The sequence below is a fragment of the Clupea harengus genome, chromosome 5 (genome assembly GCF_900700415.2).
Source record: "Clupea harengus chromosome 5, Ch_v2.0.2, whole genome shotgun sequence".
Lineage (NCBI taxonomy): Eukaryota > Metazoa > Chordata > Actinopteri > Clupeiformes > Clupeidae > Clupea > Clupea harengus.
Window position 1 is genome coordinate 20,598,195 of NC_045156.1, and position 144,179 is coordinate 20,742,373.

Below are 144,179 nucleotides of genomic sequence, written 5' to 3' on the forward strand. Positions count from 1 at the left end.
GTCCTTGACCCAATCAAAAGCCAAAAGGCAGCCGGTTAGGAGAAGTCACAACTTAAGGGCTTTTCAGCCAAAAGGCTCCCGTGCCTCCCGGAGGAGGGCAAGCTGAAATGTACTTCCTGTTAAAAAGCCAGAGTTGTTAGCCCTTCAGAGATAGGGCCCAGCACTGCCGACCAGCACACAACACTCTTGACTTCACAGCATTTGATGAAGTTGTGGACTCCCAGAGAATGTCATTGGGCTGGATCGCTCTGCTGTGGTACAGGGAAATCCACCTGCATACAGATAGGCAAGTCCTATTGATTTCCCAAAGTTGGAGATTATGTAAAATACAATACCAGCTACAAGGGCACTTGGAGAGCACAGACATCCACCAAGACCAATAGTGCACTCTTCTGTGAGATGCAAATCCGCAACCATAGCCATTAGCCATGAACATTTTTCAAATACTTAACATACATTTGCAAAACAACAGTGAACACTTTATTATCATCTACATATGTACACATATCAAATGTTTAGAAATAACATAATGAGCATGGCAGCAAAAAACAGTTGTTACGAAAAACTGTATGTTCACTTTGCCAGAGTCAAAGTAAAATTTTAATATAGAAAAAATCTTATTTACATTAATCAGTAACTTAATATTTACGTATTGTAGTATCTGTCATACAGTATAGAAATCAGAAAACAGTATGTTCAACTACAAATACAACTGCAGATATATCAATATTGACACAACAGAACAAAGCTCTATTTACACACGTGAACATCATCTGTTATACCCGTTACAGTATACAGGGACTCTGATCATACAAATCATTTAGAGTTACACTTCATGATAATCATCATTCAAAAATGGTTTACTAATTATTAGTAATAGTATGATTTATGTTATGTTACCAGTAGTTTGTTGTAATATACAATACTTAGTTTACAAATAATACAATGAATCATGGCTGATAAGAGATGATAATTACATTCTCATTACATTAGTAAACTTTTTAACAATTTGACACACCTGATTTTCCAGCTTGGTCTGAGGTGTCACTACATTGAGTGATGGTGGGCTGGTGACTGCACTGCACTCTAAGCCTTGAGCCGAAACGGTCAACTTTATTGGTTGAACCTTCTTAGAGGTGATTGTTATCATGTCATCCTACCTTCCTAGTGATGTTGGTCTGTCTGTTCTAAAGCAGATAGCATTTTGTAGTATCTGATGTTGTGCAGGCAGCTGTTGTCTCACTCTAAGGAATGTCCCCACAAAGCAGAAAACATCACCCTTTCCTTTCCAATCTCAGGGTTAGACTTCAATTCCATGAGGTGGTCCATGTAGGACCGGACATTAAGAGATCTAATGTGTCAGAGACGTTTCAGAACATTTCTCAGATTGAACAGGGTAAGTACAGAGGCGCTCCATCCCCTTGAGTACAACAGGATTTACCATAATTGCGCTCAGGTCAAATCCTAGAAGGTGCAAACCCTGCAAAGTTTTGACGCTGGTCAGGGCAGCGTATGACTACTCAGGCATGAATCTACCTCGGCCTTCTATTGAGCTGACCACAGGCAAGTCTCCACCATCCTCTACTAATGAAAAATTAGACATCCTGCCTCTTAAGTGGTACAGCATTTGTACTCGTTTGTACTGGCTATTAGCTACTGCCTGTCGACCGACTCTCTCACTGTCAAACTTGATCAAAATAGAGTTGATGTGTGGTCGATTCCGACACTGCTTGCTCCATTTTACAGTCTATCAGCCACATTGATATCTAAAGTGACCATCACTCTGGCTACAACTCAGAGACCAATCTTTTTTTTCAGCAGCTTTCATTTCAAACACCTTCGATGTAAGCTTCCTCAGGGGGTCTTTGTTGTGTCTACCTGCTTGTTGGTTTTAGAGAAGACCTATTATGCTAATTTGTAACATTATTTTTTTTGGGGGGGGGTCTACTAGAATAGATTTACATGTTTCAATGTTCCAAAAACACATTATTTTTCTCATAGTGTACATCTCTATTCTCCCTCGGTCTGAAACACTCTGTTAAAGCTCCTGTGTCTCCCCTCCCGATGAGCCCAGTGTGCTCTGATTGGTCAGCTAAGTGGGCAATAGTGATGGAACTTGATATTACCATTAATTTATATACTTACCATTGCATTGCAAGCATGTTCTCCTGTGTGTGTGTGTGTGTGTGTGTGTGTGTGTGTGTGTGTGTGTGTGCCATGTGTATTGATAGTCTGGGTACACCTTTGGTTAAAGCCCCTTGAACCCTTGCAGACCTCCTCCCTGCCACAGGTGGTGGAATACACATCACTTGTCCACCATTTTGGGCCTGTGTGTGTTCCAGAATCCTCCATAGGAAGATCCCCTCCCACTCACATGCTCCCTTCCCAACCTTGACCTGTAACAAACCGATGCTGACCTATCACCCCAATGTATCCTCCCATGACTGACTAGTATTTAACCTGTAACACTGGGATGCCCTTTAGTCTTTTCCTTGTCTACCTTGATGTTGGATCTGGCTCCCTGCAGGAGTACGTGAAATAAACCTCCAAGAAAAGATTGATTCACCTCGTGGTCTTTATCTAAAGTTTGTTGTTGGCCGGTTCCATCAATAGGGATTGTGTTTCGAGATTGTGTCATCCTGTAACGAAGGATAGGGACTGGAAATCCAATGCGGCATTTTTGGCAGCTGAGAAAAGTAGTTTCTGACCGTTTGCAGACCGTTTACATGTACAAAAAGCTATTTAACACACAAAACTACAATGTTTGCAGATGTGTTCTGTCTGACTTTCACTGCAGGAAGCTTGCAAAAAAATCTAAAACTTTGTAATGTTATGGCTAAATAGGACAGTTGTGACTGATATTAGGCTGCATTTTTAATTCATTATTTAGGCTATTCATATTGTAATCATATACCAGCAATAACAACAACAACAAAAATCACCAATAATATTAGTAAAATCCACAATTGAATTTAAATACAAAAAAAATAAAAGATATACTGTATAACAGTCATACTTTTCAAAAATAGCAGTAGCCTAATAATAATAGGCAATGGTTCTTGTAGAAGAAAGTATTTAGGAACTATTAGAGATTACAATGCATTTAGTGAAATAAGCTCTATCTACCAGAACTCGTGCCACCAAGGAGACGACCATAGGGTTGTGGAAGCAGTGTCTGCTGGTGGCCTGCAACTGCACCCTACATAGTGCTGTGTTGTGGTAGTGGTTACAGCGCTCCTGCACAGCATGTCCAGCTGCCGGAAGATGAGATCTTCATTGTGGATGCTGAAAATGCTCATCTAGTGCCTGATGGAATGCATCCTGCAGGCCTAGATGCACGCCAGCAGTTAGTTGCAAATTAGTTTGGTCCCTAACTCCCCTTCTTTTTTATCTTCCTCCACCACTAGGCCTGCTTTTTTTCATTTAAGACCCTATCTTTTTAGCTACCCATTCTTCATTATTCCCTTTTTGTAACCCACCCACCACTTTTTATTTATTAATTTTTACATTTCATTATATATGAATACATTGAATGATTTAGATCATATGACACAGTCACAAGTGGGTACACAACATCCTCTCCCATCCAATAGGCCTACATTAAAAATACATAGGCTAGCGTTAATACATTAAGGTTCACAGCAGGAGCACATGTTCTCCCTAATAATAGATACAGAAAGTCGCCTGCTTGAACAATGTACCCCACAATCATGCCAAGTCTTGAACCATGAACCCTCTACATGTAACCTACCTAACCAACTCGCTTAGTTTGGACTATGTAAGTTACCAACATAGTTACCTCGATAGTTCAAGCTTGTTTTATTTGAATGTGTAGGGCTATAGGCTACCTATTATTAGCCTAGATAGTCAATATTAGAGTGCTGAGTTATCTGTTTATGTAAAGTTTGTGTATGTTATGCAAAGTTTGAAGACTCAATATAGCCAACGTTTAGTACAGAACTCTGACTGCCTTTTTGTCAATGCAAATACATATATTTACATAAATGTTTTTGTATTTGCACACACCTGGAACAGATGTCTACAACAGATTTGAATGGAGTTCAAATACTCAGGTATCGATATCAGGGACATAATGAAATATGTATAATGAGTTACATAATACCTTTGAATATGGTTAGCATTAAGAAATCCCTTGGTGCCCTTGACATGATGAAATTACTTTAACATTACACACAAAATCGGCTCTCTCTCGCTTCTCATCATGCAGCTTTTCACGTACATAATGCAGAATAATGGATCCATGTGCTACAGATCCATGTTTGCTTTTCCAGGCCTGCAGGATCTTGGGATTTTACTGGTTTATCCATCTCTCTCCAGGCTGAAACGGCAAAACTATTCGCTTCAACTGAACCAGTTTGAGTGCTTGCTGATACCACTCAGGTTCCACTGGTGCTTTCTGAAGTAAACATTCAAGGGAGATATCATCTGGGACCTCCTTGTCTTCCAGGACTTCTCTATTCTTGCACAGGATTTCTCTCTGTACTGCAAGGTCATGCCCCCGGCAAATTGGGTCGGCCTCGTCTTACATTTGAGCGATGAGAGTTACCACTGGGAGCGTGAGGAACACAGAGCCTGCATGATCCCCCTCTTTTGCAGGTGGATGAGTGGACCTGATTCTGAATGGATGAAACCAAGTTTCTCAGTTAACTTCTGGAATAGCACATGACTGGTACTTGTTGACAAATGAGGCAACTGTAAATAAGCAGCGAAAGTGTTACTGAAGACAGAAAAGCACCAGGCTGGAAGGCTTAAACCTATCTGAACTTTATGGGACAGAAGAATGCATTAAAGTGGTAAATATTGCAGAAAATACAATTCATATGACTTCATGAAATTATTAAATGACCTCCAATATTACCAAGCAGTTATTAGGTACAACTGTAAATAATACAAATTGAATAAACAGGTTGGATGCCAATGAAACCAGATACACTTGACCAAATGACCAAATCAATCTGATAAACCATGAATGCATCAATTGTAGAGAAATTATACCCAACCAGAATGAGTGAATAAGATAAAGAGATGAGATGGGGAGAAATAAAAGGGAAAAGAAGAGAGAGAGAGAGGAGAGAAGAAAGAGATTTAGAAAAAGAGTCAGAGAGAAAGAGTTAGAGCAAAGGAGTTAGTTAAAGTGAATTCAAGACCAAATATCTTACTACGGTTGGTTAAATACCATTTCCATACATTTCCACTAACCAATCCAATGGTATTGTCCTGTGTCTTAAGGCCATGCCCTTTGGCTCAAGTAACCCTTTGGTTGGCTGTTTGCAGCTGAATAGTACAGAGGTGTCCTAAAAGCTGATTAATATGCAGAACTAAAGTAAAAACTCTATTCAAATAATATAACTATGGCAGGTACTTCAGAATGCAATGCAACCATGATCAGACTGCTGCCCACAAGGATCAATTGAAGCTCAAATAAACGACATTCATATACATTTGCACATAACATGGAAGTCACAAACATCCTTAGGTTCTCTCTGTGACAATGGGAGGTGTTAAGGATGCAAGATATGGTAAGGCTGGGTAATTAGTTAAACTGTGGCCAGGCCATGCTAATATGTCTGATGGCACTCAATGCATGGGGTTGCTGTGAATACAAACAATGTAGGTCTTTTGGGGAGAGAAGATCATAGAGATGTCCTCTAATAAGATGTAATTCGGCCCTCTAGCCAGACTTTTGAAGTCTGGCATTCCATTGTGTATATTTGATCATTTTGAGAGGGTTTTCTGCCTTACATCTCCCTTAGTTATTTGTGTTGTGTGTGTAGTGAAATAATTTGATGCCACAACAAGCCTGGGTCTTGCTGCATTTATTGCTCTCTCTCAAAAACCACACTGTCACACTGGACGCCCACCGCTCCCTACAAAAGTGTGAAAAAAAAACAAAAAACAAACAGAAGACACAACCCTGGTGGGGAAACCCACTCAACACTGTTACACCAGCATGCTAACTCATGTCTTGTGGCAATATAGTGAACCATACTACTGCCTAGTGCAGTGGTTCCCAAAGTATGGGGCGGGCCCCATGTGATCAATTCATAGCCTACTTGTTAGAAACTACCTTAATTATTAATATAACTGACATGCTCCTCACATGAACATTGTATGTACTGAGAAGTTCAAATGTTTCAATGTTTTAAATAAGGGCTTTCAGGGAGGGGGAGGGGGAGCACAAATCATTTTTTCATTGACAAAGGGGATAGGAATGACACATGACACATTTGAAGATGATACCAGCTCTATAAAGCTGCTTATAAAACATGCTTCAAACATGCTAATTGTTGCATACTGTCTCTTTAAGTTCAGTTCAGACACATCTGTTTAAAGGGTGCACTGGCTGTGTAAAACTGTTGGCTAAAATGAAGCCTGAGCTGGTGACTGTTCTCAGGATAATTTATTTATTTATTAATGTATTTGTTTATAATCGTAGAGGTTGGGCATACTGAAGAAAGATACTTTAAGAATGTTATCATCACAGCATCTCCAGTCTGCTATTTGATTAATGATAGATCACAAATAATTATTATATTTTAGAGAATGGGCACATGATAAATTACTAGAGATGCAGCCTCCATCAGACTGTCTCATCTTTACTTCACTCACAGAAATGCTTTTAACCATGAGCCCAACAGCGGGCTGGTCAACCTTGAACGCAGCCATGAATGCAGGAGAGAGTGGATTCTTGTATTTTTTGCATTTTATATTTATTCCCAAAGGATGTTTGAGAAAGTGTTTCAGTGACATTCATTTCTTCCAGTGTTTTAGCATGGCTTGGTAGCACCACCAAGGTCATAGGACATCAATGTCACTGCATGTCTAACGGGGGGAAAGGAATGCCTTTGTATAACTTTGTATAACTTTCATCTTAAATTCGTCACTACAATTAATTGAGTCCATAAATGCACAATGCATACTGCTCTTTGTCTGCAGTCCACAGTCATATAAAGCCTATTCTCTGATTTGAATGTGTGTACAGAAAGTTATGACTGCCTGACCTGCCTCTGAACAGGTAAAACGAGGCAGTACAGAGCTGGCACACTTTAATGTTCTATGGCTAAAAATGTTTGATCAAGTGCATTTTGTGAAACCCTGCTGGCTCTTGGCGTTACAGTCATGTTCAGCTGTGAAACATTCTTCATGGTCCTTAAACACACCTTTGCTGAAAGACAGAAAAAAATCTAAAAAGTATCAAGTTACTGAACATATGTAACTTTTTAAAGATCCCAAGGAGAACGGCCCCCGAGGAGCCGATACCCGCCATAATCACTGGCCATAACCACAAGGATGAAATCCTGATTACACGGCTGTAATGAAAACCATCTCTGCAGAGGGCTATGAAAGAAAATCCCTCATGTTTGCATCTTGTCAAGTCATGTTTTATACCAACAAGTTAGGGTACACTGAAGGTCTCCAATAGCATTAAAGAATCATATCAATAGAATGTGCTTTGCTTGCTCCAGGGGGTCTCAGGCCCTGGGCTCTGTAAAGCGCCTTGAGACAATTTTATTGTTTTGGCGCTATATAAATAAAATAAAATTGAATGAAATTGAAACACGGGACCTGAAATGGGCAAGGAACAGAGAGTGCCATGGACATGACTTCACATATTACACCACTGCTTCCGAGTTATCTTTAGTTCTGGACTGTAGGCTAGTCCAAATGCACAGCTTTGCAAAGCACTGCAAACGATAGCATAGGATTCAGTATTCAATATGATTTTCATTTTGCTGTATGTACAGAATAATTACAGCGGTGCTACATCAAATATGATACAGGTAAAAGGACATTTTGAATAGAATCTGGTCTCATCTGTTCATATCTAAATTGAAACTTATCTGAAACTGAGTTGGTTTAAATGTGTAATTGACAGAGCTCAAATTACAAGCAAGGTATTATGCTGTACCTAAGTAGAATTAACCTACAGAAGCAGAAGTGACGAAGGAGTGGAGACGTGAAACATCGAGTCCGAATCTTCTGTGATGTTTGCGTCGAATTGAAGAGTTGATAAGGACACTGTTAAAGCTAAAAGGGAAGACAATATTAAAGTAAGCGGAATAGAACTGAAAGAGTATCACAACAAGTGCTCCAGTTTCTTGCTTTCTCCCGCGACGATAAATGGAGGATTCAAGGCAACCGCCTGTAGAGAGCAGTTTTGCCTTCATCCCATGCTATGGATGTGCCAGGCTGTGTGGTAATGTAGCCTGTTTCATGCCATGGATGTGCCAGGATGAATCGCCCACCCTTAACTAACGTAAGATAAATAACACACTGACGAACATATACACAGACAGATTGCATGCAAGGTATGTCTAGGTATGTCTAAACATAGCTACATAGTCTACTTTCTTACACCTACAGCGTAGCTAACGTAGCAGCGTAGCTTTTTAAGGTTTAGGTTGCCAAAAACTGAAAAGTAATGTAATTTTCATTTTTGAAAATGTTCAGGGAACAAGTAATGGGTTAACAACTCACAGTTTTTCTCTAGCAATGGAAGTAAATTAAGCCTTGGAAGTTAATGCAGACAATTCCTATGTCCCGTCTGATTGCTTACAAAAACCTCTGTCTTTATAAAAGCAGTGTTAGAACAGACTGTGTTACTACACCCTCTGAAGCACTATTTAGACAATATTGCACTGTAGGAAGTAGTTTATTGCTATCATTATGGCTATCAAAAAGGCAATTAACAGAGTGAGACAGACATACCATTATAACCCTTAAAAGTGCAGCTTGCAAAGAAAACCAAGGTGTCAGTAAGTACAGTTCCTACACCATAAAAAGGCCCTAGAAAACTAGAAGAAACTCTGACAGGAAGACGTCTGGCAGCCACAGTCTTTATTGTCTTTTAAAAAAAAGAGACTGACAATAAACAGACAGCTTGAGACAAAAAACACAGACACAAAAATATTGGATTAGAACCGCAGACTGCAAGTTTAATGTATGCTTGTAAAACCAGTTGTAAAATAACTGAAAGTTTACTCTGTGCTTGATGCTGACAGATGCAATAACCAACTCCAAACCAAAGCCCGTCTTCATCCAGTAACCATGGCTGGTGGTATCTAGTGATTTATCCACCACCCTTATCAATGTTCTCTCAGAAATCCACCGCAAATCCAGTCAGTGCCGTTGGAAAAGTTGATTGTGTGTGGAGTGAACATTTGAGAACATTTGATGGAGTGTGTCTGTGAAGAATGCAACTTCAGTGTTTCATTACTTTCAAAACAACCCAAATCCACAGATGTTTGTCCGGACGCTGTTCCTGGGCTACTGCAGCCCTCTGTTTGTTTATGGAATGCAGGTGTAACCGATGGTCTGGTCAGTACAGCCCCACTCACTTGCCGCGCCTCATAATCAGCTCATAAAAGGGCTGGAAGTGGGTTGTATGAGTATGATGCTATCCGACGTCGGATACATCTCACAGAAGTAATGATTTTGATTTTCTACTATAACAGACAACCACCAATTTGTGAAATGTTAAAGAACCTTAAATGAGATGGCTTGTCCAGTTCTGAAGTTTTCACTTACATGGAAAATGCCTCCAGTGTCCCATAATATGTGAAGCTCTGTAGGATTACCTGAAACATGAATTGGAGTCTGTGTGGGTAAAGAATACAGGCGGCTAAGAAATGAGGTGAGGTTTCAAGCCTCTCTAAGTATAGGCTATTTGCACATATGGAAAACCTTTGACACAGGGAACATCAGGATCTGATGCTTATCCTCTTAAAAACAATACAAGAAGCCACTGATTCTTCTCTGTATCTCCCAGAAGGTCCTTCCCAAAGCATTTTGGGAAGCAAGAAATATTTTGATTGGGAAATTGAATTTGCAGCATGGCTTGTAGGGGATGGTGGGTTTGGGTTGGCAACACGGAGCTTCACTCTCATATGGTTTGAATTTGGTTTTTCATTTTTGCTCTTTCACTGTACTATCTTATCTGGTAAAGGGAGAGAGACCTATTGTTAGTTTTTCTTATTATCTGAATCCGGAACCTTTTTTTTTCGCAAAGATAACAATGTTGACTGCTAATATCTTGAATTGTAATGAAAATTGGATTGGATTGTTATTATCAGACATAATTATTATTATTATTATTATTATTATTATTGTTGTGGTGGTTTTTGTTTTTGTTGCTGCTGCTGCTGTTGTGGTGGCCATTCTTGTAGAACAGCATCTCTTTTTTGTGTGTTATGCCTACCTTAACATGAATAACAGAATGTGTGTGCATAAAATTAGTTTCTCAACTAATGCAATCAGTGCAAGAAGTACACAGATGCACTCAGCTGCCAAATTCGAGCCAATTCCCTGAGCTCTAAATGCCTCAGGACTGGACAGATGAGAAAGAAAACAAAACAACACTAATGGCACAATGATTGACTGATGGGAAAGTAGAGAAGTCCATTAGAATGAACATGTTCAGACTGAGAGGAACGTTCCAGCTTGGGGGTATGGAAAAGTAGTTCCTGTGATGTACACTTGACAATAGCCATGCAGAATTTGACAGAACTACTTCAGGGGGGTGGGGGTGGGTTTAGCTTGAATCAGGAAGTAAGGGATCACACAAGTCACACCATTACTTGAGGTGAATTGATTTCTGCCAGAAAGAGTCAGGAGGCTGGAAATAGAATTAAAGATCCTGAATAGGATATACAACCATGTTAAGCTAAATGTTTCACTCTGAGAATGATTAAATCCAGAAAATGGACATTCATGATGTTTGGCCAGAGGGTCAAAAGTCAGTGGTCTCAGCTTCTGAATCTGGACTGTTTGTATTCTTAGCAACCCCCATGACTTGGGTGGTGTCTGGCACTCCATGGCCTGCTCACAGTATAACTAATGACCACATCCTGCATTATTTTAGTATCTGATTGCTTACTTCAGCCTTCTCTCTAGTGTCACAGAGAGAACCTCAGGATTTTTGTGATTTCCAAGTTATGTGCAAATGTATATGAATGTAATATATGTTCGATCTTGAGTTGATCCTTATAATATGGGCTGCAGTCTGATCATGGTTCCACTGCAATCTGAAGTACCTGCCATATTTGAATAATTTGATTAGCCCCATTGTGACCTTTGCCTCGGCATTCCCAGATAACCAATCTAAGGGTTGGTGGGAGAGAATGTTATCTTAGGGCAACAGGGGCAGAACTTGGCCTTAAGGGATTGGCTTGTGGCATAGCAATGGGTCTTGAGATATAAAACCTTTGAGCTTGGGGATCCTCTCTTCCCCTGCTCTCCTACCCAATCACTCTGTCTGTTTGTCTCTCCCACACCATTTCTCTCACTCATTCATCTCAGGCCTGGGTTTATGTTCTTTCTATCTCATGTATTCAGGTTTATTCAGTCATTTAAGTGTTTTTGGTCTAATTGGCATCCAACCTGTTAATTCAATTGTTATTATTTACAGTTGTAGTTGTCCATTTGGATTTGACCTTACATTCAGTTTGACTGATATTTGTAACTTTTAAGCTCACCATTTTTCGTATAAATAAACTGTTCATTCATGTAACTCATCATGTGCCATGTCATTTCAACTAACAACTGGTTAATAGACTAATAAATGGTAATATTGAAGGTAATTTAACAATTTAATGGAGTCCGATTAATTGTATTTTTCTGCATTATCTACCACTCTAATGCATTCTACTGTCTCATAATGTTCAGACACGAGTAAATCTTCCAGCCTAGTGTTATGGTGGGCCATAGATATTTATCAAAAGGCAAATCCCGAGACCTTCAACCTACTTAACTCTATATATTCCATCAAAACGACCTCATTAACCGCATCTGCACGTGAAATGAAAAGACGAGATTAAAAAGCACAAATGTATTGGACCTAACAACACAGTGTTTGCTGAATTAAAACAGCCCTAGGTCTGCTCAACCCATCAAAGCCCTTCAATATCCAGATTGATGCACATGGAAAAACGCTTAGCGGTGTCATGCCTCAGGAACATGGGGGGGTTTTAATGCATGCTAGAGGCAAGTTGAGCAAGGTTTCGACCCATGTAGTCAGCAAGTACTTGCAGTACACTGGATGCTGACAACAACAGAGCCCATCGTTGGCTTTCAGGCTATTGTTATGCACATGATGCACACATCAGTAAATACTGCTGCAGGGCCGAATCAAAGGTGTGTCTGCTCAAAGATTGGCTAGGTGGTTAACAGACATACAAGCATGACAAATCCCAGTGGGAACACACTCAAATTCTTCCACATCTGGGAGGTAGAGGGCCACCCGCACACATGTGAGCCTGCAACAGAGGCTCATAGCGCTGCGCTACATGCTGAACTCCCAGGGAGTATATTGAGGTGTATATTGACAGTTCCCGATTTTGGGATGAAGGACATTACCATACTGACTGACTGCGGTTTGGACTCCACAACCCCATGACCCAGATGCAAATCAGTTGTTATTGTTTAAACTGCTGTTGACCAGGGGCGGCGCCAGGGGGGGGGTCTAGGGGGTGCTCTAGCTCCCCCTGGATTAGCCATAGCACCCCCATAACACCCCCAAGAAAATGTGTTTTTTTTTATTATTGTTATTTAATTTCATTCTGCGTTATTTATTGTGTGATAATAATATTTAACTCAGAAAAGAAAATTATAACAGATTGAAATTAACAGATTGTTTTAGACACCGAGCAATCATTCTGTCATACCCTATGACCCAATTTTCACATAGCAGAAGAGCGTGTTAATGCAGCAGATTAACAAGCTAGAAGAATATGCTGGAGGGCAGTGGTGAAACCACGAATAAAATAAATCGTTTGGACTAAAACCAAACACCACAAATGATCCAAGCACCGAGCAAAACCGATAATATGAATGGGTATTAATCTTCATTTAAAACTGGTGGTTTTGGCTGACAGACGTTTTATAGCAACCTAATATACTTGACAGAAAACCAGTCTCCCGTATGCCAGATGCCCTTTGATCATCCGTTCTCTGCATTCTAACTGATCAATCAAGGCATTGCTTGGGAGCAGTCACAGCTTCAGACACAGTGTGGCCTCTGACTATTGGTTGGTGAGAAACACATATGAAATATGTCTAATTAGATGTAGATTTCTTCCTTCCATATTTGCCTGCCCTTCCCCCATCTATCCCCCACCCCCACACATTATTTTCCTCTGTTGTTGTTGTTGGACTTTATGCTCTTTTGACATCATATATGTAAGGAAAATTGGCACTGAGGCCCATCACCTGTGCATTTCTGCTCATTTGGGATTGTTAGTTTGGGTTTAATTTTACATTCAATTAGCTGAGTCTTTAAAACAATAAAGCCCACTTAATTATGTTCTGTTAATAAACTGTCTGCCATTCATGTCTCCCCCTAGTGTGCCATCTGCAGGATCTTAAAGGCCATTCTGAGGTGCCAAGATGTCTGGTCTAAATCCTTCAATCACTGGGTTTCCATCCACTATTTAATGTGACTTTGAGCATTTGATTTAGAAATCCTGAGTGGAAACACTTGAAATTCACAAACAACCTAAGAACTCAAATAAGAAATGTATTTACCTAGAGGGAGTGGATTAACTCCCAATTTGCATAGGACAAAATGCACCTAAGGTTGATGAAAACAGGGTTATTCTTATCAACATGAGGTTTGTGGCAATTTTATTTTGTGTTTCCATTAAAGTTACCCTAGTCCACTTCAAGTTTTAAACCCACGGCTATTCACAACTCCTGCCTTAATTAGGAGACTGTCCATTTTTACTTCACATAACACAGCTGATGGAAACTTGCACAGACTTGCATTTCCTTTGGCCAAGTTTTCATGAATGCGCTTAAAATGTGCAAATGAGTTGGAGATGGGAATCTACTTTTGTCTTCTGTTCTCTGTTCGCTTGAATTAGTTTGTCAGCCTTGGCCGTCTGAGTTATTAGTCTAATGTGCCATCACTTTATTAGCCAACGTTGTTTAATTGGACCCATCAATCAAATCATTGTGGCAACTCATTCATATAAGCGACATCCTTTTAGACTTGATTTGAGCAATATTAGACTCCCTTCATTTGAGCAATTTGATTTGTCCCTTTTTATTCTGTCATAAAAATGTTTGTGTTGTGCTTTAGAATATGTGGTCTTATTCATATTCAGAACATAATACAAAATTGAGTATGCACAATGGTATTTCGTGTGCTGTGAAATTACTGGGCTGTGTGATAGTAGCTGATGAAAATGTCTGTGCAAGGCAGTGGAACATTTTTCTGTGTACCTTATCTAATATTACTTTAAGATGTAGTCACATAATCTAATATTACTGTAGTTAGATGTAGTAGCAGAATCATCCAATGTATCTTCTAGGATCCACAGAGGATGAGTCATGCAGCTCTATCCTCTATAATAAGTGCACTTTCTGGGTTTTCAAGGCAGACACGACATCCCTTCCCACAAACATTGTGGGGCCGCTCTGTTTCTTATCAGATGCCCCTACTGTTCAATCTTTTCCAGGCTGTTGAAAGGATTTTGTGAAATAATCTCTGGAATTTTAAAATATACCTCAAACTGACGTCACTTTTTGAAGCTGTAAATGTCTTTAGAGATTTAACAAAGGCTGATCCACTGTGAGAGTCATTTTGCCTTTTTGTCTGTGACATGTAGCCCTCACTGGGCAGCCACATCTTTCAGGAGGTATTTGCTGGTATACTGTGCATGTCTCAGAACATTTAGGAAGTGGAAGTAGGTCTTTACTGGTGTTTACTTTTCTCATTCATGTTATCATCTCACATACATGTTGCTAAATAGTTGGCTTTGTGTAATACATGAATCAGTTTTGAGTCAGATTGATGAGGTTGGGATGGGGTTGAATGGAATCTTGTAACAGGAAACAAGGTCTTGCAAGTCACTGAAACCCATCAGTCTCCATTTTTTACTTTCTTTCTTTCTTTCTTTCTTCTTTTCTTCTCATTCCCTTAGGTTGCTCCCCACCCCCACCTTTACAACACCTTTCGTCCACCTTCCCCTTCCTGGCTCTTTAACATGTCAGTCAGGCTATCAGCGTGACATGAATCGCTCCTACGAACATGCCTCTCTTTTGTAACGTTGTCAGTCTCTGCGCTCGGCCTTGGCTTTGCTCTGACAGCCCATTCCTCTGTCTGAGAGCCTGTTCTGGAGGTGCCATGTCAACCCAAACACTGCACTTGCCAAAGACGATCGATTAATCACACAATTAGCTGTAATTAAATGGGGTAATGGCACGAAGGGACATTAATCTTAGCACTTAACAACAAGCACTTGAGTAACTAATTGTGCTGGGTACTTCATTGGAGACCACAGAGGGGAGTGCAGTGTTGTAAAGAGTTAAGTGTGCTGTGAGGTGGAAATATGGTAAAATGAGTTCAACTGTTTTCATGAAATATTTTTGGAAGTTTCAACCCACCAACACACTTAAATCAAGTGGTTGAGAAAATAAATAATTCAGTGAGACGATACTACCTCCCCACCCCTCGCCCTTGTTGTTTGCTGTACCAATGACGTGTTAATTCACCCTTACTAGGTGTGTGTGTGTGACCTCCGGAGGAACTGCCCTTGCTACCTCTTTATCTGCCCCTACTGGTAAGCATCTGTCCAGTTTATAGTTTTGTTTCTTTATGTCTGTGTCAGTACTATTGTTTGAGTTGCCCCTGTGTCTGCTCTCTCTTGCAGCTACACATTCTTGTATTGTATTTTATCTGGTGCTGTGTTTAATAAAACACATATATTATTTATGGAAACCATGTCTCTGCCTCCTCAGTAAAACAAACCTGTTTGCCCTTATTGGGCTGGTTTGATTTATCCTAACTATTTCCCTGGACAAAACTCCCAGGGTGGCGTAGTCGTGTGTGCCCTGCCTAGTCCCAGTCTTCTACTTCCACATTGTCATGACACACATAAATGTGTTTTGTTTTTTTTGTCAAATAAAAGCGACCATATTCAATGGCTGACAGAAACACGTTTTATTGATTGCACAAAAATACTGACTCCCTTAAATCTCCCTGCATTCAGTTTAAATTACATCATGCCCCTAAATATTAGTTTTCAACAACAAAAAGGGTTGATAGTCGTAATAGAATGAGAAGACATGAAGTACAAATCAATAGTTATCTTGTTTCCATTGGGTTTGATATGGTCTTAGGTGATGAGGGTAGTTCAGGGCAGCTCCACAACATATATGACTCTTCATGGAGTGATGGACATGATCCAGTATTCTTTAAAGACCATCTAACCCTTTACTGTACAGTGGGATTGTGTGTGCTTGATCCCTGCCAGGTGGGGTTGAGAGGGTGGGGGCGGTTATATAGTACTACATGTGTTTGCTGTAAACAAGCTTTAATCATTTGCACAGCTTGTGGCTCAGATGGCTCACGGCCAGTCAACAGGAGTCTGCGATGATCGCAAAGGATGCGCAGAGAAATCAATGGAGACCTCCAGATGAACATCGATCCTGAGGCAGACAGAAGTGTGATTTGTCACCCCACCAAGACTCGGAGGATTCCCCGGCCCTTCTCTGTTCGATTTTCAAAAGCCGAGCTCTAGATCAAATGAGAGCAGTCATGAAACAGCTCGACAGCTCAATCTATATGTTTTGATCAGACAGACCAAATTATGAAATTCTGGTTAGTTATGACCAAAGGGAAGTTGAAAGCCACAAAAATCTCAGCCCAACAGTCCCTTCAGTGTCAAATGATTCTGACTCAAGGCTATAGCTCATCTAGCTGGACATCTAAGACCTCTCATTTCCAGACATGTAATTTCTTTTGAGCTTTTCCTTTGAGCTTTTCCTTTGAGCAGATGAATTCTGTAGTAGCAAAGCCATACTACATGGTAGCGCAAAGCTTGCTTGCTCAAAATTATTAAAGCAGTATTAAGCGTCATTGTTTCCGGCATACTAGTTAAACAGTTTTTTTTAGCTGAAATTGTTTCTCACATTCAGAGATGTGATTGTGCTGTCAAACCTAATAAAGTACTTAAGTACATACAGCATTATTTGTTTCCAAGGGTAGTGGAAAGTTGCTCTGCAAAGTTTCCTGCATATTGAGGCATATTGACACTTGCTTAATGCAGTGAATAACAGCACCGGGAAACCAGACGAGCCTCCAGCACTGGAATGTTAAAGCGGTGGGAATGGTGCTCTGACAGCGTAAACTATTTATGCTGCAGCCGGCTCTAACTCGGAATGCAGCACCACAGCGGCAAAAAAAGAAGGAAAAACAGGCTCTGGAACAGTGAGCTCCAGCTGTAAAATCTGCATCCATTGAATGAGGCTAATTCATAGTACCACTCAAATCAAATTAGACTGGATGATTCATACTTACAAATAAATAAACTCCTGTACAAATAAGTGAAATCTTCTAAATAAACAATTAAAGGCCACTAAATATGTACCATCTGTGTCATACAATAAGGTTGTTTGACACTACTTGATTTGTTTGGTATTAAGAAATGAAACTTGCTGTCAAAAAAAAGATGACGCACTTTTCTCTCAGGGTCTTTCTGAATCCTATTTAATGGTTAAAGTGTCTGGTTTCAATCTCACTATGACTTTTGCTTGATGTGTTGTACTGATTATAGGGGCATAATTGTACCCACAGGGGGCTAATAAAATCAGTGCTTAAATTTGTATCAGAAAACTGTTTCCAAAGCAGTGTATATGAGTGGTAGTGACTCATGCTCAAAATCGAATTATTCATCTTTTCTGAAGAGGATCAGCCACCTATACATTTTTTAATAGGGTTAATTATCTCATTGATACAAACCAGAGTCCAACATGAAATGTGATTTTGGTCCTTGCTCATTGAGTCATCTGCTTAAGGTGGGGCTGGTCTTCCTGTTCTTGGCTCAACCCAAAGACACTCTGCGACAGCTCTCTAGGTTAAAGCCAGGTCAGAAAACAAATGATGGCAAGATGAGGTGGAATCTCATTTTTTTTTTTGTTCTTGCATCTCTTACTCCTGTCTCTCCATCCCCTCCTCTCACATATAGTGATGAGCACAGCCAGCTATTTTAGTTGAAGATGCACAGACGTGCCGAGAAGATGTTTCAAGATGCTACTGTCAGCCCTGCAGTGTGCACTCAAAACACCTGGTAAAAGCAAGCCAAGCGAAGTTTATTTATTCAGCACAATTCATACACATTGGCAATTCAAAGTGCTTTACAAATGAGCAGATAAAAACATAGAAAAATAATAGATTAAAAGGTAAAATGCATTAAAAGCAAATAGAAAAATAAAAGATTTAGCAAGAAGCAAAAATAGCATTAAACAACACTAAATAAACTAAAAATGAATCAATAGTTAAAAGGTAAATAAATAAAAAGCAGAGTGCATTTGATCAGTTAACAGACAGCATTTGAGAACAGTTGAGTCTTAAGTCTAGATTTGAAACTAGCTACAGTTGGAGCATCTTTGAGGTCATCTGGAAGTTGGTTCCAGAGCTGAGCATCATAGCATAGTTCTGACAGTAGGTATTACCAATAGGTTTCTCTCCAGTGATCTGAGAGGTCTAGCAGGTGTGTACAGCTGAAACATATCTGAGAGGTAATTTGGTCCTGTCTTATTAAGTGGCTTATAAACAAGCAGCAGTGCTTTAAAGTAAATTCTTCGACTTACTGGAAGCCATTTTAAGAACTTAAGTATTAGAGTAATGTGGTCATTTCTTTTTGTTTTCGCAAGAACTCTGGCAGCTGTATTCTGTACAAGCTGAAGCTGTTTGATGGTCTTTTTAGGAAGGTCTGTGGAAAGACCATGCTGGAGGCATGAATGAGTTTTTTCTAAATCATGTTTAAGTGTGTTAATGAACAAGAGGACTTAATTCACTGAGTTTAGTAATTGGTTTATAACTTGCAGGAAGTTTCCTGGTTGGCTTGTGTTCAGCTCAGACAGGGATCTATGAACTCTCAACATGGAGAATGTCTGCTGTTCTGTCTGGAGAACGTTCATTGATCTGCACAAATCCAACCTCCTCAATTCCTGCACACTTCACTGCAAAAGAGAATTCCCTCTCACAGCAGTGCTTTAAAATCAATTCCGTGACTTACTGGAAGCTAGTGTAAGGACTTATTTTGGTCAGTAATGTGGTCAGTTATTTTGTTTTCATAAGAACTCTTAACAACTGCATTTTGTACGTACAACCTGAAGCTGTTTGATGGTCTTTTTAGGAAGGCCTGTGAAAAGACCGTTACAATAGTCAACCCTGCTGGAGATAAAGGCAAAGCAAACTGAATGGAGATAGATGTCAAGGGCCTACATTCCAAATATATCTGCATGACTGTAGTGTAACAGGATGTCGTTTTTAATGCAATTTTAGTATTACACACCAGTCTCTGGCGTTCTTCAACAGGACCGAAATGCATTCAAGTCATTCTGGCATTTATCAAATGCATGTTCATCTTTCATGAAATTGTAGTTTCCTTCAATACTGAGATAATGGATGTTATTAAATAGATTAACGAAAGAGTCAAATATTTACAGAGTCATGTTCCTGTTTGGAATATATTAACATTGGTTAGATGAGAAGCAGGGTCCAATGATAAACTAAGTGTGAACCGTTGCAGCCAGGGTCCTGACTGTGTGATGTGTGACTGTGTGCCACTCACAACCAGACTAATGGGGATTCCACTGTGTGTGTGAGTGTGTGTGCGTGTGTGTGTGTGTGTGTGTGTGTGTGTGTGTGTGTGTGTGTGGGTGTGTGTGTGTGTGTGTGTGTGTGTGTGTGTGTGTGTGTGTGTGTGTGTGTGTGTGTGTGTGTGTGTGTGTGTGTGTGTGTGTGGATATGGATAATGGCCACAGAGAGCAGTGCAGAAACATGACGAGGGAGGCAGATGCTAAGGACACAATGCAAAGCGGGTTTGGGTTTGGTTGGGGTTCAGTCCAATTTATTTTGGTGGACACCTCAAAAATATCACCAGACAACCATAAACAAGTATTTTCTGTGACTATTTTCTGTGACTTTCACGTTGACATGTGACTTTGCCACAGTTTGACACCCCCACTCTAGCGCGTATTTTTAGTGTGCGGGTGAGAGGATCGAGGCACACAAGACATGGATGAAGTAAAAGTAAGATGACGTTGGTGACAATGAGTTTGGAACATGGCTCAACAGCTCGTGACTGTATAGCAAGGTGCACCATGGGTTTCATCACCGCTCTCCGTGCCGAGTTTGAGCAGTCAGAGGAACGAGAGAGTCCCCTCTGAGGGTCAGTGCTGTCTTTGCTGAGACTCTTGCTCTGGCAAGTGACAAAGACCACTATATTCAGTGTATTCAGAGTGTCCCAAAAAGTCTAAACAAATGATGACATACTGAAATATTCATAAAGAATACGTTTAAAGGTGCTTCTGAATAGTGAGCCTAGTTCAAATAAAGATTTATTTACGCATTACTAACAATGGTATTTTTTTTCACCCACACACCCTTCTCTATTTGTCGATGCTCAAGCATGTTCAACATTTATGACTTGCATAATGTTCTGATTGAAAGTGCATGGATGTTTACCCACTACTGTGAACATAAAACATTTGAATAAGGTAAAGTAAAAGTACAATAAGCTTTTTCTTTTCAAACTATTCAGTTTGTTGGAAAGGAAAAACTTGCATGTTGGAATAGGGGCTAACAAGTTTAACTTCTACATGGTCATTTAAGCTGATGAAATCTATTTATCTGTCAATCTAACAGTTGGACTGGTGACTATAGTTTGATATGTGTTTTGCCTGGACGTCATAGCACCTTTCTTCCATAGTGCCTTGGTCTCTTAATTAGCAATTAGACCATCGCTCTCACAGCCAATATTGGATAATTCCATGTCTACATATAAGGGTTACAGATTCATTACTTGCCACAACAGCTATTTAGCAGTGCCAAATAGAATACGACAGGTTATCCTATCCACGTGTCCATGCCATAGCTGATTAACTTATCTTTCTCATCTACCTGTAATGGAGAGAAGGTTAATTCTAGTCACATGCACTTCACAGCACTAAACACATTATACCGTCTATCAGGAGGTGTTGGCAGGAAAAGAAATGACAAAACTACTGAACATAGGCTAAGAGAGCATGAGAGAGAGGGGAGCAAGGCTGTGAGAGTGAACGATGGGAATATTAGCGTGCTATTAGCTATTAGTGTGCTATTAGCTATCAATCTGTGACTCATACTGTGGATGAGAAGCATTCAAATAAATGCTAATGTGAATGATATTCATAATAGTTGCCCACAGACTGCATACTGTAACAGTAATTAGCTCTTCCAAGAACTTTGCTTTCTGTAAACTACAAACTGCTAGCCTGTTAGTCTGCAAACTTCTTCTTGGACAAACCACAAAGCAGCTGAAGAGGCTTTAGAAAGGAGCATCTCCCACACAAAACCTAATATTACCACACAAGTGTGAGCAAGAGAATGCCAGTGGGCAGGAAGGGTGGCATTATAAACAGGCACATTGTATCTGGGGCAACACTACCTACAGCTTACTGCAATGGCTATGTTGAATATTTAACCTCACCAAGAAGTTGATGGAATCATTAGAAGCTGGAATTATTTTCTTCTCTGCAAGACAGCAAGAACTTTATTTTTAGACTTCATACATCTAATAGAGCTGTTGTTCAACTGCAGCGATACATTAAAGAGTAATATCATGAGAGACTGACACTGGTGTGTTAATGTATAGCACTTGACCATACTTCCTGTGTCTCTGTACTCTGTACACCGTGCATATCGGTGCCATTGGCAGTGTTGTATTTTTGCACAAATAACACACATAATTTGACGAATCAAAACTGAGTGCTCTGCAAAGCCGAATACTATTTCCATTCTTCATTATTAGCTTAATCAAAGGAATGCAGTGTTTTGTGTAATGCTTTGGAAAAGACTTAAGACATAAGACACAAAAGAGATTACTGCAGAGCTGAGGGAATGCAGAGTGGGAGCAGAAAACCAGGTCTCACTTCATCTCACCACTGTGTCTCTGAGTCATTTGGGAAATGCAGGGCAAGGCAGAGGTGAATTAATATGTACAATTAGGCTTTTCTCCCGCATAGGCATGCCCATCTCTCAGAGCTAATTGTTATTAGCTAATTGCTAACTTCGAGAACATCTCCAGAATAATGTTTTATGATATTGATTCCACTCTAACTCTCTCTTAAGTTGGAGTTGGATAATCAAACATTTTAAAGCAATTGCATTCTCTTAGACCACTCATTGGCAAAGAATATGGTCTTCCTTTTGTTAAAGCAAACTCTTTTTCTCACTCAATTTCTCACATGAATGGTTTAGTCTTGACCCTCAAAGAAATCAGTGAAGTAGGTAGGCAGATAGAGCACACTGAAAATACCCTGATACCTTGATCCTTGATCTTGAAAAAGTACATTGACTTTTTGTTCTGTTTTGAATGTTCTGTATCGTCTGCTGTCTACCGTATTGCAATTTTTTTCTTGGAGCAAATCAGTGCAGTGGATAAAGTCCTGGTATGTAATCTTCAAAGATAACTGTACATAGGTATGTATTGAAAAAGCTAGTTGACATGACTTCATACCTCAAACTGTTTCATTTCACATTTTTGACTGTATGTTTAGGTCACAGGCTGACGGATGGTTCTTCTGAACTCAGAGCCTCCGGAACTAATAATCAAATGTTAAACCCTAGAGGACCGAGAACAGTTTTGTTGGGGGGGGGGAAACAAGCAGGCCTAAGGCTCATTCCTTCCAATATACCAGAGCATTTTCAGTGAAAGTAGAGTACTATAGTTGAGAAGTCCTCACCATGATTGTCACTATAGGGCTTGCTGCGTCAGCATTTCACCTTTTCATGTTGGTTGAAAATGGAAGGAATCTTGACCGTCCAGCAAGACACATCTGTGTCTCTGAGGTTGTACACTCAGGCCTGCACAAATCAGCCTGGCAAGTCGCAACACTTTGACAGAATGACAGGAATAGAAACAAGAAGAGGGCTTGAAGAGTGGGGACGATCCTCACAAGAATACTAACATTGTAACTTTTTGTTTAAAAATGCTATCTTCGCAAAAGCATATTCAGATGTGTCAGGTGAGACAGGCTTGACATTTTATGTGCTGTTTTTTCCTCTCATCTTCCAAGCCTCGAGCCTACCTGGCAGGGGTAAAACTGACTAACCCAATACAATCCTGTTTACATCTGAATGCTATGCATCTAAATAATGAAAATAATATCAGCAGTGAATTACTTTAAGTCTCTCTTTCTCGCAATTACTACTCTTAAAATGAAGCTCTCTAATGTTTGTTGTATGGATGTTCAATAATGTATGAATATTCCTAATAATACATCCTTTTTGCTGTTTTCAGTGTTTCTTCACTTTCTAATAAAAGTGCCACAATATTAAACATCTGAATGTGGGTTTGCTAGCTTCTGGAGCAGTCTTGTTATAAAATGGAGGCACAGTGTGAGATGCTCTGGCACCAGTGGTGTTCATGTCATGAAATAATGATGTATGACAGCCTGAAATTGCAAACGAAAGCTTGACACTCAAGACAAAACCGTGGCCTTACTTATAGACAATTGCAGCAGACAATTGCAGCAGAATTTAAATTGGGATTAAAATTAAAATGGGATACGGCAAATTGGACATCTCCGTCTTCACTTAAACAAGCTCTCAATGGACATGGACAGGTCATGTCATGATAATGAGCCATACGTATAATGCAAATAGTCTCAGTCAGTGGGGAAAATGTATATATATATTCCCAAATGGAAATGACTGATCACTGGTGACATTTTTTTAAACACGGGAAAAGATTCCTCATGCTCTTGGTTGGGGAATTCAAACAGTGGCCAAACCTCTCACTGTTACATGCAAGTCCTCATACCCGACAACCTAGCTCAGTGGTTCCCAAACTATTCATTGCAGGTCCCCCTTGACAACGACAACAAAGACAAAACAAAAAAATCATGAAAGGTTAAACATTTTTTATAATTTCATCAATCAGTTAAAATTATATTTTATCAGTTCAATATCTTTATTTGTTTTGATCAGAGCCCTTGTTTAAAGAGATCAAAACTGGCCAAATACAGTTTTATGATTATGTATTGTTCCATTCTTTGGATCTGTTCATGACTTTGGCACATTGACATTGTATTAATAAATACACTAGCTATCCCTTAAACGGCAGGCCCTGAGCATATTACATATGTACAAAATAGGCTATAAACTGCCTTACTTAATATGACAGTAGGGTTCTCGTTCCGTTTTTTTTACCCTCAGCCGACGCCCCCTTGCTGTAACTAATAAACAGGCAGAGGTACAAAGGGACAGGCAGGACACAAAGGCAAGGGCTGTAACCAGCAACCAGTCCAACAGTGCAGAAGTTACAAAACACAAAGACTAACCAGGTGTGAGGTCTAGGTAAAAATCAAAACAGGGTGCACATAAGACTTAAGAGTCCAGGCAAAGACATAAACTTGGCATGGGAAAAATCAGTGTGATGATCCAACAGCAAGTGCAGATCGTGGCAGAATTTAAATAGCTGTAGCTGATGTGGTGAGTGGCAGCAAGTGGGTAGGAAGGAGCACTGGTGATAGGCTCAGCAACCTGTCCGTCAGCCAGGAACCAGGAAACAAAGGGTCCAAACACAGAGTGGGACAACAGGGAACAAGACACACACAAAAAAACATGAGGCGACAGGACACGGGAAAACACAGACCTGAATCTGGCGGTACTGGGCAGGATTGTGACATTTAACAATACTTAACAACAACAACAACAACAACAACAACAAAGATGCCTTCATGAGCATTTCACTGGGGTTGTTAAGTGGGCAGCTTCCTTCATCAGTGTTTCGTTGAATTAGGCCCACGACATCTCCAGAAGGTTCAACAGTGATGTCTGGCATCCTAGACTTGTTATTGAACTTGGCGGGTTCAAGGAGCAGTTGTAAGCGTCGTCATGTCATCCACATAAGCTTGGATGGGAAGTAACCGGGTCCCGTTCTGCAGCTTCTCACCACCCATTTAGATGCCCTTTTAATTACCTCAATTGCCATGGTGAAAGCCAATAGTGAAATGGTGTATCCAGCCATGATGCTGCCAGGATGTGACGTGGTTACTTGTGTTTAAGCACACCTGAATATCCTCAAAATATGCATTGAGCAACGCTGAAACATTCTTAGGGACCTAAAAGTAACAGAATGCCTTCCACAACAGACTGTGTGGCACCAATCGAAAGGCATGAGCGAGGTCCAAAAATACCACACTGAGGTCTCTGCCTTCAATCCTTGCTGCCTGAATTTGATGCCAAATCATACTATGATCCAAACCTCCAAATCCTGGTAATCCTACTTTCTGCACAGAAATATCTATCAAGCAATTTGCCTTCAAATAGGAGAATAACCTCCTCACTACCACACTAAAGAAGATTTTTGCTTCCACATTAAGAAGACTGATAGGTCTGAAATTGGTCTATGGTCATGGCATTCTTCTCCTTCTGAAAAAAAATATCCCCTTCCACATCCTTGGAATTGTTCAATTTTTATCTATCTATCTATAGATACCTCAAAACATCAGGCGCTCCTTTATAGACATTGGAAATTTGTGGAAAATGAACAGCTGGGGGTATGCAAATCGTAGCACTTTCCTGACATGGCAAGAATCGTCCAAGTGTCACTAGCTAATGTTAGAAAGCTAAAGATCTTGGGGCATAAAGCTAACTCTAGCCAGTATTTAAGTTTGTGGATGTGTGGTTTATTCTAAGACTAATTAACACATATAATCCATTGCAAGGCTAGTACGGCATTCCATAATATATATATATATATATATATATATATATATATATATATATATACTGTATATAACCTTAACCCTAACCCTTATCCTATACATACTGTATATATATTCAATTCAATTCAATTTAATTTAATTGATATAGCCCCAAAACAATACAATTGTCTCAAGGCGCTTTACAGAGCCCAGTGCCTGGACCCCTATATAAATATAATGTGTATGTGTGTGTACAGTATAGTCTAATATTGAAACGTCAGTTGAAAATTGTCTGTGAAAAATTTGCACTATGCCAGCACAATTAATTCCAACATTTAACCAGCAGAACTCTAAAGCTGACACCTGTTCCCTTTCTCTCCTCACTCCCTGGTTGTTACTGGCTTGTCACATCACAGTGATAAAATGTGGAAGAAAAAAAATCTTTCCAATCACAATTTCCAAGAGGCACATCTCAATGTCGCCAAGTGACAGAATTAGAAAAGTTAATATGAAATCCAAAAAATAAATAGATAAATTACTAACATCTGTCACTTTGTGGTCTTATTGCATTTCAACTACAAATGTCTGAACATAACAATGAGTGGGCCAGCCCAGTGAATATGATGGTTGTGATGATGTGTACTGATCTTGATTACTTCTCTGTCACAGGAAAAATCCTTTTCCAGTTATAATGCCAAAGCATTGTGAACAGTCACAAATGCAGAGAAAGTGTTTAAAGTTAGTGTGGTGTAGTTTAAATTGGGTTCAAAGGTTTGTTGATACATCTCTGGCTGTACTTTACTTTAAAACTTGTCTCAGTGAGTTTCCATGGTAACTACAGAATGCCCCAAGTTAACTTACTAAGACAGGCCTGAGGAGAACTATACTCTCTGAACCAGCAAGCAGACATTTATTATGTTCATGTTAATGATTTGAGTTCATAGTGCCATAAAATGGCATTAATAATATAAATTTAATTTAATTAAAGATTATTTTACACTGAGAGAACCACTCAAGTTGTGACAATACCAGGTTTTACTGCATGCAACAGCTCTTGTTACCTGAATGTGTTTTTCCCTGTGGTAAGTCTTACTGTCAGTGCAGAAGCAGAAGAGCACCAAGCAGGGGCTGTTGCAGATGTCCAAGGAATCTGTTGCTTTGACAACAAATGCTCCTAGGGGAAAAGGTTGTCACAAACATTTCTCAAATGTGTGTTTGTTTCCACCACTCTAAGGAGAGAAAAAGAACATTGACTAGACATACCTAGACAAGTAGTTGCTTCAATAGCAGCACCCTTCTCAGCAATCACTCCTCGAAAAGATTTCAATCTCAAAGGCTTTGTTTGCACTAGCCTGGTCTGCACAGCAAAGACACTGACCCAGTCTGACAAGTCATACTAGTGTTTTGTCTAGAAACGTTCTCTGCTTTTTGTCGTACTTTTGTGACTGTCATTTTGCAATTGTGTTCTTGATGTACAACCCTTTCCTTACTCTTTTACATCAGATATTGTGTGCCCTGCTCATCACAAGAGCAGATTGTACCTGGTGTGACTCAAAAACCTCATTGGCTCTAAACAGTACCATAGAAAACCAACGCACATTCATGAGGACCTAAGTATCTGCTCAAACTTAGGATCGGTATAATTTTTTCTCCTGTCATGAACATGCCTAGACCGATATATTTCATTAGATGCGTTCTTATAAGAGCCATAGTCTATGTTAAGTTAGAAAACATGTCACATACTTTCAGACATACTTGAATCGTACTTGACATACTTGAAGCATACCTGAATTGAAATGCCTCAGTGTGCATACTGATACATCCACCAATATATGTTTCTGAATTCAATATATATTTCTCTTCATTTTTTCCTTTTATGTTTACCGAGAGGAGCTTCTATCAGCAGGGGGCTTGCTGGCTCGTTGGCAATAATCTCTGACGTAGATCTATTTTTGGGAGTCGTGGGGTGAGTGAACCAGAAACGTCAGAGATTTAAAAGTCACCTCACTGAGACTTCAGGCTCCGTGGCCTCATCACAGGTGGAAATACCATGGGAGATTCTGTGGGAGATTCTCTCTCACATCATTAGTTTGTGCGTGCAGAGGTTGGGCAGGGTTGAACTGGGAGCAACAAAGATAGTAGTCATATAGGTTTCTTTGAATGCAGCAGTCAGAAAATACAGAAATGGGATCAACCCTGCAAAGACAAGTACTGACTGTGGTTAGTACTGCCTACATTTCAAATACCTCGAAAACCTCTTTGAGTCAGTCTATTCACTCATTTAGGTTTTATGGTGTCACGTCTTGTTCAGACTGCAATATTGTTCAACATGGTGTTTCCTTAGCTGATAACATTTCATTTAGATCAGATCGCTGATGTTATTGCTGATAATTCAATTTACATTTTCTTTCCTTGGACCATCAAAAAAATATTTAAACACGTTTAGATTGGTGGTTTCTTGACACAGTATGACCCACAAGATTGTGTTTCTGCTCCAGCAGCTGCTTGAAGGAAAAACATGACTTATTACATTACTAGAATGTCACCTGGCTGAGATATGTTATGTGTGATCATATATTATACTGACTCTGACTAATGATTCAAGGAGACATTTTTTTTATTGACAGCAAAACACAAATCACATACTCTTTTTCCTCAGGGGTGTTTTCATGTGATCATCTGAGCGACAATCTCCATAACACAGCATGTTGTTTTCTTGTGGTGAAAGAAAAACAACCATGGTTATGCCCAAAGGAAGAGGGATAAAGTGTGGCATTTGTTCATTCATGATGACAAACTCTTAATTACAATTTCATGTCTGTGTTTGTTTTTTTGTTTTCATTTTTGTATTATTTGGTTTGTATCCAATGACAGAGAACTGCACTTCTGCTCTAAACAATTTAGATATTTCACTATTATAGATTAATCAGGACAACTGAGACATGAAGATACTGTTGGAAAGAAGGATACAACAATTTGTGCACAGACTGGTTGAAGAAGATTCTGGAAGTCAAGGGAGACCACAATACATTTTATGACATTCTTCTGAAACTACACAACAGAATGACCAGACAGCCAAAAACCTCCTGGTGGTTGATATATACAGGATTGTTTGTTCTGCAATAACTAAGTCTTGTCAAAACAAAAAGCATCCCTGTGTTTATTGTTGTGGAGACCTTAGACTTCCCTGGAAAGCTGTTGGCCTGTCTGGCGATCAGAGCAGTGGCGGTAATGAGCCTTGGTGCGCATAAACAGGCAGGGGACCTCCACACTAAAGAGCGGCCGGGCGTAAACATTCCAGCCCGCCCCTCTCTGCTCGAGCCGTGGGACTGGTGCGCTCCTGCCTCAGCCCCAAAAAACTCCGACACAGGAAGAGGGACCCCAGCACAGGCCGGGCAAACAAACAAGCACACGGCTCCGTCCCCGCGCCAGGGAAATTACGACACAATGTGGGAAAGGGCTCCCCATCATCTGCATTTGATACCAAAGGGCAGAGATAGATGATACCCGTGAAATCAATGATCCGACCAGGCTCTCATCACCAGAGACTGAGGAGCCTCTGGGAAGGGACTACGGGGCCTTGCATGCATGGGGCACCCAGAGGACTCAACATGAGGCTGTGACCACTGGAACCACGGAGGCGTAGATCCCTGTTGCACATTACACTCAGGGCACAACAGTATGCGAGATGTGTCTGGTTGCATGTGAGGAAGTCATTGTAATGTAAATGGAGAAGTTTGGCAACTGTGAAGCCATAATTGACCATAATTGAAAAGATATCATAAAGGACACAAATAGCAAAACAGCTGAATTCAAATAGCTGAAAGAAGCTGGAGCTCAGAGCACTCATTCCAAGATATGTATAATGTATATAATGTGATATATATATATATAATGTATATAATTACCATTTTGGATGATAAAATGCATGCTTACACTACTTTACCATATTTACTTCACACTTAAAAGATCTTTGATCATTTTTGTAAAGTTTCTTCGTAATATCAGTTTTTTTTGTCAGCTTTGGGCTGTGGAGACATATTGACATTGGGTCAGAGAGGGGGAGGAGAAGCCATTCAACTGTACGAGACTCGCTTAGGGGAATATGGGGGAGAAAACTGGAAAATGCAAGAGCTACACAAGTTTTGACAGCTAGGACCATTGAGGTTTTAACTGTGATTTATTTAGGTTAAATTTGACTTAGTAAAAGCCTTGTGCTTGGAGTTGGATTCCATCTGATCTTTATCTAAAAGAACACCTCATTCTCAGTTCCAGAACAAAATGTGACTAATTTTGTAGGTGAACAGTAATTATTCATTCAAAAGATCATATACTGCTAGCTCCAGACACTCCTGTACTGATTCCATCCGAACATAAACATATCCGAAACATCTGTGTGACTGAGACTATTGCTTTCCAGATCCGATAAGCTGCCTTGGGGTTTAGGAACATAACATTTGTTCTGATTTGGCTATTGTCATATGAGCAATTATGTTTCGACGTTTCTTATAAATCAGGAGGACATTCTGCATTTCAGTTCTCTAGGTGGTTAGGGTCCCAGGAACTTGCAAGCATTTATCTGTGAGATTCATATCACATCCCATCACGCCACAGAGCAAAACTGTCAACCACACACATGCACATTTATTCCCACAACACACACACACACACACACACACACACACACACACACACATACATCGACACACAGCCTTGTCAGCTGAGATTTATGGGCAGCAGGCAAACAGAGAAGTGTGCAACAGCACAACCCACTAGTGGAGCAAAACATGACAGATGCTGTCAGGATCATTTTTTTGCATCCTGTGCTGAGCATTGCTGATAGCTGGTATGGCTGCCTGTGCCCCTAAATGCTGCAGTCCCGAGAACTATCAGTGACTTTTAACAAGCCCCCTACAACACTCAGAACAGAATACACCAAGACAGCCATAATTAAAATACTTCATGACCCACTCAAATACCTCCTCCATTAGACACACACACATCAAGTGTTGCAATGGTTTGGGTAAGTACTTGATATTCAAGTTTTTGGAGGCAAATTTACCTTCTCAGCTATGATGAAATATACAGCCAATAGCCGAACTGGTGTTAATAATAATGATGTTGGGAGGTTTGTGTGCTGAAATATGTGTGCAGTGCGGGTACTGTGACCCTCTTCACAAGAGATTGGGAGGACCTCAAGTGCGATAGAAGGTTACTGAGAATGATAATTAGTTGCTGTAGAAGGCTATCCACTCTCTTCTTCTGTTTCTGTTTTACCTGATTGTTGTGTCTCCTGCTGAAGCTGAAAACATGATACATAGAATATATAATGGGGAAACCATGGAGATAACCCATCTATTGTGTAGTAATTATAACCAGACCTTCTTAATACTTCCATGGTTTGATGTAACTGTTGAGTAATGCATGGACTCTCGGAAAGAAAGTGGTTGAATCTTCATGGCTTCATGCATATGCTGTGATTTAGTTAAGTCGTAGAAAGTTCACAAATGTACCATACAAAGAGCTCCTAACTTTGTATTAGACTTAATCAACATAATCAATTATAATCCCAGTCTCAAAAAGCCATGTGGCTTCTATCAGATCTCTCCATTTGCAAATCATTTTAGTGCTGTGGAATTATCAGTAGGAAGATCAAGATGGCTTACTGTGCAGCCCACTGATAAACTACTGTTTTAATATATTGATCTCTGATCTCTGATCTCTATCTCTATCTCGATCACAGCGTGCAAAAGTTGGCTAAACACAATAAACTAAAGATCCCTCAGGTTGGATAGCATACTGTATGTTCCTATGTAAAAGCTAGCACATCAGCTCTCTCCAACTGAGTAATGATGTACTTCTCCCACTGTATGTGCCCTCAGTTTGCCACACACACACACACACACACACACACACACACACACACACACACACACACACACACACACACACACACACACACACCACACACACACACTCACACACACACACACCACACACACACGAAAGATGAACATGCATTTGATAAATGCCAGAATGACTTGAATGCATTTCGGTCCTGTTGAAGAACGCCAGAGACTGGTGTGTAATACTAAAATCAATCACACACACACTCCTTTGCCCTGGCAGAGGGGTGATCACACCGACCTGTGCGTTGGTGCTGTGTCTCTCCCCGGATGTTTAGGGAATGAGCCCCAGGGGCATCCCATACCGTCACTGGCGTGTTTCTTCAGTCCTCGTTCCTCTGTCCTCCAACACGTACCCCGGAAACTGTTTAGAGTGACGTCCTGAAGGATGTAGTTCATTTCAAATAAGATGTAACGGTTTATGAACGAAAATAAACGATCAGTCAAACCAAGAAAAGATCGTCATACACTTGAATTATAATCAAAGTTGATGATTGCACACACTGATGATTGTGTTTAAAAAACAATGCACTCATACCATGTCATGAAAACAGCAAACTATCCCACCTTGTCCAGCAAGAGATGCTGCTGCTGTGTCATCAGTAATTAGTGTCTCTTTAAATGTTCTCACTTCTCATGTATGTCTGTCCTTGATTCTTCCATCCTCTTTGCATTCCTTCCTCGTTCCCTTCATGTTTGTATCAGAGGGAGGGGCTAGGATGTGAGAAAAGGAAGCAAAGGAATAAAGGAAAATAATAAGCCCCCGAGGCTCTTGTCTCTTTTGCCAGAATGTGCCGTCCCTTCTACCCCTCCTGTTTATCGATTCAATTTGCGAGATTAAAAGAGCCATCTCTCGGTCTCTAACCAGCCTCAGCTCCCCCACATCCTCTACGCTCGACCACAGAGAACGGCTCCATCCCCAGTCTCTCCACGACTCAACACTCCCCCAGCCCCGAGCTGCCTGGCCCAAACCTAGCTCTGAATGTTAAACTCTCCTTCCATTCATCTGGGAAGTCTGAGTGAGTGGCAGGGGCCCTACCTACTATTCTCAACAGCGCTGCTCCCGCTGGCCTTTTTGTTTTTAAAAGTGAACACAGACATTCATCATCCACGGCCACAAAGTTACATAACAGTCACACTGCTGTACATTTTGTTATTAACGTCTGAGAGGTTGTTTAGGTGTGGCTCAGACATAATCACAGCAGCATCGTGCAATGCCAAGTGAGGCCATCAATTTTCCTCTGTGTGTGTGTGACGATTAAGCTAATGAGGTTTGGGTAATTTATTAAGCTGCTTTAAGTGGGGTGGTGTGCTACAAGCAAACCTACCACCAGACCACCACCACCCCCAGCCCCTCAACCAACACAAACACACACACACACACACACACACACACACACACACACACACACACACACACACATTCACACACACACACACACACACACACACACACACACACACACACACACACACACACACACATACACACACACACACATACACACACACACACACACACACACAGACACAGACTCACAAACACGCACCAACACGTACCAATCTCCCTGCTAAAGGACCTGAAACAGCAAGCACACTTTACAGTGCATTAACCCTCCTCTCAGTCTCATGTAGTACCAGCCAGGGACCACAAACAAGCAGCTTAAAAACCTGCTCTAACCGACTTCATTACCTCGACTTCAATACATGTAATAGGCTTGATATTTATGACATGTGGTCTTTGTTGCAGAAAGTGTCTAATTAAATATAACCCTCTCAGTAACTTCACACAAAGCACATGGGTAAGAAATAATGCTCTGTGTGACTAATATTGTTGCTGACAGCCACTGGGGAGGACACTACAAGAGTGTATATGAAGATATGGATGAACTACTTTGGCTCTTGCCAGCAGTGTAGTAATTGTACACTTCCAGACTTTGTTCTGAGACTCCATGTGTATCATAACATCTTATCTGCTATGCTTTACTTTGTGGTCCATTGAGGAAGCTTGTGTCGCCTCAAGCACATGGCATGTAAGGTTATCTGTAGACACACACACACACACACACACACACACACACACACACACACACACACACACACACACACACACACACTTGCATCCATGCACATCGCCCTCCATCATGAGACTGCACCAGAATATGACATTCACAGGCTCCATATGTGCCATGTCTGAGCATGTTTCAAGTGATCACTGTTATAGTTAATGTGACTGTGTAAGGGAGGCATACATGCCAGCAAATAACAAGAGACAAACTAGAGAACCTGAATGATCGTCTGGTCTTGTCAGGATGAAGTTCATATCTTTAAATTGAGGCTTTGTTCCATTATTTATCAGATTTCAAATAGGCCTTAAGATTCATTACTGATTCTTGACAGCTATTGTTTAGAATAAAAAAATGGCATTGCCCCCCTTTCATGGTATGAGACAGTTTACTAGTGGCATTGGTGGCCCATCCAAATTTGGTATTGTGCCTTTCTATGGGCCAAATCCAAATCAGGTCACGTAAAACATTCCTCTGTACATCCTGAGGGCTACTGACGTAAGTGTAACCTCAACACTGTGGGTCCTATTGTTTCACTCGTATAGCCATGGCAGCTGAACAGCACAGTTTTCAGTGAGCACTCCACTATCTATTAATTACATCAGAGATGTCTTGAAAGGATTTCTGCCAGGCTGTGATTAGGTGTTTCCGCTGCATATCTGTACGCAGGTGTGCAAGCGTCCTCTCGCCATTGATTTACCACTAAGGGCATAGGGGGGAGGAGGGTGGGAGGAAGGTCAGAGCGCATGGCTTGCTTTCCCCTCTAATGCCTCTTCCATTGTGGGATGGATCTTGTCACTTTGCCTTCTTTAGACTCTAAAGATGTAGATCTGCTTTTTTAAAGCAACATCATGCAGGTTTTTACTGTTTTTAAAGCAGCAATAAGGAATTCTGTTCCAAAACTAGCACACCAACTACCTAATTTATTACACGGCTCTTCTTAATGCTGTAGAATGCTCCATTCACTTGAATGGGGCTTCCCAACATTCTGTGGTCATCTATTTTTCCATATTTGACCGTTGCTATGCATAATTGACCTGGCTGTCAAGGGAAGTGGCCTTTTTGCCTCGGATTCACGTCTTTCGTAGCACTCCGCAAGTAGTCCGGTAATTTATCAACCTCAGTGTATTCCGTTGCTTAGCGACGTCAGCTGATCTGATCTTGAGTTTCAGCTGACAGTTGAGCAGCTGTGTTCTAAAGAATGTTCAACGTCTTTGAAGTTCAACGTCTTTGGCGAACTATTTCTCTGCTTTTTAACACCACGAATGGTAACAAATAAATTGTAATTAAAATAATATTATAAAAAGACACACTGTGTTAAGTTATTTTTTCGTTTTGGCAAGTAGCCGTGTAATAAGCGGGATAATGTATAGAACGCCGGTCATTATCGGGAAAATAAGCCCCTTCAGGGCGAAGCAAAACCCCTCCGCTTCCAGTCGGGGTGCTGTTCGCCCTGTCGGGGCTTATTTTCCCGATAATGACCGGCGTTCTATACATTATCCCTTACAAAAGGTATGCAAAAACATTGCAAACACCACCAAAAGCCCAGTTGACACTGATTGAAGCTCGCCAACACACTAACTGGTGAATTTGAGGATGTTACCAAAACTAGTTGCCTATAAAACCGTACCTCAAAAAGTGTCAAATTGTTGCATAGTATTACTTTAAGGGATGTAAGTATGGAGCTGTTTTGTTTTATAACATGCTCAGATTCATTTTGATGCTACATGATGACGTGAAGGAGCGATAGACACACTTTGTTCCCAGTGGGCTCTCAGGCCATTCTCTATATTGTTTTGGGCTCCGGGTCAGAAATAATCATGTCAAAATGGAAGAACAGCCTTTACAACAGCATGACATTGCCAAATAGTTCGCCAAAATGCACCAGTTAGTAAACTAGTTAGCTTTCATCAGTGCCAACTACACGGTTGCTGGTGTTGGCAAAGAAAGTCTTTTGGCTGTTTCCAAATTACCTCTAGATTTAGAAACTCCTTTTTGCCTCTTTGACTATCAAGCAAAAAGGTGTTGGCTGCATTATCTTATATTAATTTTGAATTATATTAATCACTCAGTTGAATATATCCAAGTTGTGTTCATAAGATCTTTGCTATGATATCTGGCCTTTTGACCATTATTTGCAATGAATACATTAGCAATTCATTTTACTCCTTATGGAGAGAGCTAATCAGTATGCATGGATACCTGCATGTAAGATCTGATTGAGACAGCTCTTCAAGTTCAGTATCGGATCCCTCTCTCTCTTTATCTTTCTCTCTCTCTCTAATTGAAATTCAAAGTGGTTTAATTAGCATGACTATGGTGTACAATGAACACAAAAATAAACGGTGAAACTGTTATCAATGCAAGAGGGCAAATGTTTGTATAACACATCCGTTTATCTGTGAAGGTATCTGTTTTAGTGCCTTGGAAAGGATATGTCCCTATGTTGTTTATCTGATGGTGAAACTTTACTGTGTTTTTTTTTTTACCAGGCACATGCGTCATAGGACGCAATTAGCATAAAAACACTATCACGTATTTCACAATAGGATTTTGTGCTTTTTAAGAACTACTGTTTGATTGGTAGTGCACATTCTCGGCCTTTCTCCTTCAGCACTTTTAGAGATCAAGGTGGCTACCATCACTGTTTAACTCAGTGAAATGGGCAGGTCATGAATGTGCAGAAGTCGTCGTCAGTGAAAGAGCTAGAGACATAGCATTACCATTGTATTTCATAATGGAACCTAGCCAAAGTACATGACAGACTTACTTTACGTATAGCTGGCGCACAGAGAGCTCTCCGAGGGCTCTGGAGAGCACGGAGAGGGAGTTCCACCTACGTGAAGGTGTTCCCATGTGTCCGTAAACGTGTAGTTCGGAGTAGCATATAAAGGCCTTAACTGGACCTACAGTCATGATCTAACTGGACACTGAAGGGCGACAGTGGTACAGGAGGTAGAGAAGTCGGTTAGTAATCAGAAGGTTGCTAGTTCGATTCCCTGTCGAAGCGTCCTTGAGCAAGACACTGGACCCCTAATTGCTCCTGATGTGCAGTGTGCCATCAGTGTAAATGTAAAATGTGTATACATCCTTGTAAGTCGCTTTGGATAAAAGCGTCTGCTAAATGAAATGAAATGAAAAATGACCTACTAGTCAGTTTGAGTAATTACATGTGAGTGTATGTGCGTAAAGTCTTTGTTGAGCTGCTCCCTACTGAGCTACCACTCAACAATCAAAACTTCCCTGCTGTGGGGAAGAGTGAGCCAGCGCAGGGGGCTTTTGTAGCTGTCGCTTAAGTGTCCATTTGATCCATGTAGAATGCACCTTCAATTAATCAGTCCTTGCCTCCAGGTTTGATTGCAATCACTTTTGAACGGTATGAGAAATGTTATTTGACTACAAGAGACTGTCACCCATAGAGACAAAGGACTAGATCCACAGCAGTGGCCTTGCCTAAAAGGTATACTCACCAGAGAGAACACCAAGAAGAATGGTGTTTGCCATAAAGGGTTTGTATCTCAAACCCAGATAGGGAAGACAAATCACAGGAAATTGGAGGTCGACTGGAGATCAGATGGGGATTTTCTTCAGGCCTTGTCTGCCTCTACTTTTATTGATTCAGTAGCTTCTTCTTTCTTTTCTTCATTATTCTCTTGTGATGAGGGTCACGGGGTGGTGGTCTGATAGCGAAATGAAGATGAGAATGTATCCAAGCACATTTATTTACATTACTGAATTCCGAGACCTTGCTGTCTTGCATTTTTTTCCTCGAGTTATTCAAGACTATGGAGGTCTCACTGTACCAGACTCAACCATGAAAGTTTAAATGTAGCTTCACACACATGCACTTGGAAAACTTGTGTTATGATATTGGCTATATGCTCTAATAGCAAGCTATCTTTTGTAGTTGTAGGATTTATTGTAAAATCTATTCCAGGGGGTTAGGTATGTGGTATGTTCTGCCAAACTGAAATCAAGCTTTTGTAACTATGTTACCTGCACTTACTTGATGGGTTACCTCATAGGTCACCTCATTTACCTATAACTGGGTATAGCAATTAAAAGATACATTAAGTATCACCATTTCCCAAAGGTAACATGCACAAGGAAAACAACTAATGTCTGAAACTTGAGCCCTGATGTATGCTACTGTTGATTGTAGCTGAGAGATTAAAGAAAAGTCAAAAGTCACTCTTACAGTTTTTCTCGATTGATTACATTCAAAAACTGGAACTTATGGCACAATGACCACAACCTGTAACTCATGTGCCAACTCCCTAAACCAATTCTGCTAAACTATAAGCACAATTATCTGCTTTAGACACAGATTTCAATTGTTAACCGCACTTTCTTCAAAACACTAAACACCATCCTCTCTACTTTGCACACTTCATCAATGCCAAAACCTCCTTGTGTTCAGACAGAACACACTGCTATTCAATTGGCAAAACTTCCATTTCCAAGGCTGTTGTGCAATTTGAAATCAAAGCTTTAGCAATATGATGGCCACATGTTAGCTCCTGGTTTGGAGAACAATTGATGGCAACATTGAAGTGAGAGGTGATCAGAAAGGCAGAGGAGTGAGAGTAAGAGGAGGAGGAGGAGGAGGAAGAGGATGAAGAGAAAGAGCAAGAAGGAGAGCCATTATCTCTGATGAGATTCGGGCCACTGTGGTCAACCCTGTGGTCAACCATGGTTTGACCATGCAGGAGGCTGGCCAGAGGGTTCAACCAAATATAAGCCGCTTCTCAGTTGCATCCATTCTCTGGACATTCAGAAGAGGGAATAGGTAAGAAACACTACTATGACAGGAAAACACTAGTTTGAATGCCTTATCAGGAGCATAGTATTCTTGTATTTTCCATTGTACTGTATCTGTAAAATTACGTAAACAAATACAAAGTGCAACCATTGATGACCAAGACTAATTCCTAAACATCAGTACAGTGAGCCTAGCCACAGTGGACTGTGTTCTAAGGCGGAACACCTTGAGAATAAAGCAGGTGTACAGGGTGCCTTTGGTCAGAAACTCCAACAGTCAAACAGTTATGCTATGACTATGTGCAAGTAAGTCATATACATTTCCACAACTGATTGCGTCCTATCAGCACTGACACATTACTGTACTGTATTGCAATCCAATCCAATGTTACAGTTTTTCTCGATTGCTTACACACATGAAGCATGCCTCGTTTTCTCAAAACTCTAAACACAAATCCCTAAACCACTCACACAAAATGCAACAACATTCACAACACTGTGTAGGTCTATTTCTGATAGCACATTGTCAATATTGTCTTGAGCTAGAACAGGATGCAGTAGTTTTTTGTCCTTTTTTATTTTACATTTTTCTTTCTTTTTTTTGTTGACTGTACTGGCCTATATCCTATTGTTTGTTCTGTGCAAATCATTTACACATTCATTTGTGTTTGCTGTGATGTATAGTATAGGCTACAGCACTTTTGGAAAAAATAAAGAAATATTTTAGTTGTTACTGTATATTTGTGTGTTGTTTTATATTTGCGTAAAAACATTATACAGTTATATTTTACTACAGGAGTAAGCGTATAGTAACATAATGTTCCTGATAAGGCCTTCATACTGGTGTTTTCCCATTTCATAGTAGTGTTTTCCATTGAGCACATCAGTGTTCAATCGATGCTTAGAATGTCTACTCATATAATGGGCTGTGTTTGTCATTAGAAAACAAAGTACCCTTTTGAGGTGACATAACACTGTTTTGAAAGCAAAGTTGCCTTTTGCAGGATATATAAAGGGTTTTGCATTTTGTGTGAGTGGTTTTGGGATTTGTGTTTAGAGTTTTGAGGAAACGAGGCATGCTTTCAAAAAATGTGTGTTAGCAATCGAGAAAAACTGTAATCCAGCAAAACTGGTTCAGAGACCTCTTCAGTTTATGCAGCCATCAAAAGACCATTTGTAACTCTGAGAAGGGTACTGCCTTTACAATGTAGTAGTTGCGCTGTCAAAGGATGGTAGGAAATGGAAAAGTACAACAACCACACCACAATCAATTCTTCCGTAACTTTAACACATGTTCCCTCTCAGAGTAGAATTACCTAAAAAACACTAACAACTTGAAGCATCGCTAATTGCATCTATAAGATGTTGCTGTGTCCTCCAGTTTAGCATAGATTACTGTAGTGTTGCATTTAAAAAAGCGAAAAAACCCACACAGACAAACACTTCTTTGGACTACAGTAATAAAGTTTGTAATATGACAGTAAACAAATAATTCTAAAATGCTGCAATATGTTTCATTACAGCCATATGCTAGAATTGCATGTGTTACTGCACTATATAGGCTTACTACATTACAACAAAAAGGCATGAATATGCTACGTATTTACTGCAGTATTTCCAATGCAGTAAATTACATACATCAACACAAGATACAGTCTACCAAAGTACTGTAATACCACTAGAAGTCTGCTGTAGCCCTACAGTAATGCTGATCCATTCTGTCCTCTGTATTTGGTGTCAAACTTTTACTTGTTTGAACTTCGCATTTACGGTTACATTCTCCTCCGCATTGCATCTTGGAAATACATCAATCTAAGCCAAGTATCTGAAGACAGTGTTGATATGTCGGCTTGCCTCTCACAATAGATGTCAAAATTGAGTGTGGCAAATTTACTGTAATTACTGTAAATAGAAGAATTGCATTCTTCAATAACTGTCTTTTACTGATAGCCTATGACTTACATAAAGAGCAGTACTGTAATAGTGGAAACAACTTTTCAGGAACAGTTACATCTATGTTTGCCTTCTATAGACTCTATTACTATTAGAGATAGTGAGAAGTCTGCAAGCCAAAACAAACTAAATAATCTAAATAAACTTTCTGCTAAATTAAGAATACTTTTTCTTATTCAAGTATATAATTTAATTTGTCTGTCTAAACAAAGCATCTTTCCATCTACAGTGATCTAAATTACTGTAGGTAAGGTTTTGAACTGAAAGTTAACTGTTCTGAACAGAGTATCTAAACATTGGTAAAAAATGCTGTAGGTCCACAGTGTTTTGCTGGTAGTGAACATTGACTGGGACAGGTATCCATGAATTTTGGAAGAAGGTGTCATTGCCAGCATTTGTATCTAAGCATATGGGCAAGTATCCACAGTTTGGTTCACATGGTCTACTGGTGTGCTCCATGTGTTAAGTGTTTTGGGAATGTGAACATGGTATAGGTACAAGAACTAAAATGATTGGAAAAAACTGTAAACATATTAACATATTAAAAAACGATTAAATGAAATGAAATAAGTTCTCATTTTCTTTGGTATTTTTGTCATATTCAGATTTGCAAGGATGATTGCTGGGTAATATGTACAGTATGTTGTTGTCCAATGTCAAGTCTCTATTTGATCATGTGACGAGACGATACGATATAGCTAGTTTAGGCGCAAAATCTGAACGTCAAGACCGACAAACTGACTGAGCACAGCCATACGCACAGCACACCTGCAAGCCGAACGATGCCTTTCATGCCTTCAGTGCACACCTCACCGAAGGTGGATTTTACGGAGTGATAATCCATAATCAGCATCTTGGCAAATTGAGGGACTGCGGATTGCTGAGCAATCCTCGTGACTAGTAACTAGCATGCACTAGGGCCCATCATAACTACCTTACGTCACTGACTAGCGCCCGTCATAATAGCCCGTCATAATAGCCCGTCGTAATTATGTTACGCCACTGGTAAAAACCAAACTCTGAGCTCAAGAGAATTGTCTGTAGACCTGTGAAACAGGATTGTGTCAAGGCACAGATCTCAGTGTACAAAATTAAAAAAATTGCTTCATAATTGCTTCATAAGAGCCAGTAAAGCCCAAGAGCCAATATTCTCAAACGGAGGAAGTTTGGAAACACCAACACTTCCTAAATCTGGCCTCCCAGCCAAATTGAGTAATCTGGGACAATCAGACGTCAGAATGAGCACTTGACTGGGTCTTCCCCACCCTAGGTCAGACCTCGCTTACTCTGTGGGGAACTGAAAGGTCCCTCAGCGCACGTGCGACATTGATTTTGTCCACAACACTCATGCATGCACTAATCAGCTGACCTGGCCTTTGAGCCTCTCCGGCAGCGTGACAGGCAGAGAGGGCCATGATAATTGCTGCATGGGTGGTCCTCCCAACAGGCCCCATGTTATAACACACTTTGTTCTCACTCCCAGCCCCTTTTAAAATGTGTGTGTGTGTGTGTCCTTTGGTTGTCAATATGGCAAGAAACACACAAACCAAGCGAACCTTTGATCATTCCACTGTAAACTATACCCAAGGATCTATGGAAATTAAACACGCTTTGGTTATTTTCCTTCAGCTCACAACATACTTGTGCTAAAATGCCTTTAATAAGACTTTCATACAAGGCTGGCGGATTAGTACATGAGTGCAAATATATGCTTACCAATTCATTTTGGGATAATGACCTCAGGACTATAAATAATGTTCTAATGTAAATCACTGCATAATTTTTCAGTCCAATTGATTCAATGTCTTCCAAATCTTCAGGAAGCATGAAGGACAACAACTTGAACAGGAATCACTTGATTTTCTTTTGTTTGTTCGTTTATGTTGATTATCTGCTTGAAGTTGGAACTGTAGTATAGATTAGTAGTAGGCCTATATACTCAGCACTTCCTACAGATCTATTAAAAATGCATGTCCCTGTATGTTGCACCACTGCCACCTATTGCCTGACTATGGAACACTTTTTGCCGGACTCGGAAACATTGCAGGCGCTGCAACACAAGAACGCGCGGCCGTTTACGCTTACGAGGTAACTATAGACACACAGAGGACAGAAAACTAAGCCAGAACTGCAAAAAAAAAATGGTGCGTGTGGCTTATAAATGAAATAGAAAAAAAGAGAGCAGGAGTGAGCAGGTACATAAAATATTTTCAGGTATCATAGTTTATCTGGTGTCATGGTCACGCCATATGCACGATTAAGTGTTTCAATTTGACTGATTTGGTCCCTCGGGGAATAGCCTGTTTGTTTTGACTTGCACTGACTTGTGAAGTGCTTCTTCTCGTTGTATACATTTAACCTCAGGAGTCATGGACCAATCAAATACAAATCTAGAATTAGTTACATCGATTGTATTTGGGCTCTTAGGCTATTTTAGAACGTCTAAAACGTGTTCAATTTGTGGAGATTAAAATAGCCCTTAGTGGGATCATTTGCTCATATTTTACTCGGGCAGAATTAGTAGGCCTACATCTCAGTTTTGCCATATCACATAGAGGGAAACTTAACATGTGGAGCTGTGTGTGATGTCAATGTTACATAGTACATTTTAGAATGAATTTTCGGCCCACTTGGCTCTTTTCAAATCAATTGGGGTTAAAACAGTCTTTCAAACGTTTCAAATACTTTGTGTGTGGACACATTTAAGATGAGTCACTAGCAGCGTATTTATCACACTCAAATGTCCTTACGTAACGAGTGCTGACAACTGAAACTTCTTTAAAATACGCCCTCTTTCTGTCATGTTTTAAGCAGGTGACGCATTGCAAGCAACTTCTGTAAACTTTTGCGAGCGTCAACAACCACAGCAGTGAGAAATAGTAACCTACACTCGTTGGCAGTGCTTTATAGTCATGTTATGGCCTGCAATTGTATTGTTTATCGCAGTGATTTTAATCTACAAACGGCGTTTCAGGTAAATCCTGCTGTGCCCAGTACCCTATGTTATTTTGCATTTTTTTACGGTTGATTGGCCTGTTATGGAGACTAAAATGTTAATGTTGCTGAGTGTTTGAAAATGTTTTGTTTCCATTTTTCGTAGACTTAACAAAGAACCACCTTTAGACAAAGGTTATATTCCTTGGCTTGGACATGCCCTTGAATTTGGAAGAGATGCAGCCAAGTTCCTGAATCGGATGAAGAAGAAGCATGGCGATATTTTCACGGTAACAATCCCATCGCAATTATTCACGCACACAACAGGTGTAATTTTTTTTAACGCTATCTAATAGCAACAGTTATGAAGGCAAGTATGAAGTCCTTCTGAGCCTGCCAATGTCCAGACATCTGTTAATTTGTCAACCGTACAAAAGCAATTGTTTATGAACCTATTGCGCTAGTCTAGAACGTCTAATTTTTCCTCAAATAACTCTACTTTTTGTTTGTGCTTTTTTATGGATTTTCTATGCTGGACAGGCTCTATGTGGATGTCGCTGTGTTTAATGTATTTTACATATGTGTATGTGTATGCTTACTCTTCATTCATATGCTCTTTGGATCATTGTGCTTTTTGGATTATTGACATAAAGAACAATAATGCTGTTATGCATTATCTTTGAAATTAATACAGTTTCATTAACCATCTTTAGTCTCAGTGTATCATCAGTATGTTCTCATGATAACCATTTAGACTGTAAACTGAAGGGTTTCAACACTCATCAGTATGTCAGTTTTACATATTTTTCTACACTTTTTCATCACAGGTCCGTGTTGCTGGACTTTACGTGACTGTGCTTCTGGACCCCAACGCTTATGACGCTTTGCTGTCTGACACAAAGGCTCTTGACTTCAAACGCTATGCCCAGGTGCTTATGCGGAGGATGTTCAGTCTGAACTTGCCCAATCATGACCCAGCGTCCGAGAGGTCTTGGATGAAACAGTAAGTGTCTGACATTCTGTCTGATAAGCGATATATGACAGTTGGCACAAGTCAGATAAGTAAATGTGGCAAGAAATGACAAAATACCTAAAGGCTGTCGTACTTCTTCCAAGGAAAAAGGGCTAGCCATGTAGCTATGTATGTCTTATATGTGTGTGTGTGTGTGTGTGTGTGTGTGTGTGTGTGTGTGTGTATGTCTGGTGTGTGTGTGTGTGTGTCTGGTATGTGTGTGTGTGTCCTGCTTACCCCAGGCACTTTCAGGGCCCAGGTCTGGTGCAGCTGTGTGAGTCCATGCAGAACAACCTCCAGCTGTTACTCAACTCCACGGATGTGGCACAGAACCCTCTGCAGTGGAGACAGGATGGGCTCTTCAGCTTCTGCTACAGCCTGCTCTTCAGGTGATACTGCAAAACCAACTCAGTGCAATCCAATTTATTCACATTATGCTATTAAAAAACAAACATGGTCTCATGGACCTTCCAAGCAACTGAAGCCTAAGCCTCCCAATTAGAGTTGAAATAGCCCGAGTGAGGGGAAAAATATATATATATAGAGAGAGAGAGAGAGAGGGGGGGGGGGGGGGGGGGGGGGTATTAGATTTAAAATATTAGATTTGGAATTAGAGCCGGATAGATATAGGATTTTTAAGGCCAATACTGAATCCAATAATGATGTTCATTTGTTAACAGAAACACATCATATTAACAAAGATTATTGTCATGAATAGTAATTTGAACAAGTACAACATAAGCTGCTTTACTTCATAGAACACTTGCCATCTATAAATATATGACTAGGGATTATAGATTTGGTTTGGTTATCGTTTTTGTTGTTGTTTGATAGTTATAACCTGACACCAGGGGGGTATTCCAAGTTTGATTTAGTGAAAAACCTGAGTAAGTTAACTCAGAGTACGTGGTAAACTTCCCAAAAGAAGAGCCCTATGGCTTTGTTTTGCTAGGAGAATGAAGCCATAGGGCTCTTCTATAAGGAGGTTTAAGACTTACCCCGAGTCATTGTACTGTGCTCTAGGACAGGATTTTGTTCACTTTGTTTTCTTTGTGGATACTTTGTAAACTCTGTCTAGACATTAGAAGACAATATGACCATTGCCTTGATTATTAAATACACTTAGGTGTGGCAGAGTCAAGCCACAGATTTCCTGTGAGCTGACAATAGATGTCATGTTATATTTCAGCTAAGTATAACGTCACTATAAACAGCTATAATTCTGAGTCACTACTATAGTTTTGCTCTATCTTCAAGAAAATGCATTAGGAAGAAAGTTCAAAAAGTATGCAAGTGAATATGAATTACTCGGGTAAAGGAGTAGATCTCTGTGATGGAGCTGGCCTTTCTATATGGCCATGTTTCTGTGGGTGTCCCTTCAAACTGTCACTTGCTTAAAAACAGCTCATCCAGCTGTCACATTCACCAGTGTGACCAGTGGGTTTGTCACTGGTATCACCAGAGTCTAGTTTCTCATTGCCACACTTCCTTTTCTGCCCCACAGAGCCGGTTATCTCACCCTTTTTGAAGTCGATAAGAATGACATCACACAACTTAGCACAGTTTATGAAGAATTTCGCAAGTTTGATGGGCTCCTTGCCAAACTTGCTCGTTCTACTGCAAAGAAAGGTAGATATTTTTGACAGTTATGATTATAATGACATGATGTTTATAAGCGGATTTTCTGAAAATATTGTTTGGCTCAAATTTCAATGAAAATAGCTTGAGGATCTACACAAGGGTATGACAATGTCTGAGTTAGTGACATAGAATAGTTATTTGTATTTTTACAACAATATAGCAGTACATTCTGATTTGTTGAGTCATGAGCTTGATCAATGTGCATAGTAGATATCAGTGGGTTTGTGGGGTTGATGGCGAATAACCTGAACTGTCAGTCGTTTGACTGGTGGCTGTTCCTCATATATATATATATATATATGTTTTGTGAAATGCACCAGAGGTTTCCTTCTGTTAAATAGGTTGTAGCAATAGCTGTTTCTTAAGTGAGTGAGTGAGTGAAAAGGTCAGTTGAAATTTGTATTTGTAGATTTTACCCGGTATAGAGTGGGAGGAGTTACTCAGTAAAAGTATGTAGAAACTGACCTTTGCAACTCTAAAAGTTTATAAATAAATGTGTTGTATATAAAAGGGGTTCTTTGTTTGAGAATACACAGCACAGTAATATATTTGAATGGCTATGCAGGAAGTATTGTAGAAGTATTTTATTGAGGAAATGAAATATTCAAATTCACAATGCTGCACTCCTGTCTTTATGAGTTGTTTAACACATTACTGTGATATTTACATTTTGTAACATTTTTTAATTTTATTTTATGATGTCTGGCCTGTTATTGGCTGTCTATGACTCAATGTATTGGGCTTGATTCATGTAGCTTGAACTCCATTTGACTTTACAGCTTGTGTGAAGTTGATGTAGTGATGCGGTCTGGTGTTTGCTAACAGGGGAGCGGCGCGTGGCTAGTGGAGCGCAGGAGCGTCTGTGGGAGCTGCTGAGTGCCTGCTGGCTGGGCGAGAGAGCTGGAGCACAGGGGAACACCTGGCAGCAGAGCTACCTGCAGCACCTGCAGAGCGAGAGGGTAGAGGAAGAGAGCCAAAGGAGAGCCATGCTGCTGCAGCTGTGGGTCACACAGGTGAGTCTGGATACTCGCACTGTCTCCTGTCTATTTGGTCTCTCTCTCTCTGTCTCTCTCTCTCTCTCTCTCTCTCTCTCTTTCCCTCATTCATTCTCTGTTTCTCTCTTTCTCTCTCTTCTTCTCTCTCTTTCTCACACACACACACACACACACACACACATACACATACAATTCCTCTTTCCCCTCTTTCGCAAAGGGTGTTAGCCTCCTTGTTAGCGCCATTTCCTTACATTGCTGCAGGATCAGGTCCAGTGTGAGACTGTGATTCTCAACACAGCTTACACAACACATAAACACTTATGTCTGTCTTCTGTCTCCTGTCTGACAGTCTGTCTGTCTGTCTGTCTGTCTGTCTGTCGGTCTGTCTGTCTCCTGTCTCCTGTCTGTCTGTCTTCTGTCTCCTGTCTGTCTGTCTGTCTGTCTGTCTGTCTGTCTGTCTGTCTGTCTGTCTGTCTGTCTTTGTGTCTTTTGTGTCTTTGTGTTATTCCGCTTTTCTGTGTATTCTAAGGAACACAGGAATTCTGGTTCCTCTTTGATAAGAGCCTCACCTGGAGCTGTGAATGCTTCTAACCTTATCTACCCTTTGAGCCTTGGGTTCCAGTAAGACAGAGGAAAAGGAGAAAGGAGTTGCACTCAGAGCACATTCTTTTCTGCTGACGACTCGGAACTCGACACCTATAGTGTTTCTGCGCTGATGCAGTCTGACAACTAATGTTCGCCACATTCCACGTCCCCATGACAACAGGCTTTTTTGTTTTTCCATCGTGTGTGGTGCCTTGGGACAATGGACTTACACTCCTCACCTGAGAACGCACACACACATACACACACTAACACACTCACACACACACAGCGTGCCTGTCTCTGGCAGTGTGCTGGTGATTCATTGCGGATGATTCTTGACGTGAGATGTGATTGGCCGGATACACAGCACGGGGTGTGCTGAGGTTGAGTTATACAATGCATTCCCACGGTCTGTGGTGGAAACAATGTGCCACCTAACAGTCATTTCCCAGTGTGGCTTTGCCTCAGGCACCAGGTATAACCTGGAGATTAGTTGAGCCTGTGTAAATGCAGACTGCAGCCGCTCCCACCTGCCTGAACAGAGGCCTTATTTTGATCCTTATTTAGTACACGCACACACACCCTCAGACACACACATACTAACACACACCCACACTTTCTCTTCCTCAGTTTTTCATCCTCCTGCTCTGCTTTCTCCTTTCATCGGTGATGTGGTATCGCTTCACATCTTGCAGTCTCTCAGCCCTTTGCTCTGGACCTTGTTTGACTCATGCTGCAGTACGCCTGCCACCCACACGAGAGCACTGTAGTTTATGGCCTGGTCTCGGGAAAACAGTCAGTAAATCACCGGCACCTCAAAACAGCATTACATGGCAGATTTCTCATTCGGTTGAAGGCATATGAAAGGATGGTGTATGGAGCTGTCAGTTGTATATCTTCAGCAGATGTGTGGAGAAGGATGATAGGCCTGAACGCCTGCCTCGTTCACCTAGCAGCAGCTTCTGTAGAGCCAGAACCTCACATTGCAATTGTTATACATGTCTTTCATGCTGGTCTTGTGTTCAACTTTTCCCTGTTTGATTCATTCTCATGTCTGATGCGTCTTCATATCTAATATCACTCAGTAAAAAAACACCTGTGTTCAGAAAGTGGGGGAGATTGTTGTGACCAGTCAGTTTCAAGGGTGTCATTATATAGTGATTAAAACATATCTGGTGCTTCATTTTAATTAATTTTAGAGGTGTAACATTACTGTGTAAAGTAAGCCACACAAACAAACTGGTTTGAGACAGAACTCTCTGAAGAGAACAGTTAAAAAGACTGCTTTTACAATTCCATTTGAAGCAGCCTCAAGGTGAGCAAGTCTCTTGTTTGTTCGTGTTTCCAGGGCAACGCAGGCCCAGCTGCCTTCTGGCTGTTAGGTTTCCTGCTGACACACCCTGAGGCAATGCTCGCTGTGAGGGCAGAGATCAGAAGTCTTCAGCTACAGCGCCACCCACTGGCCAGCCTACAGAACTGTACTCCAGTTTTGGGTGAGAATGGATTGAAACATACATTTCTCAGCAGTGTGTTCAGAGTTTGGAAATACAGCACTAACATCTGTTTACTTTTGTGTGCACTATATATGTATCAGTGTTATGGCCACTTATAATGGAGCATATACATAAACTACAATCCAAAAAAGGGTTCGGTTTGCGTGAGTTTTGCTTTTGTAGGTATACTATAAAGCCAGTTATGGAGAGCCAAGAAATATTCAAAAAACACTCAGTACATTGCATATACCCCCTAACCCTAACCCCAAATTTCAGGCTATGTATTCCTGTCAACAACACGTCAAGAGTTAGTTTGTTGACTGTTTATGGTTTTGCCATGCAGATAGGAAAGGTAGAAACATGTCAGTCATCTATTTTCAGTGGAGGAAAAAAATATAATTTTTGATTTTAAATTATATATATAAAATGTGAGATTCGTTTACCCTGGTTAGGTTGACAGAGCGGGCTTTCTCTGGTGTTTAAAGAACTTTCCATGACTGTCTATCTCTCTTTTAAACTGTCGGCTGCAGACAGCGTCCTCAGTGAGACACTGCGTCTCAGAGCTGCGGCTCTCATCACTCGGGAGGTAATCCAGGACAAGTTGCTACCGATGAGCGGCGGCCGGGAGTACATGCTCCGCCACGGGGACCGAGTCTGCCTCTTCCCCTTCCTCAGCCCTCAGATGGACCCACAGATTCACAGCGAACCAGAGGTGAGCCACAGAGATGTGAGAGTCCAGGTTCATCTTGCTTATGTGTGTGAGCGTGCTTGTGTGTGTGTGCGAGCATGTGTGTGTGTGTGTGTGTGTGTGTGTGTGTGTGTGTGTGTGCGTGTGTCTGTGTGTGTGCATGCGTGTGTCTATGTGTGTGCATGTGTTGGTTCCTTTAAACAATTCAGAACGCCTCCTTTTCTGTTTCACTAAGGAGGCACAAATGTCCTTTAACCATAACTTGGGTTGTACCGTATACAGACAAAGCCCTATCCTTCAGTCCTTTAAATGATAATGAATACATTGCAGATACACCCAATAAGAATTCGACTGTGTTTATTGGTATAGTATAGGATAAGGTTAGTATTACTTATCAGTTTTGTTGACACTTATAGTCATACTAGTGTTGTGGGTCAGATGTCAGCTTTCCCTACATATTAGCTGACATGCAGATTCCATATCAGATCATATCAGCAGTGTTTACTGCCGGCGCTGCTGGGTCCTTCCCGTAAGAGGTCAATTAGACTTTAGCTGTGGCTTAAAGGAAGAGTCAGTTTCGGTTCCGTGAAAGGTTGTTGATATTTGAGCTCAACAGCCAATCAGATTACACCCCTCTTTTCTATACTCCTGAAGCTCTGTGTTGATTGGCAGGGATTGTTTATGGCTAGGTCCGGGCAACCGTGTTTGTTTCCCATTTCCAAAACCAGGATTGGGTACGAACACTAGAGTTTTTTTTGAGCGCCTACACTGAACTGACAGGCAGAGAAACATGAGGAGCATTTAGCTGAATTTGACAAAAAAGTATATTGGATTATAATTGTGGACTGTACCGTTAAGTGGCAACATCCCGACAATGTACGGGTCCAAGTGCCCACGGGGACCTGGGTTTGAATCTGACCCATTTCCTGACTCCACTCCTAATCTCTCTCTCTCACTCATTACCTGTCACTCTTCACTGTCCTTTCTAAATAAAGGCAAAAATAAAATAAAATAATAATCTTTAAAAAATAAAGCTTGTTGCTTAGTCTGGGGGGATTAGGCCTTGGGTTCTGTAATGCACCGCTAGACTGTATTAGCTGTAAATGGCATTGTATAACGAGATATATTTCCATGGAACTGACAGACATCCTTTACATTCTTTTGAATGTAGTTCCTTCATTTTACTGGGGTATGCTCATTTTACTGTGAATGATGGGAAACACTGAATGTAGATATGCTAAGTGTATATTTAGCACACAGATGTTGACCCAATTAAAATGGATGTGTTGTGCTGTGTTTGGCAGGAATTTAAGTACAACCGCTTCCTGAATGCCGATGGGACAGAGAGGACAGACTTCTTCAAGGGAGGGGTGAGGATGAAATACTACAACATGCCCTGGGGGGTTGGCGGTAACATGTGTGTTGGCAGACACTTCGCCGTCAGTGGCATAAAACAGTGAGTACAGTCGGATGCTAATGTATTAGATGACATTTATTTCCACCATACATCGATCTCCAAGCACAGTTTTAAAACAGCTTTTCCTTGTAGCGTGTCTCTCTGGTCAATAGGTAATGCAAGGTTCTGTCTGACCATTGTCCTTTAGGGAATTCATTTTTCTTGATTAGTATACCCATTTCAGATTTGTTTGTAGTTGTATTTCACATGTGTGTCACAGGAATTAAATAAACCAAAGCCTAAACCCAGGTGTCACTAGCTTGAAAAAGCTCTGTTGACCTCAGCCAGAACTTTGCCCCTCGTTCCCACATAAACTCAACACCATTTAAATTGGATCTATTAACACCTTTCTGTGTCTTCATCAGGTTTGTGTTCATGGTTCTCACATGCCTGGACTTGGAGTTGTGTGACCAGCGATCCACCATGCCCCCTGTGAACCCCAGTCGCTACGGCTTCGGAATGCTTCAGCCAATCGGTGACCTTGAGATCAGATATCGACTGAAGCCAGCCAGCTGCTCCCTGTAGCGCAGTCGCCAATAATGAGAAGACTATAATTGTGTTATTTATTTATTTTTACATTTGCTTATTTATATATATATATATATATATATATATATATATATATATTTTTTTTTATATCAATGTGTGTATTAGTCCCCATGTGAATAACCAATATATGACACTCTGAAGTGTACAGTGTACAGTGAAGAATATGTGATTTTATAAACCCTTGAATAGACGATTTAAATAAACATCATTTTAAGAATACTCTGTAAGTGTTTTGCTATAGTATCTAACTTAGCACATCTATTCTTTAACTGAAATTGGAGAACGTAAAGTAGAACCAAGTTTTTCACGTAGTGCCCAGAGCACTGCTATTCTCATGAAGACTGTACGCTGTATGCGAATTGCCTTTCATTATGTATGATGCAACATTCTAAAACATAATAAGGACTTGTAGTATTTAGGCAGTGGCCCAGTCTGAACCTCAGCGTGCATCTCTGTGTGAGAGACTGGTGATGTGTGTTTGGTGGTGGGGGTATGCCGCTCCGCTGGCGCCATTTTTGTGATAGGGCACAGACGTGGCGTGCTGAAAAAGCAGTTCCACCAAGACCTCCTCGGTGACGGACTGTAAGAGTTAAAACGGTGTGTTTATTGTTGTGGGGTGGTGGTGAGGGCACGTGGAGGGGTGGCTTCGGGAAACGGCCATCTACAAGAAATGCTGTCGACACCGCTTCAACGCAGCTAGGCAGACAAATCAGGTTCGAGAAAGCTTGTAGATGCTTTAATAACTTGTTGATCGTAGTCATAAAAGAAAACCTTGGATACATTGGGTTCAGCATACGATGGTTACGACCGCAGCCGCTTAAACATGACAGGACTAAAGGAGAATCTGCCCGGGAGCCTGCGTCTCAATGGGATAGTAAATCAATGACGGTTCTTTTGATTGTATTCATTTTTATGATTACAATCTCTCAACGAAAATGTATATTTTCCCGGGAATTCTGCATATTTAAAATATTTTATCAATGTGACTATGATAAGCACTAGACTAGTTGACATGAGTTAACATCGAACGTATTTCATAGTACTGTATGGCTCAGGCTATATTTTAAATAGGTATGTTCCTTTTGACAATTAACCTACGCATGCTGTGGAAAACATTATAAATAAATCGTACAGATCGATAAACATAAATCTATTTAATTTGAACCATATCGACCATTTGTCGCTTGTAATGTTGGTGCGATCAGCTAGGCACTTATGAATGCAGTCTTAAGGTGTCGTGGTACCACATCATCCTTAGACGAATGATTCGATCTTGTGTTTTAATTACACTTCATATCTTTGAACATCTGCAGATTGAAGCAAGAAACCTTTAATGTACTTACAGAATACGGCTGTCATGATTAACCATTCATTGCAGCTAGCAAGGCATGTGTGAGGTAGCCTAATTAATCAAGTAAGGTTTTGGCATTCAGCAATGCGCCTAAAATGTTTAAAATGTCTAGCAATTTACAGCCAAGTGGACAAGCTAAACAATCAAAAATAATCCATGCCTCTATGAAGATTGGTTGCTTATCAAGCAGAGCCGATTGGCAGTTCATTTCTTCGCGGAAACAGCCAGAATGTAGGTCTGTTTTGGTGGTGCAAGGCGGGATAGAAATATGAACGGTTTGATTAACTCTTTACTTTCGGTTGAGACATTTAGTGTTAATTTTCTTTTTTTTACCTAGGCCTACAATTGAACCAGCAGCTAAAGAGATCGCTCATATAGCGACGAGAGAGAGAGAGAAAGCCATATCAATAAGTAAGAGGGGCTAGTTTCAGCACTGTTGAAGTGGACAGCTCACAACAGCGTTCAGTCATGGCACAAGTAAATCGGCCTACCCTTCGTTAAATCACATGAAAAGATGTAGGTAATGAAAGTATACCGAAAGCATTTTTGGGGAAATTATTATCTTGATTGATAGCAGGTGACTGGTTCAGACCTGTAAGCAGTGACTGATGTGTCTTTTTCTCCTCCTTCGCCAGAGGAAAGGATGTGTACTACAAGCCTGAAAGTAAATGTTAATTATTGGGCCGTGTTGTGTGTCCTGAACAAGTAAGATCCTTCAGAACCTGCACGACAGAGATGGAAAACACATCAGCAGAGATGAACAAGCCAAGTTCTCGGTCGACAGCGTCTCTTCAGCCGGAACCGGTGGATATTGTCCGGAGTATGGCTTGCTACCGCCGGGTGAAGCTGAACGTCGGGGGTCTTCCGCATGAGGTCTTATGGAGAACCCTTGACCGGTTGCCGCGAACGCGGCTTGGCAAACTGCGGGACTGCAAAACACACGACTCGCTCATGGAAGTATGCGACGACTACAACCTGGACGACAACGAATACTTCTTCGATCGGCACCCTGGTGCTTTCACGTCCATCCTCAATTTCTATCGTACCGGTAAACTGCATATGATGGAGGAGATGTGTGCGCTGTCCTTCAGTCAGGAGTTAGACTACTGGGGCGTCGACGAGATTTACTTGGAGTCCTGCTGCCAAGCGCGCTACCACCAGAAGAAAGAACAGATGAACGAGGAGCTGAAGCGCGAGGCCGACACGCTAAAAGACCGCGAGGGCGAAGAGTTTGACAACACGTGCTGCGCCGAAAAGCGCAAGAAACTTTGGGATCTTCTTGAAAAGCCAGGATCTTCTGTAGCAGCTAAGGTAACTGCCTGATTAGAACTGATATAGATTTTAGGTGGGAACTTCATGATCAAGTTATCACTTTACCATGTGGCCTTCAGATAGTGCTTTCCCTTTAGGTGTCCACCCTGCACCTGAACATGATGCACTAGTGAGGTCAATGTAAATGTCAAAGGTCAATGTCTTGTAAACTGCAGCCCTTAAGGCATGTCCCAGACGTACTGAAGCTGTCAGTGGAATGATTTACCTCACATGCATAGTCTGATTATGTCCCCTCCTGTAATAGTGAGGGTTGTCTAATTTGAAAATATAGGATAGGCTTAGATTTAGACGGAATGTGGAAATTGTGTTGTCTTCTGCAATTACCAGTTGTTCTGTTCTGGAATAGGATTGAATTTGGACTTCTCTGGTCCATTGCTCTTCAGCACTGAGCAGGACATCTCTAATGAGGGCAGGTCTCTTTTTCAGAGAATGATGGGTAATCATGTCACATTAGAAACCAATACTACAGCCATTGTGATGGAAATAGGCTGATTTGAAGTTGTGTTTGAAAATATGTGTTCGAAGGTAACTCATCTTTGTTTTAAGATGCAAATATAGAGCAGTAAGGACTTTGAGGTGCCTTTTTGGTCATTACCAATGCAATGGGGGTTAAAAACAACAACAGGCGCTGTGAGTGCCTTTTACAGATGTGTTCTGATGTGGTTCTTCATTCACATCTAGTCACAGGTATGTGATTGCATTTAGATCCAGTCCCTTAAATACCGAGATATATCCTTTTCTGCCAAGAACTGTCAGTAAAGTAACATATGCTATATTTTGTTGACACTTTAACTGTTGGAATCTATTCAACCTCAGCATTTTCTGGTTCTTTGAATGTACGGACCTGTTTGCTGGTATGGTAAAGCACTAACCACAGTCGATTATTTTTTCATGACATTTGGGGGTGACCAATTATGACACCCAAATTCTCATGTTCAGTAACATTAATTATGTCTCGGTCCAATGAGGATAGCCAGTGATATTGGAGCTTACAACATCCTGAAAATGTTTTTGTTCGGATACAATGTTGGGTATGTCGTAGTCCAGATCGGCTTTGTTTTATGTGGTGTCATAAATGGATTTTCCATTTGAAATGTCTAAGCACAGATAAGTACAAAAGTAGACATGCTATATCCTTGGCCTCAGATTGCCTGCATTTCTGTGCATGCATTAACTTTTATGCATGCATATACAATATGCCACAATAATGAGCTCCAGTGTGCTTGCTAGTGGTTCTCCTCTTTGATCATTCTTCTGATTCCAGAAACAGATAAAAAGGGTTAATGTAAAATATAGGTTTCTCACACATTACTGAGGGTACAAACGGGAAAGGAAATGTTTGGTGATTCATATTCTTGTCACGTCCATTGACACAACCATTACGTATCTGGCTGTCTGTGTCACTTTAGGGTCTGGTTGTCTGGATTTAGACAACTACACTCATAAAGAATGCTTTGTGTGTCTATTCGTTCTTTCCTAATGGCACCTAAAAAGATTTTAGTTAAGTTTTGCGTAAATCAAATGCTTGTCTGACAAAACAACATTGTTGCCCTATTGTGCATTGTCACTATGAAATGATCTTAAAAATGTTTTGAGACCCAACAACTGTTTATGGCCACTGGTATCAAACCTGTTACATTGAATTCACTGCACTTTGCTGCTATCATTACAATGTGGCTATTATGTGTGTTCTACAAAATAATCATAAACGTTACATCGCAGCTAACTCCGTGGGTACTTCTCTCAGGCATTTATTCTACAGAGAGAGACAGAAAAATAGAGAGAGAAAGGGAGCGAATATGCTGCCTCTACACTTCTAGAGCGATATAAATCAACTTGCAATTAGCCCTAAAAGGGTAGAGAAGACATACCATCCCAGCCAATTGGCACTAAATACATTAATGCAGCAATCAGATTGATCGAAGCTGTGGAGAGGAGGCCTCTTTGGATTTTCGCACATCCTCCCAAAGTCTTCCTCAGTAGGGCATTAGTATTTCTCCAAGTGCCTTGGCGCTCAGCAGCATGGGGCCACTGCTGAGTGGCTGAGACGTTTTAGGCAGAGGAGCTTAGCAGAGTTTGTCTCAGACAAGCTGGGCACGGCGTAAGAAACAGCAGTGCCCTGTCAGAAGAAACTGTGCTGGCTAGACACTTTTAGGGTTCCAATGTTGAGAAGCTTCAGCTTACAGTGCTCTATCAGATCTATCTATGATCAGATCAAATCTATGTCGAACACTCAGATTCCTCTGGCTTAACCACTTTTGGGTAGTTTTGAGTTGTTAAAAATCGTTTCATCAGTTTTTTCAAGAGTTCTGGACTAATATGTTACTCTTGATTAAAAACACATTTTCCAACCTGTCCTTTTACTCTGCCCTTGTGAGGTAGGAAGTTCCATATGGGAGCTCACATAAACAGAGACCTGCAAGGAAGTGTGTGTGTGTGTGTTTGAGGGAGGGTGATGAAAAGGGGGAGGTGGTGTTGTGGGGCAGCTGATCAGAGGAGAGCTGTTACCTGGCAACAGGGAGACTACTCTATTTCCTTTAAAAGGAGTGTCAACAGACCATTAACCTCAGAGACTTTAAAGGGACCATGTGTGTCAGTGTGGCTGTGGTTGTGAGTGTGTGTGTGTGTGTGTGTGTGTGTGTGTGTGCATGTATGTTTGTGCGTGTGTGTGTGTGTGTGTGTGTGTGTGTGTGTGTGTGTGTTTGTGTGTGCATATCCTGAGAAGCAGTGGGCTTTGCATGCGGTGCATTTAAGAACTGCCATGTTCTTGGAGTCTGATGACAGCAAACTAAGTCACCATTGTTTTTTTGTTTCATTGTTTTTTTTCCCCTTCAACCTCTCTTGAGGAGAGAACTTCTGGGTCACTTGCTCTGCCTCCGTGTAATCCATGTCTGCGTCTCTATCGTAGTCACTCACACTCTGTCCATTCACTCTCTCCCTCTCTCCATCTCTTCCTCTTCTCCACTACACCCTCCTGCTAAATGTCAGGGAAATGTCGCATTAATTATCCTCCAATGAGACAGGCATCCTGGCTGCTGCTCCCGCTGCAGCTCGGCCTGCCTTCTGCCCGCAAATCACATTTCTCCGGCTGGCCCTTACCTCGCAATCAGATTACGCCTGACCACCAGCCCGCGTTGTAAATTACCATGTGCTCCACTTTAAGGGCTGCTCGCTCTCATTCAAAGCTAATTTGCCGGCATGAAATGTTCCCCGCTTGACCATTCATAAGGCTGTGCCATTGCTGTTTATGCGATGGTGGACAGATATTGCCGAGACAGGTCTCGTTTTTTACGTTTCTGAGGTGCAAGGCCACAGTTGTTTTGAAAGAGCTAACAGCTGAAGGTATGAGGTGCGCTATGATAGGATTTCACTGAGCGTGTGGGCCGTGACATTTTTGTGCTGCGTATATGTCTGAGAACATCTCAAATGTAGTCAGGCATCATTTTCCATTTTGGGATATGTACCGTACACCTCATTTGGGAAGGGAAACATACGGGAAACAGTCACGTTTAGTCAATAGTTCTAAGTAATAGTATTTACTCAGGGGTGTTCATGCATGCATATGTTTGTGCAGAGTGCACATGTAGAGTAGCCCCATCATGTGCAGTCTTTAGTCTTGTACACATTGAATCAGCACATGATATATGAGGTTTGTTTATTGTTTTCTGTTCGTAATTAGCTGTGGGTGGAAGAGGAAAAACTGAAGGGTCTCATGGAACCTGCAAGGCCCAGGAGAACTTATGCTGAGTACTTGGTCAGCAGATCATTACTGTTTGTATTGATCTCGCTGGCAATTCATTTGCTAATTAAGAAAAACCATGTTAAAGAAAGGTCCTTGTGAGCGACACTCCTGGCAAAAGCCTTGAATTGTAATCCGCCTTGTTGTCTGCAGAAAGGAGAGAGAGCTTGTGCCACAGACAGCCCTGAATGTTCACCTGTAGACACCTAGCAAGAAGGCTTATGGGCTGTAGCTGTTCCAGAGTCAGTGGATAACTTTAGCGTGAGTGAGACCGGTCTGTACTTTGGTATGTATGCAGAACTTGTGCGTGTGTGTAGCCATGTGGTCTATGAACAGGTCTGTAGTCCTTATATGCACATCTATAGTCTCCAAGTAGGAGACTTGCTCTTTGCAATCAGGTCTGTAGTCTAGATGCAGTACTGGGTTTACATACAGATGTGTGGCCTTTAAGCAGGACGATTTACTTTCTGATGTATATAGGAATCCCTTCTGCACCATTCACACTCCCCAGATGCTGTCAGTGAGAGTCTAAATTGCTCTACATTTGGACAAGCCTCTGTCGCTGCATTACAATTTCCCGTGCACATAGTCTCATGGGTCTGGGTCATATTTACAGGGATGAAGATGAAATTAGCCAGTAAATTCGGACAATCCTAAAGCGATGGCAATATACTGACACATATCTTTAAATTAGTTTTGTATCATCTAGAGAAGATGGCAAATATGACTGTATAGAAGATAAGAGGTGATATCCCATATTGATGAAAAATAAATCAATGGGAATAGGATACACAACACTGTGAGTGTCTAAGGGCAGCTGCTTGGATCTCATTCACTTGTGTCACTGAGTTATAGCCACGACTTAAAGATCTCTTTCCCATGCATCATCAGTAAGTCATGGCTACTGCATCATGACCTGGTCCCCTCTTGTAATAAGACTTGGCCACACATTTCTGTCCGAGTACCATGTATTAAAAAGTCATACCCAAGCACTGTTTTTATGAAGATGGGATAGCGTACCTAGTCCACCATATAAACGTGTCAACAACAGAATAAAGTTTGTGAATGACCTGGTAGAGGAAAAACATGTTCTGTTTAGTTGTTGCAGGGAACTAAATGGGATCAGATGAAGGTAAGGGTTAAGTGTTCAACAAATGAGAAATTCCATATATATTCCGTAAGTGGTCTCTGCATTACATATGGAAGCAAGGCCTGTGGAGAGGTTAATGGAAAATTAATTAGCCTGGGGTTTTTCCATCTGCATGGAACAGAGACTCTTTGGTGTTTTGTTGTTTAGGTTGGTCCTGAGATGTAGTTCCGCTTTGCACCACCAGTTTAAATAGACCACAATCATCCTTTTTTTTATTGAAATGCTTGTGGACATATAGTAATAAAATGCACATGGACCTATATTACCATATTGTAATGCAGATGCATAGAATGTAGTGAGTACAGTGAGTACAAAGTGTATATATTTATGTATACAGTACATAAAATAGTGCTGGGTTGCCAGACTCTGTATGCATGTATTATTCACTGTTCCTCAGACACGGACTCGTGTCTTAACTGATACATTTGTACATGATTATTGATTTACTTTGCTGAAATCAATAATGGACTGATAATGACCAATGTCGGCAGTGAGCCATTGATCTTTCAGTCCCGGATGCCTTTGTAGCATCTGCAGTGCCCATGCTTCCCGAAGCTTTAACAAGTCTGTCATGATGTCATTCACCAGCTCCAGTAGCACAGAGGATGTGATGCTTTCCCATCACAACTTCAGCAGCACAATCACTTCTAACGAGCTTAATGGCAGCCCCTTATTCATCAGGTGCTCATTTGAGAATGTGGCTTTTTCTTTTATTGCATCTAATTAAGTGCATTGGCAAATTGATTCGCATCGTTGAGTTCTTAATGCCTGCTGAGTACCAAATTATTTTAAAAGAATAATGAAGGGGAAAATAGCCCTCAGCCAAACAGCATTCCAGTAGAGTAGTTCAAACTGGAGGGCGTCGAATTCAGTCCTCCCTGGTTCTGGGAGCTGTGAAGGACATGTGTGGCTTTGTGAAGAGAGAGGTGGCTTTGTGAAGAGAGAGGTGGTTTTGTGAAGAGAAAGGTGGCTTTGTGAAGAGAGAGGTGGCTTTGACATAGTGTAGGATGTGGGATGACAATCACCTTTCTAATAATCAATACTTTTTTGTATTATTATAAATTAGTAATATTCATGAGCAGATGGCCTCTGTTAACATCATGCAGACTGGCTTACCATCAGCAAGCGCCATGAAACTTTCCATCCACTGTCTTATGTGTCTTATGAAGTCATTACTAATGGTGCGTTCATGAGAAACTGTTCCTGAAAAGTTCCTGCACCTTGGCGGCAGTCGAACTCAGAACATCCCACTAGGAAAGTGGGAGATTTTTGAGAGCCCCTAGAAGAAGGTTTGACGTGACTTGACATGGAAGCCTTTGTGGTGAAAGATAAATAATGTACATGTTTGCCACGCAAATAAATCACTTCAGTGTTTATTTAGGTCGTACTCATTAGTGCAAGTGATTGTGATATTAAAAGAGAATTCGCAGTTTACTTTTGAGTAACTAACGTAATGTTAGCCGTCTAGCTATAGCCTACTTAACACTACCTAACAATTGCCTGTTTGTTGTCGTTATATAACTATGTGAACTCTCAACTCAGAAATGGGATGTTCCAAAATGGGAACTTTCTCAATTCCCAGCTGCCTGAATGCACGATCAGTCCAGGTCCTCCAAATGTCACCTGGATTCAATCCCCACAACCCTTCTATCAGTACCCTGATAACTTCTATTATCAACTTCTCCCTGTCCACTGGTTTAGTTCACTCTTCATTGAAAGCTGACATAATCAGACCAACTGTGGGAAAAAAAACAGGTATAGATTCTAGTGACCTAAACAGCTACTGACCTATTTCCAATTTACCATTCATCTCGAGTATTCTTGAGAAGGTAGTTCCATGTCAACTCCAAATTTGCTGAATCTGATTCTTCTTCATCCTCCTTGACATCAGTGCTGCCTTTAATACTTTAATACTATACCCCATCAGCTCCTCATGGATCATCTGGCATGCGTTGAAGTCTGTGGCACTGTTTATCAGTGGTTTGCCCACTGTCTGGCAGACGGGACGTTTTGTACAAATATAGTAGTGCTGTCAAACGATTAAAATATTTAATCGCGATTAATCGCATTTATGTCATAGTTAACTCAAAATGAATCGCGATTAATCGCAAATTTGTATCTATTCTAAATGTCCCTTCGTTTATTTATTTTTCTCCGTCATTTTAATTTTATTTTAATGCCCTTATCAACATGGAAAAGTGGATTGGCTTGCTTTATGCAAATGTTTTATTTTATTGAAAACCAACATTGCCAAACAGGGCGGTACAAAATAAAATTATAAAGTGCACATTTCAGGTAAACAAGGACTCAGCCTATAGTGCAGTTAAACTATGGCTTAATATTTTCTTTTTTCCAAGTTTGCTGGGAACATAGCAGTCAGGCCTCTTATTTCAGAAACAATGAACTGTAACAGTTAGGTTACCAATAAAAGGTAAGCCTACTACTTCTTTGCTTTCAGCCAGCTGCCTGTTGACATTTTCAGACAACAGTGAAGCTCGCTTCTTTTGCACAACACAACTTTTAAAAGTAAACTTTCCATTCAGAAGCTTTTTATCATCCATTTCGGCGTATCGCGCTCACCATTCACTCAAACCGTAACGTTATCCTACTACACAGTTTGCGAGGCCAAAAAGAATGTAAATCTAAAAAAAAAAAAAAAAAAAAAAAAGATTTGCGTTAATCTCGCGATAAAAAAATTTACGGCGTTAAAATGGGTTTGCGTTAACGCCGTTAATAACGCGTTAAACTGACAGCACTAAAATATAGACTTACCGGTGAGAAAGCACCATAGTTCACAATGGAGTTCCTCAGAGTTCCTCATATTGGACAGTACCCTTCTCCAGCCATATAAACGATGTCTCCCGCATTGCCTTTTTTTCTATCTGTGAAACATCCTAGTCCTAGCCAATGCTCTGATCACATCACGCATTCATTACTGCAATGCAATCCTGGCAGGCGTCTCCAACAAACTCATTCACAGACTCCAACTCATCCCGAACTCTGCAGCACATTCAGAGTCCATTGATCATGTCACACCCCTGCTGATTCAATTACACATGCCAGAATGTTGCTGTGCTTCTGCTTCTGTGTGCATGATGTAAAGTAGTTCCTGTGATTCTGTGTGTTCCATGTCAATGTTACTTCTGTGATTAATGTTTGAATTTAGACTCTGCCTGTGTCAGTGTTATTGCGTAATTCTTTTACCATTTAGTCTGTGTGTTACTGTACGTGTAATGCCCTGGTGTAGTTTCTATGCGTATTATCATCTTTGTCTACCCTTGCACTCTGCATTGTATCTGATATAAGATCCCTGCTAATACTGCCATTTTTGCATCAGTCCTGAATACTGTGTGTGGTTAATAAACGGCAAGACGCCAAAGTCAAGCCTTCAAGGTGCTCCATCATTACACGGGTGTCAGAAGTGGGATGAAGCTCCACGCCAAGGAAGGTAAGGAGATGACCACACCAAGAGACATTGACGACCTGAAAACCCAGCTGGAGCAGGGAGGGGCACAGCCAAAAAGCAAAATTCCAAGAGGGCTAGACCTGACCATGTCTCCAACCCAGGAGCAGCGCAAAGTAGCAGCCGATAACCAGCTCATCAGAGCGCTTCCCCCAACTGACCTGCGTATCCATACACAGCTAGCTCACTGATGCATGCTGCTTTAAGCCCTAGAGCAAACGACAGACAAGGAGATGATGGTGGGGATAGTGCAAGACGTCTATGAACATATTCCCAAAGATTAGTGCAGTGGCGTCATGGCTTGAAGAAACGGCCCTAGCTGTGCGCCAGTGGAAATTATCTCCATCATCCAGATGTCGGCCACCGTGGTGGACTAACCACTGCTCCCGGTGTGACGGGCCTGGTCATGTGGCTCGTGATTGTCTAGCTCCAGCACCAAAAGCCAGAACCACCGAACGGAAGGAAACAAAAGTGGACCATCGTAGTGACGTAGTCTGCAGTCCCTCTTCTCCAAGGCCGATGCACAGTGGGTGGCTGCTCTGGCCACTCTGAATGACTGTACATGGTCAACCCTGCCAGGCCCAAGTGGACACCGGGGCCACTTGGGCCTGGGCTAGAATCTCTGGGCACAAGACTCTGCAGCCATTTCGCCAGTACGACCTTCACACCAATGTAGACTCTCTGTGTGAACACGAGCAGTGCCGGCATTGCCAGTGCTGTGAGGCTCACGATATAGTGACTTAAGAGTGATAACTGCAGCAGCCCCCAGCCTTCAGCAGTGAGCGGCAGTCTTCCCCAGCCTCCGGCAACAGGCAACAATGACAGCAAACGGGAGTTCATCGATCCCTCACAACTCCAGCGAGATCAGAGCCAAGATTCTGTCTTTTCCGAGCTTCAGGCCTGGGGGGGTGGGCGGGTCAGCTGGAGCTCGATAGAAGTGGACATACGATACCCTCTGCTGAGGAAGGACTTTGCTCCCGGAGATGAGGTATGGGTTTATTGTCCCAAGCCAGTGGGTCGGGCCATGTACTGTGTTAGCGAAACTGTCTAATGTTGTGTATAAGGTACAGCTAGTTAGGCGACAGCGATCGGTGGTTCTCCACCGAGACAGACTAACACCCTACTTGCCCCTGGCTCACTCAGACGGGGACAGAGAGACAAAAACTGTGCCCGCCTACACCGTCCCTTCTCAACAAGCAGCTGCAGCATCCCAGGGGCACTCAGTGTAAGCAACAACTTCCCCAGCACTTGAGAGACGTTGTGTAGCATGCTAGGGTGTTGTTGTGCTTCTGTGAGTGCATGTCATGTAGTTCTTGTGTAATGTGTTCCATGTCAATGTTACTGTATTAGCGTCTTTGTCTTCCCTTGCCCTGTGCGTTGTGTCTGCGGAGAAGTTCCCTGCCATCCTGCCCATTCCGTATCAGTCCTGAATACTGTGTGTGGTTAATAAACATTAAGACACCAAAGACAAGCCATTGAGTTGTTCCATCAGTATGTTTTATTGTTGATCTTATGTGATGGAAGGTGTCCTTGAGTGCCATGAAAGGTGCCATTAACTAAATTGTATTATTATTATTATTATTATTATTATTATTATTATGAGAGTGAGTATTGTGTTATTGAACCAATTCACATGACTTGCACCTGGTCACATCCGCTCTTCAGAAATAGCTTACAATCTTGCAGGCGTGCGTAGACGATCATCGATCCAGCAGCCCCTCCTGAGTACCACATCTTACAGGCCTGCAGAGATGCATGGCTGAACAGATTGAACTGCACCAAATGGAGTGCTGTAAGTAATTTGAAACAGCCTGCCTTTTTCCTCTTGGAGAGTGCATATAGGATGGCTCTTTAAAATGGCTTTATGGGGCTTCACCCACACTATCCCTCATTCCTCCAGTATTCTCAACAGGATTGGCTGGCACAAACCCGATTTGTTTTATTACCATTTCTCCATACTGATATACAGCTCTCTCTCTCTCTCTCTCTCTCTCTCTCTCTCTCTCTCTCTCTCTCTCTCTCTCAGGGTTCCACAAGATGTTTGATCATATTTTCTGCAATACGTTTGCACCATCACCTACCAGTTGGACTTTTTCTGTTTCATTGCTCTATAGAACATAGATTTGCCATTTGTGAACATGTAATCAGGCCTGTGCGCACACACAATGGACTAACAATCCTGTGCTCTCTAACTCTGTGAGGTTGAGTGTTCTTTAGATTTAATCAGCACATTCCAGTTCACTTCCAAGAACAGTCACCGCTGTTACCATGGAGAAGTACATCTGTTTCTTGGGCGATAGACCCAGTGCTTCAGTGATGGAGAGTGTGTAGACTCTGTGCCATTTCCTTACCCACCTTACTTCTTCTATCAGACCCACAATCCACTGCTCTAAAATGGGCAGTTTTCCCCTGATACTCCCTGTGCAAATGCTGTAGGCTTCCTTAAAACCACACGCCACCTGACAACCTCCCCCGTGACTCGTCGGCTGTTTCCGGTGACCTGGTGGCCCTCTCCTCTCACCTGTCTGTTAGTGACGCTGAGCCTCCCATCTCAGGGACCCCCGGGAGGAAACTATAAATACACATCACTTTGCCCTCTGCTCCTCGCATCCCTCTCCCACATAAGGATGTATCCTATACGAGGAGGCATACATTACGACAGCACTTAACTATGCCCTTTCTTTCTTGAACTAATGCAGTAAATACATCACAATTTGTGTAAGAGGTGACGACACATATTATTGTTTACTTTGATTTCATGCAGCTGTTCCGTGGTGTCAATTCACTGTAATTAAAGGGAAACATTGAAGTTGCATTGAGTTCGTTTCTATTGCTTCTCATCTGTTCTAACTAATCCCATATCAACCCCAGTCAAGACAGCATTAGTCTAGATGAGCATCGCTGTATGTTTTCTGTTGACATATTAATTTCAGTGGGCATACACTGTACTATTGTCCCCTTAATAGAGTTGGGTGAACCAGAGCAAGCCCGCTCTCAATGCTCGCGACACAATAAACATGCAATTATGAGACGATAATGAAGCTGTTATCATCTTGTAATGGAATGTGGATGTGTATACAGCACCCTGTGTATCGCCTCCATCCACACGGCACAATACGTCTGGACTGAGTGGATTATGAGGATGAGTGAGGTTACAGGCCAGATTGAGAGGACTGAGCGTTGGCTCACCCACTGGGTGGAGATGATGATTACGGGTGAATCAGAGTTCAGGGCACCAGCATTTGCCATTTGCTTCGAAATTGCCACCATCTGAAAAAAAAAGAAAAAAGGGCACCCAATTTGGATTCCTTATTCTCTTGGTCGGGATGAGATTATGAAATGAAATCAGGACTTCAGAAGAAGTCCCTCCTTGCTAGAGAGGGCTAATCTTAAGAGGAGGCGATCAAAGTGTGTTTTCTGCCGGCTCGCGGTATCACAGAGGAACATGATGTCATGCTCGCATTGAGGCAGCAGCCGCGTGCATTAATGAGAACTTTCCTGCAAAGGGCCGATATTAAAGGCTGCAATAATGGAGAAAACTGTATGTGCGTGTTTGAGTGTGTGTGTGTGTGTTTGTGTGTCAGACTGTAATTGATTTTAAATAAAAAAAATGACTTCAGTATTAGCAGCAAAGTTTTAGCAGGCTTAGCAGTTTACATATTTTTTGGAAAAGGCTTTTGTGACAACAGTGACATAAGCAAACACAACACAACACAACACAAGCAAACAACTGATCAAAGTAAACGTGCTAAAAAAATAAGCACCACAAATCTAACCTTGAATTTCACCAGTCTTTTGCAACATGTAGCTGTAAGGAGTCAGAAGTTCATTGAACCATAACCATCAAAGCAGACGTGCACAGAACAAGAGAAGTCCAAGGCAGAAGTGGACAACACTGAGAAGAAGGTTTTATTTGGGTCAGTGATGAAAGCAGTTGTGTGTGTGTATGGTGTGGGGTTGTAGATTTAGACCTCAAGATATTCAGCAAAGGGGGGCACTGTGGCGCAAACAGTAGCCCCGACCACATTCGGGCTTGACGCCCATGGAGGACACGTATTTCTCCATGTAATTTCCATGTAATTTCTCCTGTCCACTCCCCACTTCTTCTCCCTCTAATTCTCTGTCCCACTCTTCACTAATCTATCAATTAAAGGCATAAAAAGCCCAAAAACAAATCTTAAAAAAAAAAGATATTCAGCAAAACCAGTGGTGCAGCATACTTCTACAGGTAGGGCTGAGGCTTTGTAGTGTTGGCTTTGGGGGATGTTGACGTCAAACCAATTGGGAAATAAGCGGCATGATTAAAAACAAATTATTGACACTGGGACAAATACCCATAAACCACATAATGCTGAAGGCACTTAGGAATGGTATGACCTCTCTCACTCTCTGGGGGAAAAGTGACTGCGTTTTAATCTCTCTGAGAGAATCAGTGGGCTAAGTAAGGACTTTGATGACAAATTAAAGTCAAGATACCCACAGCCCAGCCTTCCACACACAAGACTGACTAAAGACAGTCACTCATTACCAAGAGTGATTCAGTGTCAATGAGGATGTAGTGACTAGGCAGCTCAGCTCTGATTTCAGTGCTATGCTCCTACATACTGTGGTGTCGGATTACACTATAAATCTACTGACTCTATTTCACTCTGGCCCTCTGGCTCCAAACAGTAAGGTCCCCAGAGGGTGAATTGTATCATCAAAAAAGTGCTGTGTAATCTCTTTCCGTGGCCTCTCCAAAATGTTGCATCTATACCATATTGTGGCTTTGATAGTTAGTTTCTCAAACCAGCCTGCTGAATTTTCTTTCAAACCACATTAGTATCACATTGTACTTCGTACATCGTATTTCTCTCTCTTGGAACTTTTATTCGGATAATAAATTGTTCGCCTTAAAGCAGCAGCAAGGAGTTTTGGTCGAAAAACAAAACCAGTTACCTATAACATACTTTACAAAAAGTGGCAAATTGTTGTGTACTGTCTCTTTAAGGTAAAGAAGCATGTTTTGCTCCCTGCCTCTTGAATCTGTCCTTGTGATGTCCTGTCTCCTGGGAGACTTTCTTTATAATGTGTGACCGTGTCTGGCTCTTACTCACCTGGGATTTCCTTCGACTGTTTTCACCCTGGATGCCAATGGATTTGGCACAGTGCTCAATTAATTTGGTTTCCTGTTGAATGAGGGTGTGATAGTGTGAAGGTTGGTGTTATTGGGAAGGGCTGAAAAAAGCATTGGCGCTATTCTCAGTGGCCTTGTCCTAGTTGGAACCTCAGAAAGAGACACACTGGAGCAGAGGTGGGTCACATATTATTGCCCCGCCACCATCCATCTTGCACCTTTTAAGCCTCCCAGAAGCTTTGAGGCTCTTGAAAGTGTGTTGTTGCTTTACCATTGGGGGTTGACCTATCTCTGAAGTGGTGATTTGGAGAAAAAAGATAGAAGACCATCAGGTGCCACCTGAGATGGAGTCTTATCAGCGTTGTTCATCAAGACCATTGCTGGTCTTATAGAACAGAAAGACAAAGAAAAGGTCAACTGTATTTATTCAGATTAAATATGAAACGGTTTCCTCTTTCATATGAATTGTACACCACAGGAGAGGAAGCCCGGGAAACACGCTTGTTTTTGTGAATAAAGATGAAATACCTTCAGTCCTTCTTACATGGTCTAAGGCACACACAAACACTGCAAATTCAGGTATGCATACACTCTCACTTGCTCACACAAATACACACATGAATGCACACACACACGTACACACATAGACTGCTCTTTTCTGTGCAATCTCAGCACTGCTACAAAGCCCGCCATCATTGTCTCCATAGCAACAGTGACTTCTGTGATGCTTGGACACGCAGCTGTCTTTCTGAAGATTAGAGTGTGTGTGTGTGTGTGTGTGTGTGTGTGTTAATGTGTGTCATTGTGTCTCTGCCCATGACAAGATATATTTGTCTATGCATACATTTGTGGTTTAGTGTGTGTATGCATTAGTTTCATCTCCCTATTTTAATTTAATAGCCATTTTATCTTCTAAATACCATCATCACTGATTCTTTTATGCACACATATTTTTGTGTTTTCTGTATATGTGTGTGAGTACTTAAGGATATATGTGCTGTTTCTGTGTGTGTTTCGTTAGTGCACAAGATGCACGAGAAGAGAGAGCAAATCCGTGAGATTGAAGTGTGAAGTGACAGTGAGTGTGTTCCGCAGGGCTGGGGTGTGTTTGTGCGTCACCATGCCTGACCTGCAAGAAGACTGCAAATGGACTCAAGTCCTCAGCTGTTGGTTTGTGTGTGTGTGAGGTGTTTGTCTGTCTGCGGGGTGTGTCTGCACGTCTGAGTGCATTTATGTGTCTCCAAGGCGCTCTTCTGTCCTGGTGTTGCCTCTTTTCCTGTATCTATTTTTCTTCCATCAGATGCCTCAACTCATGTGATTCAGACTGTGTGCTGGTGCACCGGTTAGCTTGTGTGTCTGTCTCTCTGTCTGTTTCTCAGTCTGCTAATCTGTCTGTCTGCTGGTCTGTCTGCATCCCAGATGCCTGCACTTTGCCATCTGGACATGAGAAGGCATCCATAGCAGACTTCACCCTCTGATGGAGATCTCGGTGTGGGATGTAGTCATCAACAATGATCATGCTTACAGTCTTTAAGGTTCCAAGACCTATGATCTCGGATGAGAAGTCTGTAGTTATTGTTGTGTTGTTATTTTTCGGGTCTAGCATTTGAAGACTTGGTGTTGCTGCATAGTCATGTATTTCTCAAGATCTACGTTAGACAAATAAGAATATGGTTATGTACATACATTTATATCTACCCACCTCACTATGTACATACATACAGTATTTTGAAGGATGAGACTCACCCCGCAAACCATCTCTTCACCCTGCTACCCTCTGGCAGGCGCTACCGGGCCACTACAGCCCGCACCTCCAGACTGCAGAACAGTTTTATCCCCAGGGCCATCACAGAACTAAATAATCACACAACCCTCATACCCTCCACCCAGCACAACTGCACTTTTTTTAGTGGTTGCACAAACAAATTTTGTTGTGTATCTAATGCACAATGACAAATAAAGTCTATTCTATTCTATTCTATTCATATACACATCTAAACATACATCCTAAATTGAATCTGTGCTACTCATTTAATCTCTTCAAGTCCTTGTATGGAAAACAAAAATGTGAAGTTGAGCTTTTGCTGTGTTGGCACTGTTTGTGCCTTGTGGGCTTATGTACCTTCAACAGGTGGGGTGTGAATAAACTAGATCCTTAAAATCCATAACTGCTGAGACAGCAGTCTTATTATGAGGGGGGTAGAAAAATTGAGTGTGTGCGTGTGTGTGTGTCAGAGAGAGAGAGAACAGGATAGCTAGATAGAGAGAGGGGGGAAGTTAGAGAGGTGTATGGAGACAGACCCTTTGACTGCAGCTATAAATAACCCTGGCATGGGCCACGGGGTTTAAATATAGCCCCCTGTAAGACAGGAATCTCCTGCTCATCTTAGGGTCATGAATTATCAAGCAGGATGGCAGGATACAAGTCCACCAAATGGTTTTGTATCAGGTCATCTGGCCAGCTTGACGACATGCGGACACACTGGCTTCATGGTTGTGTGTGTGTGTGTGTGTGTTTGTGTGTGTGTGTGTGTGTGTGTGTGTGTGTGTGTGTGTGTGTGTGTTTGTTTAGCACAGATGGGAGGGGAATTTAAATCTGGCAGATAAACAGACATTTTCCATGGATGACTTGAGAATGTGCTATGCTAGTGAAACTTCACAGAGGTCCATGTCCTATGACGAAAATATTGTCCCACGTGTTTACGTATCTCTCTGATCAAAGACAATATTTAGAATTATTATTTTTTTATTTATCTTACAAAAAAAAACATATGCACTGTGTCAGTTGAGTTACCATTCCTCTTAATCACATACAGTGTTTTAATACTCTACCCACCTCTACTTGCCATGGCATCCTCCTGTGACAAATGGCAAAGACATGGTATTCTCCTGTCTCCATGGAAACCCTGTCCCTGGGAGAGGTGCTGTCAGGATGAGTGCCGTGCTAATATGATGCTGTCGCTGGGCATAAGCTCCACCAGTGGCCTCCACCTAGTCTACCAGGCCTCAGCCTAGGACCAATTGTATGTAAGCATGTGATATGGCAATGCATGGGGTCATTAGTGTCCTAGTGTCCCAACTGTAACATTATATCATATTAGCTGATGGTAGCTATGGCTAATGACATGTTGCGAGTATGAGAGATTATAAATCTCTAGAATCAACAGCACAATAGGACCTGTGAAAGTACTCAAGGCTGTGTCTACAATCAACAGCACGATAGGACCTTTGAAAGTACTCAAGGTTGTGTCTACAATCAACAGCACGATAGGACCTGTGAAAGTACTCAAGGTTGTGTCTACAATCAACAGCACGATAGGACCTGTGAAAGTACTCAAGGTTGTGTCTACAATCAACAGCACAATAGGACCTGTGAAAGTACTCAAGGTTGTGTCTACAATCAACAGCACGATAGGACCTGTGAAAGTACTCAAGGTTGTGTCTACAATCAACAGCACAATAGGACCTGTGAAAGTACTCAAGGTTGTGTCTACAATCAACAGCACGATAGGACCTGTGAAAGTACTCAAGGTTGTGTCTACAATCAACAGCACAATAGGACCTGTGAAAGTACTCAAGGTTGTGTCTACAATCAACAGCACGATAGGACCTGTGAAAGTACTCAAGGTTGTGTCTACAATCAACAGCACAATAGGACCTGTGAAAGTACTCAAGGTTGTGTCTACAATCAACAGCACGATAGGACCTGTGAAAGTACTCAAGGCCGTGTCTAAAGAGCCTAAGACCGGGGCCTGTGGGCTTAGTTCTTCAGGGCAATCGATCCATAGACTGTGCAGCATATTTAGTCAAGCTGAATCTGATTCTTCTGATTCAAACTGAAATATAGCTGCAAGCAGCGATGCGGATTCCTCCAAAGATTGCGAAACCAGGGGAAAATGTATATTCTTCACAATTTTGGAAAGAAGAGTAAAAGAAGGAAAGAAGAGTGGAAGAAGGAAAGAATAGAGGAAATAAGAGTGAAGAAGGGAAAGAAAGAAGTGTCTTGCTAAAGGACGCTTTGACAGGGAATTGAACTAACAACCTTCTGACTAATAAACAACTTCTCTACCCCTGTACCACTGACGCTCAGGTTTATATGTCAAAGATTTGCATAGATATTACTTCACTTCCTGTTTGGCGGCTTTTCTGCTGAATTTGAGTGGCTGTACCGGACAAACGGTTGTGAGGATCAAAATTCTATGAATACGTTTTGTGAGGCTTGGTCTGAAGATCATCTCTAGTGATTTTGAAGAAGATTTGACCAAAATTGTAGGAGGAGTAGGCTTTCAAAGGTTTTTTGATAAAACCGGGAATAACAGAAAATCTATACAACCGAAAATTGTCGCCATTGAACGTCGAATTCGTCTTTATCCAAGGAATCCAATGGTACCTCATTTTTGAAAATCGGTTAAACGGTTCAAAAGTTACAGTGTTAACAAAAGTCCAACTTTGACCCGTTAGTGGCACTAGCGTGGTCTAATGGGAGACATGAAACTTGGTGTGAGTAAAGAAGGGACTGTCCTTAATGAGTGTGCCAAATTTCAGAAAAAGTTACCATACGGTTCTAGGGGCTGCCATTGACTCCCATGGTACAAGAATAATAATAATACCTACAAAAACAATAGGGTTCCTCCTGACGGAGGAATCCTAAATATCACAGAGAGAAGCCCTACCAGTCATCATCTTAGTTTAATTAATGGTCCATTGACATTGTTTGTCAGTGTAGATTACAGGAGTCATGTCAAATGATAATTGGCCAGTAGAGCGTCACTAAAGAATATGACGAAACTAATGTTTCAGAGCTCATGACGGCTCAAATGCAGTTGAGATGATTCAGACAAAAATAAGTGTGAACAATGATGGACATCCAGTCTACCAGCAAATGACCAAGTTCTGTCATGTCTGAGCATCTTCGAGCATCTGGGGTCAAGATCGTAATAACAATGAGGTCATGAATAGGTGACAACGTATTTGGGATCAACAGCCAATGCTTAGGTTATGATTCAGACTAGCTGTTATAGTTATAGGTATAGTTACAGTATTCTGTAGACACTTGTCACTTGCAACTGCAACTGTAAAATAGAATAATATCATGGTATTTTTTCCAGTGTCTGTTTTTTTTGTTTTTCAAACTAAATAGAATATTCCATTCCACAATTTCACTATTGGAAGGCTAGTGGTTTCAGCTTCTGTAGGGCAACAGTGTATTACTACCAAAACTATCAAATGCACAGTCATCATGAAGATAGAGTAGATGTAAGCAATTATCTACATAGCTTGTTTGACAGGATACAGCCCATAAATGATTAGTGCTGCAACAAGTGTTACACAATTGACTTTACAAGCCATTAACACTACAGGCAATAAAGTCTGTTTTCAGCTAAGAAGTTTCATGATTCCATAGGGAGGCAGTGCTGTCTGGATGACACCATATCTGTTAGTCTCAGACCAGGCAAGAGGAGGGTTAAAGAGACTGAAGAGAGAGGGAGAGAGGGCATAGTCAGGTACCTAATCATGTGTAATGGAGGTGACAGGTGACATATGAAAATGTGTTCAACATGAAACCAATTCCAGTCATGTATTTGCCATTATCACAAATAATGTAGTTGGGCTGGTGGAGAGTGGCACGAATGGAATAGAGCATCTATCATGAAACCATGATCATATTGGTACGCTGTCGCTGAATTTGCTTTAATATATTACAAAACGAAATAAAATTTTTTAGTGGTCCATAAATTGTATTAATCACTTCTCAACCAACCCTCAACCAATATCAACTGACTTTGGGAACAGTGCTTTCAGCTAAGGAAACTGAGTGATAACTGCTTCTATGCCAAGGGTCCAATTGGTGAAATAGCAGTTTGATTGAGAAGAGCTAAACATGGTATTCAGGGCAAATTCCACAAATTGAGCTCCACGGCCAATCAATTACACCCTTCCCTTCCATGGTCCTGAAGCAATGTGTTGATTGGCTGTAATTATATATGACTCAGATCGAGCCACTTTCTTTGTTTCCCATTTCCAGACCTGGGATGGTGCACAAACACCTTTTTGAGCGCGCTTACACACACACACACACACACACACACACACACACACACACACACACACACACAAAAGGGACAAAAAAAGAAAGTGTTGAGAAATGTGTTGAATTTGACAGAAGTCTAATGGCTTATAGTGAAGGACTGAACCTCTAAGGTTTTTGTGGAGTCTCTGTTCATTGTAGTTCGTACCCTGGCACTCTCCAGACCGAAGCTGCTGAAGAAATTTGAGCGTGCCTGCTCTCCGTTGATCATGGCAGCAGGAGTTTCAGTGACAGATAATGGGCAGCTCAGTGAGTTTGTGTTTGTGTTTGTTTGGCTGAGGTTTTGATGTTCATTGAGGCGGTCAGATGACCCCCTGCTAGGGAAGGTCGTCTGAGGAGCTAACATGGGAGCTGATGGAGCTTGTTTTTTTTGTTTTGTTTTTTTACTCCTTCAGTGTCTGGCTTCTGTCACAGTGGGGTGTAAGAGCCACATCACTTTCACTCTTCCACAACCCTCACACCCTTCACGCACACACACACACACACACACACACACTAGCTAGCTGTTAGAGGGAATACAGTGTCATATATCTTTATCGATATGCTTATGCACATTTACACAAACCTCAGTGTAAACACCCGAGAGGACAACTGGCCTACTGACCAATGAAAAGTTGTGTAGTATTGGAGTTGTCTACACTCATATTCCTGATAATATGAACTCCCCTTTTGACCAGTGCATTGTGGGATGGTAGTGAACGGAACTATTATGTCCTGCAATGTACATGTAACAACACAAGATGAACCAACATACCATACATATGAACCAACATACCCTTACATATGTACACACTGACACACTGACATACAAGCATACAAGGGAATATCATTTCACAGATTTGCCCATATTTTTGCAGTAACTGCCGCTAATGGTCTCTGACTGGCACCATTACCACATCAGTACAGGTACTTTGTATGCTATCATAACAAAATAATGTTTACAGTGCACTGTAGCATATCTGCTTTGCTAATAATTCTCATGAAACAGCCCCCACCCCATCGCCAGCTTTGTGTGTGACCTCCCAGTCCATCTCAGTCTGATGGTGGAGACAGCCATCACTCCTAATTCACTGGTTGCTAATGATCATTCCACATATTTCCCTCTAGCACTGTGCTTTTCTGAGTTTATCTTTGTATGGTAGCAACACCTCATGGTAATAATAATAATAATAATAATAATAATAATAATAATATAATTATAAAGGGAGCAGGAGAGGAAGATGAGAGAGGACAGTGTCTTGTATTGTTCTGAACTTCTGCATCAGAACCAAATGGACCTCTGACCTTTGTGTGTCAAGTGTAATCCGATGCTCTGTTCCTGCTTGTCACATTCTCTCCAGTCACTTTGTAAAATATATACTTTGCATAATATTAAAGGTCCAGTCTGGGACTGTAATCCAATACACTATTTTGTCAGGGGGGTCATTTGATTTGCTACTGAGCTCAAACATCAACAACTTTTTGCCAGAATAGTGGACAGCATCCTCAGTTTACCACATTTACACTACACACATACACACCGACTAGGCACACATATTCCTCCAGATAAAGATTCTGACGATTTCAGCTTTGCTAACATTAACCAGATATTCCACCATTAGAATTCACCTCTTCCCTTCAGTGTGCAGGGCATATGCTACATAACTGACAGACAGGAATTGCTCAAGGGAAGGTTTCTGATTGGTACATACCAAACTTAGGAAATCTTAGTTACTGATTATAGAGCTCAGGTGGGCACCGCAGTCAGTCAGTTTGTTTTCTCAGACCATATATACACACATGCTCTCTCTGGCTCTGGCTCTCTCTCTCGCTCACACACACACACGAACACACACTCACGCACACACACGCACGCACACACACGCACGCAGCTGTTGATATTTAAATGGAGAGCCAGAAATCTTAACCATTCAAAAAAGTAGCACTTACTTTTTTTTAAAGCTAACTCATTATACGTTCACTTCACTTGTTTACCATGTTTACAGATAGCAATCATGTTGACAGTCACCTGCTGTGATTGTTTTGGTGATGGTGACAACTATTTAATTGCGACTTGACCCTTTTTTTTACTAGCTACCTGAGGCACAGCAATCTAGTGTAACAACAGGGGAGTGAGAGGTGGTTGGTTTGGGGATGGATGAAGAGACACTATCATTGTAAACATCTGCTGTGTAGCTATGGCAACAGTGTTCAGCCATCCTGATTGGTGCTTGATGGGGCAACTGGGTGACTGGCAGGATAGCCATCTCACGCCACAGGGTTGTTATGGAGAAAATTTGGTGTGTCACGCCACTCATGTTTGTTTCCGCTCTCTTTCTCCCTCTGTCTCACCATACAGTGTACAGAGCTGTGTGTGTGTGTGTGTGTGTGTGTGTGTGTGTGTGTGTGTGTGTGTGTGTGTGTGTGTGTGTGTGTGTGTGTGTGTGTGTGTGTGTGTGTGTGTGTGTGCGCTTGTGTGTTTGCATATCCATGTGGCAGAATGTCCTTTACCATGTTGGGTTCAAACCTGTTTTGTAACACTGCGGTCAAAATTTCCCTTCTGTTGGATTGTAAAATGTTTTGCCTCTGTGCTAATTAAAAGGGAAGAAAATAACTCCTAAAATCCTGTTGTACAACTCATGTTTAAGCTGCACCTTTAACCTTTGTGAAGATGGGTTGGACACTGCTCTGCTTGACTAAGCAGACATCTGATGATGTCCTCCCTTCACCAATCCCACAGCAGGGAGGATCAGGAGGGATCACATCACTGCTGTAATCCACAGTGCAGTTAACTATGTACACACAAACGCAACAGACAAGCACACGAACACAACAGAAATGCACACAGACACAACAGACAAGCCCACAGACACAACATACAAGCACACAAACACAACAGACAAGCCCACTGACACAACAGACAAGCACACAAACACAACAGACAAGCACACAAACACAACAGACAAGCACACAAACACAACAGACAAGCAAACAGACACAACATACAAGCACACAAACACAACAGACAAGCACACTGACACAACAGACAAGCACACAAATACAACAGACAAGCAAAGAGACACAACAGACAAGCACACAAACACGACAAGCACACAGACACAAAAGACAAGCACACAAACACAACAGACAAGCACACTGACACAAAAGACAAGCACACAAACACAACAGACAAGCACACAAACACAACAGACAAGCACACAAACACAACAAGCACCCAGACACAACAGACAAGCACACAAACACGACAAGCCCACTGACACAAAAGACAAGCACACAAACACAACAGACAAGCACACTGACACAAAAGACAAGCACACAAACACAACAGACAAGCACACAAACACAACAGACAAGCACACAAACACAACAAGCACCCAGACACAACAGACAAGCACACAAACACGACAAGCCCACTGACACAACAGACAAGCACACAAACACAACAAAAAAACAGACACAACAGACAGGCACACAAACACAACAGACAAGAACACAAACAGCAGCCATGACACTGTAATACCCAGCAATGCTCAAATACTGTAAATGTAAATACTATGAAACCATGGCAGCTGCAACATGACTGTCTTCATTACACAAACTGTACAACCCTAAGCTATAGAAACATCATAAGTTCACCTTCCTCTCTAATCAAATAGTTTAAACTGATGTCTGTAAGAGATCAGTTCACATATGTAACCGTATCACTCAGTAGTAGACGAGCTTGAGATATACTGTATTTTGGCTGGGTAAAGCTTGATATACTGAGTACCATATAAACAAAGAAATATCTTAATATATTATAATACATTACAATATACATAACATTTCATCACTAACAGTAATGCTCTTCTCTGTTCATGAAATTTGATTGTCCTACAGTACTTGTTTTCCCTGTCCCCCTGCCTCTCTGTCCTCTCTGTCTATTAAGATACCTTGGGTGGTATGCTAAAGACAGTGTGGGTACAGTTATATGAAGTTATATACCTGTTCAAGGAATATAACTCAACTCAAGTGTAATGGGCCAAGGTGTATGGTTCAAGTGTTTGATATACGTAAAGTAATGACTTTAGGATGTCAGTTACAAACTGGGAAGGGGACAAGTGTTTTTTAGTGATGGGACAAGTGATCTAAAGTGATGTATGTTGGGCCCTTGCAGTTTTATCATCCTCAGTCTCCTGCCCCACCCTATGGTTGTTGAGGCACGATGGTTTTGTTGCTGCATTATGGCATTATTGAGGCCAGTATTGAGGCACTCAGGGCTGATAAGTTAATGTAATGTGAGCTCATGGAAAAGGGCCAACTTTAACTGGATGTTTCACCAGAGACAATCAACGATGTAGCTGTATCTGTATCTGTAACACTTTTATAATGGATAATGGAAATAGTTTTTTTGGGGTATAATGTAAAGTTATGGTATGGTCTAATTCAGAGTTAAAAGAAGAGAGTTAGTTACTTAGCTGACAAGTATGTTGAGAGCTTGGTGAATCTTTGTTGAATAGCAAACTGAAAGTATTTTTTTCCCCCAACAAATGAAGTTGGTCAGCAACATTATAACGGGAAATAATCATTTACAATGGAACTGAGGTATCAGTAGAAATAGCAGTGTGTCTGTAACTCATCTAGTAGAGCAAGGTGCCAAGAACAGTCAGTCATGAGTTTGATTTCTAGGCAAATACTGGTAGAACTTACCCCTTAACTGCACTGTAAGCCGCTTTGGATAAAAGCATCTGCTAATTCACTGTATAAGGTGAATATGTTACAGCTTCCTGTTTCCCTGGCTGTACATATGCATGCATCCAAGCATAGCTACCCCTACACACATGTTAAGCATCTGGTTTATTAACCCAAAATATACAGTTCTTAGATTTCCTACTGTTACATGCAAACACAAACTCATACTCTCAAACATGTAAGCATATTTAATAGTGTATACTGCACACGCATTAACCTATTCTGCTCCTTTGATGTTCCCTCTCTCTCTCTCTCTCCACGTGTCTTTCTCTTGCTGTCCTCTCACATTTGCATATGCACTGCCTCAGAGAAAGAAGCACCCAGCCTGCTGCATTACGTTACCATGGCTACTGGTGTTCTGCTTGGGTTCAGCTCCTTACTAGCTACCTGCTATGGCAGCTGTTCACAGGCCTGGTGTTAAAGGAGCTGCAGTCTGTTGCCATACACCCACCTTAATCAGTACCTTCTTGTCTCCTTTTAAACTCTTTACTCTTTTACTACTAGAAGGAGCATATGGTGTGTGTGTGTGTCTGTGGTCATAATAGATTATTTCACGTTAACGTTACTGTGTTGTTATGGAATAAACTGCGCTACAGGTTATGATGGCAAAATGATACACGACTTCAGTCAGTGTCTGTGATTTAATTCTTACCAGTGAAAGCATCCCTTTTACTATTTCTGAAGAGGGATATTAGGAGACCGGACATTCTATATCATTTTAAGAATATGAACTGTTGAACACTTAGTCTCTGACTTCAAGCTGTGAATCATTCCTCATTGGTAATGTCATCTTTTGTTCTCTTTCCCTCGCAGATCTTGGCCATCATCTCCATCCTCTTCATTGTGCTTTCCACCATCGCCCTGTCACTCAACACCCTCCCCGAGCTGCAGGAAATGGACGAGTTTGGCCAGGCCACCGACAACCCTCAGCTGGCCCACATAGAAGCCGTGTGCATTGCCTGGTTCACCATGGAGTACCTCCTCCGCTTCCTCTCCTCGCCTGCCAAGTGGAAGTTCTTCAAGGGCCCGCTGAATGTGATCGACCTGCTGGCCATCCTGCCCTACTACGTCACCATCTTCCTGACCGAGTCCAACAAGAGCGTGCTGCAGTTCCAGAACGTGCGGCGGGTGGTGCAGATCTTCCGCATCATGCGCATCCTGCGGATCCTCAAACTGGCGCGCCACTCCACGGGCCTGCAGTCGCTGGGCTTCACCCTGCGGCGGAGCTACAACGAGCTGGGCCTGCTCATCCTCTTCCTCGCCATGGGCATCATGATCTTCTCCAGCCTGGTGTTCTTTGCGGAGAAAGACGAGGATGACACCAAGTTCAAAAGCATTCCGGCATCGTTCTGGTGGGCCACCATCACTATGACAACAGTGGGATATGGGGACATCTACCCAAAGACTCTGCTGGGGAAGATTGTTGGTGGGCTCTGTTGCATCGCAGGGGTTTTGGTGATTGCACTTCCCATTCCTATAATCGTCAACAACTTTTCTGAGTTCTACAAGGAACAGAAGCGTCAGGAGAAGGCCATCAAGCGGCGGGAGGCCCTTGAGAGAGCCAAGAGGAACGGCAGCATCGTGTCAATGAACGTGCGGGAGGCCTTATCACGAGGTGCCGACCTACTGGATGTGGTAGTGATGGAGAGGGGAAGTGGAGGAGACAAGCCCCACGACAACAACCTCTCACCCAGCCGCTGGAAGTGGTCCTCCAAGCAGCCTACCTTAGACACTGGGTCCAACCACTCCTACAATATGGATCAGGGTTCCCCCAGCAAGGCCCAAGCTACCAGCCCCCAGCACCTCAGTGCCCAGAATCTGGAGGAGATCTACAACCAGATGGCCAAGACCCAGTCGCAGCCCAACCTCAAAAGCAATGACTGCAACACAAACGCCACTCGAGCTACTGGCCGGAGAAACGAGATGGAACTGGGGGCTCTACCAGGCCCAGAGACACATAACGCTATGGGAGGGCGAGACGGGGTGTCCGACATGAAGAGTCTGTCTAGCATTGACAGTTATATCAGTTGTGCCACTGACTTCCAGGAGAACCCCAGAGGCTTCCCTTACAGCCCGGCAGCTGGTCTGGTGCTGCAGGAGAGCCACCGATTCTCCCACAGCCCGGCCAGCAAAAACCTGCCGTACCTGCAAGCCCACCTGGAGCACCAGGAGGCCCTGCTGACTCCACCATGTTCTGCTGTCAAGCCTCCTGGCCCTCCTGACGGCACCAGACATCATGGGCCCCTTGGAAATCCACTCAAAGCGGGCCATCCCCACAGGGTCAGGTACCATGTAGGTGGAGGAGGAGGAGGAGGAGGAGGAGGAGGAGGAGGGGAGTCCAGTCCTGCCAGTGGGGGAGGTCCTCAGTCAGACAGCTCTGTCCTGTCAGACCGTTCGCTCTTGAGTCCCGAGACGTCGGTCTACACGACAGCCAGTAGTCGCACGCCACCTCCGGAAGGCTCCACTGCCCCGGGCATCTTCACCTTCCACGACGCCTCCATCAACCGGTACATCGATGCCGACACTGACGATGAGGAGCACAGGCCCTCCGACCGCCTTTTGGGTGGGGCCAGCGCCAAATCCTGCCACCAGACGGGGTACTCCACCGAGAGCACCAACCACCTGGAGGCGGCCCAGAGGCTGCTCGGACAGAACTGCTTGCTGCTCCCAGACGGTGGTCGTCAAGGCAACAGTCAGGAGAATCACCTGGGCTCTGACCAGCTACGGAGGCCCAGAGGTGACAGATCGGGACGTTCTCAGACCTACAATGCTAACCACTGAGCCTGTGAGGGGCATCAGAACACAGAGAGGGGGAGGGACGAGGCCACAGCAAAGAGACGTATCGCCAGCAAGAGAAGGACGTGTTTGAGACAGGCTTTGCCGTTTACAAATCTCTCTTCTTTTGGGACCTGGCAAAAAAAAAAAAATGGCTGGGGCCGGAAGAAGTAGGGATGCAATGAGGTGTTGTGTCTCTCTACCAGTAGCCAGCTGGCTGCACCCAGCCCCCTAATCTCACCCCATCCTTGTCACAACCCCCCTTTAACTTACTGAGCCTCACCAACAAGACCTGCTCAGTGATGCTGAGAAGCTGTGGGTGTAGCTCGAAAAGGAGTTGTTTTTTGGTGGATGGAGTGAGGCTTGGACTGTGTTGGGGGGAGGGGAGGAGGCTGGGCGTGGATGAAGGGGGATCTGGCATTCAAAGGATGGTTGTGGAGGGGAATATGAAGATGGAGGTGGATCTGTGAGAGACTGGTGAAGCAAAACAGGCTGGGATTGGTGGGACTTGCCACAGGGAGAAGATGAGTGCTGCAGGGTTGGTGTTTACTGTCAGGGGAACAGAATACAGGCATGGTGACCGGAGGTGCGAGGGGACACTGAACCCCTTGGTTTTATCCTCTAGCTAACCACTGTCCAGACCTCTCACACAATCCCTAATCAGGCTTTATATACACACACAAACACACACACACCTGACTAGCCAATGAGCTGATATGTTTACTCTTGCCCCCATTTCTAACAAATTGTAGGCCTTACTTAAATACTGTGTGTGTGTGTCTGTGTGTGTGTTTGTGTCTGCCTGTGAGAGAGAGAGTATGTATGTGTTTGTGCCTCTGAAATGTATGTATGTGTATATGTGTGTAAAAGCGTTTACCCCTTAAGGACATGTGCACACAGTCATAAATTATTTTTATATGGATTATTTCTGTTCTCCACTCCTTGGGTCACTTGGTCTCAGATAGCCAGGCGAGCCTTTCACTGTATGGAATGATTCATTAGAGGAGCCTCAGTCGTCATCAGTATCGCTAGGTATTTATTCAGATGTTTTAATTTGGCTAAGATCTTTATTTCCAACCTAAAGCAACCTAAACTATTACATTTGTCACCCATCTCAATAACTAGGTTCACTTGTGTAAAGTGAGTGTAGAAAGCATGTTTGGTCGAGGTCCCTGGCCAGAGTCCTTGCAAGGTACCAGAGCACTAATAATGAATCAGAGATAGGAAGGCTGTGGGATGCCGAAGCACACTGTGCACTGGGGTGTGTGACATGGCAGGAAGGTAAGCACACCTAAATAACCGAGGCTGACAGCAGAAGGAGGTGTGTAGCTCATTAACCATCTAGATAAGCCCCTTCCGAACTTCCGTTAAGAATGACATGTTTTTTTTTTGGCGCATTAATGAGAATTGTGGGTCTCACTTTTACTTCATTAATGGTTTCCAGGGGTGATAGACAGTCTGTTTACTTTCACTGACATTCTGCATCTAACTGGCAGGAAACTTGCTTCAGAAGAGACCTTTCTGCTGTGCGTTGCTAGAACACACCTATGCCAGCCATTTATGAACGGACAGGAGAGGAGGTGGGGAGAAGGCAGGGCTGTGTAGAGCAGTGAAGGGGAGACAAGAAAAGGGAATGAAATGAAAGACGGGAAGCAAGATGAAAGGATAGCAGAGGAAAAAAGCAGGAAATAAAGGAGAGTAGCTGACAAAGGAAGAATTTTTTTGAAGGTATTTTGTAGCACAGAGAATGCAGGCATTAAGTCGTATGCCGTCTTGTATCTTTGCTTTTAAATCAGAGGTTTATTTTGGCAGTAGTATTTATGGAGACGAAATATTATTTTGATAATCGATCATTCTGTATAACACCGTCTTGACATGGAAAGCCAAAGCACTCTCATAGTGTGTGTATGTGTGTGTTTGTATGTGTGTGTGCGTGTACGCAGGGACCGACTTAATACACATATAGAAAGCAGTGTCTTCAAGATAACTACAGCTAGTTGCCATGGTGATGGCTAGCCCATCCGGTGCAGGATGCTATCAGGACTGTACAGCATTCAGCTATTGGAGTCTTGATCATATCAGATACATGCACACATAGAATATATGCTTCAAATGCCAGTTAAAGCATATTTGTGTGTGTGGGTAGGTGTGTTTGAGTGTATTAGAGAGATAGAGAGAGAGAGAGAGAGAGTGTGTGTGTGAGTATGTGTATTTGTTTGTGTTTTGGTACAAAACCTCTATGGTGTAATGTGTATATGTTCCCACCGCCGTCTAAATGAATTGAGAGCAATGAGCCAAGGTGCCGGGAGAATACCAATGAGAGAGAGAGAGATAAAGGGAGGGAGAAGGAGGTAGAGAAGGGGAGTGGGGAATGAGAGAGAGTAAGGATAAGTGAGATAGAGATAGAGAAGGGAAGTGGGGGAGGAAAGAGGAGTAAGGGATGAGTGGGAATAGAGGGAAGATATCACAGAGGGAAGTATGTGTAGGGCAGAAAAGGTGATACAAATAAAATATGTTGGATCTTTAATGGTAGGAAAATGGCTTCTTCACAATGGCTTCTTCGCGTGTGAGCACCAGCGCCCTGGGATCAGTTTGCAGCTGAAGCAGCCACAGGCCTGACTGCTTCATTTAGTTTAGGCTGCCCAGAGAGTTTGGCTGCCAAAAAAACCCCACATTCAACCACATTCTCACAACACTCCAGATGACAATGAATGATTCGTGCTCACACACACAGAGCACTCCACATGAGTGAGGTGTGAGGATTTAAGGATATCTCTGCAACTATTGGTACTTTTAGGTTCTATTTTAGGTTAATTTGTGGAGGGGAAAAAATGCTTGAATATGCTTGCTTTAAAAACCATTTGCATTTGATTTTTATAACCCCCCCCCCCCCCCACACACACACACACACACACACACGCACACACACACACTTTTTTTTAAATCCACACCACACTGAACACTGAGCTTCAGTCCTATTTTTTTAGTGTCAAACAAACAAAGTTAAGTTAAGTTAGCATATGGACAAACTGAAAGGCAGTCTACACACAGTGTCCCTGAATTTTCAGAAAAAGTAAACAATCAGTATTAATGTCCTGATTTTAATACATATGAATGACATATGATTATTTAAATTAACAGACCCAACTCCCTACCACTGACAGTCAAATCAGACTGATTGTATGTGACAGGGAAGGAACATGCTGGGGGGAAAATGGTATAGTATATGTATTTTGAATTGTTGGAACAGTCGTAGAGTAAAAATATGTATATTACCAGTTAGATTTTGCAATTTAAACTATTTATTAGTGTTACAGACTGGGATTTCATAGAGGTGGCAAACTAAAAGTGACCCTAGTTGCAGAAATAATCTAAAATGTCTATTTTTGGTCCCAAAAATGCGAATATGAATTAGAAAGTAATAGCTGCTCACATTCGATTATCAATTTCACATAACAGCATGCCAAAAGGCAATTCAATTAATTAAACGTTATTTGCCAACAGCTAAATATTATTATTCAAGCAAATCCAGTTTGTAAGCAGAAAGAACATTTCCACTTCACTGGCCAGGGCATAACTGTTAAAGGTTACTGTCTGTAGCTTGTGCTTTACACTGTCTGAATAAATGAATATAGAACAACCCTTCTTCACTGTGCTCTAAAAGCCATTCACCAGGTCCCGCTCTATAAGCAGAGTGCTTAGGCCTGACCAGAGTTAACCCGAACACAGGCGAAAAACTTTATTTTGTATTTTATTTCTTTTCAGTGTGTTTGTGTGACAACAGAGTATATGTGCAACTCTATCAGGGAAGGAGGTTACAGCTGTCTACTGAAAGCTGTCCTCTTTAATGTGTTCACTTGAGGTTTTTTTTGCTGAATAATGATAGATTTCAGAGATCTGTCTTCTCTAACGGAAGTGTCTGGATTTCCATTTAGTATGTCATACCAGTGTCTGTAGGATTGCATCCCAAATGTTTCTAAATTGCACAGGGTGTTATTTTGGAAGGTACTTAAAACATACAGCATGAGCACTGTTTTATAATGTTATCAAAAAGGTTGCATAAATGACAATCAACCATTCTCCTTTGACTCCAAAAATTGGTTACGAATTTTGTCAGGTTTGAGTACAGAGTCACTCGTCTCTCTGCTCGCACCATTCCGTCTTTCTAGGCAAAGGACCACACACACAAACACAGATATACACACACCCTTGACAGGACAACATACATAGACAAAAAAACAGGGGTCTGAGAGCTCCACAGCAAATATCCGTGGGATTCACTGAGCCAAGTCTTTGGGGTGTTTTAACTGATAAACTGTGATGATTTTCTTTGTACCACACATGGTAGCTGATTGTTGTTCAAAGCTATATATTTTAGATTTTTGTTTGCTCTCATCACTCAAACTCCTGTGTTAGAAATGAAGCGCCTTAACCATGGGATGGTGATTAGCAGGAGGACATTTATGTAGGTAAGGTTTGTATGCATACATGTTTAAACTGGAAAGCACAATCAAGAGACTTCATTTTCCTTTCTTAAAATATTGTACAATAAAAACGAAGACAGACAAAGGTTATAAATGAAAGAGAATAAAAAAAATGTATAAATCCATTGATATAGATCTAACGTTTCAAATGGAGTGTTTAAAGAGAAACTGAGTGCACGAGAGAGAATAAGAGTATTAGTCCCCATTTTCCACCTCTCCTGTGCTGTTGTTTGTAGGTCTTGAGGCTGTGTTTTGTAAGTTTTTACCTGTTGACTTTCTATGAGGTCATTTGTGTACTAAGTGTTCTGTTGCCCATGCATGTTGTAATTCTGGAGCTGTGACCGTTCAAGTGTGTGGCAAACTCAATCCAGTACCTGTCTTGTAAAGGAAAAAATGTGTCAAACTGTTTGCCTTCTTTTGGTAATGAACATTCCCTCCTTTTAACTGGCTGAAATTTCAATAAACAATACAAATTATTGATTTGATTCTCAGGCACTTGTTTGTGGGTTGGGTGGCTGGTTGATTGGTGTGGATTGGCTTTACTTGGGGGGCACTAGTGGAGGTAGAGGAGTCGACGATTCCGACTCCTCCTCACCTCACAAAGTATCGAAGTGTCCTTGAGCAAGTACTGAACCCCGATGCAAAGATTGGCAACTTAGTATAAAATAGTATATATATATATAGCATAAAGTATAGTATAAAATATCGATATATATATAGTATACAGTATAGTATAAAAAGTATATATATATATATATATATATACTATAAATATAAAAATAGAAGCTCCAGTGTATGAATGGGTAGATGTCTAAGGTTAGATTAATCTGTAAAGCTTTGAGTGTATGAGTAGAAAAGCGCTATATTCACGGTGAAGGGCTTGAGGTGGGCTGACTTAAACCTTGGTCACAATAGGAGTGCTCAGTACTCTCCAAAGACAAAACACAGTGGAATTCACAGGGAAGCTACTTATCCATAGTAATGGATGTACACGGATGTTGTCTTCTGCACTCAGTGAAGTGCAGAGTGTAAACAAATATGTGTGTGTGTGTGAGAGAGAGAGAGAGAGAGAGAGAGAGTGTGTGTGTGTGTGTGTGTGTCTGCTGTGCTAGAGAAACTAGATAAACAGGAAACTATGCACAGAAGGGCAGGCGCAAGAGTCCTGTCGCCGGACTCTCTTCCACAGTCCTCTGCACCTTGGGTTACCAACTGCTTGCCACTGCAGAGACACATGCCTAAGAAAGAGAAAGACAGTGATATGTAAAGAACTCTCACTCTGCTTTGTAATTATGAATGTATTTATAAATATAGTCAAATGTATGTCTGTAAATGCCGCCAGACCCTTTATATGAATAATTCAATATTTTACCATATATACAAAAAGATATATTTCGATCGCCATATTAGTTGCTCAGTGTATGGTCCTAGAGTGACCTCTAGTGGTTGTCTGATTTAAAGTCCTTATTTGCAATAGGGCGAAGGCTAGTTACCCAAGCAAATATTCATCTTGGGCTAAACTAAATACTCACAAGGACAGGCCACGGATTTTGTAACCTAAATTTAGCTAAGGAAACTTCCGAAGCCCTCTGTTCCCAACCTTGTCTTACACAAATCTGCTCTTTCTAATTCCCCTTTCAAACTTATGTCCACTTATAAACCACCACATCCATTTTGACTAACTTTCAGCTCAGTTCTCTTTTCTCTTTTCAGCTCTCTTTTTTTCTCACCCGTCTTCTGTGGCATTTTCTCCATCTCCAGAGCAGTGTGTTTGTCCAGCACCCAGGGCAGGAGGCTGGCACTCCACGCACACATAGTGGCCCTCGCGCAGGTACTGCATCCAGCGTGTATGAGAGCCAACACTTCTCTGGCATCCCTCAGTCATGGAGGTAAGCTGGAACTCCACACAGTATCTGCCAACCCCCCCACGCCACCCCCATACACACATACACCCAGCAACACACACACACACACACACACACACACACACACACACACACACACACACACACACACACACACACACACACACACACACACACACACATACACTCATAGCCACATACATATATACACACACAGAGACACACAAACATATGTACACACATATATTAATACATGTGTATGACTGCCACTTCATGAAATCATATCACTCTGATTCATTAAGAATGAGCTGCTCTGGAGGCTCACCCTGCGATGTCCCCACTGTCTAGGACTTCCCTCTTTTTCCTGGCATTACCATAGCCACCAGTGGTAATAAGAGCGGGCACTGCAAAAGAGTTAGAGACGATGACACATCATGTTTGGATGTCAAAGTCTGCAGTCAGCTCGAGGCAAGACAAGCCCGAAACATCTTTTACTGTCACAACAGATTCAGCAGTCACAAAGGCTACCCAGACAACCGCTTGGTCAGACCCAATCAATTATGTGTAACGAACATTTGTGATGTTCTGTTAAAAGAAAGGGCTCATACACAACATTGCGCAAGTACCGAGAGTCTGACGACACTGGCGCTCCTGGTCATTGTACTCTGCGCAGCCTGCGTTCTCCAGTAGCGCTGGGCATGGTCGGGCGCCGTTCTGAGCGTCCTGCAATATGGTTCTCTGTCGCACGCGCACTGTGGCACGACACGGCTCCGCACAACCCGACCAGTGACTCCACTCACTTACCACACACGGAACGGCTGAGAGACGGAAGAAGTGAGTGAGAGAGAGAGGGAAAGAATGAAAGCGAGTGAGTGACAGAAAGTTTGTTTTACTTCTGCTCAGTCAGCAACCAGGCTTTAGCAATTCATCAAGCTGACGTCTACTCATATAGGCCTGATTGGGGAAAAGAAGTGCCTACAATGTTAACAAAACCAGCTATTTGTTTATTGGAATTAACTTTTTCATCAAACAACACACATTCAGAATGAGTAGACCAATTCTTAGGCCACTGTTATATATCATTAGTATTAGGCAGGTCATGTGTTATGTAAGTGCTAAAACCTTACTATGAAACGTGTGTAATACTCTCGGAGTACGACTGGCACTACAAGCTGTCTGCAATAAAACATGAAAGAAAATATCTGCGATGAAAACTACCTGGACAGGCGACGTCGTAGTCATGGCAGCAGTCCAGAGTAGACACACAGGCTTGGTCGCAGAAGCATTCTCCGTAGGACCGATCTAATCTCCAGCCCTGAGTCACGCAAGACAGATCTCGACCAGGGCAGCACAGGCCTGCACTTTGACAGCTTCCCTCACCGCGCCGAGCCAGCAGAAGAACTAGGAGCGCCCACAAACCTCCAGGTGACATGGCAACAAAATGCCTCGTTCTCCAGGACAGCGATTCACGCACTCATTGTAAATGTTTGATTTTCAAAGTTTAATCTCACTCCAGTTTAACCCTCATAATGTTGGAAATGATTCGAGCACGAGTTCATCGAAACCGCAACACGTCAGTGCAACTGGGAACGTTCTGAGATGCCCGCCTTATTTGTCACTGTGAGCGGAGCTTTTGATGGACACACTCGAACTGGGCGCGGTGTTGTCAGACGGTGGTGCTGACCTTCGCCTCTTGGTGGACTTGTGTCCACACTGTATCACCCTTAAAGGGAAAGGGACAGTCCCCAAAACTATCCCCTTAAACTTGCAGCCTTCTTAGTTGTATTACCTAACCTTTTAGATCAAGTAAGACAACTAATGTAACTTATCGTTACATTGATTAATTTTATAATACAAATATTATACATTTATAACATTAATCTTGGAATGGGCATAAATGAATACAAGACATCCTTATCAATGTCTCTATCAAATGTTTTTCACTAAACATATTTATAGTACAGTGAGGCGTAGCATTTGCATATTTTATGGCATTATTTGCATAAAAGGTAAGCATAGTTGCTTGTTATTATCAGTTGTGTATGTATGCCGAGCCATGTAGAGACAATGGCTCTGTATGTATGTATACGAGGTGCAATTTCCTCATTGGATGTTTGCCGTGCTCATCAACATAATAGTAACTGTGCATTTAGTCATTCTGACCTATCTCAGCATAGGCAGTGACTGAATGGTTGGTTTGTGTCCACAACCTTCACTCCATCTCTCTCTCTCTCTCTCTCTCTCTCTCTCTCTCTCTCTCTCTCTCTCTCTCTCTCTCTCTGTGTGTGTGTGTGTCCGGTGAGAGAGAGAGAGAGATCTTATACACACTTACACAATGCCTGACACACACACACACACACACACACACAGAGAGAGAGAGAGAGAGAGAGAGAGAGAGAGAGAGAGAGAGAGAGAGATACACACACTCGCGGAAAAACCTCCCTTCCATCCAAGTTAGTTTAGCTCTTCTCTACTGGTCATTCATGCCCAAACATGTGAAAGGGGTGGATTAATTTAATTCCCCTTGCTGGGGTCTATTCATGCAGAAAAAACAATACAGCAGAGCAGGCTGAAATATGGGCCTCTATTCATGTACACATTCCCAGGCATTCCCTGTGTGTGTGTGTGTGTGTGTGTGTGTGTGTGTGTGTGTGTGTGTGTGTGTGTGTGTGTGTGTGTGTGTGTGTGTGTGTGTGTGTGTGTGTGTGTGTGTGTGTGCACGTGTACGCATTTGTGTGTATTTCATTTGAGAAAATGATTCATCCTTCCACTTCCACATAATTATGTTTTAACATGTTATTTTGGACATGTGTTATTTTGATAAAAACCCGATGTTTGTAGATGGGAGTTACTCACCTGCACCCAAGAGACACCACTCCATAGAGGAGTTTGCTTTAATGATGTCTTTCCTTCTACTTCTCTTCAGGGCAGTGGAAGAGAAGGAATAACGCAAATGCACAAACACCTGCAGGATTCTTGTGAAATTTGTAGCAGATTAAGAAAGGAGTGACTTAGAAGAACACAAACAGGCGCTTTTTTCTCTCTCTTGCTCCCACTTGTTCACTCACTCATTATTTTACCGGCGCGTTCCATCTGTCTACAGTAAGCTTTGAACTGTAAAGTAGGTCTGTGTATCATAAGGAGTTCACAGACACCTAGCGCCAGCGAAGTAGTAATGTCAGAACCAAAATACCACCTGGTAGAGGTAACACCTGGTAAACTACTGTAGATCTGGGTCTCACAGTCCACCACTGTCTCCAATTTAAGAGATGATGGTATACATCCGGATACCTACCGTCAGTTATTAAGCTGCTCTAATGGGAAATGGTGTGGATGTTAACATAACCTCATAATGTAATCTTGCTCCGAATCTTCAGAGAAAAATAGGCCCAATGCAATAGATAGGACAAAACTATGTATGACAATATTGCAGCTTTTGTACGCATTTTGTCTGATGTGTGTGTGGAAAGCGAAAGCTTTTTACCGCAGTTGATGAGCTGCGTTCTTGTGGTAGCATTTTAGTTTTAGCTATATTTAACTTTAGCCTGGGCTCCACAAAGTGGTTTCTCACCCGTAAAATCTCAGTGTTTAAGTTCCAGCTTTGGTTGGTCTCTAAATGGTAACCCTGTATGCGTCAGTGATGATTAACATTACAAACAAGGAAACACTGTTCCAAAGGCAAACAGCTCTACGTATCACTCCACTAAAGAATCTAGCATGATCTCACTTACCCTCCCCTCAGCCCCGCCCCCTCAACAGATTAACTGCACATGCATATACATTTTTAGATCTTCTTATAACTAATACATCTACTCACACGTGGCCCGCGCTCACACAAGGCTCACAGAAAAAAAAAGTTGAGGAGACCACCAGTACTTAAAATGACCACACTGAACCAAAAATGTTACCAGACATTCAATAAACAGGGGTTCCTGTTTAAACGAGCACTGATTTATCGATCAGATCTACTTATCATTTCTAAGATATATTTATAATTTCTGTTACATGTCTAAACTTACATTTACAAAGACATAGAAATAGTCAGCAGCATGGTTCAGATACAGATGTACCACACCACTTTGTCTGACCATGGATAATTAATAACTTATTCTAAATCCTATCCCCAACAAAAAGTAGCACCTTTGAAATATGTTCCACTCTTGCGTTGCACTCTTCTTTTGACTGGCTTTGAATATGTACGAAATATGCTACATATATAACATAACATATATATATATAGATTGAGTTAATTTTTTTTTTTTAATATGCATTTGAGGAAGCCTTTGAAAAGAAGCTAAAGTGTGCGGAACTGGTAGTGCAATCGAGGGAACCAGGTTGGCCAGCACACACACCAGTGGAGATAGGTGTTAGAGGCTTTGTAACTAAATCAACCACAATGCTGCTGTTGGATTTTGGGTTTCGAGGACAGTCACCCAGAGGAGCTTTAAAGAAAGTTGTCTCAGGCTGTAGAAAAAGCGGGTCAGCGGTTATGGCTGAGGTGCTCACAGACTATATGGGGACATGTGAATTAACCTGTATTACGTTAAGAAATCCTGTTGTCGCAAGATGCTTGGGTGCCTTAAGTCACCTGGGTTCATATCCCAGTTTCTTTCCTTACCCTAATCCGTGTTCATAATCCCGGGGGCCTCTCCCATCCCCAACCACAACTTCTTCCCTTACCCTAACCCTGGTTTGTACTTCCAAAGGGGTTGGATTGTACATAATAGTTTCACTATATTTGTTGTTGTTGATCTATTGGGTGTGAATACTTGCAGAGTTCTTATCTCTCTGCTGCACTAGAGAAATTCCATGTCTTCCACAGATGACAGAGGAACACACCTCCATAAGATAAGATAAGATAAAATAAATACTTTATTAATCCCGTAGGGAAATTCTGGTGTCTTGCAGCTCTCTCATATTTACAATAATTACAAACAATATATACAGACAATACATTACAATACAATACAAACAAACAATATAATATAATACAGTTATGTACAGTGTAGGATGTAGAATGTATAGTGCAAACAGTGTAGTCATATAGTTATAGTTTTATGGCAGCTGGGACAAAGGACCTCTTATGTTGCTTAGTCCGTGAACGTAGCGTGTTGAGCCGCCCGCTACGGAGGCTGCTGGACTGTCCTGCCGGGATATGGTGGAGGGGGTGAGTAAAGTATGGTATAGTAGAGCAAACTTTGGTGATGTGCTACCAAGAGCTTTCAAGAACATAACAGATGTTGAAAATAAATGATGCCATTTCCATTGTTAAAATAATGTCATCAAAGAAAAACTGTATGAGATTTATAGTACTTGAGATACATATTATTGGATTCAAAAGCCAAATATTTTATCTAACTGAATATATTTCATTTATGTGTCCTACTGATACAGTCTTTCATGATCAGTCTGGTCTTGAAGTCTAAAGACTAACTAGTACCTTTGCAGGTGATACTGGTAAGTATGATGAAGTGGTTTCACAACAAAAGTGTTTCTATTGGTGGCTCAACATATTTCCACCCTAATCCGTGGATGGTGTTAGTGATGTCAGAAAGAGTTTAAAATAAATCCAGCACCAAGGACCCCATGCAGCCCGGAGAGGGAGAGACAGAGCAAGAGCACAGGGAGACCCAGCTTGGCCATCTGTAGCTTTAGACACACAATCAGCCCCTCGCCACAGTCAGTAGCCCAACAGCCAACAGGCCTGTCACCATGATTTTTCTAATGGACATGCAGATGATGCTCCTGGACGTTGTGTACTTCATCCTGCGTGGGTGTTTCAGGATCGTCATGAGGCCGCGCACTAAGGACATCAGTGAGGAGCTGGTGCTGATCACTGGGGCTGGCGGGGGGCTGGGGCGTCTCTTCGCCCTGGAGTTCGTCAGCCACGGAGCCGAAGTCGTGCTGTGGGACCTGAATCCCGAGACCAACGAGACGACGGCCAAACTGGTACGTGAGGCAGGTGGAAAGGCCTACACTTACACGGTGGATGTCACCAACCGGGAGAAGGTGTACCAGACGGCCAATCTCGTCAGGAAAGACCTGGGCCGGGATGTCACGTTCCTGGTTAACAATGCCGGCGTGGTGGCAGGGCAGCGCATGTGGGACGGTGCAGACGACATGGTGGAGAGGACACTGAAGGTCAACTGCCATGCCCACTTCTGGGTGAGTTTTCTTGGTCTTGTGGGTGGAGGAAAGGATTTAAAAAAGCTTGATGGTGAGATGGTTGCTTGCGTTTGTAGCCCCTACTATAAGAACCGAATGTCACTGCTCACTCATGTAAATTCACTGACTTGACTCAACTCTATTTGCCCCTCATGAAGCAGAAGCCTAATGCTGTTCCTGCTCTCGCTGATTGCTATGCTCTGCTCTGACTGCCTCTGTGGTTGAGTGAGAGCAGAGCAGGGAGGTGCACAGACATTTTCAAAGGCAGTGACTTACCCTCATATACCTCTAGTCCTGGGCAACGGTGACATAAATGAAGTTTAATGCCATTTTTGAGACACAAACAGGGGGCAGGGCAGCCCATGGTAGGTAAGGTCGATCATAAAACTAATATTGGTTGTGGTTTTATTTGGCCAGTTAATTTGGGATGACTAATACAAGAGATGACTAATAGACTTATCAGCATATCATACAGCAGTTAATGGAATACAATTATTTTATTTCCCCCAAAGGGGTAGCTAATCTAAAGAAGGCAAATGAGCTGTCATTCTGCCTGTCTATACTGCAGAGCCCATATGCCGCTGACTTTTCCTTGATCTCTTGATGCCTTTCCCTGTGATCATGAAAAATTGAAAAGCAAGTCTCATTGTGAAGTAGGCCTCCTTCCTACTGCTCCTTCTACAAGTATCATCAGAATTTTAAATAATGAATGAGTAGCATAACCTGACTACGATATCACTGGCATAACATTAGCCACTCCATCCACTTGATGCTTTTGTGGTTCTCTAACAAATGCAGTCACATGTGCTGTAATGTAAAGTAATGTAATTACTTTAAATTAAGCCTCTAGCTCACAAGATTATGTCCTCTTGTGGTAAGCTGTGAATGAAGCAGTGTAGCTTATTGGTACTGAACCACATTGCAACACATGACATACTGTGGCTGAAAACACATAGCTTCACGTGGCTTGATCTCCCTAGGCATGTTTACAGTCAGCCGATGAAAAATCTGTGTAATTCACACTGGTGATCCTCTTACTGAGCATAATGGGGCACATACATCCAGGCGGAATCCGACCCATTAAGAGGACTACAGAGCATGAAGGCGCTACATCATTCTCTAGTGTTACCGTTTTGCAGTCACTTTAATGATCCATATGGAATCCGTTTTACTGAGTTCAATATGCTAGTCGATATGCACTGTTTAACTTCAATTACCAGTTCCGCTTTTCTTTAAACATCCTTCAGTCTTCTTCTGATGGAACATGATGAGTATTTCTGCAGCTGCACCACTCAGAGAGTTGCTTCTCCTAATGTTTCCTCTCCGTTTGATCTGTCCACACCAGACGGTGAAAGCTTTCCTGCCCCAGATGAAGGCTAATAACCATGGCCACATTATCACCATCGCTAGTGTCCTGGGGCTCTATGCCACTGCCTATGTGGAGGTGAGATTTGACACAAGTTAAATGCTGTACAGACCACCTCACTCCAGTTTGTGGTAACACCAGGGGTAAAACACAAAATTGTGACAGATTATATGATAGTAAGGGGAAATACATGAATTCAAGAACAATCATTGTGCATAGTATGGCTGGATTTATTTTCTTTCCCTGTAATTACTGAGCAACTTTGCAGTCTGATCTCTTATCTCCAGAGGGTTGTTTCTCTCCCATCTCCTTCATTGTTTTTGCTTGATGCTGATGTGTGAATGTGCAGGATTACTGTGCCAGTAAGTTTGCAGCTGTTGGCTTTCATGAGTCCTTGGCCCATGAGCTCCTGACGGAGGAAGAGTGTGATGGTGTCAAGACTACACTGGTCTGTCCCTACCTGGTAGATACAGGAATGTTTGATGGCTGCAAGATAAGGTATGCTCTCTTCTCAGCACATGTATCCATGATTGGTGTAAAAAAAAATCACAATCTATCTCCCTCCCGAAGTTCCTGTTTAATGCTGCTCTTTAAGTCTTTGGCATGCACAGCTATTATGAGCAGACTTCCTTTGGCTTTTTATTGCTGTGTGCTGTGGATTTGTTACGAGATTCACATTTCCATAACAGATCTCAGTGAGCCCACAGGGTGCTAAACTCTCTTCTGCTCCCTGCAGGGAAGAAGCAGAATTGGTTCTACCAGCTCTAGATCCTGTTTACTGTGTTCAGCAGGCAATGAATGCAATTCTCATTGACCAACCATTTGTTTGCATTCCAAGAATGACCTACATCCCTTACATGGCTCGGACGTGAGTACCATGACACATACACACAAAAGCCTTTACCTTAACATGTCGGCCGAAAAAACACACTCAGTTAAATATGTGCACCAGTCTCGCACTATGCGTTCAATCTGCCCTCCTCCTCCATCTCATTTCATTTTTTCTCTGCAGGCTGCTTCCCTGGGAAGCTAATGCGGTAATATATCGCTTTGTGGGGTCTGACAAGTGCATGTCTCCCTTTATTGAGAACATGAAGAAAAGGACAGCCAATGGAGCCATCAAAGCTGCATAGACATCACAAAGTAGACGCACATCCATTCAACACTGACGCCTCTACACGTAACAGTTATGGGTACATTACTGTAATGGGTACAATTTGGACACATTCCTGTTCGTACATTCAGCGAGCTGGTGGTAAAGTGCAACCCGAGAGCAGCTGACTTGGATTCCTGTGTATGATGTATTTATTTTTGGGTCATTCTTTAGATCCTGGATTACGTGTCAATTTAGAGAAATGGAATACAGTTGGATGATCCTCCCTAATATAAACTCTCTAGAGTCTACTTCTGTCATGTAAAAACCCTGAAACCAGTTGACTATAAGTGCCCAAGTCCCATGCCCGAGTCCTGCTATGCATTCAGGTTTAGGTTAGAACTTGACGTTGAGACATTCACCAACCACTGACTTGTCTCAATCAATGTCCTGAGTTTAGCTATGAACCTGAGTGGTATAGTAGCACAAAGGAAGCTGGTGTGACTTGATATTAAAGCAGCAATAAGTAGTTCTGTACCAAAACTAGAGAGCTACCTACCTAAAAGGCATGCAACAGCCCAGTTGGCACTGGAGAAGCTTGCCAACACACTAACTGGTGTCTTTTGGCAGTATAGCTGGCAAAGCTTTTCTTCCATTTGTGCAGGGTGTTCCAGCCCAAGACACATAACTACATAGTGCATATCCTGGATGGCTAGTGGGAAAGAGACAGGTGTTTATCTGTCCTTCACATGACCATATGCTATCAAAATGAATTTGAGGATGGTACCATAACTAGTTGCCTATAAAACCATACCTAAAAAAATGGTTGCATAGTGTTGCTTTAAGCAATTCATCCAATTAAGTAAATGCTTTACAAATGTTTCTGTTATTGGCCAGTCCATATAAAACAAAACCATGTATTTCTACGAAATAAACACAACACAGATGTTACTCTAACTACTGTGAGTGGTCATTAAAGTATCTAAAACCGCACTGCACGCACACACACACACACAAACATCACAAAGCTCAGATGCTGAATGATTCTGTGCCACATTGACACCATTTTAATGAGGAGTGAGGCATCCAGAAGCACACTCAGTTCTTACATTGAGGGAGATGGGAGTTGGGTCACTTGACTGATGACCACTGCAGGCAGACACACACACACACACACACACCCACACATACACACCCACACAAACAACCATACTTACTCACAATTATATCCACACGCACACACACACACACACAACAAACACACCCACACAAACAACCATACTTACTCACAATTATATCCACGCGCACACGTAACACAAAAAGGGGGACGACATCACAGGACGTCACCACACACGCTACATTGAAATTCACAATATCCCATCCCACTCCCACATCAATGTGTTGGATGGATGTGTGGAAGGGAGAGAGAGAGAGAGAATTGTAGATGGACTAAAAAGAATAACAGTTTAGAGAGATGGAAAGAAACAAGTGAAAAAGGGGAGAGAGAGAGAGAAAGAAAGAGAAAGAGAGAGGTAGAGAGAGAGAATAGAAAAGAAAAGCGTAAAGAAATAATGACCAGAGAGAGAGACAGAGTGTGTGATGGGGAAACCGCGGAAGAAAAATGGAGACCCCTTTTCAGACCTACAGTACATGGCAATGAGGATTATTAACATTGTGGGACTTTATTCTGGCAACCTCGAGCACTGGAGAAAGTCCAAAACTTAAAGTGATGTGTAGGCAAGCTTCATCATGTCCTACGATGGTGTGTCCATAGGATTTAGACACCTAACTCTACGGGCGTCTTAAATTTCAGTCTTCACAAAACCGATACATTATGTAGTGATCTGGTAAAGTAGTAACACAAGGTGAAGTAAACAAATGACAAAATGAACTAAACAAACTAAAATAATCTCTATATTTAGGAACCATTCCACCATTTTGATTCCATTTAAACAAAAAAAAACTGTTCACCATCTCTCAACATGATGAAGCTTGGCCAAGCTGGGCTTTTTGCTTGGTATTTCTTTTTCCTTTTACTTGCAAATAAATAGAACCATCAACCATCGATCGCTGAGACAGGGTCACATTTCTCTGTGAACACCTCAGGTGCTCCAGGAGTTCAAGACACTAGTGACACGCCTGGTTAGACCCTCTCTAGCCATCGGGCTGACTGGCACGCAGTGTCTGGGTTTGCTCCAGTGCTCGGGGTGTGGATGACCATGTCTATACCGCGCCGTCGAGAGTCTGGACCATGGGGCTGGAGTTGTTCGCCTGGAGCAGCGTGTCCATCTCCAGGTCCTGTTTGGCACACCTGTGGGCGGGCGAGAGTGACATAGCAATAGCAATGGTCCGTTAGAACACACACAGCACACTGCAATGTACTTTAGTCGGCAACGTTTTTCTGCACATAACCCTGACACAAGCAGAGAGACTGACCCCGAGATTGGTCCATTTCCCGTTCGTTCCGTCACCTGCTGGTCCAGTTCTGAGAGTAGCTTAAGGATGTTCAGAGCAGCCTGAGAGGGTGGACAGAGACACGGTCATTCACACGAGCAACAGAAAACAGCGTTTCCTCTGAAGTCAGGACAATTTCATGTCAAGACTAACCATGACAGGCCATGTTCATAGATACCAGTGACAACATTATAGAACTACCAGTTACATCATGAGAGACCTGAGCTTGTTGCCATAGGCCTGGCAGTGTGGTGGCGGTACTGACCATATCATGACAGGACTCCACGTCTTTGCCGATGCCGTGGCTGATGAGTGGGGGTTGGGAGGAGCAGTTGATGAGGGAGACAAACTCATTCTTGTTGTTCTTAGGGAAGTCCTTGTATTCTACCTAGAAAGGCAGACATGAGGCATCACAAATAAGCATCACTGTCAGACTGTAAAGGGTATGCGTGACTTAATCAAAGAGTGTATCCAACACAGGTATAAGAGGCTTAAAAAGTTATGGAGTTACAGCTGTTATTACAACCTATTTCAATCATTTTAGGCACTTTGTCAGATGAATATCAAATTCTCATATTATCATGTTGATGTTGCTATATGCTATCCTAGGGGCAAGTCGATCTGCCCGCGTTATTGCCATTGACACACAACATGCGTGACCCACAGAGCTTGCGGCCAACATTGAGTGAGTGAGTTGTCATAGTGATGTTGTTATTACAGCTCCTGATTGGACACGGAAGATAGAAACCACATCGAGTAGGAAAAAAATATATAGCGCAAAATCACGCACCAATGAAAACTCGCTTGGATCATGATTAAATTAAAATGTTGATTTTGGCTTCGGTCCAAATTTGATTGCGTCTGGGTCCGAAACCGGACCGGAGTCCGCCTATTGAGTACCCCTGTTGTAGATTGTGTAAGTATGGAGTGTGCAAGCATGTGAGTGTGGCATTTATGGCCCCTGTACACAAGACAGATAGGATAGCTCCTCAGATAGCTTTGAATTGAGGAGCTAAAGGTTAAACTGTGCGTGCCTGTGCATTTGACTGCATGTGGATGCCTGTGGCCCTACCTGTAGGCCCTGTACGGAGGCCAGGTAGCCAAGCTGTTCGGAGGGACGCGTGAGCGGGCCGTGGGGAATCAGACCTAGACTGTTGCTGCCCTCTAGCACACTCTCAGCAGCAAGAGAGGTGCCCGCGTACAGCAGCTCTTTGGCGATCAGGGCTGTCAGAGAGGCCTTGGCAGGGTTGGTCACTATCTGCCGCCCGTAGTCCTGCATATGGGTCCCCTGGCTGGCCCCAACCGCCTGGGCCACCTCGGCCACCATCGGCAAGATGCCCGCTGGGAGCTGAGGGTGGTTGAGGAAAGGCAGCCGATAATCTTCTTCCTTTGGGACTGTAAGCAAGAAGGATGACAGAATTAAGGAGGAAGGACATTTATTCATTAATATCAATAAATAATGAACACACAAAGACCACCCACATGGTTTCCAAATTGACAGGCAACAAACTATTTACTTAAAAACTCTCTTAATGCATCCTGTCTCCTCTCAAAAATGAAACTATGCAGCAAAGCGGTCTGCAAGTCCCCATAATAACTGAAGCATGTTTGTGTCATGTGACCCCTCAAGGGACAAACCAAGCCATTCTGACAATGAGCAGGTGTCACAACCCTGACACACAAAGTGCCGCAAAATCTGGACTAAATGTGTTTGACTTGTTCCTCGTTCATCAAAGGTTCATAAGGCTAACAACTGGCAAAGTGCATTGAATGCATGAGTGATGCAATAAATCTGAAGATGAATCTCACCCATGCCTCCCTCATCTGTCGAGCCGGGCTCGAAGAAGGTCACTTTGCGGCCGTCTCCTGGCTTCTTCAGGGGAGGCTTGAACAAGACACACAGTCACCTCAGACACACCTCCATCAAGGCCACATCCAGTAACATTTCCATGTGCACAGCATTTCAGAGCAGCTGCATTCCGACATGTTTGAGTGATTCTTCTTGGGCATTAAATAAGCACTTTTCCAATGTCTTGGCTTCTGCTTCTAATGTTTGCTTAACTACCACATGCAGTCAAGATGACATACTTCATAAGAAAAATAAAGATTATGAAAGCACATATTTATGATGGAACATTCAAGTACAGACTATATTTGTAAATAAATATTTAAGTTGTGTCTGTCTCTATGTGTTTGTGGGTATGTGTACATAGACCCCAGGTGCGCTACCTTTTCTTCGGTCTTGAGGGCAGGTTTAGGAGGCTGTGGTTCAGGCACTTTGAACCCCAGGAGCTCCAGCATCTTCTCAGCAGCGTTCCGCTTGGCCACCTTCTTACTAGGACCCATACCCTCTGCATTTTGCCCACTGACAGTCACCTGAGGGAGGGAAGGAGGGGGAGAGAGAGAGAGAGAGAGAGAGAGAGAGAGAGAAAGAAAGAAAGAAAGAGAAAGATAGACACACAAATTACTATAAAAGATTGAAAAAATAATTATAACGAACTGACCCTCGCTGCATTAATGAGCCTTCAGTTAATTATGTATACAAATAACAGTCTGCCTCCAGACATAATGAGGAGTAAAGGAAATGAAGTAGTGTTTTGGAAAGGTTATGAGAAGTGGCAGAGAAAAAAATAATCCTGTGGCTCCCACCTTCATGATAAACTCCCGGCGTCGGGGTAGACCCCTCTCAGTGACCAGGATGTACTCGGGTTCCTTCTCCTTCTTGGCCTGCTGGATCTGAGCCAGGCGGCTGATGGGGTTCATGCCCTGCCCGTACTCTGGGCTGGTCTGCAGCTGAAGGACACAACACAGGAGGACTAAGACTCAGAAACACACACACAGACCTTTTATTACCAGTGGTACATCAGCTCTGGAAAACACACTCTCATACACACTCTCATACACACACACACACACACACACACACACACACACACACACACACACACACACACACACACACACACACACACACACACACACACACACACACACACACACACACACACACACACACACACACACACACACACACACACACACACACACACACACACACACACACACACACACACACACACACACACACACACACACACACACACACACACACACACACTAGTTTGGACCTAAACAAGCATATGATCAATTTAACATGGTCTGTAATTTGTTGACTAAGATTGTGTTACTTTTACTCGTTTCATACATGCAAAACCAAATCAATATTAGGAACCTTAACATGTCTTGCTTGACTGTGAAGTCTACAAATTCAAATTTAAAATGTAACATTTTATAAAATCAACAGCAACCTCAGCCCAACATCCCCTCTGACCTTTACAATGGACTTGGCTTTCTTCTTGATGCGGGGAGGCGTCTTCTCAGTGCTGGGTAGTTGGGGTAGGCAACGGAGCTCTTCCAGCACCGCCGTGGCCGCCAGCTTTTTGGCGATCTTCTTACTCTTGCCCTCCCCCTCCCCGGCGAACTCCCCCACAGCGACCCGCACCACAAAGCTCTTCATGTGCGGAGGGCCCACCTCCTTTTGTACCTGAGAGGATCAGAAACAAGGTGACGAATGCCCAGTGGACATCATATTGGGGGGGTAGGGGTATAAGCAAAACATCCTCACTTTTATTTTCTTTCGTGTCAGTCAGTCAATCAATCAGTCTCACTCACTCACTCACTAATTGCCTCATTTTACTCATGCCACTTGAGGCCATACCTCAAAGTTCACTTGCATGTTCCGCTTGAGGGCGATTTCAAACACCTGGCTTATCTCAGATTTATTGAGGTTTTCTTCTACAGGCTCGTCATCCATCTGTGGACAGAACATGATCACTTGAGGGCTGTTTGTAGGTAAAACACACAGAGCGCTAAACAGGTGTATAAATAGGGTGGGGCCATGAGGACTACACCCTACTATCTACACAGTGCATCAGCTGAAAAGTGCCGTAAGACTACGGTAGGACTGTGACAGAAAAGCTTGCTTACTCTCCACAAAGCTACATCAGTGGTTGTGCATTCTTATGCAATGAGACCATATGAATGACTTTTCAATGCCAGCTATTCAGAAAGGGTGAAATAATGTACTTGTCACTTAAACCAGTGCACAAATCCACACATAAGGTCTAGAGCAACATGACGCTTAGGAATCCAGATAAGATGTTTCAGTATTTATGTCTAAGGCCCTTTGTGACGCATGGCTGCGCCGATGTGAGAGGAGCAGAGCAGGGAGGTGGTGCTCACCTCAGGTAGCTGCTGTAGCATTGGCTCCTTGTGCAGGCTCTTCAGGGCCTTGGCAGCAGCGTCGTGCTTGGCAGCCTGCCGTGTGCGGCCCTTGCCGTAGAACTGCTGCCCCCCGATGGACAGCTCCATGCTGTACACCACAGGCCCCACCGGGGGGAATGGATAGTAGTATCTGAACAAGGAAGGGAAAGCAAAATAAAGAAATAAATATATGTTAAAAAAAAAAAAAAATTATTCAGGTAAAATTCAATGCACCACCACACAAAATCAAAGACTGTCAATTAACTGTCTGTGAGAATGCTTTCTTTGAAACAAACTTAACATCCAAAATAACTACAGTGGCTGAAGGAGTAACATCACTTTTGATAACATGGATCTGAAAGTAAATACAAGAGAATTTGTGGATGGGATATGAGGGGATCAAGAGGTGGGAGGTCAAAGGTCACGGACAGGAATGGTGGGGAGACTGAGAGCGATGTAAGGAAATGACATTACTGTTGCATGGAGCGAGCGTAGGGCCCTGGGGGCCTGATGCTATAGTTGAAGCTGGGTCGCATGGCAGGGTAGGGGTCTATAGGCTTGTAGGCGGGCTTCTTCCCCAGCTTCATACACAGTGCGTTCAGTTCCACGGTGTGTGTGAGGCTGTCTGCGGACACACAGGTGCACAGACATTGAGCACAAGCAACGCTTTGGGGGTAAAAATGGGCCATGCCAGGTGTAGATAATGAACAGAAGGATTAATGGGACTAGGTAGTTTTGACCCATTTACAATAGCCACATCATCCATATGCTTACCAACTGAATACTTCATAAAAAAACATGTACAGCAGCTTCTAATATGTGTAATCCCCATTTTCTACTGTATCAGTTAAAGTGTGAATGGCAGATCTCATTTATGCGTCAGTGATACAAATTGTGGTATTGGTGGTATAGTTAGAGTCAGCACCTTCTAAACAATCAACTCTGGCTCAATGCAGGAGATGTTTGTCACTTTGGATAAAAGCGTCGGCTAAATACCAGACCTTAACCTTTGGTATACAAACGTAACCCTAGCATGCGGAGAGCAACCAGTACTCCGGCTCACACCTGAGTTCTTGCCTGGGTGTCGGGGGGAACGCAGGGTGGGCTTGGGTAGGCTGGACTGGCTCAGAGCACAGGAAGCTGCTAGATGCTGGGCCTTCTTTATACTGGTCCCCTCCGCATCCCAGTGTTGGTCTCCCAGTGTCAAGCGCACAGAGAATATCTGGGGTGTGAGAGAGAGGAAGAGGAAAAGAATGAGTGATAGGAACACAATAGCTGGTAGCCACTGACTTGGCCAAGCTCAAAGGAATAGCTTGAACATCCCTCTTGGTTCCTGTTCTCAGATGCATATGACGAGAAATGTTTACAAGTGAGAAGACAAGACAAACCACAGCTCGTTTGTGGGAGAAATTGCCTGTGAGTTCCACAAACAAGGGAGTGTAACTCATTTAAGTAATTATGCGGTAGTAAGTCAGAGCCTGAAACTGGACTTGTGTTTACAACTTAAATGTGCAAGTATCTGTATGTGTGAGTATGTTGTGTGAGAAAGAGAGAGGAGAGCGAGCGCTTGATGGGTGGCTAAGAGTGTACGTGTGTGTGTTGGGACTCATTGGTTGTGTACGAGACAGAGTCAGAGTGTGAGTGGATGTGAGAGAAACGTGCACACCTACCTTACAGTGCGCTGGTCCCCGCTCACTTAGCAGCTTGTACTCGGGCTGAATTTTGTTGTAGCGGGCCAACTCATTCACCAGACACATGGGGGTCTTCTCTTTAGGGTTTGCCATGTTAGAATCTGGGAGGAAAACAGAAGAACAAAAGTCAGAGGTATTTAAACTGCCAACTGCCAACCACTACAGTAAACATTGTCAAACAAGTCATGGTTTACACTGAATGATGACCTTTTCGCATTGATGTAAGTTTTCCCCCTGATGTGAGCGACATATGCTCCACACCAGCTTGACCTCCCTAGGAATGTTAATCATCATTCATATGATGTCAATCAAATGCTCACCCACCTGTAGGGTTGCTGTAGGGTGTGACAGAGGCGGAGGGCAGGGCAGAGCTCCGCAGTGGGTGACTGGCACTCTCGGAGGGAAGCGTTGGAGCTGCAGCACATGGAATGCTGAAGCCAGGCTGGGGCGGCGCAATTGCCATGGGGACAGAGCTGGTCAGTGGGTTGCCGGGAGACTGGAATTGAACCTGTGACATACTGGCTGTTTGTAGAGGGGTCTGGTCTGCTGTTTGAGGAGTCGTCGAGGCAAGAGCTTAGCAGCACAGCAGCAGAAAAAGGCCACAAAGTAGTGCAGGTATGTGTCAGACTGCAAAATAGTGTGCCAGAGAGTAAAAGCGAGAGTGGGAAAGTCTGAGTGAAGCTCTGCCTTGAGGATTGGAAAGAAAAAAGAAAACAAAAAGAAAGATTCAGATTATCTATAGAATATTCATTACAGCTCATCTGCTTCAAACGCAGATCACCCTCCTCCTGCTTGAACAGGATAACTTGACTTTTAGACACCCTCTAGGATGAACTAACTTCATTCCCAAGCTTTGTCTGTACCATTTCACCGTTCAAGCCACTCACAATCAAGACCATCCAGAATGTAAGACTCACAATCACGCTATTAAAAAGGCACTTCCCAGGGGTGTTGTGGAACCTTGTGTCTTGTGACAAAATAATTTGTTTCACGCCATATAAATGAAAATTAAAACCCTGAAAAAACTTTCACATGCAGTCCCGTTTTTGTCCCTCCCCCAGAAGACAGAAAGCTAAGGGTGACATAAAGGGAGGTATTATGTTTACCCTTGACGTTTCAGAACTCAGCCCTGTGGAATGCTGCTGTATATTATGAGATATTAAGCCTCAGTGTATACGAGATAGGACTGTTATCAAACAGTGTATATTTCGGGAAATCTTTGTCCAAATGTAATTCGCTGTCCAGTGTCAGGCAATTGAACGAAGCTGACCTGAACACTCCCACCACGTAGCATAACAATTAGCACATGCTTTTAATCATATCCTTCACATCCCCACACCTTTAGACAGGTACCGACTAACATGTTTAGGGAACACCAGAATCACGCAGACAACCAGAAATAATGATATTTGCATGCAATACTAGGTGGCACGTCCAACTCCTTAAAGTCTGATCAGCTGTCATTACAAGCCCTCTAAGCTAACTTGAAAGCTAACTAGTGGCCAGCCAGATAGCCAGTTAAGCTGCATAGCAGACACGGTGTAACATTATTGTCTTGGTTGTAAGCCTCGAAGGGAATATAGCTTTTTCTAGACTTACTATTCTCAAGGCATTCCCGAATCAAACTGATCACTGCTTTGTGCATGTCATGACAATCCTATTGAATACTACTGAAATGTAGACAACAAGGTAGCAGCTAGAAGATATCCTTGGCTAGTCAGCGTTAATTGCCCAGCCAGCTAGCCAGGCGCTTTTAAGAACCCATCTCACGATTGAATGAATCTCACCTCGAAATGATTCTGGCCAGTTGTGTTACTCCATGGGTTACTTTTTTGAATTTATGTTTGTATCTCTCCCGTTCGGGGGTTCTGCTACTAATTTTGAATTAAAATATTGTTGGAGGTGGCAAGGAAAAGGTAGACAGGGCAAACACTAAAGAGAATGGCCAACTCCGACCGCCCCTTCCAGGAAATGACGTCACTGCTGGGGGGCCAACTCTTAAAGAGTTGCTCTGGTAATTCAAATTCTTCACATTTAAAAATTCTGACAATACTGTTGAGTGTTCTTTTTTTCCCCACGTCCAATATTGTTTTGAAATCCTAATAATGTATGCTTTTGGTAAATCTGAAAACTACCATCTAATTTTCAAGTCTGAATGGACAAAATATTTGATATTGTGTTGCCTGCTTGCAGAGTGGTGCACCCATTTAAGTTTGTGGTGAACAAAGCCTAAACATGTTCATTTAGGTAAGTGCAACATAACAGACAGGCTAAATTCAATCCTGTCAATACATAAAAAATACAACATGTTCAACTTTGTTTTATGAGGTACACCAGAGTTTTATTAAATATTTACACATCTGACACCAGCTCACAACAGAAGACTGTCAGAAGCAGCCAAGAAGCCTCTCAAACAGTTCATACCAGATGACAACACATACATATCTCATTAGATAATTTATTCTTTACAGTAAAAACATGGCAGATGTTATGCATGCACCTTTCTCTTCCCCTCTCCTGATGGAGAAACCCACACTTTGAAAGGTCATGTGGTGTGATTAAAGGCGACCGCAGCTCACTGAATGTGCAGAAAGTTAAGGAGTCGGTCACAACTGAGTATAGTTGTGTCCTGGCTTATTTGGGAGGTCGGTAGGCAATCTTCCTACTCTTCAGGACAGACCACCTGTGCCTCTTCATGTAGTAGACCAGCGGGATCAGAATGGCAGAACCCATCAGCAGCTAAAATACACAGAAGAAAAAAGATAGGTGGGAGGGAACCAGAGCACAGAGAGACCAATGAGTTAATGAGTATGAATGTAGAATTAGTACAGTAGCACATTGAGCGCTATGCTGCTCAAGGGAAACCTAATAAATTCTAGTCAATGCTAAGTTACAACAGGTCTCCATCTAACCTTCAGGCCCATGCGTTTACGCTGATCATGCTCTGGCTCTGCTGCCCAGCGCAGGAAGGTGCACACATCTTTAGCCACCTGGCTCATGGTCGCAGGGGTTCCTATGGAATGAGAGACAGATGTAAAGCAATTATAACACCACATGCTACCATTAGACATCAATTTGATTAGCTGTGCTTCATGTTAATACTTACATATGCACTCATCTTCAAATACTATTTAAAGTTCCTCTCCTGGCATTAATTAAATCCCTAAAAACTCATCCGTTTCTCAATTACATATTTAGGCATTTTTTTTCCCAAGGATGGATATAAATCTACACTTTTGCCCCATTTAGTATTCACAGAGCTATGAATATGCAAATGAGCTACACCTGGCTTTCCCTCTGATAACTCTCGGTTGAAAGTAGCCTTGGGCTAATGATATGCAACTCTCCACTCCGCAAATGGATGGGATTAGTTCCTTGGGTATGTCACGTATGAAATCCAGGCTGTCTGATTCCGTGTTTTTGAGACCGTCATTGGTACGCTGCAGTTCCAAGATGGAAATACTTATTTTGCTCATGTCGTTTAGTATATTAAAATCACCATACGGACATGTTGATGACTTGATTTTCACTGGACGGGGGTCTTTAAAATAGTTACACACCATACCATGCCCAGAAGCCTAGTTCACATCAACCAATAAGAGTAGCCATCACCTGGGGCCTCACAACTCAATTGAACTATGGCTCTTGAGCCCCAATTAATAATTATTCTTCAATACATTTCAGTCCTGTGATGCATTAGGATTTCTTTTTTCAAATCCTTCCAAGAAGGTAAGATGTTTAAAATGTAAGACATTTAAAAACTATACGTTACACATGTGATTGCAGCGCAGCGGCAGTTAGCCATCACATACCATAGCCTATGTAATTACATGGATGCAAACACTTTGCTCTACGAAAGAAAGGTTTGACCACCTAACAAGGTGCAGGGCAGTGATTCTGTAACACTAATAACCCACAGACACACGGCAGACGACACATACTCTACTATTAAAATATGAATCAAAGTAAAAACATTTGTTGATAGTCTCCATTCATTGTGTGCAATGCACCTTATCAATTAGGGTGATCACCAGGATAGAATAGAATAGAGAGGTCCCAAGATGTGTTTTCATCAGTAATTGTTAAGAACAATCATGAGTAATACTTTCTTACTGTTTACAAGAAAACTGAACATAAAACATAAATAATTAAAAAAATGTGTTGACAGACTCTTTCGACGGACTCTTATTCTTCATGCAAGACCAACAGTGGAATAAACATTAGGATGCAACAAATAAAGTGCATTCAATTGTAATTAATTTACATTTAATGTCATGTTTGACCACTTATTATTATTTCACAACTGAATACAAGGCAGGATAGCATAATGGGCAAGTAGTTTATTTAATTTTCAATGAGACAGAGATCTAGCTATATGGTGAATGTCAGGCAAATGTCTACTTTTATGCTAACTTCAATGCAGTCCAGTGATGTGACTGATCTGCCCGAACATTAAAGTAGGTAGTACGACAGTAAACATTTAAACTTAATAAAATATATGGAAGAGGAAAGAGGACTAATAAAGTAGCTAAATAAAAATAAACATCTCCCCCCATGATTATAGAAAATGCAGCTTATTAACCATCGTCATTAACAGGTCAACTTTATAATGGATGTGAATGGGAACAAGTGCAACCATTTTGGGGCATTTTGACCGTTGATAAAACACCATAAAATCTTTGTTTCTCAATATTTCCAATTGAAAATTTCAGGGCATTTATGTTGTGCTTTACGCTTTTACTAAAATTGAGAGTATATAAATCTGTAAAAAGATGGGGAAAATCCTACTCACCGATATAGAGACAAGTCAGATTTGCCATTGAGGTAAAGTGACAATGCAAAAAAGCCTTACAAGTGTGATGTTCACCACACATTAATGGCAAACAACAGATATTTTGATGAATTTTATTTAATGAAGAACGTATTTTTATTTATTCCTGATTAACCTCTCATAGTTTGTCTAAAACTCGTGAGCTAACTTACTTAGGTAATGTCAGACTACACCAACACTGCACTGATCAAATCTTGACACCCAAAACCCTGCTCTGGATAACTTTGCCTCTCCTCGGTCAAATATCCCTTATCCCTATGCAATCTTGAACTTCATAACTTTGACTGAATGATTTTTTTTACAAAACTGAACAGATAACATCTCCATTTCACAGTTACAGGTAAATACGAAATATTTTTGGCACAGTGTGCATGATGGCGACATATATAATATTACCCCTCTGGCAGCACCGCCCTCCTTGCTGCTAAGCAAAGCAGTCTTCTCAAACCTTGCTGAACATTTCAGCCATACAAAACCCAACTTGGCTGACAATTTAGGTCATACATTTTACATTTCAACAAACTATCCTTATCAGATATTCATAGTACATAACAACAAAAAACACAAAGTGTACTGACCGTCGTCATACTCAAGCACCTCATTGTAGATTGGAGGTGCCATGCCAATAGCCTGGCCAGGGAAGTATGGGTTGTAGTACAGTCCCTCCCTGACGTCGACTCCCGCTGGGGGCTCACAGTAGCCCGTCAGCAGAGAGAACACATAGTCCTCTCCTCCATGCCTGTGGAGGTCAAAGCACGGAATGCATTTTACACGTCTGACTTGTTGGAAATACCACTAGACAAACGTACAATGACCAATTAATAGCAATGTGTCAACACCACCACTGTCATGGGTTCTATTCATCTAGTGTCAACTAGAAGAATCAATGGCCAAAAGTGTTGCCTGTTTGTCGTGTGTGCAGCCTGTTAAACAACGAATCATTCATTCAAATCAACTTCATTTCGAGTTTTGAATTACAGTTGTGGTCCACATTGTGCTTTGCTTTAACAGCATACTATTATTCTATAACAGGAGTTCTCAATCCTACTCTTGAAGCATCTGCCTTACATATCTTCGATCTATCCCTGCTGTAAAGTCAATGTTATTTCCATGATAACATTTGATTACATTGGGTGTGTGGGCCATTACTACTAGACCAGGTGTGCCAATCAAATGTGCCATGGACAAGTTCAGGCTAGTATGCAGAGCAAGGAAAGATCAATAACATGCAGAGAGGTAGTGCCCCAGATGCAGCTTTGAAAATCTTGATCTTGTACAACCCAATATCAGAAATGCCAGTCAGCATCAACTTATCAACTACGGTGATCCCGAAACACTGAAGCTCTGAGTACTGAAGGTAAGATGAGGTAAAGTATATGATACCTGGCATTGACAATGTAGCTAAGATCAGGCGGGAGGGCTCCATTGTTGGCGGCACGTGCAGCCTCGGGGTTGTTGTAGGGCTTGGGGAAATAGTCAGAGAGCTTTCCAGGTCGTGTGAACATCTCACCAGTATCATCAGGACCATCTACCACTTCGATCTGCAGAAGACACGGAGGGGACAGTGTAGTCATGTAAGTCATCAAAAGTTATGATGCCATTTATTTGATGTAATTCCATCTCAAAGTGCAAAGTACTGAGCCCTACCATGGATTATTACCCTGGTATGTCATAATATGTTATTGTAATTGAGACAAAATTATCTGTTTTATATATATTCCAGATCTGTACATCCACACAATTTTTCCAAAAACAAACACAAGTTGTGCTCAACTAACAAAGCCAGTGATTTTACTATAGCTCTCACCTCTTCAGCTAATACTTTGGCTTCTGGCTCAGTATGAGAAACTCCCACCAGGTTACGGAAAGCGAGGTACTCCATACTGTGACATGCCGAGCACACCTGCTTATACACTTGATACCCACGTCGAATACTGCAAAGGACATCAAAGAGGAATAAGATCTGCATCAGTCTTGCGAGTATCAGCTTTGTTTCAACCAGTAACAAGGAGCTGGTCATTTAACTGGTCACTACGCTCACAATGAATTAGCTGAAATAAAGATTGAAAACCCTGGCAGGCTCACCTGGCATGGTCAAGGGAAGACACAAGGCCGTTATGGGTCCAGGGATAGTTGGGTGGGTGCAGCTCCAGGTCAGAGGCCTTCACCGACTGCTGGAGGGCCAGAGCCAGGCCAACGCCTCCGGTTGTCAGAACCCCAAGGGTGGTCAGAGCCACCTTCTTTCCCTTCGGCAAGCTGGCAAATGACATGTGAGCCTATGGACAACAGAGACGCGTATGACAGAACCGTAGACATCCCACTCCCACCTTCACATTTCAACTTGGTCGATAAATACTCAAATATATGATGATGAGGAAGTGTAAATTAAAAACAACTGTGCTATAAAACGCACAATTCTATTTAAAATGACATCCTGAAGCTCTACATGTCATGTTTTCTGTCCTAATCTCATCAAGACACTGTGAAATGTCGCTCATATAACGCCTTATGAAAGTGTGACGTCATGGTTGTGCAACACTGAAAAATAAAGCATTGCTGGCTATATAACGATAATGTAGTGTTAGCCGGTTTTCGCCAGCTCAGTGAACCCCAGTTTATATTCATTGTCGCTAGACCAACACAAGACATGAAAAAAATATTTTTGAAAGAAAAGCATGTACCTTTATGACATTGTCGTAAGACAACTTGGTGTAGCCGACCTATACTAACGATGTTGCTACAGCCATACACTTGGCAACCTGAGCCATTAGTATTACGTCCTAGCAAATTGCAAATGCCATTTTTAAACGAATACATTTGTATTACAAGACATTATTATCCTGGGTTATTGTGGTAAAAACAAGACATGCTACCTAGTTAGCAAAGCTGCAACTACTTAACATTAGCTACAGTTAGCCAACTAGCTAGCTAGCTGCCTTGGGTTGTCCTCACAAGGCAGGTCATCCTAGCGACCTAGAACCATAACAAATTATTAGCAGGCTAGCTGGTCCCCAAACTCTTTACTTTACAGATCTGCTCAAAACGTTAACGATATAGATTACAATGTCTGGCACCCTCGGCATTCCATCAATCACCCATGAAAAGGACCATGGTCTGATGTAAGTTATTGTACCGGTATCTAACTATTAGCTGCAATTCAACAGGGCTAGCAGTTGCCTGTAGCCAGTGTCGCCAGGTTGTAGCTCTATCTCAGGTCTACATCTACGTACGAACGAGACACTTCACATAATGATAATAAATAACAAGAATACAATTCAGAGACTAATTCACCTACAGTATATAATTTACAGCTGTCAGAAACAATGTCAGTTAGCTAGCTATGTGTGACCTTGTATGGGTTAAGTTAGCTCAACCTTAGAAGCTAGCAGACTTTTCATCAACGGTGGGACGTTTGGCAACAATATCCTCCTATAAGATACAAAGAATGTCCAGTACAAGGTATATAAGTAATACCAAGCACCATACCTTTCGTGTGTGAGAACACTTTGCAGCATTTAGGAGAGTTCTCCCACTCCCGGCCGTCACTACCGCCCTGAGAGCCGCCATTTTCCTCCCAGTTCACGTCCCACTTCAAGTCTCGACTGCGGCGGCGGCTGCTGCTACTCCTCTCTGCGCTGTCACGTCGGTAGGTGACCCACTACCTATGATACAACAAAAAACTTACGCAACCCGGTTACACAAAACATTTATTTGGTAATAAATATTGAATGCATTATATCATCGACATAAAGTAAAGGTAGACTACTTAATTTGGCCACAAATTGTTAATTACATGACTTACTACCAAATTAATACTCCCAGTAGTAGTCTAAATTTACATTCATAAAGAGCGCCACCTATAGAGTGGAGGTCGGTTAAACAGGTCGGTTGATTTTCCGAGGTGGTAGCCAAGATGTTGCGCTTTTATATTCATTTTGGAAAGCTCACCAAAATGAAACCGCTTTTTATTGAGTCTCTTACCTTGAATAATAACGTTTCGCTTTTGGCACTACGGGGAGATAGAAGTTGAAATTAAAGACAGAGGTGCTGGGCTACCTTTTATCACCATTAGAGGTCAGTGTAACAGTAAAGTTTTGAAAATGACCAGATATGCCATTAATTCTGCTTTTCTCTGACGTTATGTGTACATAGGTAGGCTACATGTGTACCATTTACCCGTGGCAAGTGATGGCACTGTGGGAAGAAGACAAACTGGTGGAGGGAGTGTGATGCTCTAAGGAAGTAGCCTCTTTCAGTTGGGTCATGCACCATGGAATTTTTAGGATAACAAAGAGTTCAAAGTGCTTCCCTCGCCTCCAGATTCCCCGGAATTCAATCCGATCCAGCATATGTGGGATGTGGTGGAACAACAAGCAGCTTCACCTTGCAGTTTACAGGACTTAAAGGATCTGCTGCTAAAATCTTGGCATACACGGCAGTACCTTCAGAGGTCCTGTGCAGTCCATGCCTCAGTGGATCAGAGCTGTTTAGGTGGTAGGTGGAGGCCCGACAGCATATCAGGCAGGTGGTCGTAATGTTTTGGCTCATCAGTGCATATCCAGTATATTTCTCTGGTTCCATGTATTGCTCAACCATGAATAGTCTCTAGCCATCCAAAAAAACAATGTCTGAGACAGTGGAGCACTGATTGTGTTCTTGTGTCCATGAACAAATATGTTTTTAGAGTGATTTCCGGTGTTGAAGTGGACCGTATAGTGGAAAGCGCTCAACATAAATGGTGGAAACGATGAGAATTTGAAAAGCTGAATAGGCTGTGAAGGAAGAAATGAAGGCACTAAAATGTAAAACTCTGCTCCTTTTTACAATTTGATTGTCTGTTGTGTACTCATCATGAAAGCTCTCCTGATTGAAAGACACTTGCATGTGCACAGCAGGAACCTCCATGATGATAAGTCTCTGAGATTGTTTTGTCCAAATTTAATAATGCTGGAATTAATTATGTTTGTCTTTTGCCACCTGTTTCAACCCATCACTCCAGTGTGGAAAGCATGTGTGAAATATTTGCGTCTCAATTGGGAAATTTTAGCTGTTAATTGCTCAACCAGTGAGACACCATGGGATTTTTTGTCTCAGACTATATACTGTGGTGGAGAAGGAAGATATAGCATATATAACAGGGATTTACTTTGCTTGTTTTGGTCATGAGCACAAAAGTGTGACAGATGGAATCTAATGGAACGGTGATGAGCTCACTCAGGTGAAATATCAGCGCATATACTAAGTATGGCAAGACATTCAACTAGTATTGATTACCTAAAAAATAATTTCTACAATTAGGCCAGTTTGCTTTCAAAATGGCCAATAACTGTCATCTGTTATATTTGATCTAGTGTTTGTTTAATAAATCATTATCTTTTAAGGATTACTATAAAAGTTCATATCCCAGTTCCTTTAAGGAATAGAACTAACTCCATGGAAATATTTCTCATTCAGCTTAAAGATAGTAGATGGTAACTGTCAAGATGACTAAGCACTGTCCTCATAAGAGTTTCTATCTGTAAATGTTTTGCCAAGGAACACTGCATGTCTTCAGGTGCCATTTGTCACCAAGCAAACACTTTCTTCAGCTGACTGCATTTAGCTATGCATATTGAGAGACTCTGTCGGTTGTTTGCCCTGTTAAAGGGACACTAAGCAAATTTTAAATTCACCATTTACCCTCATTTCTCATTATAATTTCAAGGGAGTCCAAATATTATGACCTCAGGTCATGTTTTGTAATGCAAAATGGTAGGTTTGTCTTCCAGTGTTTTTGTTTAATAATGAATACCAGCCATAACATTTTCTGCAAGGAAAATTAAGTTTTGGGGGAAAAACAACAAGGAATGAATTATATGATTTTTACCTGATTTGTTTGGTATAGAATGCAAGTCACGCTGAATACCTTTTATATTGCACCTCTGTGGCATTACATCTGTCTTATCTGTTGTGTGGAAGAATGTAGCAATCACAAACTATTACCTCTGATATTATATAGGAGATATAAAGAGAGCCTTTCTATTTATGTGTGTGTGTGTGTGCGTGTGCATGTGCGTGTGCGTGTGCGTGTGCGTGTGCGTGTGCGTGTGCGTGTGCGTGTGCGTGTGCGTGTGCGTGTGAGTGTCTGTGTGTGTGTGTGTGCGTGTGTGTGTGTGTGTGTGTGTGTGTATGTGTGTGCTTTGAGGGTGCTAAGGATTGAAAGAGATGCATTTGAGACTTGTTAAAATGTAATGCTCACCAAAAAATCCCTTCAATTTCCCAGGTTGCTCAGCAGTCCTAAAGGTATTTTAGGCGCAGAGTGATGAGATAGAGGCCACAGATTTCTCAATTTCTTACCATGGCAATCTAAAACCATAACAAACCTAACCCACTGAAAACAACCAGATCCCTCCTGAGGATAGCCTCTTTCAAGCTGTCTGAGGACAAGATGTTGTTATATTTTAGAGAGATTGTGTTTGTTTTGGGAATGGGCAGTGACATCTGCCTTTGGAGTTTTAGAGTACCAAAACCTATTTCAGACACTGCATGAAATATTCAGTTAGAAATGTTGAACAAAATGCTTAATTACACAAACCAAATTCTGCTTTATGGTTCCTTCAACAGTATTACCCTTAGTGAATAATCTGACTGTGCCATCTCACAACCAACATTTCAAAGTGGCTTACGTTTTAGGGAATTCAACTGTTTTCTTGAAAGCATAGTATTGCTAAGGCAGGTCAAGCATATAGTAATTTAAAGGGCATGTCAATGTTTCCAACAGGGAGGTCAAGAGGGGATGTTCTGCCTTTCGTGATTTTTGTCTCTGTAATGCAGGAATATTTCTGGGCCAGATATTTTTGGGAGCGAGGTTCACCTTGGGTACTCATACTACAAGATTTTCAGTATCAGTGTTCTGCTTAGTGAGCTGTCAGATTTGCCTCACTCTTTATAAAGCTCCTTTCACACCCCACAATACAGCCTCACATTCACACCCCCTACCATTCACACACACTTAAATCCTTCTGTCTGTGTTTTGCCAACCACCTCACCATATCACGCTCTGACGTTTTGCCCTCTGTCCCCATCCAACAGTGTTCTTCAACGGGACTCTCCCATTCAATCCATTCATGTGTTGGTGTAGAGTATTATGTTATTGTAGGGGGTAACAGTGGCTGGTTATACGTGTGTGTGTGCGTGTTTGTATATATATCTACAAGACAATTATTGCCCATGGCAGTACGTTTTGGATGCCGCTCCATATTTAAATACCATGAAAGCGGCAACAAAGGTGCTTCAGATGCTACCATAAGATGCTACATCATAAATGTGCTGCTGATTACATAGTCTGTTCAATGTAGGCTTACCAAAATATGAAAATCTGTGAGGTCAGTTTTGAAGGGACATTTTCAAGCTCAGAAGAACGGGGAATAATCCTACTGGGCATGTTGTTGGGTTCAAAACTTGGCTGACTGTCACAACAAATATAGGCGTAATGCTGAACCATTGGCTCCATCACTGTTTGCTCCCTGTCCTGTGATGGTGCTCCAGCTGTTGGTGTGGTGGCTTGGGCTTTACTCCTCAGCTCTCTGTTTAATGTCCTGCCAGTGGAACTACCTTGGAGCCCTAAAAAAAAACTGTTGATGTTAAATCCTGAACATGCATCTGCAGAAAAAGTAAGAAGAGTTTTGCTTAGACTCCATGCTAGATGCTGCTGGTGTGTGGAACCAGTGGTTCAGGTCCAAGGTTATGATGCTGCTAACAGGGACAGTTTCACCAGTTCATGGTTCACAGTTCACACCTACTGAGTAAGCCAGAAGAAATGTGTGAAGGTCGGAAGTGAGATCAAGCAAACATAATTGGCCGTGCAAGTGTGAAATATTCTAAAATCTGTAGAGATAATGGGGATATATCATTTCATACTGTACTGTTCACTCAAAAGATTGCAAAGGATGTAAATTTGACAAATTCTATCCTTCACAGCTGAAGATGGAAAACTAGGACCTTTTGGAGTCTACAATCTGCAGAAAAGCTTTGTAACTTTTTCTGATCTCAAGTTGAGCAAAAGTAGAAAGGCTACGCAGTCCTAATCTGACCTCTCCTACCAATATTTTATTTGGCCCTTGGTGTTCACTTACTGTTACTACTAGTACAACTATGGTATTAAGGGAGGGTTAACAGCAAAGCAATTCAAATGGTTATTTCCCTTTATTATGAAAAGGGGAAACTATACCTGAAACAACCGCAGTTTGAGTGGAATTGTGGCTTTGTGTAGGTGGTGACTGCTAGGGGACACTGGCCCAGCGCTAAAAGAGGGATGAGGTCTGGCACTGCAGCCGCTAAACCGCCACCACTGAAGCTGCACGGGCTGACAGGCTGTCCCTCTCCCCTCTGCTCCCTTCTCCCTCGCCGAGCCCGGTCGGCTGGATCCATTAAGTGCGCTCCTGTTGCTGTCTGCCCGAATCAGTTTCTGCTTGGTTGGCCCTGCTGTCTCTCGACATCAGCTCGTGCCCCTCCATGCTGCTCACTGGCTGCAGGAGGCCTCTCCTGTTCACGTCAACACAGCTTAAGCACGCGTGCACACACACATACACACATAAACACACACATGCACACACAAACACCGGCACACGCACACAACACAAAGGCACTCACACACACACTTCACCTAGCTTCAAGCTGCCACTCAGCACAGCATACTAGCTCCCCAGATGAGAGTGAAAGACAGACATTTTTTTTAAGGTTATCAACCCCGCTCTTTGGGAGTCAATTGAGCTTGAATGAGTAGGACGTCTTGTTTGGCATGCCATGCTGAAGTTGGCTTGCATGCCGGCTGGTGCTGCATTGTGACACACAGCGCATGCACAACAGCGCATCTCATTTCTCTCTCAGAGCATGCCACACATATGGCACAGCAGGCATGTGAGGGGATGCCGCCGGACAAAGAGTGAGTGTTCATTAAAAAATGAAGGAAGCAACAGCAAATTAGTCTGTGTTTAACATGAAAGAAACCCTATTGTTGTGTTCCACCTCCATGGCTAAAGACATCATGCTTTTCTCACTTCATGATTCAAAGCAACCATGTGTCATTGATTTTTGAGAGCCTGAAGTATTAAACACCGGCATTTAATTATTTAGGTGAGCAATGCTTCACTCTCGCATACCGCATCTAGAGAGGCGAAGGTTTGATTTGAAAAAAAGAAGAAAAAAAAACAACTTTATGATTAAGGCAGTTTGACAAGTATCATTTTGCACTTATGGTATTAGCAGGTATCTTGACAAACTTTCTCTTCATCTTACATTTTCAATTGCCATGCTCTCGAAACTGACTGTCTTTTTTCCCACCTTGGCCACAATTAACTAATGCTATTTTGAAGGTTGTTTTCAAATGTATTACTAGACTGTATATAATATATAATTTTTTTATTTTGTGTTTGGATATGTTTCCCTCCTTGATGACGTGTTACATCCATTACTACACCGAAACAAACTTTTTACCGCTTTACCGTTTTACCGCTTCAAATCATTTAAAGTATTTTCACACTCATACTCACATTCAATCATGTACTGTGCAACATACTCTATGAACTACATGATGCTAGAACTAAGCTTTTCTCATTATTTTGTGCTATTGCCTTCAGTGACACATTGCCTTTGAAAAGTTTATTTCATGTACTGTATGTTCAATTCATGTACAATGAATTGAGTAGCAGATCAGGAGGAATCCTCATCCATTCAGGCTGTGGTCAAATCAGTAGACCCATTTTCATAGTCTTTGGCTTGTCTTGCCTGAGGTCCTGGCTTGAATGACCAGGACAGAAATGCAGTCTCTTGGTTGTTTATTTGAGCTCCTACAGGATCCTAAATGTTTTAAGACAGTGTGTCCAAAAGAAAACGAGAAGAAAGTTATATATTTTGTTTTCATTTTATACTTCGTAGCCCATATTCTGTTACAACTGGAGGAGAGCAAGACAGCAATGACTTCCAATTATGTGGGCTGACATCACATCTCTTTGTCATCCTGCATTAACTGTGAGATGGGTGCACGTGTGTTCTATATGCTATATAGAGCATTGAGCACCAAGGTGTGAAATAGCATTTATTTAGTCCATCTGAAGAACATGGAAGCCATGGAACATAATTACCATACCTGTGAATGACCATTTCCATCAGGCATGGAGACAATATCCCTTTACATTATTGTCAATGTGACACTTATCACCACGAAACATTTATTCTCTAATGTAATGCTTCCATGTTCTTCAGATGGACAGAAGAAATGCACTTTCACACCTTGGTGCTTAATGCCCTATATAGCATATAAGTTTCATGGTGATAAGTGACACATTGACTGGCAAGTTTATTAGGCTCACATCTCCTGAACATAAAGTTAACAGCTGCTTAGTGATGTGGTCAGATCACAGCTGAAAGCAAGCAGATACTGTATATGTATGACGTGTGTGTGTGTGTGTGCGTGTACCGTATAATGATGTATAGTTTTGTAATCCTAGATTCAGCTGTCAGGCACGGCTCAATCCCATCTAAACAACGACAATGGAGGCCAATTGTAAGACCAGATGGATGTCCTCCAAGTCATTTCCAAGTCGTAGACACTGAAGGACTGGAGGAGAGGATCTTATTTGAGAACTCCAGGTGTCCCTTTAGTCGTAGTGGTAGGTGAAGCAGAACATCATGAAAACTGCATGAGACTGTGTCCTGAGCAATTCCAACTGCTGCCGGTGACAGTGTTCATGTGTGACGTGGGCTTTCATGGCACACTTTAGATCAAGCCCCAATGGCTTGACATAAGTGATGCAACACAAGGATGTCACAATATTTCTGGGGTGAGAACAGTATACAGACATAGACATTACAGAGAATAGGGATAAAGGGGGCATCCTCAGAGCACTGTACCTTCTCTGGTTCCGGCATGACAGCATGAATGAATGTCCTGCAATATACTGTACACTACAACATCCCCTCCAGTAAAGACTCACACTTGCTTTGCTTGACCAACCGTGTTGTCAGTTGTGTTCTACTATGTTTACCAATGACAATGTTGAAAAGCTGCCTGCTAATGCTTGGCACTGGGACACTGCCCCCTTGCAATCATCCAGAGGAGAAGTTCAATTTAATTATGTTAAATATAAACTAATTAGATACTGTGAAATAATTATGAAAGAAAAAAGTGTACTCGTAGTAGTTGTAGTTGTAGCTGTAGTTGTGTCAGCATTCGTTAAAAATTGGTTCCAAATTGTATTTGGTTAATTTCTGTGTGAATACACATAATTCCTTGATGAAGGGCGCCGGCCAAATGAGTGTGTATATCAGTCCTTCAACGTTTGGCTAGCAGGTGACCTGATGCTGCTTTCTAATTGGTTGCTTCAGATTTCCCGTGGGGCACAGCTCTCTGCGCCCCAGACACTCCAACTTTTATTGGCAGCAAATTGGTATCGTTTTTATGTGTTTTTGACCTAATGTAATTGGACAATTCTTCAATGATGTCTGTCTTGATCACACCCAACAACTGTCTGTCACTCCCACTCATTAGCTGGCTGATGGGGTACTTTCAGGAGATGGTGACTCCCAGCGGCACCGCAGAGTTGGCTAACTGGATGCAATGTAATGCCTTTTATTGGTATACCTTTTTGCTATTTCAAAGCTATTTCATTGTGGACGACAACGAGGGTAAAAGACCTAAAACATCTTTCTGAAAAAAGCAAATGGAACAAAAGTAGCCATGTAGACAAAACTGTGAGGCTAATTTCTTGAAAAGCTTAGCATTGCTGAACAGCTAGATGAAGGCCATGGATTGACATTAGAAGGCACAATGAATAGGTGACACATCCTATCCAGAATAATAGACTTTATGAAATATTGTGGAGTCCTTGAGTTGGCTTTGCGTGGACATGATAAGAGTGAGAGCTCGAAAAGAATTACAAGGGAAGGGAGGAGAAAGAGAGGGGAGATAATCAGAAACATGTCAGATGAATTCATACACGTATCAGGATAAGCATACTAGCATACATGTGGTAAATGTACACAATACAACCATAAGATGGTATATACATGTGAAGGGACCGGTATAGTTAATAAGAATATGCCATAGTCAATCATTCAATGTTTATTATACCTAGTTATAATTGTTACTTTTATTTGGATTCCCCGAGCATGTAAGCAGTTCCTGGGTGAATATACTTGATTTTGACCGGGGGAGTGAGGTGCGACATTGCTCTCACCCTCCCCCCCAGGTCGGGACAAAGTTTTGTATCCAGGGCTTATTTGAATAGACGGTAACACCCCTTAATATCAGTGTATTTAACAGACTGTCCCTGAAGGAATAATTCAGATGAGTCTGAGGTGAAGCTATGAGTGGACCTTCAGGCTTTGTCTCCCTTGGTGGCCGCTATTGTACAAAAAATAAACCTGAAGCAATGACTGACAAACCTAAGACTGAATCTTCAATATATGGTATAAAACTAATTACTATTACATGATACATACAAAATTGATAGTGGATAAGATGGGGGAAAAGCATTCAATAATCGTAGAACAGCTTAGTGGGTATACAGCTCGTAAGGTTACTGTTACAAGAGTATGAAGAGCAATGAAACAGAAACTATGTCAATTATTTACATTACAGGTAAATAGGCTAGCACAAAATATGTAGATCTATCATGATCGGTGTGGAATTAATGCACGACAGATTGGTGGGGATTGGTAGGTGTAGGCAGAGGGTTTGTGTAAGTAGGTCAGGTGGAGAGACTACAGCCGCATCCCGCAGTGGAGACAGTCTAGACTAGGAGGGGAAGAAAAGAGACAAAGTGAGTGGCCAGAGCTCGGCTGCCTCATGTGTATGTACTTAATGGTTATGGTGATGAAGACAAATGTTTTCACAGTCATCGACATTAGCGGGCAAAGGTCACGCTATAAGAGAGAGAAAATTTGGTTAGAAAGCATCAATTTGATAAACAGATAAAAAGATAAATTTAGGTAAACAATTAACAGTAGGTAATATTGCCACTTTATCAGTACCAATGCCTTGGCATAATATGATATAAAAGGAGATGAAGAGGGAAAGGCTGCCCAGAATGGTGTGGGGGAATTTTGTTTGTGTTTAGTTTTTTGGGCAGTTATGTTTAGTTAAGGTTGACTGACATGGTGCATGAGAATTTTAGTTATATGGGACAGCAAAGATGGCAGGATACAACAACAGTGCAAAACTGGCTGGCGAGATTTCCACGCATTTGGAAAATTTGTTGATTGTGACCAGTGGACAATCTTCCAAAAACCAACGTGAGTCATTTCATTCAGATTACACTTCTACAGCCCAGGTGTTTTAAAGCGGTTGTGTTTGCAGCTTTAATTTGGATGGTTTGGCCTCTGGCTCTGTCGACAGAGATTTTATGATTATCATCCTGTCCAGAATAATAGACTGTGAAATGTTGTGGAGCCTTTGAGTTGGCCTTTTGTAAACATGATGAGAGTGAGGGCTTGAAAAGAATTAAAACTTTTCTCAAAAAGACCATTCCCAGACCATGAGATGCTGAATGCTTTGGAAAAGAGACGGTAACTGAGATGACTGCCTTTCACTGCACAATCATTGAGAAATGTGCAGGCCAGAAGGAAAGGAGGGCAAAATTAGTGCTACTAGTGCAATATCACAGTAGTGCTACTGGTCAGTGATTAGGCAACATCACAGTAGTGCTACTGGTCAGTGATTAGGCAACATCACAGTAGTGCTACTGGTCAGTGATTAGGCAACATCACAGTAGTGCTGCTGGTCAGTGATTAGGCAACATCACAGTAGTGCTACTGGTCAGTGATTGGGCAACATCACAGTAGTGCTACTGGTCAGTGATTGGGCAACACTACAGTAGTGGTACTGACCAGTAATTGGGCAACATCACAGTGTGTTGTGTTGTTTTGCTGCGCTATGAAGTGCTTAATTTTGTTTGTACTGAAGCTAACATCTATGGAATTGTCAGATGGTATAGAAAGCTTTACTGAAGCTCTCAGACTTGTGCCCTTGTTGATGGCCTAAATTTGTGAAATAAGGAAATACAATTATGTTGGATAGTTCCTGTTCCTTTTTTTCTGTACACGGTATGGTCCCTCTAACTATGTAGGGACATTCTAAAATTCTTGCGGCCTCCAAAATACACATAAACAAATGAAAGTACATTTAGTCGATTGTGACCAGTGGGCAATCTTCCATAAACCAACGCCAGCCATTTAATTCAGATTACTATTTCAACAACCCATGTGTTTTAAAGTGGTTGTGTTTGCAGCCTTAATTTGAATGGTTTGGCCTCTGGCTCTGTCGACAGAGATTTTATGATTATTACTGCCGTGTGAAAAATTAATAGCGACCCCAGATCTTCCCTCCACAGGAAAGCCAGCAAAGCAAACAGCAGCAGGCCGCAGCCCTGCCATGGTATCATTGAAAGGACTTTATTTCAGTCCTGCACTAAAAAAAATTGTTTTGTTGTATATTATGCACTGACAACCAGTGCAAGCCAAGACTAAGCCTAAACCCTTTTCCTACCTAGCTCAAATGTATTAGGTTAAATTCAGAAAGAAAAACGAGGGAGTGCACATTAAGGTAATCTGTAAAACAGGTCATTCCTATGTTCCCAGGGTCCTATGTTCCCCAGCTCTATATAGCACATAATGGGAACCTGAAAAAAAAGATGTTCCCCCAGCTCTGTATTTGCTTAATATCGCATGGGCTATTGATGTGCTTATATAGCTGAAACTGGGGAACATAGTACCATGGGAACCTAGGACTCACATAGATACGCCCGCCTGTAAAACATAACTGTATATGTCTGTAACTGCATAACTCTTTCTCCATCTTACAAAGAATCAACCCACCTCCACACTCAGAGATCTGCTTTGTATAATGCCGTGGCCTTCCATTTGTAGCAAAGAATGGGAAAATCTGCTCTATTGTTGAGGAACTTTATGCTCTACAGATGAGAGTCGTCAGTCAGCAGAGATCTCACCAATGGCTTTTTGGGGGTGTGCCTTTTCTAAGCTTTCTTTATTGACAGGACAGAGATGATTGGGCAAGAGGTGATTGGGAGAGCGAGATGATTGGGAGAGAGAGATGGGAATTGGGATTGGGAGAGAGAGATGGGGATTGGGAGAGAGATGATTGGGAGAGAGATGATTGGGAGAGAGAGATGGGGATTGGGAGAGAGAGATGGGGATTGGGAGAGAGATGATTGGGAGAGAGATGATTGGGAGAGAGAGATGGGGATTGGGAGAGAGAGATTGGGATTGGGAGAGAGAGATGGGGATTGGGAGAGAGAGATGGGGATTGGGAGAGAGAGATTACCTCGAGCAGGACTCGAACCTGGGTCCACATGAGCACTGGGCCCATATGCCTGTACATTTACATTTACATTTAGTCATTTAGCAGACGCTTTTGTCCAAAGCGACGTACAATGGAGAGAACAGTCAAGCTAAGAGCAATAAAGAACATGGTGTAACAATAAATACTACTTTACATAAGAATTAGAAAAACGACCTAGAAAGGAAAAAGAAGTGCAGGAATGTAACTGCTGAAGTACAAGTTAAGCGCTAGTCAAGGTGCCAGTTAGGAAGTTTGTATGGGATGCACTGCAGCTCCCCCCAATGGCTTGTGCTGATGCAGTGCTGCAGAACCATGGGTCGTGATGTGGAGGGAGGTTGTGTGTGTGTGTGTGTGTGTGTGTGTGTGTGTGTGTGTGTGTGTGTGTGTGTGTGTGTGTGTGTGTGTGTGTGTGTGTGTGTGTGTGTGTGTGTGTGTGTGTGTGTGTGTGTGTGTGTGTGTGTGTGTGTGTGTGTGTTGTTCAATGAATTGCATGGGTGCATGCTAGGGTTATATGCTCGGGGGTAGATTTGGAATGTTCTTCTAAATCTTCAGTTTACAAAAAATCTATTTGGAAATCTTTGGACTGTGGACAACTCATGCTGTGAACTGCTGTGTGTTACTGTTGAAGGCACTGCCCTTGGTCCTTGCTCTTGGGTCTTACATCACAACATTGTAAGTCCCTGCTATCCACTCACACAGATATTGTCCCTTTTTGCTTTTCACAAAGTACTACATTGTTGGACAATGAGAGTATTTTATCAATTGGAATAATCCTTGGAGAATATAATGGCACATTGAAATATTTTATAACAATCAGGTTTACATCACAGATTGAGAGCAGCAGAGAAGTCTGTTCTCCTCGTCTTTTTTGTCTATTTAAATTAATAAATTCCCTCAGAGACCTCTTTGCTTCTGATAAAAAATCAATTGGATTAAAGTAATCGCAGTGCTATATGTCATACATAATCTGGTTTGTATATACTAATGATTCATCTTTTAAAATGTAATGCATCTGCACATCTGCCATTTCATCCACAAAATGATTCCTTAAAATGTCTGTATTGACATGCATGACTTACTTATGCCAACATGTCATTTATGACCCTCCAGAATAACCAGGAATGACCAAAACTAGAATAAATATATTATATTTATACGTCCGATCCATTTAGAAAGCCCTGGAAGTTTATGTGGTTAAGATAATCAGATGTGAAATATACTATATATCATGATTCATTGAAATTCTGAAAATAATCAAAGGCAATTTCAGGGCCAACTATTTTTCCCTAGCAACATGGAACATATATTTAGCCTCATCAGGTCAAAGTCAAAGACATTAATGGCTTCTGAGTGAGTGACTTGATCTCGATAAATCCAAGCCCTGTTTATCTTGGGGGTGTGTGTGTGTGTGTGTGTGTGTGTGTGTGTGTGTGGGAGGGTTGCTAGAGAAGCTGTGTGTGATGGCTGATTTGGAGTTAAGCTGCTGGTGGCGGAGCTGAAATGGTTACGTGGCTGCTAGAGAGGACGGGATTTTTTATCTTGATATCCCTCGCAGCTCACTTCCTGATTATGGCTGAGGAGCTGAAGAGGTCCTAATCCTCTCTAAGCCAGAGGAAAAGGACCCAACCCAAGAGCAGGCCCACAAGCACTGGAGACATGCAGGACCGGGGGAGAAATCTTCCTCTCGCGTATCTAGAAATGTGAGGGGGGTTCACCTTGGAGATGTACTACACTGACTTCACTGGCTTCGTTCCCCATCATCTATTTTTAATCTCTTACGCTCACTTTGATGTGGCCCACATTTTGATTTGTAGGAAGAACCCTTTTGAGTGCCAAGAAACATTTCATCCTCCATATGGAGCTAAAGGCCTTCGCTGACACCCACTGGACAGGCCCGCAGTGCCCAGAGGGTAGCAGAGATTGTACCAAGAACCTGGAGCCAGGGCGGTTATTCATGCTGTCAAAGGGAAATTTGCTGTTCCGTGGGTTTGCTTAAAATTGTCATTGTTTAAAAGAGTTATAAGCCAACTCTTCATGACAAGATCCTAAAATAATCAACACAGTTTGTATTGTATTTTCTAAATAACAAAATGGAACAAACCCAGTTGATACCAATTTAATATTTACAGCTTGATCTTTTTCCCCGGACATGAGCAAAAACAAGTCGGGTTACAGCCAGTGTCTCCCTTCACCAGTTCCCAAACTGATTTTGTAAATGCAACCCGTGTTGGGGTCTACCAGAGCTCCTGACATCCTCTTTTCGGTGTTATCTCTATAAAACGGACACGGAGAAATGGAACCGGCTCTCCACAAGCTCACTGGTGGGGCAAAGCTCATGGGACCAGGGGGGTCAAGCGCTTCTAATGCTCCAGAAGCGCTCAGAGGGCCACTGAAGCGTGCCGGTGCCCTTGCTAACTGGTATAACGAACCCCACAGGAGCCGCTGTGGCCTACTGCAGTGAAGAGCACCATCAGATTCCATCACGTTTGTGCACGTATGCAGATCCGGTCCTTTGGAGCTGGAGCCTATGGAGACCAGGAGGGTCTTACATCACTTCTTCTGCATGACCTAGAAATCAGTGCTGCTGTGCCTACTACCGTTTGCCCCATAATGGTTTGTTGTGACTTTTGCAAGTAAATGGACATGTTATCACAAGTTAAATCAACTACACAATCTTTTTTACAGTAATGTACATAGAGAGCCTTACTGACTTAATACTTTAATATCTTCAGACCGCAAGGCTATTTAACTCCATCTGATCTCCAAATATTTACCAATAACAGATACAAAGTTGTAAAGAAATGTGTACATATCATGTCAGGAAGTTTCAGATCATGATTTAGTCAGGACAAGACTGGCATATATGAGGTGAGCTGACGGCTGTCAGTCACTACTAACTCCCCTGGAATAACTCTTCAATCACTAGAAATAGAGCTGGAAGTCCCATGCAGATGACAGCTATATCTGCAAATGTGATGGATGCTAGATGAGGATAAATGCTGGGTAGGTGTGCAATATTTTCTCACTTCATCAATCATACTTTTTATTTAACTGCTGCGTGCATAACCATGTGAGTGACTGTGTGTGTGTGTGTGTGTGTGTGTGTGTGTGTGTGTGTGGTGTGTGTGTGTGTGTGTGTGTGTGTGTGTGTGTGTGTGTGTGTGTGTGTGTGTGAGTGTATGCACGCGTTTGTGTGTGTGTGTGTGTGTGTGTGTGTGTGTGTGTGTGTGTGTGTGTGTGTGTGTGTGTGTTGGTGTCTGAGTCATTAATCTGACTGAATAATGTTCTGTCTGCTACCCTGCATCACAGTTATTATTTCACCTAAGTTCACTTTAGAATCTATTTGAACATTTCTGACCTTCTGGTTCAATCATTACTCAGAAAACTGTAATTTATCCATCATCAAACTAGAGTACAGGATGCAAAGACATTTCAATCACACATTATGTCTCAAATAAAATTTAGAAAAGCAGAGATAGAAAAGTAATGGAAAGTCATGTGTTTCATGATACAAACAGCAGGGTCAGAATCACACCGACGATCTCTATTTCCAAGACCTGGTCTATTTAGATATCTAATGTCTATACGAGATGCTATAACATTGAACCTATAACATTGACTAAAGAATCTTTAATGACAAAAAACAGTTGTTACATTTAGATTGGTGTCCAGCTTTCTCTGTCATTATATGCCTGGTCTGCCTGGCATTTGCATCAAAGGAACAGAGCCCTAATATGGCTTTTCAGATAATGAAAGACTGAAGAGACACCAGAAAGGGCATCCCATTTAGAAAATTACTCATGCAAATGCACTCCTGTGTGCTCTGTCTATCTGGTTGCTGTTGCAATTTTGAAGATCAGAAAGGCTCCAGATTAAAGTGAGACATCTTCTGAGTCAATGTAGTCCAGACAAATGATAACACATAATACCACATTAATGTCATTCATTGAAAATGCTTTTAGTCAGAGCTCTTATTGTCTGTGAACAGAGCACTATCATGAAGATGCAAGAGGAGGAAGAAATATGGAGCTGTGTATACTGTGTACCGTGTACTGTGTATACACGGTGTGCATTCATTCTGTGTGATTTCCTGAAGGAAGGGAACAAAAAACACAGCCAAACTTTAGACGATTCGAATTCCCTGAGAACTTAATCCTCCTATGTCACTTTTCTCCCATCTATTCAGTCTCTTTGTTTCTCAATCTGTTTTAGATTGGGCTCCCAGCTCCCCTGTTCCCTCCCCCTCTTTTCTGTCAATTTGTCTCATCTGGTTTGCCGTAGCGCTCCCAAGACTTTCTGGATGCTGCTCCGTATTCCAACTGCCACATCCCATCTTCTCACAAGGCTGTAACCTCTGACCCTTCTCTGCCTCCTGGTCGGCTCCCCCATCACTGGTGCATTGGTTTGACGCGTGTCTGTGAGAGATGATGAGGTAGTGCTAGCCAGATGGCGCTAATGACTGCTCTTTTGACCACCCCTCTGCTGCTTTGAAGTCTTTCAGTTGTTTTGGATAAACAAACGAATGCTTCTCACAACATAGTGCACTTCAGTGTGTCGGAGAGATCCAAATTATGGACAATTATGATACAACAATGAGATAAGACAGAGAGTCCAATCTGTGCTCAAGGCTTCTAAATCAAATGAAGATATGCAGTGTTCAGTGTGATTGGTACATTATTAATGCATAATAGAACAAATATTGGAAAATATACTGATAAATAATGTTTTTAGTGAAAAATATCACACAATAGAGAAAATGAAAGGTTTCAGTTTTGCTAGAGGTTGTTGACATTTGAGCTCAATAGCCAATCAAATTGCACCCCTACCTTCTGTGCTCCTGAAACACTGTGTTGATTGGCTTGGACTTGTTCATGCCTTGAAAATATATTACTAGGGAAAATATGTACTAGTGTTTACACTGACAAAATGTCACACAATTGAGAAAATTAAGCATTAAATAATGGTTCCCATGTTTTCTGGGGACTATATTTATACTTAATTGTGCAGTGCAATGTAGGTTTGTCATAACTAAACCTAACCCTGTGCTACGATTGGGTCTGGGGTTACAACTAATAATTATGTAATAACATAGACTTGCGTGAAAATGTCACCGAAATATAAACAGCTTATTTACACGCTTTATAATTTCAAGGGAGCTTGGACCACAATAATATCTACTACAAGTCATTGTACATTCACAGTGGCTGCATTTGATAGTTTACAAACAAAGAACCTTTTTTCATACACGTAGACCTTGATATAACTGGAAGTTAATTACCCTCTTCAGCATATTAATATTTGATGTCTGGTTTTTCTTGCAATGTGTTGGCCTCCTTCATCCCACGCATTTAGAATCAGTACTTGTGCTTTGAAGACTAAAAGTATATCTTAAATACCAGTCTAGTGCTATTCATTGAGGTGTCCCACACTCATAACACCTATAGCCTCAGAATAATTAAAATGCTTTGGGCCAAATCAAATCAATACAAAGGAATGTAACTTTGTTTTGGGTCTTCAGGTGAGACAACATTTTTTGCTGTGTTATTACCCCTGTGGATCTGCAGACTACTGTTCTCCATTTTGCAAACACATGCTACTCATGGACCCAATCCGTCTAGGGAATGAAGCCCATTGCAAGTGCATGTTGCCTGTTTCATTTGCGATCAGCATTTTTGATGTATTTCATTAATTTGTCATACATTTCTATATGATTCTATATATTCTGCTGTATATTTGTTTCTGTATTTTCTCATCCATATGGTAATAAGTAGAGCATGGTCTTCTAATTCAGGCACAAGTGTTTAAGTCCAAGGAGGTATCTGAGGTGTGTTGCTTTCTTGGATACTGCATGATAATGCATGACAATGACATGGCACTCAGGAAATCACTGTCTTCCCTGTAAGGAAATCACAGGAAAGCTATCATGGCTTCCCTGTCAGGAAACAACAGGAAAGCTAGACTAACACATATTTTACTGGGAAGAGAAGATGGTTGAAGATGGTTGAAGATGACAAGATGTTGAAAATTTGGATTTCTTTATATTGATATGATATGGATGTGTGATGCTCAGTCACAGCATTGTGATTTCCAGTTGTTACGATTTTACACAAATCTTTCTGGTTTCCTTGCTTCCTATCTGGTTTCCTATACTGACAGTATAGCTATCGATAAAACGTTAATTTTTGTGATCCATGTATGTAGTTTTCTCCAGGTTGTTGGTAACAATTGTAACTGATTGAATACTTAATTTTATCCTGGACGTTTCGGTCAGCATTTCGGTGCCCCAGACGAACTCATATTCAGTACCATCCCCACTGTTGCCCTTTCTCTGTTCATCTTTCCTTTCTGTGTGTACATATTTATTTATTTTCTTTTTCTTTTTCTCTATCTTTTTTATTTATTGATTTAGAATAGAATACTGCTAAAATGACCAGATATTGCAAATGTTGAAATTGTTGCTTCTTATGGTGTACCCTGGCATACATTAATGTTGAATATTGTATACCATGGCATACATTAATGTTGAATATTGTATACCCTGGCATACATTAATGCTGAACATTGCAGCTGGCACTGCTGTAATGCAAAAGTCTCAGTGTAATACTGTATTTGTGCTCTTTTACGCTTGAGCAGTTGCCATTGGAATTAATCCTGTACAAAAAAAAGAAAAGTCAATGTGTTTTTGCACCATAACATTGGTACCAATAACGACCATCTGCTTATTCTTCAATCATTTCAGTTGTTGACTGCTTATTTTGGAGCTGCTCACATGTCATCCTCCACTCCATCCATCATGACAATAACTCCTTTAGATACTGGCTCCCCCCTCACTATAACTTTCCTGTAACTATAACTGTTCTTGTGGATGTGGCAAGCTAGGGACCAAACTGTGCAACATAAACTGCTTGGGGAGAGAGAGAGACAGAGACTAACTCCATTCCCTGAGATGATGTGTCAGTGAGTAACAGCGGGCAAGGCAGAGTTAACATAGTCGCCAATAATGCTGCTCACTGGGGGGCCACACATGACATTCTGTCTGTGTGGGAGCAAACAACGGAGAGAGAGAAGTAGAGACAAGAGAAAGAAGAGGAATACTGTGCATATCTCTGTACATATCTGTGTATGTGCGTGTATGTGCGTGTGTGTGTGTGTGTGTGTGTGTGTGTGTTTTTGAGAAAGAGAGAGAGAGAGAGAGAGAGAGAGAGAGAGAGAGAGAATATTCATAAGCTTGTGGGGGAGATGTGGGCAGTCTCTCCCACTAGTGCAGATTCCCTGGCAGGCAGATTATAATCTAATGCAGGCTCTCTTGCCCTCCTGCAGCACGCGGCCCACACACACGCACACACACACACACACACACACACACACAGGCAGGCAGGCAGGGCGCTCCCCAGGGGGGGCCTCCTCATGTCACTAATGGCTTCCTGAGTGATGGCAGGAGAACCGCGGTGGGGTAAGCAAGCTAATTATTCAGAAATAAGTGCTGAAATAAGCATGGCGGGTGTTAAGGCAGGAGACAGGGGAGACAGCGGGGGGGAGAGGCAGCAAGTCTTCACACACGATTTGTCCCTTTTGAATAAACCACTGAGGTGAGCACAATGAACAAAAATCACCTCGATGTAGCATACTGTTCTTTTGATTTGTCGCTCTCGGCCACCTACGACATCTGGCAGGCGACTCCTATGTGCATATGCTCGTGTGATCGAAAACACTTCTCCCCCCAACAGCAACCAGAGCTCCAGCACGGTGAAAATGTGACTGCTTTACAGCGTGTAACCATTTCCATCCGGACTCTCAGATAGCCTTTCTCCATGGGCGCACACTGAGAGCATGGCAGATTCCTTTATGATCCATATCATCTAATTTGCTTCTTGATTGCTCCCTGTAAGTGTAAAATTTGTGGGATAAAGTATGAGAACATTGGTTTGACCTGGGGCCCATGCACAAGGGGAACTGAAGAGAACTACAGCAAAGTTCCACATTCAGTTTGACTAATTATTTGCAGTTTTATTTGTTGCACAAACAAACCACTCAGTCAGGTAATCTAAATGTGAATGCAGGTGGCTGAAAATGAAAACTTATTTTCCCGTTCAGGTCACATATTCCAAATTCGCTTTAGATATTACTTGATATACGGGTGATGAAGGTAAAGGGCAAGATGGAAGACTTTTGTCTCTATCTTTCCACATGTTTGGCTGACAAAGTGCAAATAACCCTGAAGAAAAGTAAACGTTTAACAAAACAAAACAAATTTGTCAAAGCATTATTCACATGGGTTTGACATCACCAACAGCTCAAATATTACAAAAGGATTGAGGGCATTGGGCAGATAACAATCACAAAGTAAGAAAACTGTTAAATGGAAGTTTTTGTAAACTCTGTTCCTCAAAAAACATCTTGTAGAGCCAATACAACATTTTCCCATCTAGTAGAGATATAGAAGAGGGAGAGTGACTTGTTGGGCCAATACATTCACATTGCCAGGAGCCTGTTGAGCAGTTGGGGCACTAGTAATATGTTGGCAGCAAGCAATTGTGTTGATGTAGTACAGATATGTTGCCAATATGCCAGAGTGTGCCACTAAGAGGATGGCATAGAACCATAAAATAGAATGGCAGCAGACATAGGCTACGACAGGATGCCAGAATGTCACAAGTTTACCCAGAAACCTGTTCTTCATACACAATCTGCCAGGTTAGGTTAGGTTAAGTAAACAAAGATAGCAGGGGTCTGAGGCTGCAGTGGGGGCAAGGTGGGGACAGTAGGCAGCTGAACTGAAAGGAACCTGTCTCAGGCATGGAGTTTCAGTGCTTTTCAGACTGTGTGAATACATCTTGAAATCCCTTTCACCCAATGTGTTTGGTCACTGATAAGACCTGTACACCCCATCTTTAGAGACATTCACGGGGTGAGAGAGTTCCTCTCTCCTGACGCCCTTAAAACACACACACACACACACATACACACACACACACACACACACGTGTATTCACCAGTTATTTAAAAACCTGCGTATGCTGTAGTGCGTCCTCAGAATCTCTGAAAGCGAAATTTCTCTTCTCCACTGTGGGATAGTGTTCTCTTATTACATCAGGGTGTCTTAAACGGTGCCAATCATCTGTACAGTGACTGAAGATCAATAACAGCGGGACACTTCAGGGACATCTCAAATGTACTGTGCTTTTCAGCTCAAATCTAGGCCACTCTGCTGGTGGCATCCAGAACAATAGAACCAGCAAAAGCGCTCTGTACATGTTCGGAAGAAAGGCAGCGATGGAATAGTGGTCTCATGGTGGGCTTTGTTGTGTAATCGTACCACAAAAGCAACAGTTTTGTCTGCAATTTGTTTGTAGATTTAAAGATTCAAAGATTATTTCTGATGAATTCACCAAAGTGTACAGGCCATTAAGCATGTACTAATTAACATTTTGCCATTAAGTTCCTGTAATTGTAAATGTACAATAAATGCTCTTTTTAATAATGTTCCAACAAAGTAGGTTGGGCCTCAGTAATCACTTCTGATTTTACAGCTTCTCTCAATCCCTTGCACACTGTAACTGGGGCTATTAATCTAACATCCCAAACCATGACGCCATCTACCAAAAGACAGACCAATTTGCCCAAACTATAAACACTATCCCCCCGTTTTCACATTTGTTGAACTTTTTTGTGCAAAACTCTACACACAAATAATTTCATATATCACTGGCTGCACCATGTGTTCGTTTAGAAAGCACTGGCGTTCAATATCATTAACCCAAGTCATAACAGTTCGAACCCAATTAACACACAATTCCCAAGGTGGAAACACTAAAAGTCAAAATTATTCACACACCAATCAGAACCTCAGGATAGATAGATGAAAGTCTATCTAAATGTGATTTCTTTCTTTATATACAAACAGTTTTTTTTCCATGGTTCTATATTGGTAAATGCAAGGACATTATTTTACTGTATTCCACATTCTTCATCAATTGCATTTTTTAACAGTACATTTGTGAGTTTGCAGTTATGCATTTGTGTTTATGATCTTGCCAATCAAGAAAACATTTAATTTCTGTACATGATGAAATATTAATATTAATTAATAAATCTGAATGTATAATAACAAAGGCTGAACTAAACTTTTGTGGAGTACTTTAAGTACTGCACACAATACTCACAAATTAAAGAACAATTATCAACGCAAATATATGCTCAGTGAACCAGTATCAGAAATATTTTACTATTTTATAAACAATTGTTACTATAACTGTGTGCATTTGAAGCCCTTGTATGGTTTGAGTTTGAATTGTTCTACAGCATGTCAGATCAGTGAAATGATCAGCTGAAAAGACACAGTTGCCTGTTCATTCAGTAAGGATTCAGTGTAGGACTTGGCCACTAGGGTGCGGCACAATATAAAATGGTGGTCATGGGTTCATTGCCCAGGGAACACACATAATGATGGAAAAATGTATATCTGCAAAGTATATCTAATCAGTAAATCACTAAATCCTCCGCTAAATGTATAAATGTAAATGTTGTGTAAGTGTTGCTCTGGTGTATCTGGTTGGGGAGAAGAGGAGGCCAGCTGGGAGCCATGCTGCAGATTCTTGTGACCACATGACCTTTCGCCGTTACCTTACTGTGAGCAATAGAAACAAAAAAACAGCTAGACAGAGACAGAATAGAGACAAGTTTAAGACCATGATCTATAAAGAAAGGTTGAACAGCTGATTTTCACAGAAAATCTCTCATATTAAGCAAATTTGTAAATACCCTATCTACTAAACTCCTGATAGAGCATTCTAATTCTTCTTTGCTCTCTTCCATTTGGTGGATATTTTATGTCATGCTTGTGCTTGTGTCCTTCCCCTCTTCACTGACCTTGATCAACTCTGTTGCCAGGCACCCAGTAGCCATAGGGTGCATTCATAAAACTGCCACTCCGAGTGCCCCGAGCATACTCTAACACTTTGAAATCATTCGTAAATTTGGAATGCTGTTGGAACTACCGTTCGTTTTTTCGGAGCGTCACACTCTCATAGCGCTCAGAGGGCACACTGGGCACTCCAGCTGAAGAGATACAACGGCAGAGTGTGAGGTCAGCCTAACTGGAAAAAGGGTGTTATGGGAAAGTTCAACAGCTGCGGACCTATGTGCGAATTACAGGTGATAATTAGTCATTCAACAAAATCGTTTACACAGTATTCATCACCCTCACTGTCATCAAGCTCTTGAATTAAACATAAACCTAATTTCAACACAGCTGTCTGTGTTATTACCATTTTGATACATTTTTGTGTAAAGACCAGCAAGTCTACCTGTGTGAGGCCACTGAGCAAGTCCGAGGGCAAGGCAGTTCATCAGATGAGTGTCTTCAATGTCTCACCTAGTCCTGTGCCTCACTGTGTGTTATAACATCTCCAGCTTTAATTTCAGTTGGACATAGCCCAGTAAGAAGGCAACCTCTTGTCAAAAAGCAGCCTCATCATAATAACTTACTATCAGCACAGCAGTCCTCTGTGTCTTCTCCTACTTTCTCTGTTGGGTTGTGGAACTGCCAATCTGCAGTTAATAAGTTAGATGTCATTCCCACTTTGGTCTCGCAATTATCCCTTCAGTTTCTTGCTCTCACTGAAACATGGATAAGGCCAGAACACACTGCTGCACCTGCAGCACTGTCAATTAATTATGCCTTTCCCCATACCTCTCGTTAATCTGGTAGAGGAGGTGGAACAGTCTCTAGTCTCTAGTCTCCAATGACTGGAAATTCACACAGATGCTGCCTGCACACAGCTATGACTTGTTTGAATATCATGCCCTCATCATAACCGATCCTTTCAAGTTATACCTAGTGGTTATTTATCATCCACAAGGACAACTTGGCAGCTTTGTAAATGAGCTAGACATTCTGCTATCTGCACCTCCAATGGATAATTGTCCATTACTAATTCTAGGTGATATGAATATTCATATCGACATTTCGCATTCAGAGGACTTCTTGTCCCTACTCCACTCATTCAACCTCAAACGTGTTCACAGCCCTCCTACTCATGAGGCTGGTAAGGATCTAGATCTTATTCTATTGCACACTTAGATTCTCTGTGCCTCTCCTGGAACATCCCACTGTTCCTCCTCCGGAGGTTTCATCTCGTTGTAACTTCAGGAGTCTCTCAAGCAGCTTCCCAAGAGTTCTTCCCAAGAGTTCTTCTCTCTGGTAGTGTAGTGAGATGAATTCACCATGCTCACGTCACTGCACTCGTTCAGCACACCTGAGTAATTAGTGGCCATTGCTTGGGTGTGGCTATAAAAGCCTGGAAGTGTGCAAATTCTGGAGATTGTGAATCGCTACCTCCTGTGCAGAGTGGCTTCCTGTTTCTTCCGCGGTAGGTTGCCTTCGCCTCTAAGCCAGTTGCGTGGAATTTATATCACACTGTGGACTAACTTCGTCCTTTATTGTAGCCTGGTGTTGTGATCATCTCCTCCTTCGCTGACCTCGAGAACGGTGGTTCACTCTAGTTCCAGTGAGGACGCACGTTCCCGCGGCAGCCTGTGTCTCTGAGTAACGTGGGTATTTTATTTAAATCTCCCTATTGCCATTATTTTACCTCCGTTAGGTTTTTAATTATGATTTGTGTTCTGCAGACACAATCCGGCCTGGTGGAGGGCTGGAGTCACCACACGAGCTGCTGTCTTGTCTTGTCGTTCTTTTGTTTTGGTTTATACGAGTTGTTTTGCGGTCCGTGTTTTATTTCAGTACCTAGTCATAGTCGTGCACAGCACGCGTTTATTCCTGTGTTCTGTTTATATCGTTTGCATGTGTATAGTTCTTTTAGTACTTCAGGTATCCTGTGAGAGGGGAATCTAACTTGCCTGTAGTTTCCCTGTATATGTGTGTTTGCCCTACAGCTGGGGTCGACTGGTGTTTTCATATTTCCTTTATCCTCTTTTGTTTGTATGAGCAGGCATTGTGCTATCCTGGAGGGGGGCTAGTCACCTGGTGGTGGAGTCCCGTCAGTGCATATTCACGCGTGATCATTGGTTGCTGTGTGGTTGCTGTGTCACTCTGGTCACTTTTCGTGTGCTGTGCCGTGTTTGCCTTCACAAGGGTGGTGTGAGTCCTGAAGCACACTTCCCAGTTAGCCTGCCGCCCCTCTAAGGTAAGTCTCTGCCTGCTATAGTTTGTTTCCATTTAATTCCCTTCCCTAGCGTGTTTGTCAGCCCTGAACCTCAGGGTGCTGATTGTTTAAGCCCTTTTATTCATTATTAAATAAATGCCTTTTCTACTTTGACTAACCTCTCAGCCTGTCTAGGTCCATCTCTCCCTCTATAAGCATACACCTCATAATTACATATCTTTATAATAAATAACATATTGTGGAATTCACAACTCTTGTGTGGTGTGTTTCGAACCTGTTCTTAAGGGCTGATGTGCCTATTGGGACATTTAGTTTAAATATTCTCTGGGTGCAATTCCCAGGGTGGCGTAGTTGGCTACTTAAACAGGGCTGTGGGGTTCCCCCTTATAGCTCCTGTTACAATCTGGCGTAGGTCGGCAGGAAACACTTTCAAAGCACTGAGTCGTGTTTCCCAGATCATTTTCAGTACCAGTCGATCCAGTCTGTGGGTGAATACTGTTTATTGTGTATGTTTTCTTGTGGTAATTGTGTTTGTTTATTTTGATAAGACAAGACAGCAGCCATCGACACAGTTGGAATTGAGGACGGCCGTCAGGAACTAGCTGTTTGATTTTCTTCCTTTTGTAACCTGTTTTTCCTTAAGTTTGGTGGTGGGTTGTAGTTAATATGGAGCAGGAAGTGCAAGACCTTACTGAGTTGGTTACACGACTGAGGGCTGATAATGAACGCTTGCAACGAGAGCGTGCAGAGGCTCCTGGTCCTCTTGCTGCACAGTCTTCATCCATACCACCATCTGTTAATGTTACCCCAGCTGAAAGGCTTGTTTTCATTCCTAGGGAGAGGAAATGTCCTATGTTTAGAGGCAGGTCTGGTATAGGCTTTGAGGAGTGGGAAGAAGAGGTGCAGGCCTCTATCAGGGCCCGTCACCTTTCCTCAACTGATCAAGCTTTCTTTTTATATGACCACTTGGAGGGGGAAGCAAGGGAGGAAATAAAATATCGTTCCAATGATGAAAGGGGGGATCCAGATAAAATAACAGCTATTTTGCGTGAACTGTATGGCTGTGCTCAATCCCATGTGTCATTGCAGGAAGCTTTCTTTTCCAGAAAGCAACAGGAGGGGGAGTCGTTGTTGGAGTTCTCCCTGGCGTTGATGAGTTTGATGGGGAAGATCAGACAAGTCGCACCCAATGCTGTTCCCAATGCAGAGGTAATGTTAAGGGATCAGTTTATTGAATATGTCAATGATGTCTCACTCCGCAGAGAGCTGAAACAGTTGGCTCGTCGCCAACCAACCCTAACACTGCTTGATGTCCGGCGGGAGGCTATTAGATGGGAACGTGAGGGTATGACCACCACTATGAGGGGCCGAAGCCAGTCAGTCTCCTCTGCATATGGTATATTGTATGGGGTTCAAGGCGAGTCTGGCTCTGTGCCCAGTAGGGTCATAAACCCTGACCTTGTAGAACTAAAGGAGATGTTGAAGCGCCAACAAGAGCAGCTCAATCTACTCACTCATACTGTAACTCTCCTTCAAGGCTCTAGGCCACCAAGGCAGGTCTCTAGTCCCCCAATCTGTAGAAGGTGTCAGCAGCCAGGTCACTTTGCCCGAGACTGTGAAGGGCAGAGAGTCGCTTTCCGTCCTAGGTCCACCTCCCTCTCTGCCCATTCTCTTCCGGTCCAGAGGTCCGCTCAGTCTAATCAGGCACCGGAAAACTGGCACCCACCGCGCTGTTGAGCCACAGCTCAGGTGGGGTCCCTAATGGCTCAGGGGTTTCCAAAGGCGGTGTAGGACCAGTGTCCCAGCTAATGTCCTCTTGCCCGAATATAAGTGTTCTCATGGGGGGGGTGGATGTGACTTGTCTGTTAGATACTGGGTCAATGGTGTCTACTATTACAGAGAGCTGCTTTAGGCATAATTTTGAACCATGGGGCCATGATCGTCTTAGGTCGTGTCAATGGTTGCAACTTCAGGCTGCTAATGGCTTAGCCATCCCATACCTTGGTTACCTGGAACTTGACGTTAGACTCTGTGGTAAAGATATACCGGGTTGTGGGGTGTTGGTTGTCAAGGACCTCCCCGGGGCTTCATTCTCTCAGGTTCCAGGTATTTTGGGCATGAATATAATAAGTAAGTGCTATCGTGAACTGTTTGGACAGTATGGCTCCTCCCTGTTTGATTCTCCTGCCGTAGCACAGGCCCCTGGCCCAGTTTTTGAAGCTTTGCAGCACTGTCAGAAAGCTAGTGTACTTTCCCCAGCGGAGACTGCTAGGACTGTACGAGTACGGGGGGGCAGGGCTCATCGTGTTCCTGGGGGGGTACTTAAGCTTGTAGCTACCACCTGTTCACATGTTTCTGTTAACGGGTCAGCACTTTTTGAGCCTCCAGCTTCAGGGCTGCCTGAGGGCCTTCTTGCGTCTTCAGCACTGGTTCAGGTCACCCGTGGCACGGCTTATATCCCTGTAGTCAATGTAGGAGAGCAGGATGTCCTACTGTATCCCCGTACTATCCTGGGTAGTTTGAGTGAGGTGTACGTCATTAGTCTACCTACAGGAGTAGCTGAAGTTAGGGCCACACAGGCCTGTGTCTCTGATAAGGTAGCCTGTGACCCCATTCAGTCTAAGCTAGATGCTCTTGACTTGTCCTCTTTGTCAGATCAGGATCAGCACCAAGCGAGATCAGTGTTACAGAAGTATCATTCAGTTTTCGCTGCTCATGACAGTGATTTGGGTTGCACCCGCCTCATCTCTCACGAGATCCCACTATTAGATGAGGTTCCTGTCCGGCAGCGCTATAGGCGCTTGCCTCCCTCTGAATACGAGGTAGTGAAGGCCCATATTCAGCAGTTGCTTGAGGCACGGGTCATCCGAGAGAGTTGCAGCCCCTATGCATCCCCCATCGTTCTCGTCAAGAAGAAGGATGGCAGCCCTCGCTTGTGTGTGGATTATCGCCAGCTCAATAGTAAGACCCGCAAGGATGCATTCCCTCTGCCTCGAATTGAGGAATCCCTGGATGCCCTTTCCGGGGCACGGTGGTTTTCTACCCTTGATCTGGCCAGTGGTTACAACCAGGTACCTGTCGCAGAGACTGATAAAGCCAAAACAGCCTTCTGCACTCCATTCGGCCTCTTCGAATGGAACCGCATGCCATTCGGACTCTGCAATGCGCCTAGTACCTTTCAGAGGCTTATGCAGAGAATGTTTGGAAGCCAGCATTGTCAGTCTTTGCTGCTGTATCTGGATGATGTAGTCGTTTTCTCTTCCTCTGTCGCCCAGCATCTGGAGCGATTGGAGGTCGTGCTGAGCCGTCTGCAGCAAGAGAATTTGAAGGCTAAATTGGAAAAGTGTGCCTTTTTCCAGACAGAAGTGAGCTATTTGGGTCACGTTATCTCCAGCCAAGGCATTTCTACTGACCCTAAAAAGGTTGAAGTGGTGGCCAACTGGCGTCGGCCCTCCCACATCTCTGAACTGCGCTCGTTTTTGGGCTTTGCCAGTTATTATCGCCGCTTTGTTGAGGGGTTTTCCAAGTTTGCTGCCCCACTACACAAGTTGGTGGCAGAGCTTGCTGGAACCAGGTCACGAAAGGCTTCCAGCCGCACGTTAGCATCTGCTTGGACGCAGCAGTGTGAAGACAGCTTTGAAGGGTTAAAGGGTAAGCTTGTAGGGGCCCCTGTACTTGCCTATGCTGACTTTTCCTTGCCATTCATCCTAGAAATCGATGCAAGTCATAGTGGCCTGGGGGCTGTTCTCTCCCAAGACCAGAGTGGACGAGTCCGGCCCGTCGCATATGCCAGTCGCGGTCTGAGACCCCCTGAGCGCAATATGTCCAACTACAGCTCCATGAAGTTGGAGCTTCTTGGGCTGAAGTGGGCCCTAACTGAGAAATTTCGTGAGTACCTGCTGGGTCAGAAATGTATCGTATTCACAGACAATAACCCCCTCAGTTATCTCTCCACAGCCAAGTTGGGTGCTACCGAACAACGGTGGGCGGCACAGCTGGCCATCTTTGACTACGAACTGAAGTACAGGTCCGGTAAGAGCAATGGAAACGCAGATGCCCTGTCACGACAGTACGTAGCTCGAAGTCCCCCCGCTCTAGCGTCTAATGGAACTCCTGTGCCAGTGTCATTGCAACCGGCCACTGTGGTAGGCTGTTCTGCACCAGTGTCCCAATTGTCTATTGCTGCTCTCCCTCACCATTCTCCCTCTGAACTACAGCTACTGCAAGACTCTGACCCTGATATCCGGGCTGTCCTGGCATTCTGGCGGAGGAAGGAACGCCCTGCTACAGCTGAACGCCACCGGCTATCCCCTTCTGCCCTATCGTTGCTACGCCAGTGGGATCGCCTGGTGGACAAGGATGGGGTCTTGTACCGTCAGACATTCCGTCCTGATGGTGGAGAGGAGGTCCTCCAGTTAATTCTACCCACGCAGTTGAAATCAATGGTCCTGACACAGTTGCATCAAGACATGGTCATCAGGGCGTGGAGAGGACCAGTCAGCTGGTGAGGCAGCGGTGCTATTGGCCCGGGATGTTTTCAGAAATCAAACACTCGTGCCAGGAGTGTGAGCGGTGCCAAGTGAGTAAGGTCACTCAGCCAGTGGCTCACAGCTTCATGGGGCATTTGCTGGCCTCACGGCCTAATGAAATCTTGGCCATAGATTTCACCTTATTGGAGCCAGCCAGTAATGGGGTTGAAAACGTAATGGTGATGACCGATGTCTTTAGTAAATACACTCTGGCCATTCCCACCAGGGACCAGCGTGCTTCAACCGTAGCCCAAGTACTGGTAACAGAGTGGTTCTACAAGTTTGGTGTTCCTAGCCGTATCCACTCTGACCAGGGACGTAACTTTGAGAGCATTCTAATCCAACAACTTTGCTCAATATATGGTGTTACAAAGTCACGAACCACCCCTTACCATCCGGCCGGCAACGGTCAATGTGAGCGTTTTAACAGGACCCTACACAACCTCCTGCGCGCACTCCCCACCTCGCGAAAAAGGGATTGGACGTCTTGCCTTCCGCAGGTGGTGTTCTGCTATAACACCATGCCACATCAATCCACGGGTGAGTCACCATATTTCCTTCTGTTCGGACAGGACCCCCGATTACCTGTTGATTTCTTGTTGGGCAGGGTTCACGAGCCGGCGTCTGGTACAGTGTCGGACTGGATCCTGGAACACCAAACAAGACTTCGCCTTGCTTTTGAAGGGGCCCAAGAACGCCTTGCCACTGCTGCTGCTCTGCGCCAAGAACACCACAACCGTCGGGTGAAGATCGCACCGCTACAGGAGGGTCAGCTGGTCTACGTCCGTGACCATGGGATTCGGGGCCGCCAAAAGATCCAAGACCTGTGGAAGTCGGAGATCCATCAGGTGTTGAAGGTTCCGAAGCCAGGGGGTGTGGTCTATACCATCGCACCAGTGGAGGCCCTAGAGAGAGTAAAGCACGTCCACCGCACTATGCTAAAGCCGTGTCTGGGTCCGGAGGCTCAAGATCAGTCTCCCACTCCTGCCGCTGAAAGAAGTGTGGTTCCCCAGGAGGAGGATCTGCTGGACGATGAGCTCTGGGTCCTGATGCCTGATGCTTCAACTGCCCTGCATCAACCGGTACCAGCCTGTTCTGCTGACCCTGTTCGGCTCCCGTCGTCACAGTCCTTTGCTGCGGTGTCCTCTATCCCTTCAGGCCAACAGCTTTCGACCCGAAATCTTCCGGAAGAAGCACTACCAGCAGCCCCGGGATCGAATACAAGTCCCCCAAGAGGGTCGTCATTAACTGTTCCTTCGTTGTCACCTGACCAGCCCGGCATCAGTGAGGTGGGGGTACGAAGAACTTCTAGAACCTCAGCAGGGCAACACTCCAACTTGCACCACCTTCCGAGATCGATGGGGGGGGCTGCACTGGGTACTGTGGACTCTCTCAGGCCTATGTCTCAAGCTATGGCAGCCATTTTTAGGCCCTGGAGTTAGTATAGACTCCCAGTGTTAGTCCATCGTCGGGGCGA

General features: G+C 42.4%; 6 protein-coding genes across 9 annotated transcripts; 3 read left to right on the forward strand and 3 right to left on the reverse strand.

Annotated features, from left to right (window-relative positions):
- The first annotated feature begins 43,257 nt into the window (after nt 1–43,257).
- On the forward strand, nt 43,258–51,801 carry ptgis (prostaglandin I2 (prostacyclin) synthase). Its single transcript, XM_012824864.3, has 10 exons — nt 43,258–43,379; nt 43,506–43,629; nt 44,167–44,342; nt 44,594–44,740; nt 45,856–45,980; nt 46,818–47,005; nt 48,921–49,065; nt 49,596–49,777; nt 51,058–51,209; nt 51,575–51,801. Exons 1-10 carry the CDS (start codon nt 43,318–43,320, stop codon nt 51,732–51,734), a joined length of 1,461 nt encoding a protein of 486 aa, XP_012680318.2. The 5' UTR covers nt 43,258–43,317; the 3' UTR covers nt 51,735–51,801.
- A 2,064-nt stretch (nt 51,802–53,865) lies between these two features.
- kcnb1 (potassium voltage-gated channel, Shab-related subfamily, member 1) lies at nt 53,866–86,081 on the forward strand. The gene is made up of 2 exons (XM_012824803.2): nt 53,866–54,420; nt 79,542–86,081. Exons 1-2 carry the CDS (start codon nt 53,866–53,868, stop codon nt 81,507–81,509), a joined length of 2,523 nt encoding a protein of 840 aa, XP_012680257.2. The 3' UTR covers nt 81,510–86,081.
- On the reverse strand, nt 82,184–106,870 carry stau1 (staufen double-stranded RNA binding protein 1). 4 transcript variants are annotated; one of them, XR_006152431.1, is made up of 16 exons: nt 106,669–106,869; nt 105,206–105,568; nt 104,861–104,982; nt 104,256–104,412; nt 103,665–103,815; nt 103,170–103,341; nt 102,646–102,741; nt 102,259–102,471; nt 101,577–101,720; nt 101,157–101,303; nt 100,737–100,812; nt 100,000–100,322; nt 99,193–99,315; nt 98,910–98,989; nt 97,776–98,784; nt 82,184–82,198 (listed from the first exon to the last, which is right to left on the reverse strand). XR_006152431.1 is itself a non-coding variant. In XM_031568041.2 (15 exons), the coding sequence occupies exons 2-15, from the start codon at nt 105,396–105,398 to the stop codon at nt 98,697–98,699; spliced, it is 2,073 nt and encodes a 690-aa protein (XP_031423901.1). In that variant the 5' UTR covers nt 105,399–105,568; nt 106,669–106,870; the 3' UTR covers nt 97,510–98,696. The 4 variants fall into 4 exon arrangements, 3 of the variants coding, with proteins under 3 accessions (XP_031423901.1, XP_031423900.1, XP_042563786.1); XM_031568041.2 differs by lacking the exon at nt 82,184–82,198 and having other exon boundaries at nt 97,510–98,784; nt 104,268–104,412; nt 106,669–106,870; XM_031568040.2 differs by lacking the exon at nt 82,184–82,198 and having other exon boundaries at nt 97,510–98,784; nt 105,206–105,564.
- On the reverse strand, nt 86,782–89,455 carry si:dkey-7k24.5 (somatomedin-B and thrombospondin type-1 domain-containing protein). Its single transcript, XM_012824804.2, has 5 exons — nt 89,068–89,455; nt 88,476–88,667; nt 88,175–88,253; nt 87,715–87,897; nt 86,782–87,222 (listed from the first exon to the last, which is right to left on the reverse strand). Exons 1-5 carry the CDS (start codon nt 89,279–89,281, stop codon nt 87,105–87,107), a joined length of 786 nt encoding a protein of 261 aa, XP_012680258.1. The 5' UTR covers nt 89,282–89,455; the 3' UTR covers nt 86,782–87,104.
- On the forward strand, nt 93,298–97,047 carry LOC105897824 (retinol dehydrogenase 10-B). The gene is made up of 5 exons (XM_031567183.2): nt 93,298–94,014; nt 95,360–95,458; nt 95,730–95,878; nt 96,117–96,248; nt 96,393–97,047. Exons 1-5 carry the CDS (start codon nt 93,562–93,564, stop codon nt 96,511–96,513), a joined length of 954 nt encoding a protein of 317 aa, XP_031423043.2. The 5' UTR covers nt 93,298–93,561; the 3' UTR covers nt 96,514–97,047.
- Nucleotides 106,871–107,200: 330 nt separating the features above from the next.
- On the reverse strand, nt 107,201–113,366 carry LOC105897947 (cytochrome c1, heme protein, mitochondrial). Its single transcript, XM_012824944.3, has 7 exons — nt 113,199–113,366; nt 111,798–111,988; nt 111,520–111,646; nt 111,096–111,253; nt 110,291–110,451; nt 107,794–107,894; nt 107,201–107,620 (listed from the first exon to the last, which is right to left on the reverse strand). The coding sequence occupies exons 1-7, from the start codon at nt 113,277–113,279 to the stop codon at nt 107,516–107,518; spliced, it is 924 nt and encodes a 307-aa protein (XP_012680398.1). The 5' UTR covers nt 113,280–113,366; the 3' UTR covers nt 107,201–107,515.
- Nucleotides 113,367–144,179: the final 30,813 nt, after the last annotated feature.

Bases quoted from the DNA above. Each gene is read 5' to 3' on its own strand.
- kcnb1 (XM_012824803.2), top strand. From the start codon at position 53,866: ATGAACAAGCCAAGTTCTCGGTCGACAGCGTCTCTTCAGCCGGAACCG. The intron at 54,421-79,541 runs GTAACTGCCTGA...TTTCCCTCGCAG, and splicing joins GATCTTCTGTAGCAGCTAAG to ATCTTGGCCATCATCTCCAT.
- si:dkey-7k24.5 (XM_012824804.2), bottom strand. From the start codon at position 89,281: ATGTCACCTGGAGGTTTGTGGGCGCTCCTAGTTCTTCTGCTGGCTCGG. The intron at 87,898-88,174 runs GTGAGCCTCCAG...GGGGGTTGGCAG, and splicing joins GACAGTGGGGACATCGCAGG to ATACTGTGTGGAGTTCCAGC. The intron at 87,223-87,714 runs GTGAGAAAAAAA...TCTCTTTCTTAG, and splicing joins GAAAATGCCACAGAAGACGG to GCATGTGTCTCTGCAGTGGC.
- stau1 (XM_031568040.2), bottom strand. From the start codon at position 105,398: ATGTCACAGGTTCAATTCCAGTCTCCCGGCAACCCACTGACCAGCTCT. The intron at 104,983-105,205 runs GTGGGTGAGCAT...TTTTCCTCCCAG, and splicing joins ACCCTACAGCAACCCTACAG to ATTCTAACATGGCAAACCCT. The intron at 100,323-100,736 runs GTGAGATTCATC...TCTTGCTTACAG, and splicing joins GACAGATGAGGGAGGCATGG to TCCCAAAGGAAGAAGATTAT.
- LOC105897824 (XM_031567183.2), top strand. From the start codon at position 93,562: ATGATTTTTCTAATGGACATGCAGATGATGCTCCTGGACGTTGTGTAC. The intron at 95,879-96,116 runs GTATGCTCTCTT...TGCTCCCTGCAG, and splicing joins TTTGATGGCTGCAAGATAAG to GGAAGAAGCAGAATTGGTTC. The intron at 96,249-96,392 runs GTGAGTACCATG...TTTTCTCTGCAG, and splicing joins ATCCCTTACATGGCTCGGAC to GCTGCTTCCCTGGGAAGCTA.
- LOC105897947 (XM_012824944.3), bottom strand. From the start codon at position 113,279: ATGGCGGCTCTCAGGGCGGTAGTGACGGCCGGGAGTGGGAGAACTCTC. The intron at 111,647-111,797 runs GTGAGCCTGCCA...TGTCCTTTGCAG, and splicing joins TCTTCCCTTGACCATGCCAG to TATTCGACGTGGGTATCAAG. The intron at 107,621-107,793 runs GTTAGATGGAGA...TGTGTATTTTAG, and splicing joins GTAAACGCATGGGCCTGAAG to CTGCTGATGGGTTCTGCCAT.
- ptgis (XM_012824864.3), top strand. From the start codon at position 43,318: ATGTTATGGCCTGCAATTGTATTGTTTATCGCAGTGATTTTAATCTAC. The intron at 43,380-43,505 runs GTAAATCCTGCT...CATTTTTCGTAG, and splicing joins ATCTACAAACGGCGTTTCAG to ACTTAACAAAGAACCACCTT. The intron at 51,210-51,574 runs GTGAGTACAGTC...TGTCTTCATCAG, and splicing joins GCCGTCAGTGGCATAAAACA to GTTTGTGTTCATGGTTCTCA.